Source organism: Gouania willdenowi, chromosome 21, assembly GCF_900634775.1.
Source record: "Gouania willdenowi chromosome 21, fGouWil2.1, whole genome shotgun sequence".
Classification (NCBI taxonomy): Eukaryota; Metazoa; Chordata; class Actinopteri; order Blenniiformes; family Gobiesocidae; genus Gouania; species Gouania willdenowi.
In genome coordinates this window covers 32,613,832-32,757,781 of record NC_041064.1, presented here as the reverse complement: position 1 = coordinate 32,757,781, position 143,950 = coordinate 32,613,832, and the positions used below count along the sequence as shown (strand labels likewise).

Sequence of the window (143,950 nt, the reverse complement as noted above, 5' to 3'; positions counted from 1 at the left end):
ATTCAGATCTGCACCAACCAGGATCTTCTAACAATGGACACCTTATTAATGCTTATAACAGGTGTCATGTCATACTAACGACAGCGTATGTCAGTCTTTACACTGTGTATGAAACTTCAAGTAAAGTGTTACCAAAAAGAGAATAAAAGGACAGGCATGTTTCAGAAGTTTTTTTTTGTGTGTGTGGTTTTAACATTTTAAAAGTAGTAAAGAGTTTAAAGTTGGTGTTATTTAGTAAATTTATCACAGAGAACATTTGAAGGATGTCAATTTGATTGTGTGTTTTTTTTTTTTACACCTGTCAGTGTTTTAAAAAAGATGTTGCAGGAACACAATTAAATAATATATCAGACTACATGTTTGATGAACAGTTTCTTGGAACCAAACATTAAATTCAGATGAATCAGTGGAAGCTGTCAACGCCGTTAGGCGGTTGACAGCGTTGACAGCCCTGAATTTTAGAAGGGAAAGTCCGTCATATTCACATTTTGTGTGTGATTTCCGTCTCTGACCGTCCATTTATGAGGACAAATTGTCTGTATGTTATAGATTTTTTTTTAATAAGAAGAATGAAAAATAAATAAAATTATGTTTTATTTTTAATCTTCATACTTCATAGTTTGGGCTATTTTTTAAAGCTCCAAATTGCCAGGAAAACCACGTCAGTTCCCAGACCTGTTCATTGGGGCGCTGTACCTCAAATCCAGGAGACAAAAACACACAAAGAAGACAAAATCCTGTGCAGCTCATTGATTGGCCAAGAGCGTTTCATTCACAGCCATAAACACTAAATTCCTGTGTTTGTGGTCTCTGGGTGAACTTTATGAAATGTGTGATTTCTTTGTGCAGCAATGAGCGGTCAAAGATCATATACAGAGACACATTTGTAACAAAGAGCCACAAAGCAGGGACGTTTATTTTTATTGTGAAACAAAAACACAGATTGCTACAAAGGCAAATGACTATTTGGCCTGTTTTTTTTTAAATGCTGCTACGCTGAGTGTCTATATGAATATTTTTCAAGAAGCAACAAACATGTGGAAAGCAGTTTATCCCTGGCTTTGCCTCAGTGAGTCACAGACCTTTATTTATTGTTGCTATGAATCAGCAGCCAACATTCGCTCGCTAACCAAGTTAAAAACCCGATTATTCTATTGAGTTTCTCCAAGCATCTACTATACGCAGAGTTTGTGGGGGTCAGGGTGAACATCGCCCCTCCTAGTGGTCGAAAGTTTTCATTAGCCCACAGTTCATTCGAAAAAAAAAAAGTTTAAAAAAAAAAATAAGAAAAAAGGTTTTCTGCTGCTTTGATTCTAACATATTACGGTTAGTTTCATGTCACAGATGTTAGTTCTACCTCAGGTGTGCAGTATAAGTTTTCAGTGAAATGGTCCCACATTTTTCAGACTTTAGGTTGGTTCTTCTTCTGTTACGCATTTCTTCTTCACAATGTAAAAGGTGAAGCAACACTGCACCCAGCAGGTTATGTATAGTACTGCAGCAAAACTGAAGCAGAAATTTACAACATTAAACAACACTTCGAAGCAAATTTTTGTCGTCCACATGATCAAATGTTACCAATAATTTCACACTTTTTTGGTTGGTGTGAATCACAAGACGGTCTATATATTATTGTTTTTATTTATTTTTTCTTTATTAATATTGCGCTACAATATGCATAGCATGTGAACGCCTGGTCACTGGGTGTCAGTGAACCACATCAGACCTTGTTAAACTACCTCACTCCTCAATGCATTGGAAGATGATTGCACTTTTTATTTTTCATAAAACATACAGGACACTTTTATAGATGTATGTGGTTACTTTTTAAAACAATTTAAGAGCTGAACAGAATCTGTTGTAGAAGCAAAAGTTAAACTTTGTTGAAAAATGTAATTTGACAGTTTGATAAACATACACTTGTACATGAGTTACAGTCAGTTAACATTCACTTGTTCTCAAAGTTTAAAAAAACGAAATAAATTGTATGTCATACCATTTTGTAGTTGTAGATGTGAAATTTGTAATAAGTAGCTAGGTTTCCATTACAGATTTTCGCAAAATAAAAGCTATATTTCTAAATGTCGACAAAGTATAATCGCACTTTGAATGTGTTTCCATTGAAAGTTGTTTTGAGCAGGAGCCCCGTAACTCCCGTGAAATCTCATCCTGCGAGACTTCACTGCAGAAAGACACTCAGAACCTCCTTATAACACTCTGTATTCCTTTGTTGTTTTGCGTCTAATGTGGCAGTAATAATTTTAAAGTATAATGCTAAGAAATGTCCCAATCTCCTCTTCTGTCCACACGTACCAGACCACGTTTTCTCGGAGAGAAGTGGTCATGTGACCATGTATGTCACGTTTTGTGATGTGTATTTGTGGAAAAAGTGCTTTTGCGACACATTTCAATGTTAAAACGTCTGAAATTACTCCTCATGAAAGCGTAAAGCCTTTTCTTTAGTGATATTTTTGAAATTCAGGTGTTTCTATTTTCAGTTTTCATTGCACTATTTACATATACAGGATATATTGGGATATATTGTATCGTGACATGCAAATCACGAATGGTATCGTATCATCAGATTTATGGCAATGCACACCCCTAGAGGTCACTCAGTGTCTGAAAATGACCTTGATTACCTCTCCTGAGCCTGTTCTACCAGCAGCATTGTGTTAGAGATTCCAGAGGAAAGCAAGGCTCCCCGTATGATCGTGGGTTATTTCAGGCAGAGGCAGCAACAACAAGGGTTGAGTAAGTTTTTCAAAATCCGAGGAAATCTTCCTCCACCCACTCCTCCAACCGGCAAACCTCACGGCACTATGCGATCATTTAATACTCCATCATTATGGTTCCCCAACTTCATAAAACCACACATCTGATTTTGGTTATGTTCTACACCGACCACATTTCCCCTTCGCTCTCACAACATCTTCTGAACACGAGACCCTTAGACCTGAGGAGACAGTTTAAAGCCCCGGTTCAGCCGCAGAGTATCTGAACTCAGCTGAGTGTATCTCAGGCCTTGGCGTCTCCTCTGCATTCGTGTCTATCTCTGTTAAAGCACCATAAGGACTGGTTTAGAGCTGCTGATTCAGGGTGTCCTCAGAAATATCCTCGGCTGCTGCTCAGGTTAACGCAATGATTAAAGTAATGATTTTCCATCTCCGCGCCGCTGTGTTTGTCGACGAGACGGAAACGTGGTGGTGACAGACGGCCAAAAGCCTCGGGACGGACGGAGGCGTAAGCGCTAGTGAGAGAGGAAGGGTGAGGAGAGGTGAGGAAGAAGATCAGCAGACAGAGAGGAAAACGAAACCCACCCTTTCATTTCCCTAAAACTATAAACCCAGAGCCAACGCTTGCTTTGTTACGAGCTGAGGGTTTTCAAACTGAATTTGAGCTTTTATTCCACTTTAAACCTCACGTGTCCAACTCAAAGCCTGGGGGCCAAACTCAGCCCATCTGAGGGTCCAGTGTGGCCCACAGAGTGGCTTTATGTGGAAATGAAGAAATAATAAAACAAGGGATCATTCTTTTTACAATACTACTGGTGAAAATGTCTATTGAACACAGGCCTGCTGGTAAATCGCCACTGTTAACTACATACACATCTCAACTGGCTCCCATTCACATAGAGGAGCAGCAGCTCTACTCTGAGCTCCTCACCCTATCTCTAAAGATAATCAGGCTGTTTTTGTCTTGTTTTTACCAGTGTTCATTTTGTTGAAAATAGCTTAAACTAAAACTATTCCTCGACGACACTTTATTGCCTGAACAATCTGTGACGAGAGCATAAATTAAAGAAGTATTTACAACAAAAATTTGAAAAAAATTCTCAGTTCAAGATCGACTGACGTTCAGAAACGTCCACACAGATGCCTTGTTCCACTTCGGGAACAAACGTGATTACTCCTTTGCAACCAAGTACAGCAAATGCCGATTGTTTTATGTCTTATAAGATCATCCGATGAGATGATCCTGTGGTCTGAGTCTTGTTAGCATGAATTTATCCTGATAATCTGCTAAATGGGTCAGGGTTGACAATCGTAAACATTGAACTTGTTCCTTATTTACGATCAAAACTCATGACCTTGTGATTTGTGACGTGGAACAAAATGTAGCCAATCAAGAAGTGAGCTGAATGACACTGAATTTCCACTGGATGCAAAACTACTCCATAACATCTCTGCTGCGTAATTTACATTTCGCAATCCCCACCGCCTCCATCTGTGATGCGTATTTGTTGCAGCAAGGACTCACGAGATCCTGCTAATACACGTGTAATCGCGTAACAAATACAAAGAGAAGCACAAAGCCATACAAACAGCTCATTGTGTCCTTGGAGAGGAGCAGAAGCAAATCCACTCGGTCCTGCCCTGTAAATCTTTCGGTTCAGTGGAGATTATTGTGATTCAACCATGGATAAGGTCAATATTTATGTGAATTATTATCCACTGCCGCCGTGCCTGCAGGCATAGACCCGCTTAGCACATGAAGAAAGCTGGAGATAGGCACCAGAAGACCCCCACCACCCTGAAAAGGAGCAAGCGGGTTGAAAAATGTATGGAAATACAATTTGCCTTGAACAGAGAATATTTTATTTTGAAAATAAACCAGATTTTATTATGTGTCTGAGCACTACTTCCTGTTCCGCACGGGCTTATATTTGCTGAATTCATGAAGCACAGCTCCTGTGTCTGGCAAAAATTGAAGGTCTGCGTATCTGTTGCGAAGGACTCCAGAGTCGTAAGGGGGAAACTCCTCCTACTGACAATCCTGGCTCCCCCCCCTACATAAGAATGTGAGCTCTTCCCCTTCAAACTACTTCACGGGTAACAAAAAAAAAAAAAAAAACATAGCAAAAGCTACTTGATATTACAGTTAATATCACAGTTAATATCTTTACCTTCAGTATATAGATAGGACTGCTCCCAATCAGTTTGACTTTTAGAAGCCATTATTTGTATCACCTCTATGGGATGATCTGACGTGGTTGTGACTCAATGCAACGCAGCGGTTGGAGAAAACAATGGACTATTGTCTTAAATAGACCTTTAATCGAAACGTATCAGCTCCATTGCTGTTATGCAGCAGATACACAGCAGTTACGCATCCAGTGCAAATTAGGGGTAAGATGCATGTAATGCTGCATTCAAGGCAACTCGGAACTCTGCATTTCCCAGTTAGAAATTCTGATGTCGCAACACGTGGAAATATGTCAGTCAAACATGGTTTTCCCGACTTTACCGAGTAGGAGCTCCAACTTCAGGTGGTGTTCCAACTCACTTAGTCAAGTAGGAGGTCAGACAATTTTTGTTCTAAATTGCTGTAAATGCAGCATTACAGTAGATCACGTTGTTAAATCTTGTTTGATTTAGATTTCTGTCTTGGAGGAAGAATGGTTCTTGTGTGTGTGTGTGTGTGTGTGTGTGTGTGTGTGTGTGTGTGTGTGTGTGTGTGTGTGTGTGTGTGTGTGTGTGTGTAGGTGTGTGTGTGTGTGTGTTTTCTATGCCTGATTTTCATATTCATGTGTCTCTATAAAACATCTCTTCAGAATTAGAAAATCCTTAAGAAAACGCGGTGTTGCTCTCACTCGTTTTCCAAAGCTCATGACCGTAGGTGAGGATTGAATTACGGATGAAACTAAGTCATGAACTGTTTCCTGACGTGCATTCTTTCATCGATTCACTTCCACAGCAATTCAAGAATCCACATCATGTTTCAGGTAAAGTGTGTGTGGGAGAGTCGGGCGAGGCCTGAGCCGACCCGCTCAGCGAGTGATACCAGCCAAGCCTGCACCAATGCAAGCAAATCCTTTACATTAGGAATGTAACCAACACTCACAAATCTTCTATTTCAGATGAGCCACTTTAATCATAAGTCTTCCTCATAGCTTTGGAGGATGGATTCTGAATGAATACTGTATGTGCCAATAATCACATGCATGAGCCAAAACAAACAGTTTCTGTAATGATGTGTCCTGCAACTTCACTTCATGTGTTCCATAAAACAAAACGGCCTTTATATGTATTTATATTCATTTTATATGTGTGTACAGGTTAAACTGTATGCAAAGTGCAATAGAACATTGTAAAACAGCTATTTTAAATCATTTGATCAACGAGTTTTGTGCAATTCATTCACTTTTGACATTGTGATGAACTTTAAAATTATTTTGAACATCCGGTACTATATTTTGCACAAATTTGTATGTCTTGTCCCTTTAAAAAAATACAATGAATATGAATGTAACAAAATTTTGAGATATGCAAAAACTGTGAAATAAAATTAAATAAAAAAATTACAAGAACGCGAAGGGGTGAAATGACATTTGACCCTCTTGCTTGCCGTAGTAGCTTACATGCTGCAGTGTTCACAAGATAGTTGCTGCATGGACTCATAAGTTGGTTGTATGTAGTGATGCACCAAAAAAACAACACGGCTGTATCAGCGAGCGAGTAAACACTGCGGTCAGCGCACTTGTCTGGATTTGAGCTTGGGATGGGAATCAAAAGAAAGAACCGGTTCCCAGTAATAGAATTCCTAGGAATAATTTGCCTGCTTGCCTGTCAATTCCTCTCATCAGTTCCTCTTACGACACAAATACGTGTTGACATGCTGCTCTGAGAAACGGCGGAGATTCACAGACACTGTAAAGGTATACAGGTACTGGTGGCTCAGTATTTAGGAGTCAGTGATGATTTGAGTAGTTTTTTGGCAGCTTAAACGGTGTTTCTGGTGTTTGAAGCCTTTTGGAAGCAGCCAGGACGAGAGGGGGCGGGCGGTGCACCATCTACCAGAAGCCACGCCTCTACGTTTGTGCATGCACATTGCAAAACATAACAAAATGCCATAATGTTTGATTAAAACATGTTTATTACCTGTACATGAGAAATGTCGCCAAATCCTGGTCTGTTCAGAATCCTTTTAAAAGCAGAAAGTCCCTCCACTTTTGAAAAGCAGCTCCAAGATAAATTCTGCTGCGGTCACAAAGACGTTTATGCACATTTTTATCTTTTAGTAGAAGCTTTATACGTTGGCAATCGTGGAATGGGTAACTTTGGAGTTTCAGAGCACTCCTCCGTGACGCTATGATGCTCAGAGTAATACCTGTTTGAGACGCGTGGCCTGGTTTCCGTGCACAGTTTACGTGACGCGCATTCACTTTGATTGACAGTCCTCGCTCCAGAACGTCAAAGCCTATTGGCTGGGCGCACTCGGCGATCGTTTTCATTTGTATAGGGGTCTATAGGATGAAGGACGGACTTATATACATTAATGTATATGAATGACCACAGGCAGTAGACCATAGTAAAATAGTTAGGTATGTTTTTGCATTTCAAAAGAATCATACATAAACAGATTTCTCAGAGACTCCGGATATCAGCTTTAATCTACCACAGTTGATAAGTGCAGCAGTACTTTTGGGTAATTTGTTATTTCAAATGTTTGTAGCCAAAGTGTCATATATTGTACATATTATTATCCAGTGAAAACAATCTATACCTGCCTTACCTGGTGGATTAAAAGAGAGCATCCTCTCCCCACACTGCGGTGGGGAGAGGATGCTGCTGTGCGTGGAGTTCTGTCGCTATGGACACAGCGCTGCAGTGACCATCAAACTCTTGTGGCGTTTTGATGGAAGGAGTATCAGGTCAGAATCAGCTGATCAGATGCATAATTTACGCATTGATGGCATATGAGAGTGTGGTGACCTAGCGCTACTCAGGAGGTCAAACATGTTGGATGACGCTCAGTAGTTCATCCTAAAATGGTGATGATTGACTGATTGACAGACTGTTGCTGTATTAACTCAGATCAATGGTAGATCAATAGGATGGTTTCTGTCCAAATCTGCCTATTTTTCATGGACTGATGAGAGTAAAGTTACAGAACCTTAGGGAGAAAAAATGTAATTGGGTTTAAAAAAAAAAAAAAAAAACATTTTTGTTTGTTTATTTATTTTTCTACATTATTAAATGTTTGTGCAGCAGACAGAGAAGTCCATCTGCCTCCATTTGAGCAAAACGCTCATTATAATGGGGCGGTCTGCACCACTGCTGCATGTGCGCTAATCATTGCTGCAATCTTAGTGAGGTTCTCGCAGTAGGTGAGGAAACTGTGTCACCAAAGTATTTAGGGAAGCAACTGGTTTACCACCCTTTATTTCAGATCTTAGTGAATCCACCCCTGAGTGAGGAGAGAAAACTACAGACATGCTACTCAAAGCTACATAACAGTTAGAGCCCACGCCATTGAGATGATGATTGGGAAATTAAAGCTACGAGATCCAAACACGAGCCATATTTGAATCATAAACAGGCCAAGACAATGGTGCAGTAATGAAAGAGGAGCTAATGAATGGAAAGTACAGAACTAAGGCCCTGAGACTAAAGCTTTCTAAACTTTTATGTCTATATTACTTTTCATTGAGACTTTCTTTATATGTATATACAGTATATCGTATTGTGAGTATTTCATATTGTCAGCCCTGTAGCATATTTCATCTTATCGTTACACCCCTAGCAATGAATGATCTTCTACTGAAATTTAAAAATGTGTTCTCCAAATCTTTCAGGGTTTTTTCTGTCAGTCTGTTTCATTGTCCTTCCAAATAGCCTCATTTTAATGGCGTCTTTACAGGTAGGGTTAGAATACTCGAAGATGTTTTCCCTCCACTGGGAATCTTTTTTGTGACTCATTTTCTATTCATGTTGGTATTTTGTGTTTATTTTTTTTCTTTTCTAATATTTTATGCTTTAATTGTTTTGTCCTTATGCTGTGTTTTTAGTATATCATGTATTCGTTGCCATTTTGTGTGTTTGTAATGTAAAAGTTTTACTTAGTTCTTTGTATTGGGAAATGTAAATGTGATGTTAGACTGGTAACGAACTCCATACCAGCGACCAGTCTTTTATGTTTTGGTTAGCTTAGCATGGATGAGCAGGGTTAAATGGTGAAAGTTATAGCATGGGCTCACCCATTGGTTTTTATTAAGGAGAATAAAAAAAATAAAGTGTTGTGATTATTTTGTTGTTAGAGCGATAATGCAATATTATACATTACTCATTGTAAAACCCCACTTATCGCTTTTGGTAATTCTTGATAAATCATAAATGTTTGTGGATAATTTGTGTTTCTGTATTTGTATTTAGCCTTCTTTCTTGCTCTTTGTGTCTTTTGCTGCTGTAACATATTAATTTCCTCACTGTGGGATAAAATAAAGTATAATCAAATCTAATCTAAGTATCAATGCGTCCCTACTATTGATTAGTGACTGCTGCAGATCACAAACATGGTCCAATGTGAAGCAGTTTAAATGACTTCATTCTGTAAGGAGGATAACTTCATTCCACAGACGATGGTTGGCAGCAGCTCAGCTTCAGACTTTCATTATTATTGATCAATGACTTCTCAGATGTTACAGCTTTCTATCTGCTAGAAAAGGGAGTTTTGGGGGGTTTTGCGTCTGTCTGTTGGACAGGGAACATGTGTTGTGTAAAGTGAGACAAGTGGATGTTAAGACTCCGGGGGAGTGCTGACAGTCTGTTTGACTTTTGGTGAACACAGCAGAGTTTTCTGTGGGAGGGAAACATGTGTGTTCGTTCACATGGTTTTTAAAGGAAAACCCTTGGTTTGCTCCTGACTGAGCAGCTGGGTGGTTGTGTGAAGTGAACATACGCACAGATTTTTGCGAAGTGAGGCTTCGAATAAATCAACATTTGAGACAGGATTATTGGAGGGAACGGCTCAGAATTCTGTTCATCATCTTAAACCAACCCTAGTTTATCCAGTTTTATTCTCAAACCTTGTTCATATACTTGAACACCTAAGCTGTCTCAGTACGGGTTTATCTTGCATAAAAAGACAGAATGTTTCAAAACAGAGGTCACGAGATAAAAGGGAAGCATGATGATCTGCAACACTGTGATTAGAATAAGTCTAACAAGAACAGGATGAAGGGATGACTTCTAGTAATGGTTGAATATTATTAAATCTGATCAATGCATTACTATTATTACTTGATTTTTTAAATTTTTTTAACGCAATTATTAATAAAATGTTTTTAAATATTTTTATCAATGTTGCCTTAAATACTAAATGTTGTGATATAAGGAGATGAATGCATGTAGTTTAGCTTTACTTAGCTGAATGCCTTTATGATATGAAATGATAACTGAAGTCTTAAAAAAGAGATAAGAGGTGAAAAGTGAAAATATATACAATGGCATCATCAGCATACAGTGTGTGTACTTATTATACCCACTGGATAAGTACATGTGTAAATGTGTTGATTGATAAAACCATTGTATAAAAACCCCACAGCCAGAATTCTTACAAATCAGACTGTATCAATGCAGTTCAGGTTCTGTAGAGGCACAAGAGAAGGATGTGTGCTCAGTCTCTTGTTGTTTGCTCTGGCGATAGAGCCCTTGGCAGAAACAATTCTGAATCGCCCTCAAATACATGGGCAAAATACATTATACATCACAAATAAGACATAATTGTATGATGACGAGATTTTATTGCACGTATCACAACCTCACAAACTTCTATTCCAGCAATTCTCTCTGTTATTTATGATTTTGGTACATTTGCATGATACAGGATTAACTGGGACTGTAAAATTGGAAAATTCTGATTGGCTTGCAACTCTCCCCTTTAAGGTGACTTCAGAAAAGATTACTTATTTGGGTATAGTAATAAAAAAAATATGCCACCCATCTATTAGAGATTTTTAACTTACTTCTTGAGAAGCTAAAGAGTAATATTGAGTTCTGGAAGACACTCCCATTTTCTCTAATTGGTAGAGTGAATGCAATAAAGATGGTATTTCTTCCGTAATATCCTTCTTTAAAAAGTTGGATTTAATTACCATGCCCTTTATATGGAATTATAAATCGCACTTATTAAAAAGGAATATTTGATCAAACATACATCACTGGGAGGATTGTCATTGCCAAATTTGAGGTATTACTATTGAGTTTCCAGTGTAAGAATAATTTCGATGTTACTCGATGATACGGCTTTGAATGCTTGTTTTTACATGATTTAAAGGTAGTTTGTGATGTTTTTTAATTGTTTGTTTTGAACTAACTTTGGACTAGTTTACAGTAGTGTAGGTTTGCTGTTATTGTAATTTTGTTTTTGGAGTAATTTAATGGTATTTTTATACAAGTTATGAGCAGTTTACACTTTAGTTTGGACTGATTTGATGAGTCAGGATTTCCACACAGATTTCAAAATGTTTGTACGGTAAATGTCAAATATCCTTCGGGTCATTCTTTTTTTCAAGTGATTTGTTGTATTTCTTCTTTGTTCATCAAGTGTTTTGGAAGAAGCATCAGTTCTTTTTTTTTACACTAAAACTAAGGAAAAAAATATAAGAATAGTCATCATCATTAGGTCATTGTAGTGTGATTTTACTGGTCTGGTAAATGTGGAACCTGAACAATGAAGATTTATCCCTCTGCACAATTCTTAGTCCTTTTTAGACTTAGAGGAGAGAAAAAAAATCTCTTTAACATAAATTTGGTTTCAAACCCAAAGTTGATTTGCATCAGACTCAGCATCACTCTTCTTTGTTTTATGGTTTCACAGCTCAGCTCCACACAAAGCTCATGTGATGAGGATTTCTTCATTTTCAATAGTTATTTTAATGATAAACCTGTTGAGCAGGAAGGGAAATGGAAAGAAGGAGGACCTGTAGTGGAAATTTATATAAAATCAAATGTGTTTGAAGCTGCTATCCAGAGTTTCTGAGAAGCATCTCGATGTCCCGCCCTAAACAGCCTCACTTCCTCCCACTGCCTCTGCAATCTACCAGAAGCCACGCCTCTACTTTTCTGCATGCGCATCGCCGAACATAACAAGGTCGTGTCGGGTCGCATTGATATAGGTCTATGGGTCAGGTAAGAGACAAAATTATATTTACCTGTTTGCTGTTGTGATGCGTGGCCTTGTTTCCGTGCACAGTTCCGCATTCTCAAAAACAGGAAGTTGAAGCCTATTGGCTGGGTGCACTCTGCGATCGTTTCTATTTGTATAGGGGTCTATAGGACGAAAGCGGGACTTATATACATTAATGTATATGAATGACCATCAGCAGTAGAACATAGTAAAAGACTAGTAAGGTATTTTTTCACATTTCAAAATAATCACACATAAACATAGATTTCTCAGAAACTCTGGATATCAGCTTTAATGTACAACATACTAATACAAAAAATATGTGCACATTCATTTATTTTTTTTAAATCACCTTTGAAGAACTTTTTTGAACAATTATATATCTTTAAATACAATCCATGGGGAGCAGCCATGTTTGACTGGATGTGACATTAAGTCATTGATTCCGGTGCATAGTATACATGAGATTCCACCGGATTTCTGTGGAAAGTTTATTTTAACCCTCTTATTATCCTTTGGGTCAATTTGATCCCATTCAGTGTTTATCATTCCAAAAAATTATATTTGACCTAATTTGACGGATACAATTGATCAAGCGTAATATTATCATTGGTGTTCCTCTGGGGTTAATTTGACCCCAAGCTGTTGAGTTGATTTACGACATGGGGGCAATGATCACTTGAGAACTTTACCACACTATGTGCAAGAATGTGTGTGCATCTGTGTGTGTATGTGTGACCTACTACACCCACCTGCCAAAGTAGAGCTGATATTTTTGTGGGCGGGTTATTCCTGCAAGGACATTGGTCGTTCATGTAAACTAAGGGAAGAGCAAACCTATAAATAAACATATATAAAAGCTTGCATGGTAGCGATTAATCCAAACCATTCCTCATTGTGCTCTTTGTGTAGTTCAATCTGCACACTCTCAATCTTTTTCTTGAAAATGTCCTCTAGTAAAAGGTTTACTGTCAATGAGGTTTTGGAACAGCTCTTTCACAGTGAATGTGATGTAGAGAAGGATGTCTCATCTGAACTAGTAAATAAATATGTTTATTAGAGGAAATCACTCAATATGCTTCATTCTGTGAGAGTCATGAATGTGCACCTTAAATTAGAAGAGATTTAAATTAAAAATGTTCAAGATACTCTAACTTAAAAACTGAAAGTATGTCCTGATGGTGGCGCTGCAGGAAAAGTCATATCATCACCACAACCAATAAGGTTCATACTCTAGTGGTCAATAATGTTGTTAGTAAATTTGAGAAAAAAATTTTTTTTTTCCAAAACTTACGGCATTCCCAGACAGTCTCCCATTTAAGTACAAACCATGGGAAACTCGGTTATGCTTCCGAGATCAGGCTTGATCAAAGCGGTTTGACCATAATCAGAATTGCCGCTGCTTGCAGCGCTCTACTACTGTGTTCTGCTAACGCTAATCAAACTTGTTGTCATTGATATTCTAGCCTTGAAAACACTTGTTTTAATTTTTTACCGTACAGTTAAACATACGAAGGTTAAGTAAAAAGCAACCTCGCCTCTTAGAGGCAGTGTAATCTCCTTTAAACTTCCTTTTTGTCCTTAGCTTAGCTTAGCTTAGCTTAGCTTAAATTTAGCACCTATGGCTTCTCTCTCCTCCCCTCCGCTCTCCTGCCCGGTGTGTCAGATGTTTAGTTACTCCTCGTCCTCCTTTAGGGACAATGGTAGTTGCATAAAGTGTAGTGTACTGTTAGATATGGAGGCGAGGATCAACAATCTGGAGAAGCGGTTCCGCACCCCTGATACCAAACTCGAAGCTAGCAAGCAGGACCTAGCCGGTGCGGACCTGGCTAGCGCTAGCTCTAGCTTAGCTTCCCCCCGGCCAGCAATGACTGGGTTACTGTCCGTGGTAAGCATAGTCGAAGGTCAAAAAGCCACTCGGGACACCACCATGTTCACGTCTCAAACAGAATCTCCCCCCTCCGTGAGGGCAACACACTCACCGGGGAACAAACTCTGATAATTGGCGACTCCATAGTGAGAAACGTGAAGCTATCGAAGTCAGCGGGCATCGTGAGGTGCATCCCAGGGGCCAGAGCGGGCGACATAGAATCAAATCTAAAGTTGCTGGCAAAGAGTAACCGTAAGTTTGATAGGATAGTCCTCCATGTCGGCACTAATGACTCCCGACGTCGTCAGTCGGAAGCAACCAAATTATCAATTATCATTGATAATTGAAGATCATTCTGGGTAAAACCGAACCTGATTGGAAGAGATGGAATCCACCCTACTTTGGAGGGAGCATCTCTACTAGTGTTGTGGTGGTCAAGACCGGTCTTGGTCTCGAGACCAAATTTTAAAGGTCTTGGTCTTGTCTCGGTCTCTGAAGCATTTTGACTCGGTCTTGTCTCGGACTCGGGCTGCCCGGACTCGGGATTTTTCGTCAAGACCGTTCGAGACCAGCACTAATTCCTGCTATTTTTAAACTTTTTTATAATGTGATAATAACACGGAGAAGAACGGGATAAAACAATCCTTTATTCATTATTTAATCCACCCCGTATAATGACCACAACCTTCCTTAATGTGACTGAGTGACGTGTGTGACACTCATACGTGTGTGGCTACGGTGTCAGTTTGGACCGCGGAGAGAAAGGGAGAAATGAACTAATCACCGGTAAAAAATCCCAGTAAAACTCCAGAAAACAATCACCAGTAATAAATATTATCTCCCTGGTAAAGACAGTAGCTCTAACAACTGGTAAAATGATAAACTGATGATATTACAGCCTGTGAAGGCTGGATAGGGGACGCACTTACTCTGCTTCTGGGTCCTAGTGCCAGCCGTGCGGGGAAGCCTGTTCCGTTTACCGTGTTTACTGAGGTCCGTGTGTGTTTAATAAGTCCGTGTGTGTTTAATAAGTCCGTGTGTGTTTAATAAGTCTGTGTGTGTTTAATAAGTTTGTGTGTGTTTAATAAGTTTGTGTGTGTTTAATAAGTCTGTGTGTGTTTAATAAGTCCGTGTGTGTCCGTGTGAAAGTCTGCATGTTTATGCCTCTGTCCATCCACTCTTTTCATTATATCCATGTCTTTTAAGGCTTTATTACATAATGTCGGCTCTAGTCCGGGCCGCCGCCATCTTGGATTATGTCGTCACCAGCGCGTCATCGCCGCAGAGTTGCACAAGCCAGAATGACTCAAATAACTGTAAAGAGGTCTTATGTTAGTCTGTTTTCTTTTTAAAGTGGTGTTTTTTTTGTGGCTTTAGATTCCAATTACATTTATGTATATATAATGTTCCCCACAATATAAACAGGTTCACAATATAATTATTTTTATAGTTTCTGTTTCCACTGCATCCAGAATAATAATAATTCTCAAAAAGAACTATTGATTAATTTGTTACATGACTTTTCCAGTGTTTGAGTTTGTTTTATTTAGTTTCACATCTACCTGTAGCTCTATGTTTTTTACACTGCTGACAACTTATTTGTAGTTTTATTTCAGAAAGTTTCACTTTTACAGTTACAGCTGGAAACCTTTGTTAATTAAATATCCTAGTTACATTACAGCAACCAAATTAAACTATATCAACTAAGTGAATTAATAAAAATGGCCTGTGTAAAGGCTTTTTCAAATAAAAAAAATATCTTGTGAACTCTGTGACCTGTTGACCTGCACAACTGAAAGAATCAGAATCAAGAATCATTATTTCTTGGCAGAAATACTTTTAAACACTTGCTGTACATTCAACTGACATAAAAATCTTGTTTTCAAATATGTAGAATAATTGTGAATTTATCAGTAGCAGTAGTAGTTTTAATATTTTAGTTAATTTTTTGCAGGCACCTTTTTTGTCCGTCAAATGTATTTAAAATAAACTAAAATTAAAGAGAGAATGTTATTTAACTGTTGAACCTTGTCATAATTTTATTTATTTATATATTTTTTTAAATTGAAAAAAAATAATGTTTATGGTCTTGGTCTCGGTCTCGGCTTGTCTCGGTCTTGGTCTTGACTCGGTCTCGGCTCCCGAAAGTCTTGGTCTTGTCTTGGTCTCGGTGCATTCTGGTCTCGGGCAAGTCTTGGTCTCGGATAGTGCGGTCTTGAACACAACACTAATCTCTTCTATCAGAAAACATGGCACAGTCACTGTTATGACATCTCATGAATGAGACCATGTTACAGAGGGGGAGTCCTCCACGCCCCTCTGCGCTTGCCTTAGGACAGTTTCCCTCCCATTGCTATTATGATAGCTGTGTTCATCGCCATGACAACTGTTGTAATGGTGGTGAATATTATTTTATGGAGACGGTGTCTGTCCCCCGACCCAAATTTCACAATGATTTTAACATAAAATCAAATAAAAGAGGAATCAATTATAAAAATCTGAAAAAAAATTAAAATCTCAAATCTAGAAACACCAAAACATAAAACCATTAGATGTGCTCTATTAAATATTAGATCGCTGAGATCCAAATCTCTACTAGTAAATGACCTTATCTCAGAAAATAACTTTGATTTATTCTGTTTAACTGAAACATGGCTGTATCAAGATGAATATGTTATTTTAAATGAAGCCACTCCTCCCAGTCATTTAAATACTCATACAGTATGCCACGAGACATAGGCCGTGGAGGTGGTGTTTATTTATCATTCCTCCCTCCTAATCGATCCTAAACCAAAGGCCAATTACACTTCCTTTGAAAGCCTGGTTCTAAATTTATCTCATATCGAATCAAAAACCTGCCAGCCAGTCTTATTTGCGATAATTTACCGTCCTCCAGGCCCTTATTCTGAATTTCTATCAGAATTCTCTGAGTTTATACCAAACTTAGTCCTCAGTTCTGATAAAATACTGATAGTAGGAGATTTTAATATCTATGTTGACAAAGATAGTGATAGCCTGAGCTCAGCCTTTATGTCCCTAATAGACTCAGTTGGCTTTTTTCAAACTATTAATGAAGCTACTCATCGTTTAAATCATACTCTTGATCTTGTTCTAGCATATGACCTTGATATTATTGAACTAAAAGTCTACCCTGAAAATCCTCTGCTATCAGATCACTTTTTAATATCTTTTAACATTATCCTAGAGGATCTCGCACTGTGCAATAAAATAGTTACAAGTAGAAATCTGTCCAACAGTGCTGTGGCTAAATTTAAAGAGGCCATTCCTGCTGCCTTAAACTCAGTGCACCATCCAATAAATAACTAAGATATTAATTATAACCCCACTCAACTGGATCTGCTTGTCGATAGCTCTGCTAGTCTACTAAAATCCACCTTGGACTCAATTGCCCCATTGAGGGAAAAAACTATTAAACGTCAGAGGAAAGCTCCGTGGTTTAGCTCTGAAACTCACACACTCAAACAAACAACCCGTAAATTAGAGAGAATGTGGCGCTCCAATAAAACAGAGGAGTCACGAATACTTTGGCAAGAAAGCCATAGTAAATACATGACAGCCTTACGACATAGTCGATCTACATACTACTCCTCACTAATTGAAGAAAATAAAAATAATTCGAGGTACCTTTTCAGCACTGTAGCCAGGCTAACACAAAGTCAGAGCTCTATTGAGCCCATGATTCCTCTAGCCCTCAGCTGTGAGGACTTTATGACATTTTGTAACGATAAAATTCATAAGATTAGAGATAAAATTAGCCACTCCCTGCCTTCACCTGGGCCTGCTGTATCATTGAATGTAAATAGGCCAAACCTAAACTGTTTCACACATATAGGACTTCAGGAACTTAACTCTATTATTTCATCCTCCAAACCATCGACCTGCCTTTCAGATCCGATCCCAACTAAGCTGTTTAAAGAAGTTGTTCCCCTGGTCTGCCCACCTTTGGTGGAGACAATAAATATATCCCTATCAATAGGCTACGTGCCACAGTACTTTAAAGTAGCAGCACTTTAGCAAACTACAGGCCTATATCTAATCTTCCTTTTATTTCAAAGATTCTTGAGAAAGTTGTGGCGGCTCAGCTCTGTAACTTCCTTCAAAACAACAGCCTGTTCGAGGACTTCCAGTCAGGTTTTAGAGCTCAACACAGCACAGAGACTGCTTTAGTTAAAGTAACTAATGATCTACTCTGGGCTTCAGATGAAGGACGACTCTCAGTGCTGGTTTTATTAGATCTTAGTGCAGCTTTTGACACTATAGATCACTATATTCTACTAGAGAGATTAGAGGAATTACTTGGAATCACAGGGACTGCCCTAAACTGGTTTAAGTCCTACCTATCTGATAGGTACCAGTTTGTACACGTGAATAATAGGTCTTCTGTGTACACTAAAGTAAGCTACGGGGTTCCTCAGGGCTCTGTGCTAGGTCCAATCCTCTTCTGTATCTATATGATCCCCCTTGGTAATGTTATGAGAAAATACTCTGTTAACTTTCACTGCTATGCTGATGATACCCAACTGTATGTATCAATGAAGCCAGGTGAGACAAATCAGCTATCTAAACTTGAGGCCTGTTTAAAGGACATTAGGGCCTGGATGGACCAAAATTTTCTTCTTCTTAACTCAGACAAGACTGAGGTCATTGTACTGGGCCCACGACACCTTAGAGAAACCTATGCTAGCCTAACTGCCCTAGATGGCATTACTCTGGCACGAAGCACAACTGTTAGAAACCTTGGGGTTCTATTTGATCAGGACTTATCCTTCAACTCTCACATAAAACAAACTTCAAGAACTGCCTTCTTTCATCTCTGTAACATTGCTAAAATCAGACCTATCCTGTCTCAGAGCGACGCCGAAAAACTAGTCCATGCTTTTGTTACCTCTAGACTGGATTATTGTAACTCTCTTTTAGCAGGCTGCCCGAGCAAGTCGCTTAAGACACTTCAGCTGGTTCAAAATGCTGCAGCACGTGTACTGACTAAAACTAGGAGAAGAGATCACATTACTCCTGTATTAGTCTCTCTGCATTGGCTTCCCATAAAATATAGAATAGAATTCAAGATTCTTCTTCTCACTTATAAAGCCCTAAATGGACAGGCACCAGTCTATCTCAAGGAGCTTGTCGTGCCATACAATCCCCCCAGAACACTACGCTCTCAAAATGCTGGCCTACTCGTTGTTCCATTCGTCTCTAGAAGTAGTATAGGAGGAAGAGCTTTCAGTTATCAGGCCCCACTTCTCTGGAACCATCTACCAACCACGGTTCGGGGGGCAGACACCCTCTCTACCTTTAAGGTTAGGCTCAAAACATTCCTCTTTGGTAAAGCTTTTAGTTAGGAACCAGCTCATAGTTAAGATGCAATAGGCATAGACTGCCGGGGGGGGGTCTGGCATGCTCGGTTGGAGAGGGCGTTAAGAGAGAGGTTATTTAGGTTAGAGAGGGACCGGAGAGGGTCCCATTCCTCTCTCTAACACTCCCTCTATGTCTGCTTCTTCCCTTGTGTGTTTGCTCCTGTACTCCTTCTGGCTTTTGTCTTGCAGGTCCGTGGGATCCTCAGTGTGGAGTTACAGAGACTCAGCGGCTCTGTCTCCACCCTTTTCTCTGCACACACCCAACACAGCATAACGTGGATGGCTGTTCATCATAGGAATGGGATCCACACAAGGTTCCTGCTGCTTAACAGAAGGTTTTCCTTGCCACCATAATGAATTCATGTTGGGTGTGGGATACATATGTATGTGTATATACGTATATATGCATGTGTGTATCGATAAAATGAAGAGTCCGTCCTCAAGACTGCTCTACTCTAAAGTGTCTTGAGATACCATTGGTTATGATTTGGTGCTATACAAATAAAAGATTGATTGAGATTGATTGATTGAATTGAGAATATATGAATGAAAACTAAATAAGATAAATTCATTCTAATTTAAAAGTTTGTCCTGATGGTGGCGCTAAAGAACAGTTTAAGGTTTCGTTATCAAGGCGTTATTTATGTAATCACCAAATAAACAAAGTGTCTGACACAAAAACTTGGTCAACAATTTCTTGAACATTATTGTGTGGAGGCAAATATCCCTGGGGTCAGATTTGACCCCAAGGTTAAATGTGTTAGTAATATTTGAGGATAATAGGAGGGTTATTTCAAAGGATGTGTAAAATAGAATAACCAGACAAACCCTCTAGTATTATATGATCTTTTAACTGAGCTTACAGTTAAAATTCAATGCAGGTTCCCTTAAAGCTGGTTAAGCATTGTGGCATTGAGAGATTTATCTCCACTAGGCTGTATTGAAATGGGACTGGGAAGGAAAAGCACTGGGATTGGGAAACTGTCAGCATCTTCCCAAGCTGACACAAGCTTCCTCTCTGTGGTCACATCAAAGTCGCTGCAGCCAAACCGAGCTGTCATCTACGAAGTGGGAGTGATGGAAGCTTCCTGAGGTCACCAGAAACAAGATGTTTCCTCATCATCAGACCCATCGCACACACACCTGAGTCAATACAGCCGTGGGTGGACAGAGGACGAGCTGAGACACAGCAGTGGGTGAGGCCACGGTTCCTCCACACACTGTGATTCAGGCACAGATGATACGGAACATTATTTATCACTCAAGCAGGTCCACACGGAGCTCCAGCTGCTGTTTTCAATCACTGAACAGTCAAAACACAGTCCAGGATTTGGGAAACACCAGCGCCCAAGGTTCATCCCCTCAGATAAACACACGCAGTCTGAAACTAAACCACTTGTTGAGATTAAACATTTCACTGGTTAGCATTGCAGCTTGTAATAAGGAGTCCAAATGGATCCTGAAGCCGAACTGAAGTAGATTATGCTTTTTTTTGGACCATGAAACTTTTTTTTATTGTCATTAAACACAGAATTAAGCATTAAAAGCAGCAGTTTTTTTTTTTGTTTTATTTGGTCAAAAATCCATAATCATCTTATTATATTTATATTGTATTGCATATTGTAATCCAAAGTGTTCTGAGTGGACAGTGAATCTCTGAATCTCCTGGCTCTGTAAATGAGCTTTAGAAATACAGGAGCGTGACGCTGGATGTCAGCCAATCAGAGATCTTTCTACCAGCAGAGCGACCCATGAGCTCTTTTAAGCCTTACTATTGGCTGCTCAAGCTCCTCGGCAAAAGTAAATGCGCTTTCCCGATGCAGTGAGTGATACGTGTTTTCATGTCTCTAAAACATCAGAAAACGCTCCAATAGCACAAGATAAGGTTCCTACATTTGTTACTAGTCTACAGTATATGGAGAAAACAGTCGCAGAGAGATCCACAATGTGCGCGTGCACAAGAAGACCGATGAGGTTCTTCAGGAGGGGAGGGGGGAGCGTGGAGCACCTGACAATTCTACATACCGCAGCTTTATCTCATTATCAGTCAAAGTTATCAGTGGATAGTGACTAATTCTTTCACTTTTTATTGGTCCAATAAAACAGTTTGAACCAGTATGTGGACCTGATTACATAGCTCCGCCCTTTTACCCTGCTCAGCCAGCAGCGCTACATGCTAAGCTAACCAGCTAAGCTAACCAGTTAAGCTGTGGGACTGGTCTTTTATACTGTGTCCGATTGTACATGGAACCTTTAAAGATCTGGGTCTTCAATTTCCACCTTCAACGTAAATGCGTTTCATTCACTGACCTTAAAAAACATGTTTGTTTTGAATTTTTTGGAAGGAGCAAAAATGCCTGCTGGGGAAATATATATTAGCTCTGTGAGGCTAGAGAGAGAACAAAACGCCGTACACTTTAAGTATGACTTGAACGCACTTTATTCCACTTTTCCGATTAGTTCTGTTTGATTTTGCAATGCAACGCAGCATTAGTTTGTGAGACAGATCACATATTTTCACCTGGGGTGGCAACATTTCACTGTGTTTTCCTGAAGGCCATATAACCATAGATCAAAAAAAACATTGAGGCAAACTTGGGACAGTAGCTTTAGAGCAAGTAATCGACTCAGATATGGAAGACTGGGTCAGATTTGAGATCACAAATTATGGGGTGGGGGAAATTCAAAGTGTGATAGATCTTGAACGAATGGACCGATCCTAACAAATAACCACTCAAAATGTTTGGAAATGTGTGTGTAATTCAATAGTTCACCAGAGGTCAAAAGGTCAGAATAATTGACCCTTGCTTGAAATCGGAGCCATGTCCATAAAAAGGACTCAAATAACAGATAAAAAGTGTCCAAGAACATTTTATGCCTAAAAATTAGAAAATCATGAGTGTGTCAGCGATGGTAACGACGGTAATAACAGAATTTTACAAATGTTTGAAATCAACACATTTTTCAAATTTTCTGCCAAAAAAAAGAATGGGATAAAATTCTGGTATTTTCCAAACATCATCTACAATGACTCCAAAATGTTGTCTTTTTTTTGTTTTTGTTTGTTGGATGAACATCAAAAATTTAATTATTAAGAATTTGCATAAATGTTCATTACCTTTTACAGTCAAACATTTTGATGCACTTTAGGCTGAATCTGAAATAAATTCTAAATATGTGTGGATGGTTTAAAAAGATGAGCTGTAGACAGTTTGTTTCACAGCTTTCAAAAAATACAAAGTGATGGACTTCATATTTTGCAATAAGTTTAGGTGTACAAAGGTTTCTTCAGTTTTGGGGCTACATTTTGGTGAAATATGAAAATCTGTAGCACACTATTGATTAGTTGTGATTTTTTTTTCTTCACCTTTTACCTGAAAAGACATCATCAAAATGATTGAATGACTATGAAACGGCCCCTGCACAGACAGTGTGATGATGTGAACATAATTTATCAGCAGAGCAGGTCCACATGGAGTTCCAGCTGCTGTTTTCAATCACTGAAGAGTCAAACCAGAGCTCAGGCTTTGGGAAACACCAGCCGAGATTTCCCCTCCACCCAAGGTTCATTCCCTCTGATAAACACGCACAATTTAAACATGACTCAGCTGTTCCCTCCGACACAAACTTTAATCTGTTTCAATCTCCCACCATGACCAACCTTGTTGTGCATGTGTGGCAGTAGAAACAAGAGTTACGTCAGTGTGTGATTGTCCGATTATAAGATTACAGTGCGATCACTGCTGGAAACACAAACAATGGCAGGAAAAGGTTCCACCTCTCCATCGATCCTTTCTCGTAAAGTCAACAGGTTTAATGAAACTCACCAGCTTGCGTTACCATGACAGCAAAAACATCCCACCATCATACAGGATGATACAGGATCAGCTAGATTAAAGTTCAGCACCGGTGTGGTTTTCTGCTCCCAAAGAGCAGACTGTGGGAGGATCAACACTCCAGGGGTCTCCAACTACACCTGCTGCAGGGCTGTAGTCCAGCAGGTTTTAGCATAAAGCCTTTGGAATGCACAATAAATATTGTTGTGGCAACATTTTTTTTTTGGTACTTTGTTATTCATTGCAACCTAGTCTCACTCCAAAGCGTAGAATTACTACGCTTGTCCACTGTGCAATGCGTAGGGATCCTATGCATACGTCTCTCAGGGCGTAGAAATTCTACGCGTCATTTTCCCAGTGTTGTCGATGGGGCATACGTCAGGTCACGTGACCACCTCATCAGACGTTATTTGATCATGTTCATGATAACAAATGAAAATCCCTCAATTTTCAACAGAAATAGGTGAAATATATTTCAAAATATAGCTTATTTGAAAAGGAAAAAATATGTATTTTTAATGCCTGTCTAATATTTTTTTCTGACATTATTAACCTAAAAATAATCATTGTTTTTAAGTGAAGGCATGTTAAGTTTATAATGACTGGCGTGCCTTTTTTTTTTCAGTTCAATCCAATTCAATTCAACTTTATTTGTATAACGCAATGTACATCAAAGTCATCTCAATGCCCTTATCAAAATATAAAATTCATAATAACAAAGAGAAAACCCAACAAGATCCACATGAACAAGCATTTAGTGACAATGTGAAGAAACAACTCCTTTTAACAGGAAGAAATCTCCGTTAGAACCAGGTTCAGAGGTGGCAGCCATCTGCGTCGCCTGGTTGGGGTTAGTGGACAGAAGAACCAACAGAACAGGATAGAGAGAGAGAACATCAGAGTGTCCCAGACTAGTTGAGCCGTGAACCACTGATCAGGAACTGTCATCATCAGCTTCACGACACCTGAAACAGAGCAGAGAGAGAAGGACGAGGAGAAGACACTGACTGCAGAAAAACATGATACATTATTATCTAGTCAGCCTGTCTTGGCCTTGGGCCTCACTCCCAGTGGCCTAGTCAATACTTATTATAAAAGTGATGAATCTCTTCCCGTTTATTGGTAAGCTAACAACGACTCCAAGGTCTGTAAATGCGACCGTTCACAGACGAGCCCATGTCCGCTCTAGTTGTTAGGTTATGTTATAATTCAGTCCTGTTTATGCAGACTGTAAATCATAACCAGCTACATCACAATTTGAATCTCTTCCCATTTATTGAACCAATAAATGTGACCGTTCACAGACGAGCCCATGTCCGCTCTAGCGGTTAGGTTATGTTGTGATTCAGTCCTAAAAAAGAAAAAAAAAACTTTAATTACTTGTTACATCATTATAAGTTTTCAAACAATCTTAAACTACACATGAGGTGTGGAAAAATATTCAAATATAAATTAATATAAATAATAATACTGACTAATAATGATCACTTCCAGTACATTCTAAGGGTCATTAGCAAAACCATAGAAAATCAACAAATTACAGATTGTATACATAAACTGAATGGATACTATGAAAGTTAATTGTACATTTCTTACTAGAAATGTCATCAAAACAAAGCCACAAGGTTGCTTAATATCAGTGACGTGCCGTGAGCACAAGGGTTGGGTAGGCAGGGCGTTGCAAAGTGAGACCACCAATGTCGACACCAATGACAATTTCATATGTTTCAACTGGCAAGTGTTAATCTAACAAAATCAACATTGTAAAACACCATTAAAGAAATAAACAATTATTTAATATAGCCTCCATACTCTCCCAACAAGATATATCTCATGACATGGCAGCGCATCCGTTGTTTGCGTTGGAAACACTGAAACACGAAGAAAACGACAGCAGTGACAACTCAGAACAGCCTCAGTGAGGAGCATCCACAAAGCCAATCCTACCATTCACTGTGGAAAGTACGTACAATGTTCTGACCTTACCTTTGCTGAAGGTCTGGTAACTCAGGTGTTGGTCTCCCATCTTTTAGAAGCTGTAATTTTTCCTCAAAAGAAAGTTTATTTATCGTCTCTAGCGCTATCATCCTGCCTGTAGTGTTATCCCGTCCACTAGCTAGACAACGTAGCAGCAGCCACGCTGTATCAATTCACTAATGCACTCTGAACGTACGTATAGCATTTAGCATAGCACGGTTACGTCCAAAAACAGCGTAGAGAGCTGCATTTTTACATAAATGGTTTTCATACTGAGGAACTGACTGCGCATGCACAAACACATATGAACACACTATTCTGGGAGTGGGTGTGGCCTCCCCCTGCCTGAGACTGTGCAGCGTATCTGCCGTAGCAGGAAATAGTGATGTTTAGTCATTTGGGCTATGAAAAGCACAAAATGCTGGCACTTTCAAACTTATAGCTACTGTAGGCTATTGGAAATTGAAAAATGAATAATTTATAATTATATTATAATTTAAACAAATAATCAAAATATCAATTCACCCTTTGGTAGGCACTGCCTACCTTGCCTACCCTGACTGCACGTCATTGCTTAACATATAGCAATTTTTAGTGAAAATTTAACAAATGTCCACCATATTTTTCTGTCCTGAAACGTAGCTGATGGTGACCAGACATATGCCCCATAGAAAACACTGGGCAAATGATGTGTATTTCTACGCCCTAAGAGGCGTATGCGTAGGATGTCTACACATTGCACAGTGGACAAGCACAGTCATTGTCACAGTCCATCATTTTCAAATCAATAACACAAAAAACAAAAAGTATCCCCAAAGTTGCATTCACACCAAACGCAACTTCAGTGCCTCTGTCGACTAGATTACATTCGAAATCAATGTAACTGACACAACGTTTCATTTCAATGTTAAAAAAGGTAGGCCTACCAGATTCTAATCACATAATTGTATTTAGTAAGTGGCTGACAAGTGGCTATTTTAGATTTCTTGTACACTTTTCTTAAAATATAAGCAAGCTGGAGCTTGGTTGGGGTCGTGGGACGACTCGTAGCAGGTATGCCCTCAAAACAAATACACAAGGGACTCCAAAGATTTTTGTGTCAAGAGTTTTTCGCCCTATCGCCATGTTGAAAAGTTTCAGATTTGGTCCAAAGCAGAAATTCTGTACTGTTCTTTATAAAGGCACTTGAAAGTAGCGTAAATATTATCGGTGAGTCAATTTGCTTACATTTATCTTCAAAACCCACATAAGAAATCATCTCCCTTCGTAAATATTTCTTCAATGTTTCCAACAGGAGGAATGCAAAGGTTTTTTTTTTTTTTTAAACTAATAAAAGCATCTATTGGTCAAGAGACAACATGAAATGTGTGTTTATAAAACTTGTTGTGCGAGTAGCGTGAACTCTGAATTAGGAGATTTCCAGCCATCCGAGATAAAAACAAACTCCTTCATAAAGTGTTTAATTACATTGTCCGATTTTGACAATCTTGGGATAGATGAGATTAATTGGTTCAGATAACGGTTAAAATCCCCTTAAGAAGCAGGTGATAAATAGTCAGTAATCCTGAGGCGTCTAATAAGTTGTCATCGTCCTCCATGCGGCCCTCTAACCGCACTCAAAAACAATACACAAAAATAATGAAAATTAGGACGTTTATTTTACATGAAGCAGCTCATCAAACATCAACTTATTATGCAGTGGTTTAATTATTGACTTCAGAAACTGACTGAATATTTCAGAAATAATACTGTTGGTGATGGGTTCGCTTTAATCACCATCTCTATAAGAAATAAGAATATATAAAAACACCATACAGGACTCCAAAAACACACAAAAGGCAGAAAAACACACAAATTGAGAACAAAAAACCCACTGAACTACCAAATTTTTTAAAAAATGAGTCCAAACAAAAAGATACTAAACAAGAGAAAAATAAAGAAACAATGCAAAAAACAACAAAATGATATCAAAAGTGACAACAGAAACACACAAAATGACAGAAAAATGCGTAATCAAAAATACACAAAATGACCTCAAAAGTACAAAAAACTGCAACAAAAATTCTAAATTCCAAGTGATAGAAAAATACACAAAATGCCAAAAAAAAATACAATGAACAGCAACAGAACACAAACCTACAACAGAAAAGTGTGAATGAGATGATTTCCTCTCATGTCAGTTCTCATCTTCCCAGTTAAATAGCAAACAGCTGCTGGTCAAATATATCCATATAGAGGATGTGGTTCCAGTTTTGTACCTTTAGGCATTTCACTTTGACAGAAACAAATCATTTTTATCTGTCTCTCAACAAAGGACAGGAAAAAACATGAAGGTTTAGAATGATCTGTTGGACGGGTTGGGAAAGAGATAAATCTGCTAAGCTGCAGGGCTGCGTTAGATGAAAATATTTGCATATACTGTATTTGCATTATGGAAGAGCTGAATGTGGGGTCGTATTACTGCAAAGGGCCAAGTGAAGGCATCACAAAGATTGTTCCAGTATTAACTTCAACTGAAAGGAACAATCGACCAAGCCAGATTATTAACAAGTCTGAAAAAAAGAACTTAATTTCAAAATACAAGGTGACAATTCATTACATCATGTTTTAATTACAGAAAAATTGGTGAATTTGACCACAGACCTACTGTTGCTTTCTTTTAATGTATTAGATTTTATTAACCAACTCCAAGAAAAACGCAAAAACAAATGGCAAAAAGAAAATGAAACACGGCCGCTGCTCCTCCGCATTGAGAAGAGCCAGATGAGGTGACTCAAGCACCTAATTAGGATGCCCCCTGGATGCCTCTCTGGTGAGGCGTTCAGGTCACATCCCTCTGGAAGGAGACCCAGAGGAAGACCCAGGACACGCTGGAGAGACTATGTCTCTCAGCTGGTCTGGTCTGGTCTGGTCAACCCCCGGGAAGACCTGGACGAAGTGACCGAGGAGTGAGAAGTCTGGGCCTTCTTGCTAAGGATGCTGCCCCTGTGACCCAACTATGGATAAGCAGCAGAAGATGGATGGATGGATGGATGGATGGATGGACATAGTCTAGCACCAGGTGTTTTCATGCAGGCAGACCTGCTAATATCATGTTTTTCTGCAGTCAGTGCCTTCTCTTCACATTTCTCTCTCTTTTCTGTTTCAGGTGTCTTGAAGCTGGAGCTGACAGTTCCTGATCTGTGGTTCACAGCTCAACAAGTCTGGGACACTCTGATGTTCTATCTCTCTGTTCTGTTCTGTTCTCTTCCATCTGTCCACTAACCCCAACCAGTCAAAGCAGATGTTCTCCACCTCTGAGCCTGGTTCTGCTGGAGATTTATTCCTGTTTTTTTGTTTTTTTTTCACCTCACTGTAGCTGATGCATGTTCATGTGGAATTGTTGGGTTTTTTCTTAACAGTTTTGTATTTTGTGATGAGCTCTATGAGATGACTATTGTTGTAGTTAGCACAGTATAAATACAGCTGAATTGAATTGGGAGGTGTAACAGAAGGGTAATTATGAATCAGACTTTGAAGGTTTAAATTACAGAGGTGTTTATGTAGTCATCACACTGAGCGAGTGCCTGTCATCTGTTTCCAACGCTGCTGTTGGTCAGAATGATTTAAACTTCATTAAAGGAACACATCTGTTACACGGCAGGCTTGGCTAGGTTTGATTACACATTCTCATATGTGATGAGAATAAGTGTATATCAGAAACACTTTTGTTATACTGGGTAAAATGGTTTATTACGTATTCAGAAAAAAGAAGGAAAAGAGTCAGACCTCTGTAGCAGCTGGAATCCTGTAAAAACACTGAGCAATAACTGCCATTTGGCCCGAATGGAAAGAACCAATCAGATGTCTTTCTGTCTCCCTGTGGCCACGCCCCCCTCCGTCCCTGATGTGCTGGAATAGCTAAGTCAGCTCTTGTTTTTCTTGCGTGGAAAGATTTTTAAACACAAACGGGATAACAATATATCAACCATAGTTATGCTCTATTAGTACTCAAATTTGGAGTATATGTACTCAATTTTGGCTTACCAGTACACGAGTACATGCTTTTTTCTGAAGCAAAAAGTCTCACTAGTAGGAAAAGGGGTGGATCTAAGATGAGGGCTGTGTTTGGAATGGCACACTTCGTACTTTACATTGCAACCTTTGAAAGTTCTGAAAACATTTAAGCGAGAAAGTGATCAAGTAGAATATCAACTGGTGTTCATTTGATCCATAAAACTCACGTATACGCATTTCATTCCGTCATTTCGGAGATTATCGTAGACCCACCATTGTGCTACTGACAAAACTTCTGGTTAACTTCAAAACAAGAGCCCAAATATATTCACAAAAAAACTAATGTCACGCCCCAGTCTAGGAGGGCAGGGAATGCGACACAACACGAACAAGGGACGAGAAATAAAACCCTGTCTCCAAAAACCACCACCAACGGTTTTAAAAGTAAACACTAATTTATTCACAACAATAGGCCTGACAAACAGGTATAAGAACAATTTAGGAACAAACCAACAACCTCAAAACTGCTAAAGGTGCAAAGTATGTACAAGTGGAGGAACTATGATAATGTGCACAATATATACAAGTGACCTAACTAACAAAATATACTGTTTAATACAGAAATGTTAGAGATGAAACGCCATCACCGTGAGGCAAGAAACGTTTTTCTATGGGGAAATGTTTCTGGGGGGTCGCTCATTCGGTGCACCTACCGTCCCCCTCCCATCCTGGCCGCATTAAACACGGCCTAAACCTCCCGAAACAGCATCTAAACTGCCAAAAAACTACGCAAATCATCACTGACTCCTAAATACAGAGCCACAAGTGCCCACTTAACTTTGCTGTGCCTGTAAAGCTCTGCCCGTTTCTTGTCAAGCGTAGCGGCGCACCATGAAAACATGAGTCAGCTTTAATCAGCTTCATCTGCTCAGATTGTTTAAACAACATCTCATCAGAGCTACAGAAGATCCGTGGGAAAAAGTTGCGTGTTGTTGTGGACGAGACCATCAATGGGATTGTAGAGTCTGAAACATCGTCGGTTAATGATAACTTCTAATTCTGTAAAATATTCTGGCCCCTAATGGTGAAATAACTTTTTGTTTAATCATTACGGTCTGGAATGATGTTATCAGGATCATTTAAATGCTGAGGGGGAATATAGTGATTTTAATGCTGCTGTCCTACATATTTACATGGCATATAAATAATTTATTATATATAAATAAGTATATATATATATATATATATATATATATATATATACTTATTTATATATATATACTGTATTTATATATATATATATATACATTTTGTTTTTATTTTAATATTGTTTTTTTTAGTAGTTTTTATTTTGTTTTCTCACAGGAGACAAAAACTAATATTTTCTACAAAAAACGTAATTTTCCAAAATTAATGTGGAATACAGAAATTGGTAAAATAAAACAGAATTTAAAGCGCCTTAATTATTGCAATATACAACTACACAAAAAAAATTTATTTTTTAATGTACTACTTTGTATTCACTCATTTCATAATACAGAGGCAAACTCTATACCTAATTTATATACAGTATACATATATATATACAGTATATATATACTATATATATATATATATATATATATATATACTATATATATATATATATATATATATATATATATATATATATATATATATATATATATATATATATATTTCGTTAATAAATATTTCATAAGTGTTTACGTATGAATACAGATAACAGAATAAAGTTTCATCTGCTTGTAATGAATTACTTATTTGTGTGAATTATATTGAGTTTGTGGAGTAAAACTGCTCCATACTTTGTGACTTTGTGTTCCTGATATTCACTTTTAAAGATGAAATAATATAAAGCTGAAATTTGCAAGACTGTATTTGTTTTGAACATTGATAGACATTTGCTTTGATTTGTCATGGCGTGTTTTAAGCAGTAAAAACTGGGTCTTAAATCCACCCAGAATGACCCGTTTAAACCCACCTCACTGATTCAGTCTATTACACCTATCAGTCCAAGCTAAGGGAAACAAAAGCCCAAAGAAGCAACCCCAAAAGTAAAAAGTTCAAACAAAACAAAGAAGATGTTCAAGATGTGATGATGTAGCTGGTTTTCCCCTTTTCCAGCACAAAGCCCAGTACAGTGTATCATGGATTCCTCATGCTTGACTCAAACAAGCCCCCTCCTCTGCGCCCCCCGCCCCCTGTCCAATGAACTCTTCTAACAACCCGGCCGTTTGTTGCTCTGAGTAAAAAGTGATGTCAGTACATCCCAAGTCAATGTGAAAGGAGAGAGCAATGAGGATGCAGCTGAGTGTGCGTGTGCGTGCGTGTGTGCGTGTGCGTGTGTGCGTGCGCCTGTGGGATCAGTCCAACACTGACAGTGATAATGACACATGGCTCCTGTCTGTCTCAGTGTGCTGTTGGCTTTCTGACTTCCTGCACAATCAATGCTGCACATCTCTGGATAAACTGTAGAATAAAGAAACTAAAGAGCGTCTGATGTCTCTATGATCTCTGGAACTGAGCATGTGACCTTGGATCACTACTCCTAAGGTCATGTTTCAATGCACTTCAAATACAATTATCTTGACACACTGTACACACAGCTTGTTGATGTGGTTATGCTTCTTAGAACCGTTCCTTGCTTTGTGTCCTCTGCATGAAACTGCGTAACTACATGGTGAGATTCCTGATCCATTCAATGGTCCACAGAGTGCTGAATGATGGGTGCCTGTTCATTATTCCTATCAAAACCTGTCGAATAACGTCCCATACTGCGTAACTTTGGACTCCCATGACACCTCAGAAACATATACATTATATCTAAGCAGTGATTCCCAAACTGGGGTACAGGAGCACATTGCAGGGGGTTCTTAAAAATAATTGGGAAATGTTCCTATATTTTCTTGTCATTTTTTCAAACAATAATTTTATGCTGTAGAGGCCATTTTATCACACTTCTGACAATAGGAGACAATATTTAGTTAAATCTATCTATAAAAGCAAGAATGTTCTATGTGCATGTGTGTGTGTGGAGCGAATATCTCCCCGACGCGGTATCTGTTTCCAAATACAGCGAGTGTGCACATCCGTTATTTTGGAGTAATTTGGTGTTGCATTTTAATTTTAAGATTACGGCTCCCTCTCGGTATTGAGTGCGCTACTTGCAGTTCCGGGTCATGACATCACTGTGTCGCAGTTTGTTTGGGTGTAAAAAAGAAGGTCTATATTAAAAACGTGTTTGTACAGCTAAAAGTTATTTACGTTATTATTTCACGGTTATTTCATATTTCATGGTTATTTAAAATTATTCCTTTAAATCACGGGTTGCTGGTCACGGAGTCCACTTCCTTCCACTTCAAAAATATACAAAAAGGCTCCGAAAACACACAAAATGACTCCAAAAAACATACATTACAGAAAAATACACCAAACAACAAAAATAAGAAAATGACTCGAAATACACAAAACTAAATATTCATACAAAAAATACATAAAAAGACAATAGAAATGCACAAAACTAACCTGAAATCGTTAGATTTCGGAAGCTAAGCAGGTCTGGGCCTGGTGGAAGACCACTGAGAATTCCAGATGCCACAGTGAGGCGGTAGTCACCATCTGTCATTGTGTCCTTGGGCAAGGCACTTCACCCACATTGCCTTGTATGAATGTAGTGTGTGAGTGAAATTTGGTGGTGGTCGGAGGGGCCGATAGCGCATAGCCTCGCTTCTGTCAGTCTACCCCAGGGCAGCTGTAGCTACAATAGTCAGTGACGTGCATTCAGGGTAGGCAAGAGTACCCAAGGGTGAATTGATTATTGGTTTTAATTATAATATGATTATAAATTATTTATTTTTCAATTTCCGATAGCCTACAATTACCTATAAGTTTGAAAGTGTCAGCATTTTGTGCTTTTCATAGCCCAAATTGCTGAACATCACTATTTCCTAACCGCTGTAAGGCAGGAGGAGGCCACACCCCTTCTCAAAAGCATGTTGCTGCTCTGCCTCTGTTCCCATAGCCTGTTTTTATGTGTTTGCACATGCGCAGTCAGTTCCCCAAGATGACAACCATTTACGTCCAAAGGCAGCGTAGAGAGCTATGCTAAATGCTATATGTAAGTTCACAGTGCATTAGTGAATTGATATCACCTGACCACTGCTGCTACGTTCTCTAGCTAGTGGGCGGGATAATACTACAGGCAGGATGACAGAGCTAGAGATGATAAAGAAATGTTTTTTTGAGGAAAAACAACAGCTTTTAAAAGATGGGAGACTAACACCTGAGCTACCAGACCTTCAGCAAAGGTAAAGTCAGGAAATTGTTTGTATTTTCTACAGTGAATGGTAGGATTGGCTTTGTGGATGCTCCTCACTGAGGCTGTTCCGAGTTTTTGTTGTTGTCTTTTTCTCCGTGTTTCTGTGTTTCCAACACAAACAACGGATGCGCTGCCGTGTCATGAGATATATGTTGTTGGGAGAGTATGGAGGCTATATTAAATAATGGTTTTTGTTTCTTTAATGGTGTTTTACAATGTTGATTTTGTTAGATGTCTAAATGCTTGTTCATGTGGATCTTGTTGGGTTTCTTCTTTATTATGAATTTTATATTTTGATAAGCGCATTGAGATGACTTTGTTGTAAATTGCGCTATACAAAGAAAGTTGAATTGAATTGAGTTAACACTTGCCAGCAGAAACATATGAAATTGTCATTGGTGTTGACATTGGTGGTCTCGATTTGGAACGCCCTGCCTACCCAACCCTAGTGCTCACGGCACGTCACTGACAATAGTAGTTTACCACCACTAAGTGTGGAGTGAAAGAAAAATCCCTTGATTCTGTAAAGCGACTTTGAGTGTCTATGAGAAAGCGCTCTATCAAATTGATGCATTATTATCTAAAATACACATAATGACTCCAAAAAACAAACATTACAGAAAAATACACCAAACAAAAAAAATATGAAAATGAGTAAAAAAAAAACAAGCACATTTATCATGCACATGTCCCATAGAATTAAACCAGGGAAATCACACACTCTATTTTACTTTGCACCCGCAAATATACCTTTTTATAACACTACAGAGTACAGAGTATGTACACCTCTTTGTACATCCAACCTTCAAACACATACTCATTTGGCCGTAATTGACAACTCTACTTAAGCTCCCACTATATGAATACATACTTCCGACGAGAACTGTGCTAGTTTTACAAAAGAGACCGCATTTACTTACTATTGAAGTTATCAAATAAAAGTTGCATGGCATTTAAAAAATAAATACATTCCACAATAAATTCCACTGATTGTTTTGAAGTTGTAGAGTAAGCCTTAGGGAACCAATGTTTGAGGCTTTGTGGTAAAACCTGCTAATGTTGGGCAATCAGCAGCAGCAGCAGGTGAACACAATGTCCTTGGAGTTGATCAAACATGGACAAACGTAAAGATTTGAACCAAAACCCACTTTGTTATAGTCAGGCAGGAATGGATCAGGAATGGTTTGAGGAACAAAAAAACAGTTTGACTCTACATTCCTAGATCTACATACAATCGATCATCTGTTCTGTCAGATAGATGATGGAAACACATTGGCTCTTTATTGAAATATAACTTTATTGAAAATAAGATGTAATTATAGTTGTAGACTTAAAAAAAAATGTAGGTTTTTGCTGACAACACCTAAATATGAATCTCGGACAACCAATACAAAATCACTGTGTTGTGAGGTAACCTGCCCTTTAAAGTAAAAGCACAGCATCCTTTCTTGTTTTGTCCATTCAATTGTAAGCGACCCATTTTTAGATGTTCATTTTGTCACCTAAAACTTAAACTAAAGTTTTTTGTCAATAACCTTCTGCTTTGTGACTATTTGTTTGGCTACCAGGCTCCTCGCCTTTGGAATGATCTCCCAGTCTTAATACTGGAGGCTGCTACTCACTCCACCTTTAAAACCAAACTTAAAACCTACTTATTTGCTAAAGCGTATATCGTATAATAGCAACAACCTCGTTTGTAATGGTCACAATCAGAGACCATTACATGTAATGGTCAATACCACAGACCATCACCTGCGACCCTTAAACTCAAACCTACTTATTTGCTCTAGCATATACTGTATAATTGTGTTAGCTTAAAGTGGACAGGGTCACAATCACAGACCATTACGCCCAGTGCGCCCAGTACAAGACAAAGTCTCATCTGTAGTGGTAGCATTTCAGACCATGGCAGATGCTGCAAGACGTTCGACGTTAACCTAACCACGAGGAACGAAGCCCCAAAACCATGCAGGCAGACCTGCTAATACTGTATCATGTTTTTCTGCAGTCTGTGCCTTCTCCTCGCCTTCTCTCTCTTTTCTCTTTCAGGTCTGCTCGAGATTTCTTCCTTTTAAAAAAAGGGAGTTTTTTCTTCCCACTGTCGCTAAATGCTTGTTCATGTAGATCTTGTTGGGTTCTTTCTTTCTTCTTACTATGGACTTTATATTTTGTTAAGTGCACTGAGATGACTTTGTTGTAATTTGCGCTGTATAAATAAAGTTGAAATGAAGAGAAATGAAAACTAAAATGTGACTAAAGCTAAAATAAAATGTAAAATTCTTGTCAAAATTAGAAGTTTTTAGGCCCTGATCCATAAGTAAGTGACTAAAGGGGGACTCTTGGTTCTGGAAGGTGTTGGGGTTCAGGGGAATCTTAACCAGGATGGATTAGAGCTACCTTCGTGTTTTATAATTCTAAATAAATGAACCTAAAAAAACAGGTTTTGGTGGCTAAACCTGTGGAAAAACCCAGATTCTGAGCCAAAGTCTGTACTAGAAATCAGTGATGAATCAATCCTCCAATGAGCTAAACGACTGAGAACCTTCAGAGGTCATTATAATTTCCTACTCTGAGTGGGAACAGTCAGCTGAGAATGGATCTCCGCTCCCACCCAAGGAATCTCCATCCCATCTCTGTGTTTGACTGCTCTGAGGAGCTTTTGTCTGTTGCCATGAGGCTTGGGATCACGTAGCAGATCAAAGGTGTGCTTCTCAGACACATTCCTCGCCTGCTGGATCACCACACAGCCTACAATTAGCTTCTCATTCTCCCTGATTCAGACACAAACCTTTAGAGATTCAGAGAGCCGACAGGTGCCGGGCATTGTGGGAAACGTCCCGTTGCCTAGTGATACATTAGTGTGTGTGTGTGTCCCTCTCACTGGAACAAAGGAAGTTTTGTGCTGCTGTGCTCAGATGTAAACTAAAGACTGTGATTTGGGTTTCCTTTAGTTGCAGGTGACGTGCACGTCTAGGTTGTAAAAGAGAGTGTTCAACTTATTTGACCAGATAACTCAATCTGCCACTTTCTTGAAGTTTTTTTCTTCTTAAGACTAATACCTTGACTTGGTGAGTGGCTGCTTTCCTCAGGTGAGTTGCTGCCACCTACTGGACTGGAGTGTGGAATCTTCTAATTCCAATTAACCCAGGGGTGTCAAAATGATTTTAGTTCAGGGGCCAAATATAAAGTAGTCTGATCTCAAGTGGACCACAAATTTTAGGCAATTTCAACATTAATGTCCCCCAGTTTGCACCTTGACGTATGAATTATACATAAAGTACGTAAGGCGCCCACAATATCCATGCAATAAGTGACAAATATCAGTCTCTTCAGAAGGTCAGCAGAAAGCTGGGGTTTCGTTACTCTTTAAGGTTAGGAGTAATCTCTAAGGGGTCTATTCTCTCGTCTGGACTTAATCGCCTTTTCGCGCGCTTGCAATTATATGCTTCTCTCCTCTTCGTATTCTCCGGTCCAGGCTGCTGACACACCCATCGCGCGTAAGGAGCCAAAAAGCATGTATGTGTGAATGAAGGCGGGCTGAAGGAAAGGAGGCCGTGATGTCATTTTTTTTGGGCTGTCTAGAAATCATGGAACATGGAGTTTTCCCAACGCTTGTAAATGTCATTGAAATCCTTCAAAATGATAAAGTTCACTTTTAATTTGAAACACTTTCATTGATAAACAATGTAACAGGTTGATTTGATCAGATCATTGATCAGATTATTGCACTTCATCATCATCATCGCTGTAAAAATTAACCGAGTTAGATGCGCTGGACATATGAGGAAATAACGTGGCCACAGAGCGTCGTGCTTTAATACAGAGGGATATTTGCAGTGAAATAGAACTATTGGCTTCCATAATACACAGTTTTAAATATAAATTGTTTAAAGCAACCTGAGCTTTAATTAAAAGCCTCATTAAAATATGTGTGGGAACAATTTGTGGTCCATTCTCATTCGCATAGAACAGCTTGTAGCTCTGTAGTGGATCAAACTGTGACTTTACGTTGGACATAGTATGAAAATAGTTGAATCGCTGTGACCAACGTGGACAGAAGTCTGGGTCTGTCAGAGTTTTAATTCATCGCGCACAAACCTCGAGAAAACCGCCACATGCCGAGGCCTGGCAGGCAGTTCTAGCGAGATTAAATTAGTAACAACAGCGAGAAGAAACACGAAAACAATTAAGAAGAGAGATTTCTGCGAAAAAAAACAAAGAAGTCGTGTAAATACCTTGGAGAATGGGACAGCAAATATACCTTCCTAAAGAGCAGCAGTCACAAGTTTCCCACGGGGGAAGGAACCACGTAAGTCACCATGGTGAAAAATCAGCCAATCACAAGCTCCACAAAAAGTGTTAAAGGATGTAAAGTCTGCAACAAATCTGTATAATGAATCATTAGTGAATACCAGATAAGTGGTATATACATGACATAAGAAAATATGTAATGAAAATAAAATGTAAATGTCCAACTTAAAGAAAAACGATTTGAAATAAACAGTAAATATGCAATGTTTTGACTTGTATATGAACTGTAAGTATATTAGATAAAAAGACGTACTTCATATACCCTTTTATGTTTTTATGTAAACTGCATTATAATGTAGGAATGTTTCAATGTCAACAACGGTAGGCCTTCCACATTCTAATCACCTAACTGTGTTTAGTAAGTGGTTGGCAAGTGGGTATTTTAGATTACTTGTACACTTGTCTTAAAATATAAGGGATGGTGCAGCTTGATTGGGGTGGTGGGACGGCTCATAGCGAATTTCTGAAAATGTCCCATATTTTCATATCCAAAACTTAACAGGTATGCGTATGACGATAGTAGTGGTACTTGTAGTTTACTCTGAAACGGTCCACTACAGCCAACCCAAAAACTTAATTTTAAGCGCAACTGCTTATTATTTTATACAGTGACATAACCACAACAATATTGAGGCACTTGTGATACAGCGGTATTGTGATATTGCCAATACCATGATATTTTTTAAAAAAAAAACGATGACAGAAGAGTCATCACATAACTTCTGGAGGTGGCAGGAACCAGAGTTGAACCTGAAGTCAGAGGAGAAGAGAGTGAAGACAGATGACGCCAAAGCAGTCCCTTAAGGTCCACCAGTGCTGCTTATGACCAAAAAAATACTTTAGGTTGTTTTTTGTGCTTTGATTGTTTCCTTTAAAAGAAAAAGTTCAGTAAAAATTTTCACTTAACAATTGACAATTGTCAAACCAAAGAAAGGTCATTGGGTAATGAGTGCATTCTTCAACATGACCTTCTCTCCTTTGATGTCAGACAAAGAATAAATTAGAAGTGAAACCTATTGAGCTATTGATCTCAGTGTGAGGGGGCACTATCGCACCATCTATATCTATTTCACTGCACAGCTACCCTCCGGTGCGTTCCAGAGCCAATCACAGTGGCGACCAGAGGAAACATACTTTTTGACTGTTCCTTATTTGGTGATGACGTTTATTTTCATGTTTTTGAACGTTTACTGTTTAGACCGGACGGTGGGCAATGATGAACAGCGAAAAAAGAAAAATCCTAAACGCTGATATTTTCACCACGTGCTGTATCACCAAATGCGCACCTTGAATGTACATGCTGAATGCACACAGAGCCGTTTAGAGAGGGAGAGTTGCAACAACGGAAGAGTTCCCGCGGGTCCGTACACGCATTTCAACAACCTGTGACGGAGTATGTGCATGCGCGTGGCTGATGCGCGTGTGTGCGTGCGTGCGTGCGTGCGTGCGTGCGTGCGTGCGTGTGAGAGAGAACTTACGGCAACCAGGAGGACAGGTAGCCCCCCCCCCACACACACACACACACACACACACACGCACAATGTATTTATGATAAAAAAAATACTAAATGAGCAAAATAAAACAAAAAAAAACAAAACAATATTTATCCAAAAAGTACACAAAATTACAACAGAAATGCACAAATATATTCAAAAAGGCTCCAAAAATACAAAATGACTCCAAAAAACATATGTAACAGAAAATTACACCAGATGACAACAAAAATATGAAAATGAATCACACACTATTTCACTTCGCACCTGCACATAAACACCACAGAGTACAGAGTATGTACACCTCTTTGTACATCCAACCTTCAAACACATACTCATTTGGCCATAATTGACAACTCTACTTATGCTCCCACTATATGAATACATATTTCCAACGGGCACTGTACTAGTAATGAATAAATCAGTTTCTGTCAAAGTGATGTGACAACATGTAGAAACTAGAACCCAATCATTGATGCAGTTATGTAGTCGTTTAACTGGAAAGATGAGAAATGTAATGATTGTGAAACTGAAAAACATCTTTCAGAGCTTTTTCCTGACGATCTGTTTCCTATTCATTTTAAACGCTGTCATTTTGTGGGCTGAGGCCAGGAATTAAATCTTTGTATTTCACATATTAGATCAGTGTTGGGCAACTTATATCACAGCGGGGGCCACAAAAGTGTGTTTTTCTGAACTGAGGGTCACATTATCAACATTTATGTTAGCATTTAGTAATAATGACCAATCTGAGCATCAATACAGGGAATAATAAAGATTGTGTTTTTGGAGTAATTTTGTGTTTTTTTCTGTCAATTTGTGTATCTTTGTTGTTGTTTTGGGTGTGATTGGAGCCATTTTGTCTATTTCAGTTGTCATTATTTTGGTCTATTCTTTTATTTGTGAAACTTTCTTGAGTGACTGTAATGAAAGCAATTTCCCCCTGGGATTAATAAAAAAATTCTGATTCTGATTTAGGATTTATTTTGTGTATTTTTGTGTCATTTTGTGTAATTGTCTGGGGGGCTGAAAAAATGGCCATATATCAGTATTAGAAGGTAAATGCGCTGTGTGTCTTTTTCCAAACCTGCGACCAGTCCCAAATGTTTAGGTTAGCTTAGCAAGTAGTGGCACTAGCTGAGCATGGTTAAAAGGTAAAGGTTTATCAGTGCAACAATCGTCTCCCATTGAACTAATAATTGTTTTTTTTTTTTTAATTTGTTTGTCTGTTAGCAGGATTACCTCAACAGATTTTGACAAAATATTAACCAAAGATAGACCATAGAAGATTCTATTAAATGTTGGAGGTAATCTGATCAATATACTGATTCTGGATCAGTTTGAAAAATCTAAAAATCCCAAACCCTCATCATTGGCGAAATCTCAAAAATTCTTATCTCGGATTGTAATTGATTGATCTTTTCAAAATCTGACTTATGTCAGGTCGGTTGCTCAATTTGGCCAGAGTTTAATCTGGATCCGATTGCTCATTTCACCAGTTTTTTTTATGTGGATGCTTATACATTTGGGCCTACTGCATATTTATTGACAATAAATATTTCTTACACGCCTTTTAAGTGTGAATGATAATGGTACCATCATCAGCATTATTGATCCAGGTGCCTGACAATATCCAATAGGAGGTTTTTAATCAGTTGAGTAGAAAACCTGATGCATAGGTAGGCTTTATATTACATTATTATTATGCAAATATTGACAATTGGTAATTTCTTAAAAGATATAGATAAAATATAACAGAGTACATGTTGTAATTCGCAGAGCTCTCCAGTAAATAGGCTTTCCAAAAGTGGAAATAAAATGGTGTGATGTGGAATTTTTCTTGTGCAAACAGGTAATAATTCAACCTAATTTCTTCTCCTCAAAAGCTAAAAACTACAAAGCCCCCGACATGGAATCGTTTAATTGTAGCCACAAAATTACTAGTTTGTTGGCAAGGAAATACTAATTGTTAATATTATTGTCGTTACCGGTGGTTAACATGACTTGTTTCTGTAGCAACAAGCAATTAGTATTTTTTTTTTTTAAAACCATATCATGTCTGCGTCCCTGTAAAAAACAACTCCTGCAAAACTCAGTTTTCTTAAAGAAAACTACCTCAAAATGCTGCAACAAAGGATGAAGTAAGAAACGTTTTTTGCACATGAAAAAGCTTTATTGTCACCACAAGCTTTGACATAAAATGACTTCAAGCTCACAAATGTGTAAACTGATGCCACAAAGGAGGACGAGTAGTGACGACCGTTTATAACTTATAATATATTATCATTTCATAAATCTCTGTATTTATTTAGCAGGGAAGAAGAAAAACAGAGGCGTGATGGGAGATAAGGTGCAATTTAACACTGGGTATAAAAGAAGTGAATATCTGCTTCTTCAGGGACTTTTGGCCGCTTCACACAAACATGACGACACACGGAAGCAGGATCGGCTGGCAGGAATATATATATGTAGGGAATGTAAAGTATGAAGGAAGAAGCACATTATCAACGCCGCCATGCGAATACATTCAACGCAAAGATTTTAATACGCACGGACATCTCAGGCCACGCTGAAGGGAAGTGAGAAGTTCTTCCACGCTGGAATACTAAGAATACATACTTCATAATACAAGTGAGACTTTCAAAATGGGAAAAAAAGTTACTTCAATTGTGAGCAAATAAAAGAGAGTCCCATAATGGGCAGGCCATTTCATTAGGTACAGCTTAATATGTTAAGGTTTCAACTTTTTTCAGGAAATTTACTTTGATCTCCTGACATGTTTCAACTGCCAACTGTTAATCTTTCTCAGAGGACTATCAAAGCATCCACTGATGAGTTGATGTAGCCTTAAGAGTTTCTTCATAAGGAAAGCATCAAAGCATCCACTGATTGCTTTGATGTATCCTTACAAGTTTTTTCATGAGGAAAACGTCAAAGCATGCACTGATCGCTTTGATGTGCCCTTATGGGTTTTTTGTGGATTAGGATAACGCAACAATAATCGGGACATAAAGAATCAAACACAAACGCTGGATCAAAGAAGCCATCAAGATCAGGAGGTGGCGCTTTAACATCAATAGGGATGAGGGAACATTTTTATTCTCCCACACCTAGGACTCTCTTGGGCGACAGAAATAACACATAAGGACACATGAAAGTCATCAGATGCTTTCCTTATGAAAGAACTTGTAGGGACACATCAAAGGAATCAGTAGATGCTTCTGAGGAAGACTGACAGTTGGCAGTCGAAACATGTCAGGAGACCGAAGTACATTTCCTGAAAAATGTCATCTGAATAAATGAAACCATAACGTATTATTTTGGAATTATTAGGTACAGCTTGTTAGTCCAAAATTGGAGATTGTGTTTCTTTTTTTGGGTGCAACACAAACACGAGCAGTAGTCTTTAAAGACATAAGGTGTAATAATACCTAATAAAGTGGCCATGATGAGCGTCATAGTATTAAACCCAAAAATAAACAATGATGAAGAGGATAAAATTGATATTGATAAAAACGAGCAGCATTCATTCCTGATTCTGTCCTCGTGCCCATGGTGCTCCAGTCAGTCAGTCATTCTCAGTGTAAATGAATCGTTGTGACACAAACAACCGTCGGCAGAAACAAGCAAAGTAAGCAACTGCAAACGTCAAAGCAGCATTAAAGGCTCTGGCCATGCAGGCATAACAACACTGAGCAGTGATGCTCGTACAGAGAGGTTCAGTCCTCAGTCCTTCTTCCTTCAGACGAGGAAGAGGAGCAACACAACGTTTGGCATCTTCCACAAAGTCTTTGAGCAGCATCTCATCTTCCGTTCCATCATTTACTGTCAAAAAATAGACTTCAGTCCAAACACTGTCACACAGAATTCTTCTTGTTTCTACAGGAAAACATCTATTTCTCTTTGTTCCTCTAACGAATTGCTCGGAAAACTCAAATCATTATTGGGCTTTTAGAGGAATTTACACAAAAATCCTTTTTATTTCCCTCTCACTGTCTCACTGTGCAAGAAAAACAGGCAGATTTCCTGTTTTTGGCTTTCTGTAAGTTTACTCCTACTACCATATTATTATGTCCTGTGTAATAAACGTGAAATAATAGTAAATGGCTTCACTTTGTTTAATGCTGCACACACAGAACTTGAGTTTCCACTCAGCCTGGATTAAAGCTGTACACTTGAAATCAATAGATTCATGTGAACAACTTACAGGGGTAGTACTTGTTAATTAGCTTAAATGTGTATATTTTGTTTTAATATAACGGCATGTATTAAAACTATGATCACACAGGAAGATGTGCACGTGTTTCTTTCGACGGCAATAAGTTGAACGTGTTCCTGGAGTGAATGGAGTACAATAGTACTGATAATTATTTGCACACAAACATCCAGGTGAAGTTAAATTAAAAGATGAAGAGGAAGGGGGTGTGGCCAAACGTGTGCAGGAAATGCGTGGGCAGCGCTTTGATTTAAAAAGTCCAACTAAATATGTGTTGCTGTTGATGTGGGATGGCTCCTGATGAGTCCAGGGTGTGGTGACATGTGATGTGTGGAAACATGAGAGGAGAGAAGAGGTGAGACGGGGGTGTGATGACATCATCCAGCAGCTTTTTGGGGATTCCCAAACACAAACTCACTCCCTCCGCTGTCATGGAAACACTGGATCCACTTTGAGGCGAGGAAGGAAAAAGGCTCAGTGAAGTTCAACAGATGCCCACGGCACGCAACAGCAAACATTCATGAGTGAGTGCATGGGCTGAGTGGCGTAGAGCCCCCTGTGGTGGGACTGAGTGGTGCAGCGGGGGAGGGATGGGGGTGGTGGTGGTGTTTGGGGGGGTGAAGTCTAGGTGTGCTCCAGGAGCCACTGGAAGAGCGACACACGCTGGGTTTCCTCACAGTAACGCAGCAGGATGTGAAGCAGCTCACCAGCCCTCAGCCTCCGGTCCCTCAGCTTCTGGATCACAGCCGGCAACTGAACACACACACACACACACACACACACACACACACACACACACACACACACACACACACACACACACACACACACACACACACACACACACACACACACACACACACACACACACACACACACACACACACACACACACACACAGAGCACCATCAGCAAGAAGTCATCACTAACAGCCTTTTTTAAAGTCACTGCGATTTAATCGTGGAGATACAACACATCCTTTAGACCAGTGGTCTAAAATGTCCTCAAACTGTTCAAAAAATATTCTTAGTTTCATAAAGGAATCTCCCAGTGTCTCACGAGTCGAGACCCCAATGGGGTCCTGACCCAAAGGTTGAGAACCCCTTTGGCCCAAATGAGAAAGTAAAAATGACAACAAAAAAAAAGACATGAATCATTGTGTAAATTATATTTCAGTTGTAGAAATCTCAGTCACTCCAAAATCACAAACATTTCAACATTTAAGCACATTTGTTATATTGTTCACACCTGTGACACAGAAGGACCATCTATCTATCAAGCAAGGAATCTCTGTCTGTCATGAGACTTTCAACACGGCTGCTGCTTGGTTCAAGGGTGTGCAACGTCGGACTTGTTTGGACTGCAATGATACCGTTAATAAATGATTTCATTAAAATGTCCACCGGGGAAGAGCTACCGCAGTCACGTCATCAGTCCTACCTCTACAGTGATGATGTCATTAGTCCTACCTCTACTGTGATGATGTCATCAGTCCTACCTCTACTGTGATGATGTCATCAGTCCTACCTCTACAGGTCTGCAATGATACCGTTAATAAATTATTTCATAAATGCTTTATAAATTCAGTGTGCATCTAAACTGACTGTTGGATTGCTGGATTAATGACAATAAACAAGTCCGGACCAAGTCTGTTCTGGTCTGAGGAGATCCGGATCAGCGAGGACAACAAACTGGAATCAGAATAGATGGGGTTCAACTCCCTACAGTGTACTTACTAAAAGCCAAAATATATGAAAACACAATAGTTGTCACTGTAAATGTCCCCGACGTCCCACCTTCAAACACAACCTCATTTGGCCATCCATGAAAAAGCTACTGAACCTCCCACTTTTCTATAGCAATACATACATACTTCCTACAGGCACTTGCACTAGTAACATAGGTTCACGATCATGGTCAAAGTAAGGTAAGTGCTTTAATTATTGTTTGAGTGAGTCCTTTAAAAAGACTCTTCTTTCCTTTATTGATGACAGATAAAGACAGATCTGTCCCTGTTAAAGTGAAATGAATAAATGACAAGCAGTCGGTTAAAAGGAAGAGCCGAGACGTCTACTTTTCTTGTCTTTATACATTTGTGATCATTTTGTGTATTTCTCTGGCCATTTTGTATATGTTTGTGGTCATATTGTGTATGTTTGTGATCATTTTGTGTATTTTTGCTTTTTTGCTGTCATACTGTGTATTTTTGTGGTCATATTGTGTATGTTTGTGATCATTTTGTGTATTTTTGCTGTCATATTGTGTATGTTTGTGGTCATTTTGCGTATTTCTCTGGCCATTTTGTGTATTTTGTGGCCATTTTGTGTATGAATGACGTTTCTGAAACTGGACAAGGTCTGAGCAGCTGCCGTTTCATATTTCCTCTGAAGGTTTTTCTGACGTTCGTCATGCATTTTTTTATATTTGTTGCCAATTTGGGTAGTTTTGGGTGTTTTAATCACGCTTTGTATCTTTTTGTGTTTTTGATACAGAAAAACATTTCTCCCACATCTTCCATGGCTTTTCTGACAGTCAGCATGTGAGAATGTGATTATTCTGATGTGTTAGCTTCAGGTGGTCTAAACCAAGTCTATTTACATTTACCTTGAAGTCAGATCCTAGAGGTATGACCTCAGTATTGTTAGGATGAGAGGAGTGTTTTACCTGCTGCAGCTCTCGGTCGACAATCAGCTGGATGTGAGGGATGTCGGCCATGGAGGCAGCCACCCACTGCAGCATGGTCCTCAGCTGGGGGTCCACGGTCATGTGTTGGGGGCCACGGCCCAGCTCTCGGACGTCTGTGTTCAGAATGACCATCAGGGGGGCATGTGGTGTGATCCGATCAGTGCACAGCGTCCCTGCAGCAGATAATCATCACACACAACTGTCACATGACCTAATCATTCTAATCCAATTTGATTGATTGATTTTTCAATTGAACCTTATTTTTTTTAATAAACCAGGTAATAGGTTATATATTTTTCATATACAAAAGGCATTGGTAACAAGCGGACTAATTTTGTGTTCCCCAAAAGTAAACGCAACAAATGACTCCAAGAACATACAAAAAGATGGAAGAAACAAAACACAACCAGAATAACCAAAATTACTCTAAAATCACTAAGGATGATTACAAAAATATATGAAACAACAAAAATACACAAAATGACAAAAAACAACACACCTAATTACAATAAGTAATATACAGCAAATAATACACAACACATTAATATACAAAAAACAACAAAAAGGCACAAAAATGAGAATATACTTTTGTGTAATACTCAGATTTGTCATTATTCTAAACGTTGACAATAATATTGACTATGTCAGATAATAACATTTTTGTGGCCCCTGCTGTGATAAAAATTCCCTCTCTGATATACAGTATATTCAATAAATACAATACAGTGATTAATATTTTAAAATCAAAAAATTAAAATATTTTAAAATCAGAAAAAAATGGTATGAAATTATACATAATCAAAAATAAAATGTATTACAAAAATAGAAAAAAATATAAATTCAACACAAAGAAAAATATTTTTTAGTATAAGTTTAACAAAAAATATAGTACCTAAAACTACAACAACAACATTTAACATGTTATTTTCCATCCCTATAGAAGAAGGTCTTTATTAATAGATCAGGTTTCTTACCACTGGACTCGTCTTTGACGTCAGGCTCTTTGTCCTCTGGGTTGTCACTGCTGGAAGAGAAAGTCTGTGTTAGAGAGAATTAATGCACTAAGGGGCTAATTGGCTATGTGCACAATATGGCGGTCACTTCCGGTCACAGTTTGTGAGGGCGGCTGACTTCTGGTCCATTGTTGTTGTTGTTACAAAGCCAGCGAGCGGAGGCCAAAATGAGCATGTTCGGTGTCAAAAAGAGGCGATTGGTCTATCAAAGTGTTGGAGGTTCAGCATTATACTGTTGTGTACCTAGATCTACCTTTTTTTCACGGTATAATTCCTGCATTAGCTTCCACTGCTTCCCTGCTGACAATGCAGCGCGTCAGCAATGGCTAGCAGAAATCCAGACAGATAATTTCACTCCAAGTAGGGACACAAGTGCATGTAGCTGGCATTTATTACCCAGTGATATTGTGCTTGTGCTAAAACAAGGACTTGTGGAAACAATTTGAGCTGAGTCTGAGTCAAATAGAGCAGCTGCGTGTTTTGGAGCACTTCGCTAACTCAGAAGACCAAATTCACCATTATACCAGGTGAGTTCGCATTTTATATTCTGTATTTAGTTATAGTAACAGGTACACCTAGTATTCAAAGTTAAAACTGCAGTGTGTGAGTTTTGTGAGGCGCTCCACGCTCCCCTCCTGAACGAAACTCCCGTGAACGCGCACACTGGAACTGTTTGCGACGGTTTTCTCCATAGAGACTAGTGAAAAATGTAATTTATTCAAATTTATTTTTTTGCTTTCCTTCACACTCCATGTTCAACATAACATGTACAAAATGCTCGTTAATCCATAGTGACAAGTAATTTACGTGGATATGTCAGTAGAGTTGCAAAGGGGCAAAACATCAGAAAAATTGGGAATTCTTGAAATTAACCAGAAATTCAGACAAAATTGAAATCCCTGTATTATATCCAAACATAAATATTAGCATTCATGCAAAATTAATACACTTTAAAAAAAATTAAAAACACAACATTTCAACAGATTCATTTAAAAGTAGAACTTTTTATTGCCATTTGAAATTAAATTTAAGACCAACTTCACAGTAAACAACTACTGCAACAACTGGTGGCACCCAAAGAAACACAAAAATCACAATAAAATACACTAAAAAATGGACTAAAATAATCAAACTCACTCCAAAAACACACAAGATGACTACAAAAATACCAAAAAATTAACATTAAGAAAAATTTTTGTTGGACAATTTTCGTTAAATTTACATTTCCCCATATTGTTGAAAGTTGCTACAAGCAGGTCCCACTGTAACCGTGTCACTGTTTTGTTTACCGTAACAATGTTAAGGTAAACTATAAATTTTTTTAAAAACTAATGTTACCAATTATTTTGAGATGTGAGACTAATTACAATCATAAAATTATACTTATTATGTATTAAAATGTAAGACTTTTTGATTTAAGACATTTTAATCACATTTAAGGCCTTTTAAGGATCTGCGGGAACCCTGTCAGCAATACTTGCAGGGGTTGGCAGTTCCCATGTTTGTAGAAGACGACAAAAATCATTTTTACTCTTAAATTGTTCAAAGAAACCAAATGTTTCCAAAACCCTGATCAATCCCTAAATTATTTGACAAAATTTCCCCAAATTAAATAAATATAGTCACTACCTGACATCAATTGCTTGGATATTGTCAGTGCCTTATATACTACATACTTTTATATTATGTATACATGGAAATGTATACATAATCTGATGGATCGTAAGCTGAGGCGACTCTCAGAGGATATGAAGGTTCTCCGAAAGAAGAAGAACTTTTCGTTTGGAGAGTTGGAGGAACATAAACAACGACTGGAAAAGAAAGCTCAAGGAGATACGGAGAAAAAGGACAGTGAAGAGGAGTAACAGCAGGAACAATGACTGCAGACGAGAACACATCACATTAAAAAGGACAAAAAAAAAAAAACGTTAATGATGAAATTTATGAAGAAGATGAGAATGTTTGACAAGGGAAGAAACGAGGTTTGATGTAAAATTATCTGTGTTCAAATCAGGGGACGGATCTGGATAAGCATAATGCCTTTTTCCGTCACCCTTTCCGGCATGCAAAAGGACAAAAAAAAAAAAAAAAAAAAAATGTGATTCTGCTCTGAATGTCAAAATGAATTTCTGTGATTGCAACCATGTCGGAAATGAACTGAATAAATAAAATAAATAAATAAATGCAAAGTAGCACTAATTGTTTAATTGCCAACCTCTGCGGCCAACTTGAGATCAAACTTGTCCGTATATTTGGCCCCTGAACTAAAATGAGTTTGACACATTACTTTTACCTGAGCTGTGTCAAAGATCTCCAATCTCCATCAAATCTAGAATCAGTGAACTGGTCCATGGAAGCCCAGATGAACAAATACAAGAAAATATAAAAGATGGACGGATGATGAATTTGTTGCAGTAAGTGTTGATTTTTCCTTTTAGTCAAACTTCAGTCTGAAATGTGCTACAGTTTGCTTTAAATACTTGGGAATATTCGCATTAACGGGAACACGCTTCAGACTCCGCTGACTGAATATTGTGTCATTGTGGTTTCCTGTGCCCATGCTCCCTGGCACAGATTGGCTTTGGATGTTTGTGGGAAGCTCAACATCCGAGAAGTGGTTGCCACCGGCCGATTTATGAACTGCGCAGGAGAAAAAATAATCCTTCCTAAAAACATTGGAGCTGCTAAAATATGGCCGATCTGGGCCTTTTAAGAGCTCAAGTGATGCTGGGATTTCCTTAAGGCGCTCTGTGATTGATGGTGTTGGTGTTGCTAATAGGCTGGGAAACTGGATTTCACCCCAATGCTGCTGCAAGTGTTTTTTACATACCGGGGTGGACTAAGATTTGAAGCCAAATGTGGTTATAAAGCATTTAACACAAAGTAAATATAAACACAAGCCTCAGAGTAAAAACCAATGCTGGCTACCACACTGCAATTTTAACCCTATTACCTCAGTTTATTACTAGTTCTTATGGGTTTTGTAAATGAAAGGAAAAAAAACACAAGATTTACTTAATGCTATGACAAATTTTGTCCAATTTTGAGGGGCTGGCAAGTCCACCAGATAAGATATGTAGCACATATTTTGTATAATTAATCCCACGCTACCACCTGAGCCATGCGTCTTTTGATCGAGAGGTTGGGGATTCGATTCCAGTCTATACCTGTCTATGTGTCGAAGTGTCCTTGGGCAAGGCACTGACTCTGTGCTCCCAGTGGTTGACCAGCGCCTTGCATGGCAGCTCTGTCTCATTGGTGTGTGAATATGAGTCTGAACGGGTGAATGAACTGATATTGTAAAGCGCTTTGGGACTACTTCAGTGTAGGCATAAAAGCGCTATATAAATCAAGTCCATTTACCAATAATTAATCTAACTAATCTATTTTTTTAATCACACCTAAAATTGCTGAGAAACGCCTCAACTTGAGGTATTTTCATTTAAGTCACATTATTGTGGCAGATCAAAAGAATGGTATATCACAAAGTCTTTATAAAGTAATTTATTATTTTTAACAGACTTGAACCGATGCAGGCGTAACCATTTACATTCCTCTGTAATTGAGACTAGTCCTAAGGGCTGCCTGTCACATTGATGTGTACTTTAGTCAATCTCCTAATAATAGAAAACACAAATGAAATAAAACATCAGGACTTATTAATTTTGCTCTGAACCCTGTCATCTTGTTCAGTTTTGGCAACACGCTGTGCTCGGAGCTGTCCCTGCTAGTTGCTACATGTTTAGCATTGAGGTGTTAGCGGAGGTTGCAAAGCTCTGGTGTTCAGCAAACCGTTTCTTGCTCGATTTGCACACAACTGGGCTTTTGTTTTCCATCCTGTGTTTTAAAAGCCAAAATGAACACAAAAAAAGTTGAGTAGCTCGGCAGTCTCAGGGTAGTCTCCCGTCTTGTATTGTAGTCTGTGCATCAGTATTATGGGTATACCGGGAACTCTTGAAATGAGAAAGGTTCCAAGCTGTTTGGAGTGCTAAAAAAAAATAGTGATTAACGGCGTTATTTTCTTTAACGCGTTATTTTTTCCTATAATTAATTAATCGCAATTAACGCGTTAAAGTGACAGCCCTAATTACTATACTAAATTTGAGTTTCCTATATGGTGTAATTCTTGAGAAATTGGAAGCTGAAAATGGAAGAAAAATAAAGACGCACAAAATTGACGGTAACACTTTACTTGAAGGTTTATACATAAGGCTGACATTATGCTGTAATTATTATGACATGACACCTGTCATTAGCATAAATAAGGTGTCATGAAGGCTGTTATTAAGTGTTGTTGATTACCCTAACCCTTCGTGACCCTAATCCTACCTAACCCCACTCGATCCCTCAACCTCACCCAAAAATGCCAACATAGCTCCAAAGGTGTCATAATTTATCGAACAACACCTAATGACGGCCTTCATAACACCTTATTCATGCTAATGACAAATAATGACAGTGTGATGTCAGCCTTAAGTATAAAAACTTCAAATAAAGTGTGACCAAGTCGACACATACCCCCTTCCCCCGCAAAAAAAAATAAAATAAAATAAGTATTCATCCGATCAAACTAAAACGTTACAGTTTGCCCACAGAACAATTGGTAAAAATTTCAGAATTTTTTAAGACCCAAGTGTGTGGGATGTCCTGAAAATTTGTTGAAATGACCCAAATGTTATATTTGTCTGAACTGTAATGGTGTGCTTTTCGCACTTCTAGTTTATACAAATCAAATAAAAAGGTGTCAATACATTACTTTGTGAGTTAACCACATAAAATCATGCAATTACCAGCAGTAAGTAAAAAAAATGAATTGGTCACTCGCTTCACCAACCTGTCAGAGGGTGAGAAGGACAGACGATCGTCACACGCCTCCCCCTCCAGGCCCAGACTGCTCCAGCTACTGCTGTTTCCATTGCTGCTGGTGAGAAAAGACACAGAGAGGAGCTGAAGGCTGACTGCACCTATATTCCTTTAGAAGCCCAAGTACGTGTTTGTGTTGCGTATACAATGACCGTCATTCATCAACCTGTGAAAACGGGTGCAAATTAGAGAGTTTGGTCGTACAACAGGACCAACGTGTGATTTATGAAACATACGTATCTGACCAATCTCAGCGTACAAATAATTAGGGGTTGATAAATGCGGTGGCTGAATTTGATCGTCATTAACATGTTACGCCCTTAAATCATGCAGCGCTGCGCTGTGTGCAGAGACAGACAAGATGTGTTTGTACACACACACAGCAACTTCACACAGCGGAAATGTGTCACTACTACCGTAAGCACACACAATCACGACGTGAAGCTCACACATAGCCTCACAGATACCACCACAACCCTACTCATCCACCACTTCACGCACATAGCGATAAGACGTGCACACAAGTCCGCACACATGCAGAGACAGACGGGGACACACTCATAGCATAGATGTGTCTATAAATACACACACAGATTGATTCTTGCTCTGAACAAAGGCGGACGCGCTTCTCTCTGCCCTTGCTGCTGCTTGCTTGTTTTTATGCTGTCTTTTGTCAAAATCTAATAGGAGCCTATCTCTACATCCCTATCCAAAAACTGAAATTATGGAATTGATCAGCTGGTCTCGCAATGCAATGGACCAAATTTTTTCAACAAAAGAACGGGCAGAGGTGAGCCCGCCTGTTAGGACGGAACGTCTGCGGCAGGATACACAAGGATGTGGGAGACGTCTACATAATTGGAATTATGGTAACAGGTATGCTGCTGATTGGAGCTGGCAGTTTCCTGACATATCGCAAAATCTGGATTACATTGGCAGCTGTTTTGGATAAGCTGCCAGTCACTTTCTGATGGATTGGGCAGGGCTCTTAACACTCAGACTCATGCGATAAACGTACTCAAAGTAAGCAGATGCTACTTGGAATGTCTACGCAGAATGGAATCCAACTTGGAGAAGTTAAACCGCTCAGCTTTTGATAAGGCCACCATATTGGATTACTGAAGTTTGAGAGATGGACCCAAAGGCTCACGGAAAACTGTGCTTAGCCTGACCGAAAAACAAATCGTGATGTCATTTGACTCCCCAAGTCAGCCGTTCAAGTCCGGCTTGTTTGACTATTCTCCAGGATGTTGTGTCGACCGAGGCTCCATCCCCCTCCTTTTCCTCACCACCACCTAGAACTTGGTTTCTAAATCAGAACTGCCCAAGGTGGTTTTAACGTCATCTGGCTGAACTGTACACAATGGATCATGTTTCAATGCCTTCTTTGCTATATCTTCAAAAATTGTTATAATTGTGTCTTTGGCGCTTCTGCGTGTGCAAGGTTTTTTTTCCCTAATCTCACAGGCAGGTCCCGATTAAAACTGAAACAAATGCTAACTGCTAATTTCAGTCAATCAATGGCAGATTTTGAAGTAAAGGGCAGGACATGATGATAAATAACTTGAAAATACAAATACCAGTTATGCATGTACAAAAATGGTAAATTGATTTATACCATTTCATATTTGGTTGAATGAAACCAGACAGAAAACATTGTGCAGATCAACATAATGATTTAAACTATGAATGACATTGTGATGTTTAGAGCATCTCTAGAACTGTAGCTCTGTTATGTTTCTGATCTGCAGTTGTCAGAATCTATCAAATGGAAACCAGTGACGAACAGAAAATGCTCAAAGGCACGTGGGCAGTAATGGCTAGATCTGTGAAACATTGCAGTTAGACTGAGAAGCAAAAAAATAAATAAAGTACTCTGCTCCGATAACAATTACAGGCAAAATGGCTAAGGAATGGTTTTAAAGAGATCAGCAACCAGTTTGAGTTCAAAGTCAAGCACCTGTTTTTCAAACAAACAACCCCCAAACATGCAAACAATATTCTACCTGACAACTCATGCACTGCACACTATGTTCTACTTAACTTGGGAAGGAGATATAGACTTCCTTTATGTAAATACAACAGATACAAACTCATTTATCCCATTATCAGTAAAGCTCCTGAATGAGTGATCAGGATGGAAGGAAATCTGATGATGTCTTGTTATGCTGAATTTTGAACCCGTGAAACTGGAAATTTCTTACCCTGCCGATGTATGTTTTTATCTATGCATTTATTTACTTGTGTTGATGTTTTTATATGTATTTATGTATATTTGTTATGATGTGTGGAGTGTGTTAAAGGTGTTGTTTGCCCATGACAAAATCATCCCAAGGGAGACAAATAAGGAAACTTTGACATAAAAAATCCGTGATCTCAATCCACTTCATCATCTGTTGATAGATGCACAGATGATGGACTGGATTGATGAGAGCCATTCTCGTCAAGGACCAAAAGCATCTGCTGACTGCAGCAGATACCACAGCACATCAGCTGGTTTGGGAACCGGAGGGTCGCCGGTTCAAGTCCCGGTGCAGACCAAAAAACTGAAGTTGTTCTGGTAGTTGGAGAGGTGCCAGAGCACTTATTGAGTACTGCTGAGGTGCCCTTGAGCAAGGCACCAATCCCCAACAATGCTCCAGTGTGCTTCCTTCAGAGTAAAAGCAGCCCCACTCTGACATCTCTCCATTAATGCATAACCACAGGTCCTGTTTGTGCATGTGTGTGTGAGAAACATGTCCCTAAAATAAAGTGTAAAACCTGAATTTCCCTTCAGGGATTAATAAAGTATTTCAAATTTTAAAAAAATGTTACATAACACTGAGGTGAAGTCTGGTTCGCAAAAAAAAAAACAATGAGGTTTTATACCACAATATCGTAGACAGATCGTAATACTTGTAGTACTAGAGTAAACCTTCACCAAGCTCAAAATCTCCTCTTTGCCAGATATTGGCATGATCACACACTTTAAAGGCATGGAAGAAAATTCTATCACAATCAAAGATACAGTAGGTCCAAATGTTTAGGAACCTCTTTGAAAAATTGCGATGAAATGCGTAATTCGAATCCAATCCCGATCCGGAGGAAACTCATAGGATAGAAGAGGAACCAACCCTACATGATGGAGTCAAAGTTCAGAAAGAGTGGTCAATTACCAACTGAGGTATGATTTTTTTTTTTTTATGTCACTATTTATGAGAAATTGGGATTTTTAAATATTTCACTAAACCAGAATCAGTTTTTGATCCGGATCCCCTCCAAAATGTATTGGAATCTTCCATGGCGTAAGGTGCATCTTTGGTTTATATTTTGTTAAAACCTGTTTGGTACTCTTGATGTAATTTTGCCAACAGTCACACAAACAAAAAAAAACACAGGTGAAAACATTACCTCCTAGTAGAGCAGAGGTAATTTATCAAGTAAGTATCAACACCCCCGCATTACATTTAGTTTGTTCAAGTCTGATTGTGCAACTGGACCCTGGGGCGGAATTAAAAAGCAGATTCTGGTTTGTCCTGGTAAAGTAGAACTGAAAAACAGACAACTGCTGTAATCAGAATACAGCAGTAAGGATACAATAGGAAGGAATGGCTATGAAAAGCTGTAAATAGACTGATATGCAGGCGTGGAGCAGTGAAGAGGAGCAAACATAGGCGTAGATACTCATAGAAACGTTCGGGGGATATGTTCAGAGCCCATCCCATGCATGCTCTGATTGGCTGAGTCAGTCGGGTTCATTGTCTACAGACTTCAATTGTGTTTTTCGGGTGGGGTTGCTAGGAGACAGCGTGACGAAGCTCTCAAGTGAATATCGAGCTTGTACCATGATGTAGTGACCAACTGGTGACATGTAGGTGGCAGCAGCGCACCTTTGGATGAGAGATCACTCGTGAAGGGCAGAGCTCACAGGCAGAGGAAAGGAGTTTACTAGACAGAAAATGGCGTTACAAGAGTTGATGCTGAAGTTCCCAGCAGCGCACACTCGACCAGAGCATGTGTGGAACTTAGTGGACTATTGAGAGTGCCGTGATGATGAGGGAAAATGATAAAAAAAAAAAAAAAAAACGGGGCAACCGGTGAGACTTGGCATGTCCAAAATGAGGACGGCCAAAATACAGTAGGAAAACCATTCAACTTTGACCTAGATAGCAAAAAAATATATAATTTTGCCATCAAAAGCCCGGACTCAGTGTTGTTTTTGTAGTTTTATAGAAGTAAACAAATGCTGTGGTGTCCCTAAAGCTAAAAAAAATAGCTTCAAAGTCATTGACAGGGTTTTTCAAGTATTTTTTTGTCACAATCTGGCGATTTGTGTGGAACTTGTCTCTATTCAACTGCTGATTACGGAAGAACCAAACAAGCTAGAAACAAAACAAAAAAATTCTGATGAAAGTAGAGTCTAATCTTTCAGAATCTAGTTTCAAATTTCAGATTGTCATAGTACAAAACATTCTGTTGATCTGGAAAAAAAAATGAATGGCACTGAATGAGTTAACAATGTTTAAATAGTTTTTTTTTCCTCATATAAAGCTGAGAAAAAAATGCTCAGATCTTGTAAAAATGCAGTTTTGACCAATAAAATACAAAATGTAAGAAGTAGTAACTGTTTAAAGTAACGATGCACCAAAAATTTGCCCATCGAACACAGAAAATGCACCGCCAAAACAACCCGGCTAAAACAGGATGTTGAGATGAAACAGCACGGCCAGCGAATGCGCGTCTGCAGAGCGGCCGTATTTATATACATCTCAGCACTAAAGCATGAGCCTGTTGAGCACATCCAAAAAATCCAAACTACGCATCACAAGCAAAAATTTGGCTTTGCAGTCTGTCAGCAGGCGTTTCACTGAGATCCTCTGTCCTTTATCGTGACTTTACTTGATCTGTGTTATAAACATTACTTGGATGTTGAAATAAAGCAAGGCTTTCTCTGTGTTAAGTCCACTATAGAAACCAGATGACCTCTGCAATTAGGTGTAGGGTAGAGCTGCACAATTAATAAAATTTTAATCGTGATTACGATTTTGGCCTCCATGATTAAATTAGCCTGATCGTCTGATTTTTACATGTAAAATCTGGGCTCTACTGCATCAGCAGTAGTCAGCCAACCACTAGGTGGTGAACACATGATTAAGGCTATATTAAGCTACTTTAATAACAAGCGAGCAACTCCTCAGCAGCTGTTTCCTCTTGCCCAAAACCTGTAGGCCTGAGTCTCATGTACTTAACTTTTTTAATGGTTTTCAATTCAAGGTGTTGCACTCTGTAACGGTGTATTTATATTGTTAGCCCATAGTAGTTTCTTCTGCACTCTAAAAACTGTTCACATATTGTTTGTTTAACTAGTCCAATAAAAATACAGATGTTTTCCCTAACAGGATGAATAATCATGATTACAATATTGATCCAAATAATCATATTGTCCCTAATATAAGCCATAATCATACAGTCCTGGTGTGGGGAATACAAAAAAAAAAAATGGAATCGGTAAAATATCGGCCAAAAATCTAATACCGAACTAAAACTACAAATTTCCTGGAAAGTGGCCGATATACCAATGTGCCTTATAGGTAATAAAATACAGTACATGAAAATACAACGATGAAAGTAGGGGCAGGAGATTTATCAATGCAAACGGGACAAAGATTTAAACATTAAATCCAGAGCAAAGGTAAAATAACACATAAAATACTCCACCTTTGCACATTCCCTGTACCAAAGGGATCCCATTCACTATATTTACCTGGTCTATTTTGGGATGCCTATTCCCAGCATCGTGAGTCATCCATTAAACGTTGTGTGTGGCTGACACCAGGTGAGCCTTTTTCCGCCTCAAGTGTTGTTCTGAGACTGTTGCTAAAGGCCTGAGATGTGAGATCAACGCATTCCAGTGCTCACATCATGGTGTTAATTGTGTTTGCTGCACCAGGACAACCAGCCGGCAACAGCAACACACTTATTGTATTAATTAGTCAATGGCCACGTTGACATGGGAGCTTTATTTCCTCTTTAAAGCGGAATAAAAGTTAATTCCTCTTTAACCTGACCTTGTAAACACAATTTCTAATGCTAATTCAATTCCGAATTAAAGTTAATTCTAAATGAAGTGGCTGGTTTATTCCATTTTTAATTCCGAATTAGGTAATTCCTCTTTCTTGTAAACACTCAACTTGGTTAAAGCCGCTCTATTGTTTTCCAGAGTTTTACTGAGCTTTTTACCAGTGATTAGTTCCTATCTCCTTCAGCTCCACGGTTCAAACTGAAGCTGTGTGTTATTGTCGAGCTGTTGCTTCAAAACTACAATCAAAATAAAGGTGAAAACAATTCTCATGTGTGGTCTTCTGTGTTATAGCCGACAATAAAAAGTTTGTTCTGTGTTTCTCCTGATAGACGTGATACGTCACGTTCTCCCCGTCCAATCAGAGCCTTACCAACACCCAGACTTAAAGCGGAATTAACTAAAGCCGAACAAACCAGTTTACCATGTAAACCTAGCTCGGGAATTACCATTTCCATGTAAACACGAAGCAGAACACTTTAATTCCAAATGTGTTAATTTGGAAAAAATAATTCGGAATTAAAAAACATCATGTAACCCGTGGCCAATGATTAACCAGCCAGGTGGAACCTGCACGCCGTGGCATGCAACAACCATAGAGAACCATAGCATCACACGTCTAAATATATCTGTGTTACTTCAGGCTCTCTGAGGCCTGACTCAAACACAGGAGCCATCAACTATTGGAATTAATAGAAGCAAAGGGAGGAGGGAGAATCTATTTTTTTTCCATTATCGACCGTGGCTCAGGTGGTAGAGGGTCGTCTTCTGATCGAGAGGTTGGGGGTTCGATCCCAGTACCTGACTATGTGTCAAAGTGTCCTTGGGCAAGACATTGAACCCTAAGTTGCTCCCAGTGGTCGACTCGCGCCTTGCATGGCAGTCCTGTCCCACTGGTGTGTGAATGTGAGAGTGATTGGGTGAATGAGCTGATATGTAAAGCGCTTTGGGACTGCTTCAGTGTGGTTATAAAGCGCTATATAAATCAAGTCCATTTACCATTTATCTCATCTGCAGAGTGGTAAGAGATGCACATGCTATTGATGAATTGCACATGCTGGACTTTGTTCCTGCAGAAACAGAGGAGGACGCTCACACACACTGACACACTCGCTCAATGGCAAAAATAACTCAAAGCCAACTTTATTATTTTGATGTCCTGGAGGAATCGCAGGTTATCAAGTTTGTTCCTCGTGTGAAGATTAGAGGGGTATCAGCCTTAATTTATTTAATTAATTAATTAATTAAGCATGAAAGCTCTTTTTTTTTTCAACCAATGTGAGTTATTTGTTACTTTTCAGTTTCAACCCTTTAATCATCAAAGTCAGATTATTGCATCAGGGGCTATACGCATTTCATTATCAACCTTTCCTAATTTAATATTATTTACTGAAGAACTAAACATCCTAAAATCCCAGAATCTTTTGCCCTGGTAGTCCGTCTTGTTTGGTCGGTGTGAACATGCAAACAAAGTCTTGAGCAGATCAAACCGGTGAATTCTAGAGCGACTGTTTCTGTCGGTCTAGGAGTGTTTCCAATCAAAGCCTAGATCGATCAGGTACGTTGTGAACACAAGCGCACTTGGAGCGGACTACAAACAGGAAGTATTGGAGATGACGTAGAGTGCACGGAATTGTGGGAGAACCGGCGACGGTACAAAACAGAGCTTTAAATCCATCAAAAGAATGGCAACTGCTCCATTGTTGAATGTTGTGAAGTTGCACTCTGAAAGCAAACCGAGCCAAACCAAGGTGATGAAATTACCAGCTGTCCTCCACAGATTCAGACCAAGTGCACAACTAAACCAATGCAAAAGCACCCTAATAAAGATTAAGTTAAATATTGTAATTTCTTTTATTTTTATGTGCCTCTGAAGCCAAATTTAGCAGAATTTCGTAGTGCGTCATTTTTCGCAATATTTGATAAATCCGTCTGTTTATCTCATCCAAACATTTTCTAAACAACTAACCACTTGCTTAATGGGAAAATTTGGTTATAATGCATTTTAACTGTATTTTCACTAATTGGATAAATTTGCATGATATTCTTCCAAAACTTGGAGGCATATTCAGTATCATATAGCCATTATGCTCACACTCCAAGATGTTATATTCACTGTAACCGATTGCTGTAGTTTCTACATATATGGTAACTTCTTGTATTTGTCTTTTACAAAGTTTAACTGTGTATTGCAGTTCCCCTATCTACCCCCGTCGCAGCGGGAGAAGAGACAGGGACGCTCATGGATACCACGGAGGCACACGGCTCCAGCTGGGGCTTCCAGCTCGACCGGCCGCTATCCCCCTACACAAGGAGGCTGACCTCGTGTTGAACTGCGGGGATAATGACGACGCCTCCTCTGGCCTCCACTTGGAAGAGGAGGACGACGCTTTCTTCACTCCGGCCCGGGCTGCACTGCCTACCGCCTCCGTGGCCTCTCATGAGGAAGATGGGGAAAGCACAGCAGCCTCCCCTCTCCCCTGGTGGAACCACTCGTTGCGGCACACCTGCTCCCGCGGATGTCTACGGTGACCCCTGAAGACCAGCCTGCCGACCAAAGCGGACCGTCTCCAGTCTGACTTCTTGGTCAGAGCAGTGAATGTCCTCCATGCTTACAGCCCACCAGACTGAGCTGTGTGTGTTCGGGCTCCGATTTTAGGAGTTGTTCAGCTTTTATTTTTTAAAAGCTGCTGAGATAAAGAAAGACGTAAAAAATAGGATTAATTGTAAAAAATGATCTACAAAATAGTGTAGTGTGAAGTTACAGCTATTTACAGGCAATTTTAGTTGCCAGGTAAATTCTGTAATTTTAATTACAAGATAAAACATGAATACAATAAAATACCACTTTTCTGTAAAAATACAATAAATTGTTGTCATTTATATACAACAAAAACATGTAAAAGTTATACTGTAATATACTGTAATTGTTTTTACAGTAATAAAATTAGATGTTTACAATACTTTATTGGCAACTTTTTTGCAAAGTTTGATGTAAATTCCCCAGTAAATTCTTTACAGTGTTGAGTAAGAGGAACACTCCTGCTCAGTTTACATCTTTGACAAGGTGCAAAGATGTCTCCTCTTGATGCTGAGATTTCTCGGTAAATCTGTGCTTAGTGAAAACAAATGAGTCTGATGATGTAGTAGTTGGTGAGAGGGGCACTGTGATTGGTAACCGAGTCACGGGGAAGGGGAAAAAGAACAACCAATTGCTCCACAGCCATAGGTTGTGATATATATATATATATATATATATACAATATATAGACCAGTGATATACAGTAGACATTTGAGATTCAGTTTGAAGCAGAATTGAGACTGTTCAGCTTGTGTCACACCTTGTTAGTTGAAAGAAGTTTTTCAGGTAAATATGAGTTCAAATGGTCATTTTAGTTAAATATGGGTCAGAACATGAAAAACTTTCTCAACCGCAGAGAACTGTGACAGCATGTCTGTTAGTGTCTTGTGACAAACAGTTTCTCATCATGAATGTTCATTCACGAATCAGTTCAAATAGGATGTGACTCAGTACGGGGGTTCCTACCTCTCACTGAGGTGGAGGAAGCTGCTGTTGTCGTCTTGGTGTTCATCTTCAAAGCTTAAGTTGGACCAACTCCCAAGGCTATCATCTCCAACACTCAGCTGCTGAGAAACCGTGGACTCTGTTGTTTCTCGGCCTGGAGAGCTGGAAAATAAAAAGTCGATTAACTGGTTAATACAAAGATTGATTAACTAGTTTTTCAAGAGTAAATGAGACAGACTTGTCATTTAACCAGTGTAGACTATGATTAATGATAGAAAGTAAAATCAGTAAGGTTCTACCGGATAATACAGTCTGCTTCTTGTTTGTGTTTTTACTTTTGTCCTGAATTTAAAGTTAACTCCTTTGTTTGTCTGTTGTGAGTCTTGTATTGGTGTTCCTACCTTTGGCTGGAAGCCTGGCAGACGTTTGACAGAGCTGAAGTCATTATCTCCGTTGTTAGACTCTCGGCGTAGCTTGCACCGTCATGGCCAATGCCGCTGTCGGCGTTCAGGCTAGTGTTGCTCAGCTCCCGTTTGGCAGTCTCCATTGCTGTCGACACCATCTCCTCCACAAACACCACCCTTTGATCCATATTGACGTGGATCTTGGGAATCTCCAGAGCAGAGAGATGGTCAGCCCGACCCTGGCAGCCCTTACCCAGTTTATCTTGCAGTAACACTGACTGGTAGTGCTGCAGGCTTAGTTTGTTGCAGTATGGGCACTCTTGTGCTTGACAGTGGCGACATGTTCTCTCATTAAATCCTCGGACAACAGCTGAGCCATCAAACAACCTCTGGGTGTGAGAGAGTCTGTCATGCCCTTGAATCTTCCTGTGCTCAGAGTGTCCCACTGAAGCCAGACTGATCTTAAGTGTGTCATCCACTATCTTTCTGGCGTAATGCTCAATGACCTGCATCACTCTGCTGCTGTAGCCTTCATCATACAAGCTTCCTGTGCTGTGGTAGTGTCGGGTGTTCCCCTCCTTGGGGGGCAGAGGGCAGTAGAAGGAGTTCCTGATCAGGTTTTCTGTCATATCCTCAAGTTTGGATTTCTTGTACAAACAGGACTTGGGCAGTCCCACAGAGGAGACATGCAGCTTTCGTGTGACATCACAGGTGATATTGTACGCTAAAGACTCTGCAAAGGAGACCAGATCCAGTTTCCCCCTCTTACCCTGATCCTCACAATTTCTGCAGCAGCGCACAGAGTCCTCACCTGACTCAGCTACTGCTTTAGATGCTTGTGCCTCACAACTGGAAACTTTCCATTCATCGGACAAAGACTTTGAGGTGCTGAGGAGAGTGGTGGAAGATTTCTGCTTGATTTTACGACTAGCGTGAGCCAAGCCTTGTTTGATGGAGCGATATGCCAATCGGCTGGCGTACTGGTCCAAGACCAACTCCCTACTTCCTCCCTCTTTCTTTAACACTTTTATTAAGAAGCCTGCATATTCATCCGTGACACTCTCACAGCTAGGATACTCAGAGGAAAGGCCGGAGCCAGCACCTGAAGCAGAGGGACGGGACACTGATGCCATCAGGTCATTGGACCACTGCTTGGCCAGCCATCCTAACCTCCAGTCTCCAACTTGCTCAATACTGGGCTGAGACTGGCTTCGATGGCGATGCAAACATTCAGAGTTGGATCTGCCCGACCTTCGGCGAACCCTGCGATATCGACACTGCTGTCCGGAGCTCACCATCCTCTTCACATCATTAATAACTTCTCCAGCAACCTCTCCTGCATAGACCCACAGGGTGTTGAGGGTCTGCTCTGAGAACTGAGCCACGCTGTCCTTTTGCCTCTCGCCACCTTCGCTCTGCCCATCATCTGTCACTTCCAAAGTGTCCATCTCAGTCGCCATAGATACAATGTGACACGCCAGACGCTCAGCGTAAAGAAGGGCTTCCTTATTTGACGTCTTTCGAGAAGAAATCTGGCTGGGTTCACACCTTCCCTCTGTCGTTCTTGAGTGTCTGCGAGTGCCATTCTCGTCAGCTGGATCCTCCTCCTCCTCTTCGTTCACTTTACCCTCTGCTTCCTCAGACAGAGACCGTATCAGTTTCAGCATGAACTCCGCCTTGTCCGCTTCAGGGGTGGTGTGTTTTGGTCCGTGACTCAGCTCTGGCTGGTAGTGAGGGGTTGGAGGTGGAGTTGCTGGAGAGAACTCCTTGGCTAGCTTGCTTTTCAGCTTTTTGGAGAATTGCTTTATTTGTTTTACTTTAGACACCTCACTGGACTGCTGAGGTGTGGAAGGAGGAGTGCCAGGAGTCTCTCCAGACTTTTGACCAGAGCCTGAAGCGGAGTCATCAGAAGGTACTAATGTCTTTCTTTGTCCGCCCATCTCAGTTTCAGGAACATCAAGGGAATCGGACACCGCATGGGGGTTTTGAACCATCACTTGTCTTGTGGGCTCTGACTCACAGTGGACTCTCTTTCGGTTTGGAGAGCCGATTTGGAATGAAGTGCAATAGGTACGAGGGTCTGTGGCGAAATGACTATGACAACCAGATTCTCTAAATATCTCTCTCGCGGATGGCGGTGAATCGAAAGCGTCTTGCATTGGTAAAGAGCCCCTTCGGCTTCCGAGTGATTTTGTAAAAAAATCAGCACACTCACCAAAACTCTTCTTCACCTTTGAGGCAGTAATAAGCTCACAAGCTTCAGTTACAATTAAATCCACCATGTTCCCCGAGAAGCTTTGGAAAGAGGACTTCCCATTGGAGGGGTCGGTGGGTTGAGTTGACTGGGTCTGATTGTAGGGAGGGTTAGCATGTGTAAAAGTGTTGATGTCATGTGGTAATGTGCTTTCTCTCCGTGGGCTTGACTGCGGGGTCTCGGATAGGCTGGATCTGTGAAAACTGGGTTCTTCCGACTCGTGGAGGTGGGAGAGGGCTTGTCCTGCTTGTGGCACAGAAACACAGCTAGCCATTCCTGAAACAGTGTACAAAGCATTTTTTACAGTGCAGGTAGCATCTTCTCCCGAGGGCCCCGGGGTCTCTGTCGCACAGCTGGAGCTTAGCAATTGCTGGTTTGCAAATGTACTGCAGGTATAAGTGCTCAAGTTCTCAGAACTGACGTAACAGATGTTTTCTTGAGATACGCTGATAGCCGCTTGACTCGTGAAGGCCACGTCAGCCTGGGAAAGCTCAATGAAGGCCTCCTGGATCACTGATTCAGACAGATCGGAAGCATAAGAGGTAACCACCTCTTCTTCCTCCTCTTCTTTATCCTGACCAAAAGACCACTCACGGGGTGTGAGAGGAGTGGAGGGGTGGGAGAACTGGCACACTTCCATCATGCCTTCAAACACTAGCTCTTCAGCAAGATCTGCCGCAAACTGGGTGACCGTGCTGTGAAAAATCTGCTTTTTCACCAACAGGAACTCTTTCAGTGCGCCAGTCACCGCCTCTCCAACCAGAAACCCCGCTAATCCGTTGATTGCCCTTTCTTTTAACACGTATGCGTGACGCATGCCAATCTCGTGAAAGGCCATCTGAAACACTGAGGAGGTAAGTCTGGCAGCAAGGTGACATAAGGTGGTGGTACAAGTCGACACGCCTTTCTGGAGGTCTCGCAAGGCGCTCCCCAAGCTCATTTCAACCAGGTCAGTGGCAAAGCGCTGAATGCCATCTTTTAGAGACTGGGACTTCTCCTGAAGTTTTGTCACAGTAACCATCTCCTGTATGTCTGATAACTTCATCAGGAAGCCAGAGGGGTTGTTGAACTCCTTGTGGCAGACGCAGCTGAGATTCTTGTTTTCACTGATGTCCACGGCAGACTGATACCCACAAACAGATCCTAGGATTTCTTTGGACAGACTGTTGGCAAATTCAGTGTAGGTCTTATAGAGAGAACACAAATCCTGCGGTTTACGGAGCTCCTGACTTTTCTGTTCATCCTCCTCCGTCTTCCAGAAGTATTCCAGTTGTCCACCCACATCTACCAAAGGACTGAAGGCAGAGGAGCTGACAGGACTGAATAGTGGACCCCCATTGTCCTCAGAGGGAGTCTGTACAGGTCGAGGGGAGTCGGGCACCTCAGAGTTAGTGGAAAAAGGTGAGCCTGGTTTCAGAGGGGTGGGTTTCTTCACATTTGCGGGGAGTGTTGGCTGGTCAAATCGATGCGGATTCATACCCTTGGTGGAACAGCCCCTTGAAACGAATTTGGACCCACTGGGACCTGAATCAGCAGACTTCTGCACGGTTGGTGCACTGATGGCATCTAAAGTGCAGCTCTGGGAGCTCAGCTCTTCCAAGTCGTCAAACTGGTCAAAGCTGTCAAAGAACTCGCTGACTTCAGAGTCAGAATCTTCAACCCTCTCTTGGGGACCCCCTGGGATTTGAGGGATGTCCAGCTTGGCCAGCAGACTCTTCTGGTAGCCCACTTCATCCAGGAAAATAATGGGACTCGGACTGGAACAGTCAGAATCCTCAGACTCACTGGCCTGATTAGGAGGCGAATGGATACGCGCTCCTGGGCTGCAGTAAGTCCACTGTGACTCAACACCAGATGACTTCTGCACCATGACAGATACATCTGATCGATGTCTGGTAGACAACATTTTTGAAGACGAGTCAACGCTGATGCAGGAGCCGGCTAACTCCTTTCGTCTTTTCTGGACCGGCACCGTTTGTGAGGCCACATCACGCTTCTTAAAAAGGCAAAAAGGAGCTGCTGGAACAAGGAAAGTAAAAGGTGAGCTCATAGCATGGACCCTCACCCAGTGGTCAACATAAAATAGGTGAAAATCTTGCAACCACTGAACCCACCAAGGCCCTCTCCTGTCTCCTCTTCCTCCAGATGCTCCAGAGCTGTAACAAAGTCATCCTCTATGGATGACACGGACTGATTAGTGTCGTCCTCCTCTGGCTGGCTGGCTTCAGCATTTCCTCTCTGAAGAAGCTGGAGCTCCAGTGTGTAGCGAAATCCTGCTATGTAGCAGCCCAGTAGGCCAATAAGTGACGCCACACAGGCCTGTGGGTGGAGGCCAGCAGTAGGACGATGCCTCAGGACACACACAGCCTTCAACCAACACTGGAGATAAAGGAAAATGGACAAGGAAAAAAAGGACAAAGAAGGTGATGAGATTTAGAACACCCAGGCGCAAGTTTTTACTTGAGCTAATTATGGATCAGATGAAAAATGTTAGCCAAATTGTCTGAAGCTGACCAATATGAATTGATTTAATTTTTGCAATTGTTTTTTTTATAAAGTCTGAAATAATTTGGAATTGACCAACAAGTTCCAGGCACTCCTGGCTTTTCTAGGTCGAAAAACACCTGTTTTTAATTTTATCTTTTTTTTGCATCCACTTGAGTCATGTGTGCGTAATGACGGATTAATAATATGGTGGAAACACAGGCATCAACAAGCCGCAGGAAAAAAATAGGTTAATGGAGAGACGACCATAAACTACAGTCATTAATGCCAATATAACTTGAAGAATTTGACCATTCACCTTGATTTCGGTAACAGCTCGTTATTACGAGCGGGAAAAAACGATCAACCCACCATTTTGCAATTCTCCCCGTTATTGTTTTTTTAATAATAAAAAAATAAGTTTAGAAAAAAAAATCCAAAATTTTCTTATTCCCCATGTCTTCATATGTGGTTATAGATTAACACCAGATGTAACATGTCCACACACACCCCAAACAAACGTCAGACCGACCGACCCGTGATGAGCATTGTTTTTTGGAACTATGACTCAGATATGATTTAGAGAAGTATTTGATTAAGATTTTGTTTTTGAATAAGGAAATTTAAATTGTATTGTAAAACGTATTTCAATTGGAAATTTAAATACATGTAGAACAGCATAATATATCGAATCGGCACCCAAGTACTGTTATCAAATTGAAGCAGGACAAAAGCATATGTTCCCATCCCTACTTGTTTTTAAGAATGATTTATGCTGGTATTGTATTTCACTTTACAGACAGAGCGTCCTGATAAGACCAAGGCTGCACCGAGCTGAAAAACAGTTACAAAGCATGAGAAAAAAGAGGAAAAACTGTGAGTGTTATAAATGCTTAGTGCTCAGAACATAAGAAACAACTGATTTGTTTATGCACCAGTGGAGGTTAAACGAACAACACCCCTCATAAATAAACAAGACAGAAACATTGAGTTTTTCCAAGAGTATGACATTAAACCATCTTCAGTCCACTGAATTTAGAGCTACTTTCATACATTCAGTCAGTTTTTCACGCAACAACAATCTACGCTCGGTTTCTTAATTTGTGAATGAATACATCAAATGTTGCCTGTGTTTATGCACAAGTACAGGGTAAATGGACAGTATTGCTCACGAATAAACATACATCCATGAACCATCCAGTTTTTCCACTAGTGCAACTCAAAAAGATCCTCCCATGACCTTATTTGGATCCACTTTCATGTGTGGAGTTCATTTATCATGCTATAGAGATCTCCACTTGGTTTCTACAACGTTCTGGATGGATAGAAAGAAATAGGAAACATCTGCCAGGCCCGTCTTCAGGTTGTCCTGCAGATGTTCGTTCATGAGGCCAAACGGGGACATGCGGAGCCTGAAGCGCTCGCTTCTTGTCCGTCCTGACGTGCACCGTGCATGGCAGGAACATCGTGTGCACTAATTACACATTGACTCCACCGACCACAAGAGCGTCAAACATCCAGGGATTATCAGAGAAACCGCTAGAAAGATTATGGGAAATACTTCACTGATCAGACCTAATGTATGCCAACCACTGCTATTATATCGTTCCCTCATCCCAGAGGTCAAGATCTTAACATCAAAGACACATTTTATCTCCCCCTATCAAAATAACAGCAGAACGACGGCCACAAATTAATCATTAGTAATCAATTTTTATTTATAATAAAAGGCTTGGCTAGAGAAGTGCACATGTCTCAGGGGCAACCATTTTTATCTCCTCTTGGCTGCTCTAAAATGACTTTCAAAAAGTTCCCTAACTAGTAATATTTATGATCCTAGAACTTGCAGTTAAAATTCACTATACAGGTACCCTTTATAGAGTATGAAAGCAGATTATGGCCAATTTTGATGGAGAAATTTATTTTGGGCATATCAAGAAAAAATTTGAAAAGTTGAGAATAAAGTTGAAAAATATGGATAAAAGCCGAAGGTTTGCTGATAAAGTCAAATTTACGGAAGCTTACTAGGGCCAGTTCACCATATACAGTACGACAACAGAGTCCATCTAAACTGACCCTAATCTGTTTTCGTAGCTCCACAATAGCCACAGACAAACCGAATGCTCCACCTCTTACAAATGTAACTATTTTTTCCTTCTGAACAGATTTTGGCGATATCTCTTAAAAGTCCCTAATGAGATTATAACGCTGTGTTTATGAGCCCAAAAAGAAATAATCTCTTTGTTATTAACGACCAACTTTGAAGCAGAGTTTAACACATTCATTGATACACAACATTTTGTATGCAGCCACAATCTGCTGTTTGTTGTCATTTATGGTGAAGTGGCCCTCGTCAGCTTCCGTAGATTTTACTTTATTAGCAAACCTTTCGCTTTTATCACGATATTGTATTTTGAGTTCACTTTTGAAATTTCGACTTCAATCTCGAAATTTAAACCTTAATCTAAAGATTTTGACTTTATTTTTAGATTTGCCAAAAATTATTTTCCATCCATCTATTTTCAGACTTTGGGTCACGGAAGTCTGCCTATCTGTGGCTCACACTGGGTGCTAGGCGGGGATACCCCATGGACAGGGTGCCAGTCCATCACAGGACAACAAACAGATAGATAAACAACCACTCACCAACACAGTCACTCCTACGGGCAAATTCGAGAGTCCTGTTATCCTAACAGTCATGTTTTTGAATTGTAGGAGGAAGCCAGAGTCCCCAGAGGAAAGAAGGACCCTTCACGAAAAATCATTTTTGTGTTGAAACATAATCAGCAGGTCAGACTAGCCTCAATGGGGTTTTAGTGAAACTGGTGTCGATTTTAACTCATTGTTGACTTTTGTGCACAACCAGCCAATGCTTAAACTCAGACACAAACATCCTTTAAGTCCATCATGAGCAGTTTAACTCGTGTTGGACTGGAATAGTATAAAGTCACTCTTACTCCATCAAATACCTAATGTAGGGCTTCCGTGGAAAATGGACGGAAAGAATGGAATCCAACACATTTTCTTTTACTCTCTCTCACTCTATTAAAAATCACAGAAAAGCCTCACGTGCATGTTTTGGGATAATATGCATTTACACACTATTTTTCACTGAAAAACAATTGATTAAATGTCTAGAAAGTGTGTCAAATAGACAAATTTGTCCAATTCCACCCATAATCCCGTTCAAAATATCTCGCTATTGTGTTTGGGTTATCCTGTGATTGAAAATAAATGCAGAGCTTCATTTTGTTGTGACGAAGAAGCGATTCAGATTATCATGACTGCATTCAAATCTGAAAAGGCTCTGGTACAAAGACAGATTTATATTAAATGTAAAAGTAATAAGAGTAGTAAAGTACATTAACTATTTATTATGTTTGGTACAAATATGGGAAGTTTAATAGTAAAGTCATTGAAACAGGGAAAGATGATGAAACAGAAACAAAACGCAACAAAAAAGTGACCCGGAAATGGGTAAACCCTGAAACAGAATTGGGGAACTTATGAAACAAAAATCGAGGACCATATATATAGAGGTCAGAGTAAACTATGAGTGTGAACCTGAAAACAGAATATTTTCTCCACCTGAGGTGCGTCCCTGGACTCCAGAGATCTGCGCGAGTCTTTGAGCAGCAGAACTTCATCATTTTTGAGGCTGTGAATGTGAAAAGATCGCAGAACCTCACAAAGACCAGCCGGCAGTGAGGAGAGAGCCTGAAATGACATAAAATAAAACAGATAGGTCTAAGAACACAGTGGACACCAACAGACAGAATAGCAAGACAAGTGGTTCAGATATTCCATCTACAGGAGCAGCCAAATTATATTTTAAAGCTTGTTTTTTTAAGGCTCTCTCATTTACCATAATGTTCAAAACACAAGAATAAAAAAAAAATAACTTCAACCTTTAAAAAAAGCTAAAAAAAAAAAAAAATTATATTTTTATTTAAAACTAAAAACACTTGCCATAAAAATATTAAGAGGTTAAACCTTTCATTTTAAAGCTAGGGTTGGCCATTTTCTTCAGATATACTTTTTAAGTTTTTGGTTGAAATTGTCTTTATGTCCTGACAGAAATTAAAATCTTATGTGCTCTGAAAGAGGAATGAAGCTACATTCAAAATCATGCTAGATTTAAAAGAGATTGAACCTGTTAAAGTTGTAAAGATTAATCGTGAGGCAGTTAAAAATTGATTCAAAGGTGTCACGGTTCACGATACTCTGAAATTTAATCGCAGTACTTAAAAATATATATATTTATTTTTATCTATTTATTTCTTTATTACAGCAGAGGGCGCTATCTATTTATAATTTGAAATTCAGGACGCACTACCGTGTTTTAAATCAAGTGTGGAAGCATTTTGGCTTCCCTAAGGCAAAATGAAAGAGGTGAGAAAGAAAGAACGTGTGAAATCCAAGGTAAGAAGGGCACAGAAAGCAAAGGGAGAAACAAGAGAGAGAGAATGAAAGCCATAGTTTGTTTATTTATATTATTTCTTTGATATGGGATTTGTTTTAAAGTCTAATTGTTAATGCACAAAATACATTTTCAGTTGCACTTTTAAAAACTGCATAGTAAACTATGCAGTTCTGCATAGTTTACTGTAAAGCTAGAATTTAAATGAATAGGCTTCTTCTTCATTTGTACTATTTCTTTATTTATTTCATTCAGGATTTATTTTTAATTAGATTGCAATGTTTTTCATAGTTCATCAAGGGATTCTTTTGACAATGAAAGATAAAAGAAAATAGTACAGTATTTTTATTTTTATTTTCGAAGAAAAAAAAATGAATATTTTTCAGTCGTCATTTGTCTACAGTCTCATTTTGTAAGTCAAATTGTGAGAGAATCGTATCGTGAACCCAGTATCGTGAATCCAATCGTATCGGAAGATGAGTGAATCGTTACATCCCTACTTCTATGTATATATTTCACACTTACGTAAACATGTTGCACAAACACGTGGACTCAATAAAAATGACTGCTATTCCTAATTTGTCCCTAGTTGGACTGGTTAACTTGATGTACAAATGTTTGTAAATGTAAATATCTTTAAAATCGTCATATTCATATATTAATTGAGCACAATTTTACTGGTCGTACTAATTTTTCAAATTCAGAAAAATTTGAAAAAGTAACTAAACCCCAAACCCACTTTTTTCTGCTGAATACATACAGTATATATTTAGGTATTAAGTAGTGCTGTTGAATGTGTGTGTGTATCCCTGTCTGTCTCTGTGCGTATAGTTCTGATTGCTGTGTGTGTGTCTTCCTGGTTTATGTGTGTCTGAGGCTCATGGTGGGAGTAGAGCCCTGGGCTGTTTGTGAGTAATATAGCATATGTGAGGTGTGTGTGCTTATGCTTGTGGGCTGTGCATTGTGTGTAGTAGTTGAGTAGGCAGCGCTCTGTTACTGCAGCACTGTGGGCTGCCTGACTGGGTGTGTCTTACTGCTTTAGAAGTAATGCCCAAAATCAAGGCATTTTTTGAATTTCCCCCCCTTGTGGCAGGTTAGCAGAAACCTGGGGTTTAGTTACTCTTTGAATAAAAAAAGAAAAAACTGTGGAAAAACACTTGAAATTATTACAGTAGATTTGTAGTTTTTACAAATGACAATACTTTAAAAAATGATGTTGAAACTGGTGTTAAAGACTTGACATTTATATATTCAAGAAATTCATGAAAGAGGAAAAAATTTAGTTGACAGTTCCATTACGATATTTTAGTGGAAATATAATAATTTACCTGCTGGGTGACGTCTTCTCCTTCACACTGAGCAGGCAGACACACAAAGTGAACCTGGGAGCACAGTGGACAGTTGGCATTAGAATACTCTCTCTCTGTGTGTGTGTGTGTGTGTGTGTGTGTGTGTGTGTGTGTGTGTGTGTGTGTGTGTGTGTGTGTGTGTGTGTGTGTGTGTGTGTGTGTGTGTGTGTGTGTGTGTGTGTGTGTGTGTGTGTGTGTGTGCGCGCGCGTGCGTGCGTGCAAACTTCACAATGCGTAAAAGCAAACCTCGGTGATCCTCGTAGGGTCAGTGCTCGTGGAATCATGGCCAACGCTGCAAAGATCCTTTTTATTCCTGAACACACTCTTCACGTACTGAGGACCGCCGTCACGCACCGTCTGCACACACAGTAAACCTTTTTAAGTTTTTATCATCCTTCCATTGCTCTGTGGTTATTGGCGTCATACTGGTGTGGCTGATAAGTGAAAATGTTTGTTAGCAGACAGACAAACCTCTCTACGCACTGACACTCTGGACCTTAAGGGGACTCCTCTGATACGAGCACAGGCGTCCATCACAGAGCAGACAGAGCCGCAATCACCTGGAAACAAACAAAGCAAAACAAAAGAGAACAAGTTAAGAGTCACTACACCCTGAGGTTTTGGCTGATGTACATCTAGGCTGAAAAATCATAAAATGCAATGATTATGGGCGGGGCTTGTGGAGCAATTAAGACACGAACAGTCTATAGTTTAAAATCTCCATAGAACAATATATGCAATGCTATACTATGCTAACCAGCTACTTAATATCCACTATAGCTCTCTATTTACAATTCTCTCAATCCAACCTACTTACCACAGATTGCACGGAGTCCACAGGTCATTGTTTTTATAGAAGGGGCGGGGCTAACAAAGCTGGTTCGTAATGTAAGAAGCCTCCAAAACATCACAAACCACCATTCTCAGCCAATAGCAACATTCGATTGTAATTGCCAGGTTTCACCCCATAGAGGGCAGTCACTCTTACATTTTAACCACTAAATAAGACAAAATTATTTTCTTTGACTAAAACTAATCAATGTTGTATAGAGTTAGTTAAGATATGTTCTATTGAAGTTTAAAAAAAAACTAATTTAGATAGGCGTGTGTTGTGTGTGTGTGTTAAACTTATTCTGCACTAAAATTCTACTTTTAAAGCTGCAGTATGTACGTTTTTTTGACATCATTTGGTCAAAAATCCATAATCACCTTTGAGCATATTGTAATCAAAGTATTCTGAGTGGACAGTGAATCTCTTCTCCTTCTCCTGGCCCTGTAAATGAAGTTTACATATCCAGGAATGTGATGCTGGACTTCAGCCAATCAGAGAATTTTCTACAGTGTGCCATCAAATCCCTGATTACAGATGCTTCACAGTGAGCCTGAGATCTTCTCTGTAAAAGCAGCGTGTGTTTGTCCTGCTGGTAGAATAAGTTATTGTACGCTGTGCTTTGATATCCATTAAAAACGACCCATCAAAGATCACACATGGAGCCGAGCCATTAGGGTGGGTGGGTGTGTGTGTGTGTGTGTGTGTGTGTGTGTGTGTGTGTGTGTGTGTGTGTGTGTGTGTGTGAGCTGTGAGGAGCGGAAACACACTCCAAGCAGTAAAAGAGGACAAATATTTACAGAACACATGAAAGAAATGTTTCCCAAAGAAATCTGAGCCTGGTCTTTGAGGTTCGGTCCAAACGTCTAGAAGTCAGCGGGTGATTGGACCGTGTGTGTGTGTGTGTGTGTGTGTGTGTGTGTCGCCTGCTACTCTGCTGTCAGTGTCTAACCTCCATGACGCAGTGTGTCTCACACAGGAATAAGAACAGTGACATTTATCATGGTGACCTCCAGTAGAGATCAATGGATGTCTCCATTTTAACCTTTTAAAGAGGATGTTTGGATGTTTTTGGCTATTTTTAAATCTAACCATATATTTCTCTCTAAAAATGTTTACTATATATAGTAAAGGTGAAAGAAAAAAAATCGACTCTGCAAAATCCTACGATATGTCACCGCGCAATTATCGTATCGATCAAAACAAATTGAAATCAATTTTTTGGTCATGTTTTTTAAAGAAAAAAACATTTAATTGTGCTAACACAATATGTATAGCACGTAAATGTCCGTTCACTAGGTGTCAGTGAACCACATCAGACCTTGTTAAACTACCTCATTTCTCACTGCATTTTAGCTGGAAGCTGATTGCACTTTATTTTCATAAAACATACTGGATACTTTTATACTGTAGATGTCTGTGGTTACTTTTTTTTTAAAGAATTTCATAACTTAACAGAATTATAATCTGTTGTAGACGCAAAAGTTAAACTTTTTTTAAACGGAGACATCTGCTGGAACATCTGCCATGGGACTTTCACTACTCTTAGATCGTGAACGCACATAGACTTTTGACGAGCAGCTTTAGCAGCCAATAGTAATGCTTAAAACAGCTCATTGATCGCCCTGTTGGTAGAAAGATATCTGACTGGCTGAAGTCTAGCATCACACTCCTGTATTACTAAAGCTCATTTACAGAGCCAGGAGAAGAAGTGATTCACTGTCCACTCAGAACACTTTGGATTACAATATGCTTAAAGATGATTAGGGATTTTTGACCAAATAACACAAAAAAACATACATACTGCAGCTTTAAGGAACTTGCTCAACCTCTCGTATTGATGACCCAGTTGGATTTGAAAAGGTGACCTTCGATGACAAGCCCGCTTCCTTAACCGTTACCCCACCACTGCCCCAATGAAAACATAATAATAAAATAAAAAAATAAAATAATAAAAAGAATACTATAATTAAACAAAAATGTGCGTCAAAAATAAAAATGTGATTTAAAATGAAAAGGTCCTTTTTCAATGGTCGATTCCATGATTCTGTTAACATGGAAATTATAGCCACACCCCCAAATACTGCATGAGAATCAAACACTAAACAGGGCAATGAACAGAAGTCCACTGTACAATATTATTTACATTAAACTGCAGAGGCCAGGCATGTTTCTTTCTACAACTTTACATCTGTAAACGGTCGCATTTACTGGTTCGATAAATGGGGAGAGATTCAAATTGTGATGTAGCTGGTTATGATTTACAGTCTGCATAAACAGGACTGAATCATAACATAACCTAACAACTAGAGCGGACATGGGCTCGTCTGTGAACGGTTGCATTTACAGACCTTGGAGTCGTTGTTAGCTTACCAATAAACGGGAAGAGAATCGTCACCTTTATAATAAGTGCTGACTAGGCCACTGGGAGTGAGGCCCAAAACCAAGACAGCCTGACTTGATAATAATGTATCATGTTTTTCTGCAGTCAGTGTCTTCTCCTCATCCTTCTCTCTCTGCTCTGTTTCAGGTGTCGTGAAGCTGATGATGGCAGTTCCTGATCTGTGGTTCACGGCTCAACTAGTCTGGGACACTCTGATGTTCTATCTCTCTATCCTGTTCTGTTGGTCCTTCTGTCCACTAACCCCAACCAGGCGACGCAGATGGCTGCCATCTCTGAACCTGGTTCTAACGGAGATTTCTTACTGTTAAAGGGAGTTGTTTCTTCACATTGTCACTAAATGCTTGTTCATGTGGATCTTGTTGGGTTTTCTTCTTTCTTATTATGAATTTTATATTTTGATAAGGGCATTGAGATGACTTTGATGTACATTGCGCTATACAAATAAAGTTGAATTGAACTATTTACAACCATCAACTAAATTATCCTCACTCTTAATGACTAAACACATCATTATCATATTCTATTCAAATGTATTTGTTCTACATTTTTACTTTAACTGCAGCATGTAAAAAAAATTAAAAAAATTCCCTGTGCCACCATGCACCAAACAGTCCATAGCTTTATTAACATGATTTATAAATCCATATACACTAGTTTAAAGTCTATAATTAAGCTGAGTAGAAACAGAGACTCTGTGTTAAATAGTCATGTGGCAAGTCATTGAAGCCCAGAGGGAAGTTTTATTTTCAATGCGCTGACAAGTTTCCTCTAAAGACACAAACATTAGCTGAACTAGAGTCTACGGCTGGGCAAAAAAATCAATTTAATCAACTTATCGAATTTGAAGATAAATGATTTTTATTTTGCAAATTCAAGTTGTTTTTTTCCCCACTACAGTTTTTTGGGACTTTATTGCATTCCGTCCTTGTGGGTTATGCTGCGTTCACACCAAACGCGTTTCGGGCGTCAAAATCGTGCCTCACACACGTAGTTGGACGCTTGTGCTCATTGAATACAGACGCTTGTCACCAGCGTCGAAGATGCTCTCGACACACGTCAAGAGGAGGGGCTTCTCTCTTGCCGGTGGTGTTTATAAAATGGATGATATTGTGGCAATCAGTTATGTTCATAATTCACCCAGTGACTGTGAAGTGGTGAGGAACAACACCGGTCGGATGTATTTTGGTGTCACTGAGTGTGTGCACTGTGGGCTATAGAGAAGTGTGGTTGAATGGAGAATAAAGTTTGGAGTTATTTGCTGAACACGCCCCTCTGACCCCCGTTCATCGGTTCTACATTACCGAGAGAGTGGCTTGGCTTTATTTGCGTCTTGGCGCCGTTTCTGGATTCACCAGAGCTGCGCTCGGACAAGAGTTGCTTTCAGCGCTACTTCCGTTTCTCTCGTGCCCAGTTTGACCACCTGCTGACCCGCATCGGTGCTTTTTAACTCTTCAGTACAATCGCAGCAATAAAGTTGCACTTTTGACAATATATCTGATGTCTGCATTCATTTTTAAGTGCATTGAAAAAAAAAAATTGAAAATCGAATCAAAACTCAAAAAAAAAATTTTTTAAATCTGATTTTTTTTTTTTTTTTAAGGCAAAATCGCCCAACTGTTAATAAGGTTGAACTGCAGCTAATGATTATTATTCAAACTGATTCAAAATTAATTACTCCAACAACTGTGTGTTGAAAACAAATTTTCACACAAATATCCAAATGCAGATTAAACATCGACCGACAAAAGTGTAAAAAGGGAAAATTCTGGAAAAATATTCTACTAAAAAAACAACAACAGAAAAGTAGAAAATGTATATAAATAAACAGTAAAATGATCATGTACAAGATGATATCGTGCACAACTTACACCTGCACTGAAACAAAAATCATAGAAACAATTTAATTAAATGCAAAAATAAATTGATTTAATCAACTGAACAATAATTATAGATGAAAACTGTTACACTATCAAACTAATTATCTAAGTTTCATTAAAAGCCAAAAAAGGGCAGTTTTTAATTTTTAAACAAAAAGTGCAAATAAAAAAACAGTTAATATATATGTAATAGCCAACAATTTTGTTAAATACATCTAATCTAAAAGCTAAATTATTTACACATTTTGATTTAATATTGGTACCAAATAAGAAGACCTCAATGATTATCGACCAATGTATTATTTGTGTTGCTATTCTTTTTTTTCTTCTTCTTGTTGCATTGCTGTTGTATTTAAAATAATTATAATATCTATTTTAATAGTGCGAAAAGATGGGATGAACAACCCTTCTTCTTAAAAAAAAAATACACAAAACAAGACAGTCTATTAAATTAATCTAAGCTTTAATTTGAAAGGAGCCTGTGACTCACAACAGTGATTGAGAACCACTGGTGTAAATAAATTCCCAATGAAAATGTTCATGTTTAACCAAATATCATCAAAAATACATCATTTTAATGAGCTACTTTTTATTTAAAGACAAAACCTGCATCCTGGGAACCCGAATTTTGAAATTAACTTCCTTAACATTAAGACAAGAGATCAATACGACAAAAAGTGAAATACTTCCTAATATCTCGCAAATAGAAACACGCTGCTAAGTTTTTTGAACATCAAATAAAATAAACAATAGACTATTGTGGAATAATACACCTTAAAATGTTTTAAACCATCCCGAGGAACACATTATCACAGTTTCTGTCAATCACCCTGCTTATATCACAGTTAGGGGCGGGTGTTGTTTTGGGAGCCGCAGAAAATGAAAGAAGAGAGCCGCATGCTGCTCACGGGCCGCCGGTTTCCTCATTCAATAACAGACACGGTGGACATACATTGTGTGTTATTAACATTAATCATAATGATGGGTTTCTATTATCTGGGGTGACCTGAGTGATGTAAACAGACAGTAAAACACTGCTTAGCTCTGGTTCGGTCGGTGATGCTGTCCCTGTTCGTGTCTGTAGATTCCGACACTATCAGCAGCTGTAGGACATTACATCACCAACACAACAATAAACACTGACCAGTCAGTCAAAAACACACACAGCGAGAGATGGAGACAAACCTGCAGGTTTCTTCCACTGACAGCGGCCTGTCCGTCCCCGGGCCGCAGTAGAACTAGGCCCCGATGAGCACCGCTGAATCACGGCTAACGGCTGCTACTGCACTCGGTGATCAACAGCAGCACTCTGCGGTTCGCTGCTATCCGTGGTTAGCATGATTAAAGGCGGGTTAACGACTCACCGTGCACCGTCCGACTCCAGCTGACCCGAACCGATTCAAATCTACCGAACTGAAACACCCAAGACTCGATAAGACTATAAGCGAGTCCCATTTTACACAGCGCAGCGATTTAATACCATCGCTGCTTATTTATTAATATCACCTTTAAATAGTCACCGGGTGAATTATGTCGCGCTATAAAGAGCTAAATAGCTTTAAATGTGAAATAAAAGCCGAGTTGAATCAAACAGTTCATACAAACAAATCACTAAAAGATTTGTGAAAACCGGAGTAAGACATCACTAGTCAAACACGGAGGCATTGATCGATGTAGCAATACATGCTGTGGTTGTATGGAGGTAATGTTTCTTTATTATTCAATCAAAAAACAATTTGTATTCAAAAATAAACATTTTCAATCAAAGGAAAAAAAATGTTGAAATGCAAAAAAAATAATAATAATTTGACACCCAAATAATTGCATTTGAACATTTTTTTTTCTTTGATTGAAAATATTGTTTTTAATTGAAGGCAAAGGGTAGTACATTTGAGTCTATTATTTAATCAAAAACAAAACATTTCAATCAAAGAAAAAAAAATGAAATCAAAAAAATATTTTCACTCAAAAAAAAATGAAGCGTTCAAATGCAATTATTTGGGTCTCATATGTTTTTTGTTTTTTTTTTGCATTTCAACATTTTTTTTCCTTTGATTGAAAATGTTAATTTTTGAATACAAATTGTTTTTTGATTGAATAATAAAGAAACATACCTCCTATATTTGGATTGAAGAGATTTTTTTTTTTATTGAAAAGATTTTTTTGATTGAAATTAATAATGACACATACAGTATCTACAGTACCTCCATATGGTTAATGTACACACAGACAGATTTGATGTGATCAATGTACAAGATCACGTGTTCACATGGGTTCGGACTGAATTTCGTCCCATGTGACAAAATTATAGTTTCGTTATTAGTCGACAAAAAATCTAAATATATTTTCAATATAGTTTTTGTCAACATGTAATGTTTTAAATTAGTCATAGTCTAGTTGTTGTCACTTAAAAAATGATTAGACAAAAATGATGACGAAAAATTGAAGTCGACAAAATTACAGTGTTTACATTATAGGTTCCACCTGATTTCCTCTTTATTTCAATTTTTGTTGTTCTTTTCTCCACATTTTGCAATTATAAATTAATTATGGGTACCTTTAAATGTTTGAGCAAACAATTGTTTAGTTGATGCTTTGTTTATGTTTTTGGAACCAATTTTGAATCTTAACAAAAAAGACTGGAATTTACATATTCTAATAATACTAAGACCGGCTACTTTAATCAAATTTTCATCTTGTAAAAACAAAAACATCTGTTCATACAAAAACAACACTTGTGTAATGAAAGTGCATACGTATCTGTAGTTTTAGATGAGTGAATATGTGACTAATTTAGATGTGAGATTGTTTATTTCGACTTGCTTGTATGTTGTTTTTATTTATTTATTTATTGTATGTTGGCTTTGTTGATGTGAGCAAACCTCACCTCAATCTATATCACTGAAAGAAAATCTATATAAAATCCACTCAAAGCAAAGTAAGAAGCCACTCTGTGTTCACAAAGATTTACAATTCACATTTTCCCTCACATGATGGTGCTGCCGGCCAAAAAGAAGTCAAATGAAGAGTAGGAGTTTATATTCCAGGAACTGTGCTACTTTCATTAATAAACAGAATTAATAAATAATCTTTAAATCAAATGCTTTTTACTTACTTAACCACCAGAGCCTGTATTAATAAAGACTCTTAGAATTATTCTGAAGAATGCTGCACAGATCTGACATTTTTTCCCCAGTTTTTAAGCATTTAAATCTTACTTTAAGAAGAATAAAACCCAAACTGAATTATCTCAGCACTGAATAATCAGACAAAAATAGTCTTGGAAAAAAACAGGAATGCACTAATCACTGAGTTACATTTATTAACATCCTTCACAAATGTCTAAATGGTCAATGAAAGTATTCAAATACATTTTAAGGTTTTAATCGCCACACAGAGACCATACAAGTACAACTTGTTGTGAAATGAGATTGTGAATTAGCCTGAGACGAACCCAAGAGATGAAAAAAAATCTAATCAAATCAAACAGAAAATAACCCAGAAATCAAAGAAAAAGATCATCAAACATGTAAATCTAATGAAAAACTTCACATACATGTAAAACAAGAGTAAACTGTACACTGTAGAGGCATCGTGAAGACAATAATGGAATTAAATGCAGGGATGCAATGAAGCCTAATATTAAATGCAGTAACAAAAACAACCACTAGGAGGTGTTGTAGATCAGTTATAGGTCTAATGTTTTTTCATAGCAAACACTGAAAAATGATCAAATAGTTTTAGCTTGAAATGATCTTTTCAACACAATTAAAGGCTGTAGAAAAAGGAAGATTGCATGAAAATGATCATTTTTCTTATCCACCACCTGAAAAATGTGAATATGAAACGGCTTGTGCACAAACTGTCAGTATCAGCGCTGAGATGTGGAGGAGACGTTTTTCATTCCACTTTTCCAGTTAAACATCCCTCCTCCTGTTTTCACGTTACTTTTTGTCCAGAAAGGCAGAATTCACCCTGTGAAAATCAAATTTAAATAAACATAAACTGTTCAACACCTTCGCTTCTACAAAAGTGATCAAACCAAACATTTTTCACACAGTAGGATCTGTTCAGAGCTTCACAATATATTCATCGTTTGTGGTAAATGTTTCGTTTTGACGCAGATTTAAAAAATATCATACAAACTGTTTCACAGCAAAATTCTAAAAATCTATACCTGCTTATCCTTTGTATGCAGTGAAAGGTCAAATGTAACTCATCTGTGCACGACTGCTTTCTCTCTGTGATCACAATAGCATGGCCTACTTTAGATTGATCAACTAGCATCAACTAAAGTAAATGCTAAAAAATAACAGAAAATGTACAAAATGACAACAAAAATACAAAAAATAAGTTTTTAAAACACACAAAAATACACAAAATGCCTCCAATAACACGTGAAAAATACAGAAAAATATACCAAAAAAAACCAACAAAATGACTCCCAAAACACAAAAATGACAAAAAAACAACAGAAAAATATACAAAATGACAACAAAAAATATCCATAGTACGCAAAAACAGACATACAGAAAATGATTCAGAACACGAAATCAAAACATAAATATATAAAAATAATGGAGAAATATACAAAAATACACAAAGTAAGTTCCAAAACACAGAAAAAAAATACACAAAATGGCTCCTCTAACGCATGAAAAATAAACAAAATGACAAAAACAACAGAAAGATATACAAAATGACAACAAAAAATAACCACAATACACAAAAATACTCCAAACACACACATAATTACATAGAAAATACACAAAATAACATGGAATTACACCAAACAATAACACAAAATGATTGAGAACACACAAAATGAAGACATAAATACATAAAAAATAATAGAGAAATATACAAAATAACAATAAAAACCAAAAATGTAGTTTTTAAAACACAAAAACGCACAAAGGTAACTGGTAACGTTCTCTCAACACTTCATCCCATTCTTGCCTCTTCAACCTCAGGGTCTTTCTCTATTCCTTTCCTTTTTCCTGTTATCAGACACGTTTGCTGACAGGTTTGTGTGAAAGCAGAGGAAAAGTTTCCTGCAGCTGCAAAACCAGCAACGCTCTCAGATTTACAGCTGTAATCACACTACAGAGGCACATTTCTGACTGAAAAATAAAGAATCCACAGTGAAGTGGATAGTTAGGACTGGTTGAAAGAAACCAAGAGTTAAACATCTACTATGTGAGAATATCTACAGTACATGACATTTTCTCATTTTGAAACCTTTTCTTTAACTAATATCAAACCTTCTATGATGTTAAAAAATCATCATAATAAAATATTTAATTTATCTAATATTTTATACAGACACTTCAGTCCTTAATGGAGATTAAAATGATCTTTCTAATAAAAAGATCATTTATTTAATTACTAAGTATCATTGTGCCTTTTAGGAGCAAATTTGTGTATTCATTATATTTAAGATGATAAGCTGTTCCTTCATTGTAAAGACGGTCGCTCTGCCAGGTTCTCCATTGATTGGTCAAACATTGCAATCTCCACCCCTTTTATGTGAACGAGCACATACCGAGGCTGAAAACGCTTGGTTTAAATTACTGTGTTGTTATCAACTTTTGTAGGACAGCTTCTCTCTGACAGCGAATGTTTGTTTAGTTGAAGCCCGCTAACGGAGATTAATCCAGGATATAATTATCTAGATTCATAGCATAGGCCCTTGGTGTGGTTTTGATGTTGTTTTGCACGTTTTTGTTGGCTGTTTGCTTAGCTTAGCATGTAGCAGCGCTGGCTGCTAACTATCTAAATCTAACTGACTGATGACTATATTGGTTGCAAATATTCCTCTTTTATTAAATAGCTTTATAAAGAAAATCTATTTAATCTTCCCGAGCACACCCAGCTGTCCTGTCATATTTCATCTTCGTCTCAGCTCAGTTCAAACTCTGAAAAGTCCCCAAAACTCTCGGCGTCAATCCCACCCAGTTAAACCAACACAAGGGAAGGAAGAGAGACTGGGAGAGAAGGAAGTAGAGGAAAGAAACAGACACAACAGAGCGACACACCTTCAACTTACTTACTCACTAAACAGACTAGAGACATCTGACGCTACAATGTTAGAAAACAGGGATTTTCCTCATCAGGTTAAACTAAAATCATTGAATACAAACTCCTAAAGTACACTGACAGGACTGTAGAGAGCAAGTTAAACTAGTAGGGGTGATAAAACTTAAGGGTTTCCATATTTTCCTCCTCAATAAAACAAAACAAAAGCAGTTTAAATATGTGACAGTGAAGCAGTGAACAGAGTATTTTTTACTGTGCAGAAACACATGGAGGTTCTTTTGATTTAAATTGAATTTGATCTAATCAGGTTAATCTGTGGTCTCTCCACAGCCAATCATATCACACGAGAGCATGAACTGTTTTTAGTCTAAAATATTGAAACAGAAGTGACAAAAATAGAGAAATATTTATTTGGAGACAAAACTATAGAAAACCCTGAACAGAACAATCACTTTGTAACCCATTGTTTTCAATTTTTTACTATGATAATTGTTTTTTAAAGACTCACCTTGTCTTTGAATCAATAACTTTATCTCAATCAGAAAATCGAAAAAGTACAATATCTCCCAGAGTGTAGGTTGCTGCTTTTTTCCATTTCAAATGAAGGGAGAAACATATATAAACAGAAACACATCAAAGATGTATCAGCTGCTGCAGCACCATCTAGTGAGTAGAAATATGGATTTCATGAACCTGTGAATTCATAATGGTTTCAAACTAAGGGGCTGATTTATTAAGATATTAAATAAAGGGCAAAATGTCTGACACGCTCACTTAGATGCACTATTTCTAAGTGTTAAACATAGTTAACACAGCTGAGAGCAAAATTACATTTAATGCGGTTGAATTGGAGGTGACAAGATGCACTTCCCACTCTGTGTGAGAAAAACTGCACAACCACTTGTTTCTTTCAGTGTATTCACTAAAGTTTGTACATTATCTGAGGTAAAGTGAACCTCTTCTCTTTTATTCATAGTTTTCCTTTCTCTTTGGCAGCTCTGTTCCTCCGTGCGGTCTGCCTTCACGTACTGGCTGCGCAGATGCGATTCTGGGTTTTAAACCAACGTCAAACACTTCTGCCAATGCAACCTCATGTGATAGGTTTCTGTGGAGGTCCCCGAGGTGCACTGCGCTCCTCTCCTCTGTACGTTCTGTACACACTTTACACACAATACACTGTGTTTTTCATTTGGTGGCTCTTAATATACTGTAGACTATAATTTTATAGTCTACAGTAGCCATATATGGACCATATATGCCATATATGGACATTAAAAAACAAAGGCAGTTCACCACGGCCGGGCAGAGCCCAAAAGGACGACGTGGGCCCGCCCTCCCGAAGGCCCACCACCCGCAGGAGGGATCATATGAGGCCGGTGCAATGTGGATCGGGCAGTCGTCCAGGGCGGGGGCCTTGGCGATCTGATCCCCGGCTACAGAAGCTAGCTTTAGGGATGTGGAATGTCACCTCTCTGGCGGGGAAGGAGCCTGAGCTTGTGTGCGAGCTGGAGAAGTTCGGACTAGATATAGTCGGTCTCACCTCGACACATAACAAGGGCTCTGGAACCAGCCTTCTCGACAGGGGTTGGACTCTCTTCTACTCTGGAGTCGCCAATGGTGAGAGGCGCCGGGCCGGGGTGGCTATACTTCTAGCCCCCTGACTTAGTGCCTGTACGTTGGAGTTTACCCCGGTAGACGAGAGGGTAGCCTCCCTCCGCCTTCGGGTGGGGGGACGGATCATGACTGTTGTTTGTGCCTATGGGCCAAACAGCAGCTCGGAGTATCCACCCTTTTTGGATTCCTTAGAGGGAGTACTGGAGAGTGCTCCTTCTGGGGATTCCCTCGTTCTGCTGGGGGACTTCAACGCTCACGTTGGCAGCGACAGTGAGACCTGGAGGGGCGTGATTGGGAGGAACGGCCCCCCTGATCGGAACCCGAGCGGTGTTTTGTTGTTGGACTTCTGTGCTCGTCACAGATTGTCCATAACAAACACCATGTTCAAGCATAAGGGTGTCCATATGTGCACTTGGCACCAGGACACCCTAGGCCGCAGTTCGATGATCGACTTCGTAGTCGTGTCATCGGACTTGGGGCCGCATGTCTTGGACACTCGGGTAAAGAAAGGGGCGGAGCTGTCAACTGATCACCACCTGGTGGTGAGTTGGCTCCGATGCGGGGGAGGATGCCGGTTAGACCTGGCAGACCCAAACGTATAGTGAGGGTCTGCTGGGAACGCCTGGCAGAGTCTCCTGTCAGAAGGAGCTTCAACTCCCACCTCCGGGAAAACTTCAACCATGTCTCGGAGGAGGCGGGGGACATTGAGTCCGAGTGGGCCATGTTCCGTGCCTCTGTTGCTGAGGCGGCTGATCAGTGCTGTGGCCGCAAGGTAGTCGGTGCCTGTTGTGGCGGCAATACCCGAACCCGTTGGTGGACACCGGGGGTGAGGGATGCCGTCAAGCTGAAGAAGGAGTCCTACCGGGCCTTTTTGGCCTGTGGGACTCCGGAGGCAGCAGACAGGTACCGACGGGCCAAGCGAAGTGCAGCCACGGCGGTCGCCGAGGCAAAAGCCCGGACATGGGAGGAGTTTGGTGAGGCCATGGAGAACGACTTCCGGATGGCTTCGAAGAGATTCTGGACCACTATCCGGCATCTCAGGAGGGGGAAGCAGTGCACCGTCAACACTATGTATGGTGCGGATGGTGCGCTGCTGACCTCGACTCGAGACGTTGTGGATCGGTGGGGGGAATACTTCGAAGACCTCCTCAATCCTACCGACACGCCTTCCAATCAGGAAGCAGGGCCCAGGGACCCGAGAGTGGGCTCTCCTATCTCTGGGACTGAGGTTGCCGAGGTGGTTAAAAAGCTCCTCGGTGGCAGGGCTCCGGGGGTGGATGAGATCCGCCCGGAGTTCCTCAAGGCCCTGGATGTTGTGGGGCTGTCATGGCTGACACGACTCTGCAACATCGCGTGGACATCAGGGGCAGTGCCTCTGGATTGGCAGACCGGGGTGGTGGTCCCCCTTTTTAAGAAGGGGGACCGGAGGGTGTGTTCCAATTATAGAGGGATCACACTCCTCAGCCTCCCCGGTAAGGTCTATTCAGGGGTATTGGGGAGGAGGTCCCCGGATAGTTGAACCTCGGATTCAGGAGGAGCAATGTGGTTTTCGTCCTGGCCGTGGAACTGTGGACCAGCTCTACACCCTCAGCAGGGTCCTTGAGGGGTCATGGGAATTTGCCCAACCAGTCCACATGTGTTTTGCGGACCTGGAAAAGGCATTTGACCGTGTCCCTTGGGGATTCCTGTGGGGGGTCCTCCGGGAGTATGGGGTATCGAACCTCCTGATAGGAGCTGTTCGTTCCCTGTATGACCGGAGTCAGAGTCTGGTCCGCATTGCCGGCAGTAAGTCGAAATCGTTTCCGGTGAGGGTTGGACTCCGCCAGGGCTGCCCTTTGTCACCGATTCTGTTCATAACTTTTATGGACAGAATTTCTAGGCGCAGTCAGGGCATTGAGGGGGTCCGGTTCGGGGGCCTCAGTATTGCATCACTGCTTTTTGCAGATGATGTGGTCCTGTTGGCTCCAACATACAGTGACCTTCAACTCTCACTGGATAGGTTTGCAGCTGAGTGTGAAGCGGCCGGAATGAGAATCAGCACCTCCAAATCCGAGTCCATGGTTCTCGACCGGAAAAAGGTGGAGTGCCTTCTCCGGGTTGGAGATGAGGTTCTGCCCCAGGTGGAGGAGTTCAAGAACCTCGGGGTCTTGTTCTCGAGTGAGGGAAGGATGGAGCGAGAGATCGACAGGCGGATTGGTGCGGCGTCTGCAGTGATGCGGAGTCTGCACCAGTCCGTCATTGTAAAGAGGGAGCTGAGCCAAAAAGCGAAGCTCTCTATTTACAGGTCGGTCTACGTTCCAACCCTCACCTATGGTCATGAACTTTGGGTCATGACCGAAAGAACAAGATCACGGGTACAAGCGGCCGAAATGAGTTTCCTCCGTAGGGTGGCTGGGCTCTCCCTTAGAGATAGGGTGAGAAGCTCAGTCATTCGGGAGGGGCTCAAAGTAGAGTCGCTGCTCCTCCGCATCGAGAAGAGCCAGATGAGGTGGCTCGGGCACCTAATTAGGATGCCCTCCGGAAGGAGGCCCCGGGGAAGACCCAGGACACGCTGGAGAGACTATGTCTCTCGGCTGGCCTGGGAACGTCTCGGGGTCCCCCCGGAAGAGCTGGAGGAAGTGGCCGGGGAGAGGGAAGTCTGGGCCTCCCTACTGAGGATGCTGCCCCCGCGACCCGGAAACGGCTAAGCGGGAGAAGATGGATGGATGGATGGACTATAATTTTATCTCAATTATTTTCGGTTATTTTTCATACCAAAAATTTTGAAGAAAGCATTAGACGTCTGTAGTTTTAATCTTCTTTCTCCTGTGTCAGACTGCAACAGTCACTGCAGTGTAGCCATTATTACACTGCATCACATGCTGCATTAAATTTAGGCAAACATGGCAAATAAATTGTGCGTGCTACAGTATGTTACGTGTTTCTGATTGATCATTGCGTGTCTTGATGATTGCACATGTCCTTTAGTAAAACAAAGAAAAAATACTTAAATACCGTACTTAATCTTTTTAATCTGTTACGTACCTACCGGTACTTCTTTTACTTCTCTCAGCAAAATCTGACTTTTAATGCACTACATTTCCCATAAACACTTGAAGTCCTCGACACTTTTTGCCTGAGCAGCAACTACTGCTTGCATGCCGACTGCTAACATTACAGAACTTCCTGTCTTTAATGGTGATTAATAAAAAACTCATCATTCATATTAATAAGAACTTCTTTCTTAACATCTGATAATGTAGTATTCATTGCAGATACTGTTCTATGAGTTTGTTGATACAGTTGTTAAACAGCAGTGTGGTGTTTTTCAAGGTGCAGAAAAAAGTGTGAATCTGATCCAAGATTTACCGTTGGCGTATTGGATCATTACGTTCCTGCTTCGCTTTCTCCTCCATCTTCTTCTCTAAACGCTCAGCCTGAAGAAACACACACACACACACAAATTAAGAACCTTTGTACTGACACACTTGATAAAACACAGCTCTAGTTTGACTCCACTGCCACCTGCAGGACAGATGTTGTATTACAGAGGTTTTTCTTTGGGTATCCAGGACAGGAGAAGATGAGTCCCCACACTGCACACTACAGACTTCCACAAAAGGCACACTTGGCTTAAGTGCACATCAGATGTAAAGTGTGTAAGGGAACAAGTGTGCTGAAAAGTTAGAATTGGGTTTGTGGTTACGTCCTCCACCTGAGTCCGAATGTTGTCAATCGTGACAGCAAAATATATAAAGTAAAGTAAACTTTTAAAAATGTAGCTTTCCTTGTTCAACAATACTAAAAATGCATTAAAATAAATACTCATATCCTCGTGTGTAAGCATTTCAGTGGCCTGTGATAAGTTGGTCATATTCTGCCCTCAACTTAATAAAATTACATGTAATTTTGTCTGTCCCTGTGAAAGATTAGATATGAAATCAGCTCTTTCATGTATGTTTCATAATTTCACAATTACAAGGAATTTGGGGAAATGTAAGGACCATAACTACATATACCAAAGCCCTTGTAATACAACATATATTTTAATACAATGCATATTACAGAAATGCAATAATTAATACCTTATTTACACTAGAAAATATTTTTTTTTTGCCATTTTTGCTGCCATCGGGGTTTATTGTGAGTTTGTCTGCAATCAAATTTCTTTCTTAAGTTCTAACGTCCCACAACAAAAGGACTTATGGGTAATCCCCTTCATCAAAGTCCGCTTGCATGCACGGTTTGCACAAGTGTGCATGAAGGGCTCATGTTGGGCGGAGCTAAAGCACACTCCATAATATTGGGAGACCCTACGCACTCGCACCCTTCAGCGGGAGCGTGCAACCGAGGGATGCAAGTGTGGGTTTTGGGACGCAGCCTTAATCTAACTCAGTGTCAAACTTGTTTTAGTTCAGGGGCCAAATACAGTGGTAGTTTGATTTTAATTGGGCCACAGATTTTAGGCAGGAAAACAAGCAATTTCAACATTAATGTCCCCAAGTTTGCACTTTGATGTATAAATGATACATAACGTATATGTAAGGCACCCAAAATACCCAGGCAATAAGTGACCAATATCAGTCTCTGTAGGATTTTCTCTATTAAATTGTATTGATTTTGTGACAATTTATTATTTAATTTTGGGGTAATTATGTGAAATAATTTGAGGAAAATGTAACAATTTGAGATGTAAAATGACTTCAGTCATGCATGGGGAAATCCTCCAAATATTGTGGAGTTTCACTGAATTTGTGTGTTTAGAAAAGCTGAGATCTAGAACTAAAATATTTGGTAACTTACACAATAATTCATGTTTTTTGTCTTTTTGTACTTTCAACCCCCCCTCCAGAGATTGGGTACGAAACCTCAGTAACCGCAATCACGCTGAACAAGGCAGCGACTGACCTGAAAAAAAAGATAATGGCAAAAAAGTCCACCAAGCAACCCAAAGCCAACTACAGAGGCTAAGTGAAGTACCATCAAAAAGTCTCGTAGAAGATGTGAATGCAGCTCTGAGAGCGATACCTACATCAACCATCAATGAAACCAATGAGTTGATATACTCCACAGCAGCAGTGATCCCAGAGACACTTGGCTATCGTAAGAGCAACCATGAGATGAAATACCCACCATGGAAAAGAAGGCTAGAGGCTAACATCAAGGTAGCGCGGAGAGAAGTGAGCCAATTGACAGAGGCCCTGAAAGGTGCAATAAAAAAACAAGTCCCCAAGAAGTACACCCAGATGCCCATACCTGAAGCAATGGAAACTGCCAAACAAAGGCTCCAAGCCTTGGCCAGCCTCCTAAAGAGGTACACAAGAGACAATGAAGCCAGACAAATAAACCGGCTGTTTGCAACTCAACCAGCGAAAGTGTAAGCTCAATGGCAGGGGGAGCAATAGCAGAGCAGACCCACCAAGGCTGGAAACTGAACAGTACTGGAAAGGCATATGGGAGAAGGAGGCAGCACACAATAGTGATGCACAGTGGCTGGTGGCTCTGAGAGAAGACCACAGCAACCTCCCTGAACAGAATCCAGTCACCGTCACAGTGGCAGACATCCAAGAAAGAGTCTCAGGTATGAAAAACTGGACAGCACCAGGGCCTGACGTGATACACGCCTACTGGCTTAAGAAACTCACGGCACTCCATGAGCGCTTGGCAGCACAAATGAACCAGCTGCTGAGAGATGGGAATCACCCTGAATGGCTAACCAAAGGGCGCACAATCCTGATCCTGAAAGATCCCTCAAAGGATACAGTCCCATCCAACGATCGACCAAAAACCTGCCTCTCCACAACGTGGAAGCTCATGTCTGGCATCATAGCGGGTAAGATAAGCGGGCACATGGATCAATACATGAGCACTGCTCAGAAGGGAAACGATAAAAATACCAGAGGTGCCAAACACCAACTCCTGGTTGACAGAACAGTCGCTAGAGACTGCAGAACCCAAAACACTAACCTGAGCACTGCCTGTGCTCAGGTTAGTGAAAGCCCATGACTCAATGCCACATTTGGATCATTGAATGCTTGGAGCTATACAACATAAACAGGACTCTAAGAGCCTTCATTGCAAACTCGATGAGGTTGTGGAAAACCACCCTTAAGGCCAATGGCCAGCCACTTCCATCAAATGTGCCATATACCAAGGAGACGCCCTGTCCCCACTGCTGTATAGGCCTGAACCCCCTCAGCCAAATAATCAACAAGACTGGCTATGGATACCGACTCAGGAACGGGGCCACCATCAGTCCATCAGGGGCGACCGTGGCTCAGGTAGTAGAGGGGTTTTCCTCTGACTGAGAGGTTGGGGGTTCGATCCCAGTCTATACCAGTTTATGTGTTGAAGTGTCCTTGGGCAAGACACTGAAGCCCAAGTTGCTCCCAGTGAGGAAGAGTTTTTATATATATATATATATATATACACATTTATATGAAGGGCCACTTGGTTTTGTGGTGCACTGCATTTAAGCTGCTCGGGACGAGATAGCTAACATTGTTTTTATAACACAGATATACGTAGACATAATGTAGTGTAGACAGTGTGTTTATTGGTTTGTATTCTCCTTTTTCAGTCAGTCAGTCTGTTGGTTTAGTTATGTCATCATTAGTTGTTGCTTTGTTGGTTGTGTAAACACCTGACTATTAACAAACGTATCATAATTAATTCATATTAATAATAATATACCTTCCTCCTTTGTTCAGCTTTCATATTCTCATCCTTTTCTCTTTCTTCCTGTCTTCTCCTTTCGTCCAAGTCCATCTTTTTTACCTAAAAGGAAAAATCCACAGTAAAGTTTAAAAGTTACTGGGGAGAAGCAAAGCTTTCATAATCACAAGTCTGATCCAAAGTGGTTAAAATCAGTCAAATCTGAGCATAAAAACCTATAAATAAGCACAAGTTACACTTTTATCCTTGTTTTACTGCACATTTAGGAACGTTCTCTCTGACAAACCTGTTAGAATTAATAGATTACAGAGCAGTGGTTCCCAACCTTTTTCGGGTCGTGACCCCATTTTTAGATCACAAATTTCTGGCGACCCCAGAAAATTTAGTTCTCTAAAATTTGTTTTTTGATCATGTTTGTTATACTGTGTCCAGTATCAGTGCAAAAAGTAACAATAAGCGCCAGCTCAGATATTTTTATACTACATTTTATTTTAACTAGAAATATGTTTGAGAAAGGGAAAGCATATAATACAGTTGTTTGAGATTGTGTGGTGTTTTCATTCAAAAAAAATAAAAAAATAAATATATATATATATATATACAGTAAATATATATATGTATCTGAACTTTTGTTATTGACCAAATACTTATTTTCCACCATAATTTGCAAATAAATACATAAAAAATTCTACAATGTGATTTTCTGGATTTTTTTTTTCTCATTTTGTCTCTCATAGTTGAGGTATACCTATGATGAAAATTAAGTGGGAGTACTTGCACAATTGGTGGCTGACTAAACACTTTTTTGCCCCACTGTATTTGGCTGTGAGTGTCTCCCTGCCTGTCTGTGTCCTCATGTGTGTATCTCGTCTGTCTTCAGTGTGTGTTTTCTCTGTTTCTGGTCTGTTTCTAGTTTGAATGGATGTTTCGTGTTTGCATCGTGTGGCTGAGAGGTGTACTCTAGTTTGTGTCTCAAGGTTTTGTGTGTGTGTGTGTGTGCGCGTATGAGTGTGTGTGATGTATTTACCTTTTTCTCGAATTTGGAGCATTTTAAAGCCATAGCCTGCTGGGCTCTGACTTCAGGCAGTGATGCATATCCTCCTAGAAGAAGAAAATCCTGTCAGAGGGGATTTTATTAAGTATTAAAGCTGTAATATGTAGAATCCACTCTCCGCTCCATTTTGAAACCGAAACCGAAACTCAACCTCCCTTACCAGTGTCTTTTGTGAACGCTCTTAGCAACTTTTTTCTCCGTAGAGACTAGTGACAAATATATGGACTTCATCTTGAGTTATTGAAGATTTTTCCAGTGTTAAGAATCTCCAATATGAATACACGTATCACTCTGTAGTTACTGCCCCTCCCCGCCAGAGAGCTCAAACAGTCAGCTGTGATCATAGCTGGCTTGACAACCATCACTCCGCATCCAGACTGTAAAATGAATTACCCTTAAATAAGTTTCTCTTAGATCTATGCACGATTTATCCCCTCTGTTATCACTCTCTCTCTGACACCAGTACGTGCGGCGAACCCTCCGCAGTCACAAGGATCAGTGGGGACGCAAAGCGGGCCGTTCCTCCCCAATGTTTGTGGCTTTAAACTGTTGCTTCTCCACCTCAGTCTGCCTTTTTCCACTTGATTTGCCGCGTAACTGTTGAGTCTAACGCTAACGTGATGGAGACCTTTGTTGGAATGCCTGTCATTGCACTTGGTACGTAAACACGCCTGACTTCAGTCGAGCAGCCAATAGTAATGCCCAAAACAGCTCATAGAGCACACGTGTTAGTAGAAAGATCTCTGATTGGCTGAAGTCCAGTGTCACACTCCTGTATTTATAAACTTAATTTACAGGGCCAGGAGAAGGAGAAGAGATTCACTGTCCACTCAGAACACTTTCATTACAATATGTTAAAAAATTATTATGGATTTTTGACCAAATTATGCCAAAAAAAAATTAACATACTGCAGCTTTAAGTGTTTTATTGCAATAAAATGAAGCTTTGTGGCGTTGTTGGAGAACGCTGTGTGTGTGTGTACCGAGTTGTTCAGGGTGTGTGTGGACAGCTGAGACTTTGTTGTTTTCCTTGTGCTTCTGAAGAAGCTCCTCTTCCTTTTGAGCCACTAAACACAGAAAGTAAATTAATGAATGAAAATACACACACAGAGAGAGATTTTCAGATTAAAAATGACGTAAAACATATTTCTGAGGCTATGTTTCAAACTCAGTGTTACCCGACATCATCTCGTTCCTCCGTCTCTGGTTGGGAGGAAACATTGAGAAAGCTCCGTCACATCTGAGGAACAAAGAATAGAGTCTGAAACCATCTATTCAACACAATTAAAACCTAGAATTTAATTGCACCACTTTCTGATTAATTATTGTATGTATCTATGACTTTTAAATACTATTACATACTATAACTGTGAATATTATCATGTTAAATTTTAAACTACAATGCACTGTGACTGATTCCTTCTCTCTCTCACACACACACACACACACACACACAATATAAAACCATATTCCTACATATATTATAAATACATTTTATTTATAAGCACTTTTCAAAACAAATCTATTCACTGGTTTCTCGTCACTGTGTATTATTAACATTTGTTAATATATTATTACTTTATTATTATAGTTTTAATGTATTTCAAAAGTGGTGCTGAGTAACAAATATAACCTTAAGTTCAATTAATTTTATACTACTTCAGATTAAAAATATATATAATTAGTTATGACTTTGTAATTGTACAGATAAAAGTTGCTTTCATGAGTGACCGATATAAGTTACCAGGTTTCTTGAACGCACCAATTCAGTTCCAAACCAAGAAATTAGTATTATAACATTAGGTTATATATTATCAATTTATTATTACAGTTTTGATTCAAAGTAGTACTGGGCAACAGGTAAATGAAATTCCTTTTATACTACTTTAAATTAAAAATAAGAATTTTGATGACATGTTTATGACTTTTCTTTATAAGTGGCTATTATAAGTTACTAGGTTTCTTAAAGGCACCAATTCAGTTCCAAACCAAGAAATGAAACTGAAAGTTTCTTACGTCAAACTAGACAAAAAACGATCATTCATTTGGCATTTGTTCACTTTGACGTCGTTTTAAATCATGAAAACAAATACATAAAATCAATTATATTTTTTTTATTTTATTTAATAATTCAACGTTCTTAATAAATATATATATATATATATATATACATACACACACACATATATACGTGCTTTTATAAACGCTTTTTGTGCTACATTTAAAATAAAAACATTACATTTCTTTGTTGCTATAGACTATGTAATTTACCAGCTTTCCTGAATGCACAGTTTCCATTTCCCATAAAATGAAAGTGAAACTTTTCACCAACAAACAGCATAAAACCAGCAAAATAAGGCTAGTTTAGAGTGTCACACATTCCCAGTGTATTTACAGCATATATTTGCTCAGGCTTTGGCAAAAGTCATTAAACTAAGAGTTATTGTTACTATAATAACAATAATATGTTACACAAATACGTACCGACGCGGTGTTCTGTCCACTTCACGTGCAGAAACACCTGAGGAGGATGTTACAGGTTCTCCATTATTTGAGGTGGACGTCATGGTGGTCAGTGTTGAGTTAGAACTGAAACAACTTCACTGATGAACAACTTAACTACACTAAGCTATTCTTCACCTGAGGAGTCCAAACACTGCAACAGCGCCACATGTGGCCAACAATGGGAAGGTTTCCACGTGCACAACACAAACACGTGGAGAAAAGACTCGAACCAAAAGGACCACCAGCACGATAGAGCTTTATCTAAAAGCTTGTGGAGAAACTGGAAGGTGTTGAGGTAGTGTTGATTGTAAAGTTGCGCGTGCTAAAATCTAAAACAAACAGCAACTTTTTGCAACATTTAGTAGCAAAACACTTTTAAAAACATGTGATTTTTTTCTTTTTAATGTTAATTTTGACCAGATTTACAGCAATATTTGTGAAATGTCAATGTTAAATATTAAATCTAAATGTCACAGGTGAAACTAAATATTTAGCTAATATGCAAATTCACCAGAATGAGCTTTTATTTTGGTACTCCCGGTGAATTTGCATATTATCTAAATATTTAGTTTGACCCATGACATTTAATATTTGAATTTAACTTTTAGATATAGATTCAACATTTATATTTAATATTTAAAATTCAGATTTAACATTGACAAAATATTGTTACAAGAAAATAAATATAATTTACAATGTAAATCTGGTTAAAAGTAAATAAATTCACACGTTTTTTTTTTTTTTTTTTTGACAAAATTATCCTTTTTTGATCCACAAAATATATTCTCTTCACCAATGACATTATTTTGGACTAAATGTTTTCTGAAAATTAAAAATTAGTTGTCACAAAAATGTGTATTACAGTTTGTAGGAGACCTTTAGACCACTAGGGGAACTTTTTGATATTTTAAGTAGAACATACTTAAGAGAGAGAGAAAAAGAGAGATGATTTTGTATTAAAAAAATACCAGCATGAAAAGCAGTTAAATGGATTATAAAGTGTGTCCTAACCCAGACCTTCCACGAAACAAGCCACACTCCAGATCTCACTCATACATACTGTCCCTTACAGGAGAAAAAGACGAAAGCGTCACATATTATGCAGCCGTTTGTTAATAAATGTGCCTGTGTGGCATTTTCTATCAACAAATTTAGCCCTGAATTGTCTTGCTGGTCAGACTTCAATTCAAATTATCGAGATTTATATTGTATATAGTCATTGTGAGAAAAAATATCATACGAGTTTTGGATCATATCGCCCAGCCCTAATCGTAACACTTGGATTTTGATGAAAAAGAGACAAACAAAATAGACACTGATCATCAAAATAGGGTGATTTAACACACAAACATTTTATAAATCAGTGGTTCCCACACTGAGGTACTCCCGTGATGTCATTACAGGAGGCGGCCTGAGGGGAACGCTACACTTGCTGGACATTGAGCATGAAAAACAAACGTTTTTTTCTTTACACCCCAAAATCTTTATTATTGCTGGACAGGGCAACAACCACTCACACTCCCATTCACTCCAACAGGATATTTAGAGACTTCAATCAACCGAACAGTCATGTTTCTGGATTGGAAGGAGGAGTACCAGGAGAACATGCAAACTCCACACAGAAAGGACCCAAGTGTCCACCGGTTTAAACCCAGGACCTTCTTGTTGTGAGGCGGACGTGCTTGTGGGCCTCTGGGGTAGAGGTTTGTGCTAGCTTTAGACATAAACAGCAAGGACTGACTTTTTAAACATTTGCATGTTTTGTTTGCTGTTTGACTGACACACGGTGCTGTCATATCACCTGATAACATCATGAAACAATATAAAAATACAGTGGCATACATTTTTGTGAGGTTGAATGTCAGCACAGCTGGTGTGTATCACATCTTAACATAAAACTTCTAAAGTGACTCTTTTCAGCCAATACAGGCTGATGTAGATGACATTCACAAACAAAGGCAGATATGTTGTGGTCACCACAGAAGAAGAGCCCATCCTTCAACCAAATTGATTATTGTACTCAGATGCTGTTTCTACAAGTGGAGATGCTGTGGAAGACTGAAGGATCAGAGAAGCTATTGTAGGTTAGTGTTTCCGATTTAATCTCTAGACCAAATGTTGGTGGTTCAGATTTAATCTCTAGACCAAATGTTGGTGGTTCAGATTTAATCTCGATACCAAATGTTGGTGGTTCAGATTTAATCTCTTGACCAAATGTTGGTGGTTCAGGTTTAATTTCTAGACCAAATGTTGGTGGTTCAGATTTAATCTCTTGACCAAATGTTGGTGGTTCAGATTTAATCTCTAGACCAAATGTTGGTGGTTCAGATTTAATGTCTAGACCAAATGTTGGTGGTTCAGATTTAATCTCTAGACCAAATGTTGGTGGTTCAGATTCAATCTCGATACCAAATGTTGGTGGTTCAGATTCAATCTCTTGACCAAATGTTGGTGGTTCACGTTTAATTTCTAGACCAAATGTTGGTGGTTCAGATTTAATCTCTTGACCAAATGTTGGTGGTTCAGGTTTAATTTCTAGACCAAATGTTGGTGGTTCAGATTTAATCTCTTGACCAAATGTTGGTGGTTCAGGTTTAGTCTCTTGACCAAATGTTGGTGGTTCAGGTTTAATTTCTAGACCAAATGTTTGTGGTTCAGATTTAATCTCTTGACCAAATGTTGGTGGTTTGGATTTGATCCCTTGACTAAATGCGGTGGTAATACATGTATCCTGAATCAAGGTGGGGTTAGGTTGGGTGCTTTGATCCGAGCTCTGATAGTTGCGGTTATGAGTTGTGCCCTGTAGATCTGCTGCTTTTACAAAAAGAGGAGGAAAGTCCGTGCCCAGCAAGATAACTCTGGCATTATTTGGTAAAATTTGCACTGGGTCCGTCTGGCACGATGCATGGCAAAGCTGTTGGAAACAAAAACATAATACAAATTTAAGTGTTTCCTTCAAAAAATATTTCAACTGCTATGACAGTTAAGGCACTGTTTACACGACTATGTTTCACTTTTGATTTAAAAAGTTCTGCATTGACACGGCAACGTTTTCAAAAGGATTTTGTTTGTTTACATTGGACTGCAGAAAACAAAACAAAAAAGATGTAGCATACATGCCTGGCGAATAGATGGCAGTGCAATTTTGCAATGAACCAAAAAAAGCACATGCGCAGAGACACTTCCTCTGAAAACAAGAGTAGAGCTTTAATCCTTGTTTCACCAACAGTGCCCACTTTGAAGCTGTTATTTCCCACTTCATACAATATACCTGCTTTCTGATATTGTATTTTATTAAAACTTCAAAGTCAAATAAATTAAAATATATAAAACAGAAAGATAATATTAATCCGTATACCTTTCATTCTTTGGTTATTTCGTTTCAAAACTAAACTGAAAAATTAAAAAACGGATTGTTTTTTTAGTTTTATTAATTCAAAACCAGAAAGATAAAAATGGGAAAACCAAAAACCAATTAAAATTCAATCTGGTTCCATTTGTGTGATATTTGGATATTTAAGAGGAAATGATGAGAGCTTCACATGTTTTAATCTCCCCACGCAGAACAAGCGACGGACTTTTACTCTGCTGCGTTTGATAAAAATGATCTTGTATCATGTTGTCCACCTCACACTGATGGCAGAAGTGTAATTTGTGTGTTGATGACGTTTTGTTAAAGAGTTATTGATGTTGGAAGTCTGAATCTGTGAATATCTGTCAACTTTATCAAACAGTGTTACTGTCTAAATAGTATCCAGATCAACTAGTGACTGGGAGGACTTTTGCTCCCGGTTCGGACATAAAAAGAAGCAATTCATTAGTCACATTACTGGTGAATTGAAACGTAATTAATACATTAATAAATCAAAACCAAAAAATGTATGTTATGTAAAACATGCACATGTGTGGAACCAGAGGTGGTGTAATGAATCTATTGGTGCTCCTGGTTTCTTATGACCAACTTCCGTGTGTTGACGGCTGCTGTTAGTGGTATTTATGACGTGCAAAATAAACATTTCTACTGCCCTCAAAAAAGCTGTAATTGTTTTTGCAAAAGTGAAGTTCTAACATCTATTGTTCCTCACACCAGCCTCACAGTCGATAGTCAGTCACCAGTTTATACGATTTGGATATTAGCGCCACGAAACAAAACATAAACGTGAGCAGCTTTATACGAGCTAAAACATCCACACACTGAATGAAAACAGGAGCAGGACCAGAAAACTGCTGAAATAAATCCTAAACCATTCTATTGTGTGAGGAGACCTGGTCCGGGACCTGTGGAGGGAAACGAGGTGCAGAGGACTTCAGTACTCGCACTAATTTCCCCGTAAATATCACACAAACAGAAGTTTAAAATTTTTTTTAAAAAAATGCTGTTTTGGTTTTAAATCAGAAAAACAAAATAACCACACTGTTTATTTGTTATTTTGATTTGGTTTTAAAATGAATTAACCAAAGAACAAAGGGTACACGGATTAATATTCTGGCTGATGAGTGTATTTACCTTTTTCTCCACTTTGGACGATTTCAAAGACATAGCCAGCTTGGCTCTGGCTTTAAACAGTGCTGCATCTGTTCCTGCAAGAATAAAATCATGTAACAGAGTATTTTATTTACTAATCATCATAATAATAACAATAACAATAATAGTAACAATTAATATTATGTATTACAATGGTGGTCTGTAGCTCCAGCATGAACAATAGCTGCACGATAGCTTTGAAATTTTCATTAGGGACACAAATGCAGAAAAAATACTTAATATATTGTTTTCAGGAAAACTGAAATCTCAAGTGCGTATTGCTTAATAAAGCCTAGCTTTACAGAACAACCTTTTGATGTCAATTTTTAAAAAGGCAATGAAGGACATTAAATATTACATCAAGAACCATTGAGTTGTGCCTCAGTGTGTGACAACTGTGACCAACTTTTCTGTTGTCCTTTCCACTCCGTTACCACAAAAAGAAAAGACCTTAAACAAAAATTTGCTAGAATTCAGCATCGCTGCTTAGTGTTAAGGAACTTCACGATTCGAATGTGCGAAGGTGGATGGATTAAGGAACACAATAAATAATGAAACCATGCCAAGACATGTAAGTGCAGAGGCGCAAATGTGCAGCTACTTATCATCATTACTATATGAAGTCTTACTTTATACATGCAAGGATTTAGGGCCATAAAAAAAATAATAATCACGATTATTTGGATAAACATTTTAATCACGATTATTATGTTCGGAAAAACATCTGTATTTTTATATAACTACTTTTGAACAAACAATATTTGAACAGTTTAGAGTGCAAAAGAAAAGCTTTAAACAAGAATAATGATAAGTACTAAAAAATGTATCCAAGAATTAAAAATTTACTATGGGCTAACTATCAATAAACTGTTACAGAGTGAGACTCTTTGAAAACAATTACAGCATATAAAGAAAAGTTAAGAACATTAAGCTGAACCTACAGGTTTTGAGGAAGAAACGACAGCCTGTCAACATTTTCTGTCTGTAATTCTTACTAACTGACCAATAATTATGTACTTATGTCAATCCACTCATTAGGGCGTGTCAACACATGCAACACGAGCACCTTCTCCATCTCAAAAAACCCTAAAACTCTCCAGTTTTCTGGACTACCGTTACTACCGCGCACTTCTACGTTAAGCTAAGTATTATAACGTCAAGTTGTTGCTGAGAGTCACACAGGTCTTGTATGTGCCCACACTCATGGGGAAACATGCGCGCAGCTGACGTGTCCTACATATGGCTAAACCCTGCCCGACCCGTTTGGTTCTGTCGGGCTCGGGTCTGGTATGATATCATCCTGTGAGAGAGAGTATCAAAGGAAACACAAGGATGGAGAGGGATAGACTGACATCTGGATGATAGATCCATGTTTAATTTCTACCTGGCTTCATTCATCCCGGCCGACAGCTGAAGCAGAGTGGGGCGGGGCTTATGGTTCGCAAAAGACTTTAAAGTTCTGCTGCTGGTGTTAGTCAGGTATGAACCCAGCAGGTCTCTCAGATCTATGGACACAGGTCAGATAGTGGAGCCCAGAGTTCACAGTAAACATGGTGATGCTGCTTTTAGTTGTTATGCTGCAAAGAAGTGGAACAAACTGCAGCAGAGCTGAAGTCAGCATCACATGTGAACATTTTTAAGTTTGCCTTGCCTTGACTTAATAGACCAGGCTGAGCCCATTGCATATCAACATGTTGCTTTTTCTGAATAAAAACCAGTAAAAAAGCAACACTACAGGTTGGTCGCTCAACATGACTCGCTCTCATCAGTCTAGTTTATAGTCACCTGAAGCTGCAGAGCCACTGAAGCGTTGCTCGCTTGTTATTAAGGTAGTTTAATTAAGTCATGAACATGTGTTCACTTTCTGATAGTTGGCCGACTATTGAAGTTAAGAAAGTGCCTGGTTTGATATGTAGCAGAGCCGCATTTTAAATGTAAAAATCGCAGACGATCAGGCTAATTTAACCGTGGAGTCCAAAATCAGCCTTACAGGGACTCTCATTTTGTTCTCTTGCGTCTGGCATTGCTGAATATTTGAGAGAATGAACATACCAATAAATGAACTGACCCACCATCTGAAACATTGATTCTATTCTACCATTCAACACAATACAAAGGTGGCCATTCCACTCCTGTTACGCCAGTATTCATTTAAAAAAGGCTTTTCACTCACCACTGTTGATAACATGCTGTTCAGTCCCTTCTGCATCATCAGTGCTGGAGGCATTCTGCACACTTGATATCCATCTGTCAGAGTTGGGATCAATTACTTTTTTCAGTTACATTTACGTTTTCAATTACAAATTAATTACAATTACAGTGACGAGCATTTTTTCCAATTACAATTATTTTGTATCCTCAGAAAGTCAATTACAATTACGTTCTCAATTAGGAAAGTTCAATTACAATTAATCACAATTACTGAGCTTGAATAGCCTATATGCCCCGGACTTCCGGTCTGGCACTTCAGGGATTTTCAGCCAGCCGAACTACTTCCAGCGCACAAGTAACAGTGTTAAGGTGCGTTCCCATCGAACGTGACTGAAATGACTAGATTACATGCAAATCAATGTAAATGATGCAACCTAAGTTATCTCCCTTCAAGCGACGTGACTTGTGTGATTTGAGCAACTAGGTCAAAAAGTTGAACTCTTCAAGTGACTATAAGCGACAACGCCGCCGTCCTTCACTGTCTGTAGAGCCAAGGTAGCAGCCCATCCCTCCCGCTACAGTGAGATGGCTATAGCGGCAGGGCTGTACACTTAACGGGGCAAAATTTAAGCGGGCTAACTTCTTGAACAAGCCTACATTCTGAGTGAACTCATCCTTTAGTAACTCCGTAAGTTGATCATTTAACCCGTAAAAGCGGAGCTGTTAACCTCCCTCTCCCCTGTCTCTCACACACGCACAGCCCTGGTCGTCACTGGAGCGATGAAGTGATGGAGTGACCATAAAGCACCACTATGTTCAAACGACTCATCACCGGCGATTGAAATGACTGCAGTCGCAACAGTCGCATTTGGTGTGAAAACACCCTTATGGTCTTATGACTTTCCTTTATGCATGTAAAGTTGGCACACTATGCACTTATTTAACACTGAATGTTGTCATGGACATGTTACAAAAACAGAATAGACTGTAAAAGTAAAAAGGCAAGTAACCTCGTATAATTTTATTTAAATTGTATTGTATATTTTACATGCACTTTTATCATTTGTTTATATTGTACTTCTTGTACCCTAAATCACAAACAACTGACATGAATGTAATCTTGACTGCAAAGTTATTTAGCAATAAAACATGATATATATTTCAACCCATTGTTATTTACTGTCATTGTTACAATAGATATTCTGAACACAATTCAAATTCATGAAAAATGTAATTCATATATTCGTGTTTAGGGACCTTGTAGTGCACTACATTGGCTAATAAGCATCAAGCAGGATTCAAACACAAGCATGATAGAATCTGTTGTTATGAGGCACAGTTTTCATTCAGATGGTACAACTGATTCAGAAAGATTCGTAATGGCACAACAAATATGTACAATTTCTAACAAAGACAATGGAATGGATCCATCAAGAATTGTAAATTTTTGTCTTGTAAGGCCATTGACGTGCTCCACGTGGATCCGCACAGATGCTAACCCTCGAGTTTTTTCTGTCTATTGGATCCAGTTGCTTTTTTCCTCTAGTAAAAGCAGAAATCCTTAATTCAGTATTGAGTAGAGCAACTGAATCAGTAACAAATCAGCTTTCAAATTGACATCAAAGCCGAACAAAAATAGTCATACAGAACAAACAATCTACAGACATAGTTTGACTGCAACTTGCAAAGCAAGGTATTTACAGAAGTTGAGTGAAATCGACAATAAAAATCCGTATGAGATCAGCAAAGCAGAATGGGTGTCCGAAGTAGATACGTTCCTGGCCGTTTTGTATCAAGACATTGTAAAGTATGTGGTGAACATTGTAAGTGCCTACACATTGGATGAAATGAAAGCATACAAGTCTTTGGTGGTGTATAGCGACAGGAGTGTGTGTGGACCTTTGACAAGCTAACAGAATCGTTTTTGCTGCAATATTGTTTTTCACCTGGTCAATATGAGGCTTTAAAGGTTTTATGGTGGTTGGCAACCAACTCAAGGAGTATTACCGCCCATATTACTGGAGTTTTCGATTGATCTGACAGAAGCATTGATAACTTCAGCTGTGGTTGTTGGATTGTTAAATGGTTTATATGTCGTAGCTTTCCCATGATGTGCAGCCTGAATGATAACTTAATAATGCAAGTTGTGTATTCATATGAAAACACAACAAACATCTCGACAGGCCGACAAGAGATGCATGTATAATATACACACTTGCCTGTGATGAAATGAATGCTACAGAGTTTATAGTGTCGCTTTTCTAGGTCAGGTTGGAAAGCTTTCCTGTTGATGATGGCTAGCCATTTGTTTCTCCGTTTTGTGGACAAACGTTCTGTTTATTCTCCTTGACTAGTTGTTTTTTTAGGAATGAAAGAAAACTGTCTTATTTTCCCCTGGCTTAGCTCTGTTTGAGCAACCCCACACAACGCATGTATGCGGCATGACATCCCTGAAATCGGTGACTTGGGTTACCTGCTAAGGTTATTGTGCCACAGAAGATGGCGATGCACGCAGAGGATCATTGGAATGGAAACGCATCTATTCCATCAAGATGGCTGCTCCAGACGTCCCTTTATGGTTTATAACCAGGCGCAAAACACAAACAAGTGGGACTGGACTGTTAAAATGACATCTCTGACTGCATTGTGTAATTAATTTGCCCCGTCTGTTATTGAGTTGATGTTTATATGAGAAGAGAAAAAAATATATAAGAAAATTTGCTTAAAACCTTAAAAGCACTCGAACCAAAAGGACTATCAGCATTTTTTTAAACAAATAATAAATTATCTTAACCAACAAAATTATTTTATTTTATTTTAGTTTTTATTTTATTTTTTTTTTTTGGGGGGGGAGGTGTTTTATGAAATTTAAAGATTAGTTGTGACAAAAAAAAAAAAAAATCATAATTTTTTTCAAAATTTTTATTACAGTTTGTAGGAGACCTTTATGCCACTGTGGAAACTTTTTGTTTAACAATGTGTGTGTAGGGTCGGTAACTTTCTAAACCTAGCTTGATTTTGATGTAGCATGCTTCCGACTCCCCCTCCCCCCTGTGCTTCCTCTGAAGCCACCCCCCCTCACTCACATGAACGCGCACACAGAAGCAGACCTCAGCCAAGCGTATGATGTCAGCCTAAAGTTACACGCACCTCTCATGCTGCGTTTACACCAAACGCGTTTTCTGCGGGACTGTTCGCGTCTGTCACACGAAACTTTCCGCAGAATTCGCGGGATCAAAAAATGTTTCCCTATTTTCTTCATATTCGCGTCTGAAGCGAAGCTCCGCCCACCAGACTCCCAAACGGCGACAACCACTCTGTTTCCACCATCAACTATGGGGGACCCCCGTCAATTCACTGCTCCTAACTTCGGAAGGGGAAGAAACGTCGGCTTTCCTGGCTTCACCAGGTTAACCAGCGCCACATCCAACTTGGTGAGCTTCACTGCCTGCTTCAGAAGCTACACCTGGATGATGACTGCTTCCAGCGGTACCTGTGGATGACCAGCGCCCGATTCAACGACCTGCTGGGTCGGATTGGCCCACGGATGTCCCGGCAGGATACCAACTACCGGAGCTCCATCTCTGCAGCCGAACGACTGTCTGTCTCCGGTAAGTTTCATAAGCAACCGAAGATGCCATGATTCATCAGACACATCTCTCAAATACACAATAAAGATAGATACTATATTAATCCCAAGGGAATTTAAAATCAGAATTATTAAAATTATTGTTTTCTGGAGATACCTATTCTGGGAGATAAGGCCTACTTTATTATTGTCTTTATCATAAATATATTACAACTAAAATAAAAGTTAGTCATTATAATAAATTATTTACTATTGTTATTTTTTGTCCTCTGAAGACCTATTCTGGAAGATGAGGCTTGTTTCATTAATATTTATTGTTTTTAACTCTTATTAATAAATCATTATTTATTTACTACTGTTAATTATTGTCATCTGGCAACACATTCTGGGAGATAAGGCCTGTTCTCTCTCTAATCTCTCCACCTTTTATGCACACGTACACACACCCACATTATATATATCTGATTATCAATGATCTGAGCTTTTCTATGTTGTTCACTGTGCAGGTATCTGGCCACAGGTGACTCCTTCAGGACCACAGCTAACAGCTATGGACGAGAGATCTTCACATCGTACTTCTCTGCAGGAGCCGTTCCATGGCAAGACATATTGCACCAGCACACCCAAAACGACTATTTTAAGAGCCAACCACATACTTCTATAGAGCAAACTTCCTATTGTATTAACATGTGTATAATAAATATGGAAGAATGGGGAGAGAAACGTCTGTCAGCTTCATTTTTAACCAGAAAGAAATAATCCAAGAAACCTCACCTCTGAAATTAATTTAAGGCATTAAAGGTCTCACAGAGAATCAATATGAGGAAACTATATATTCTTGTATGAACAAAATATATAACCTTGATGTGGTGTACACATTGCTGTTAAGATGGATTGATAGAAATTAAAAAGAAAGCAAAAGTACGCTTCAAAATGTGTTTTTAATCAACAATTCTGAAAGAACACCATGTACATTAACATAATACCTCAATTTTAAACAAACTATTTACCTCAATATTATAATACTTACATAATAAACAAACTAGTATAAACAACTATTCACAATGTGGTTCCTGCCATGCAAAGAGTGCCGCCCACCCCAGCCCAATCCAAAACCTAATTAAAACTTTCCAAATTTAGTGTTACTGGATGATAATCAAGAAGTTTAAAACTTTGAAATTTAACGTTCCCTAAATTCTGGTGGCACTTTTTGCAGGATAGGAAGCAGGTCTCTGAAAAACATCTCATCCTCAGTCAGAGCTGGTGGTGAGGAGGTGGTCTCCTGAAGGTCTGTAGGATAAGCTGCTCCACCTCTCTTAGAGGGCCTTGGCTGGACCTCTTCTTTGCTCTTTTTTCTTAAAAATAAACAAACACATTATATATATATAAAAATAACTTATCAAGTCACTGTTACTTAAATAAGATCATAGATATATTTTAATTAAACATTAAATGAGGTAATGATCAACATTGTCATCACTGATATACCAAGCATTTATAGATACATTTTACTTATAACAGAATGCAAAACAACTTCTGTCATGTTCATATCAGATGGTTTGGCTGCACTTGTTTCTGCAGGAGATGCTGCTGTAGCACCATCACCATCATCATCATCTTCTCCTTCTCCCTGAGCACTATCTGTTCCCCCTCCCTGTCCTTCTCCATCACTCATCTGATTGTTTACCTCTGAGTGACAGCAAACACAATATATAAACACATTACTATAGATTTTAAATCACTATACTAGATTTAGATCCCCCCACTAGAAGAAGCCCTGTGATGCATAAAGGCCTGAATATTAACCTGGTATATATTTCTATATGTCTGCACTGATAAACAAACCTCCAGTCTCTGATGGTTGACCATACTCTGTGGTCCTGTCTTCCTCAACCCTCTGCCCCATGTTGCTGCTTGTCTCTCGCGGTGAAACAAAGGGGTCGATGAAGGTCATGACCACAGGGTATTTCCACAGTTTGGATGTTCCTGCAGCTGACCCACTACGGTTCTCCTGACTTTTGTTTCCCTCTCATAACCCATAAGTGAAAATAGCTGGTGCTAGCGGCTAATGCTATCATTAGCTAATGCTATCCTCACTCACTGCCGACTTTCAAAGATGAAAACTACAGAGAGCACATTTACCTGCTGCTCCACCTCCTCGCTGATTCTCCTCCACACCAAATCCTTCCTTGTCCTGGTCCCGGTTAAAATAACAGGCCGTGTCATACAGCTCCCGGTGGTCACACACCGCTACGATTAGCTTCTCCTCAATGGTTGAACGGGTGAAAATAATGGTTTCCGCGTTGACGGCATGACGTGATTGCCAACAAGGACTCTGATTGGCGTTCGCGCGTCACGCGAAACAGCCGCTGGAGTTCAATATTTTCAACACAAGCGAACGGCGAATAACGCGAAAATCGGGAGCGCGCTTGCAGCAGCCATCGCTTTCCACGCGCGAAACAGTCCACGCCGCCCCACCGGCGAATAATTCGCCTCCCAGCGCGTCTAAACCATTGACTTTGCATGTAATCTTTGCGTTTGGTGTGAACGTAGCATTAGGTAGTCTCACAAGTGAGTCCTTCCACGGCGTTGAAGTCGACGGAGCACAGTTATAGCTAAAAAGAATCACAAATATCCTACATTACAGCTGTTGACCGCCCTGCTGAAAGCAAACACAACACACACATGTATACTGCACACTCTGTAGCTGCTAAACTAGCTCGCACTAACAGAGAATCAACAGTAGCATCGGGCTAATCCAACAACAGAAATACTTTGCGACATGTATCGCTAACGTTAACATCTGGCTAATATGACAAATAGCTTGAATTGCTTCCACTATTTTAAAAGATAACACAATCACCCAGGCAACAAAACAACCTTACCTGTCCAAAAGTAATTCAGCAACCATAGCATCAGTTTTCAGGCCCTTGTCCTCCTTCAATCGTCGCCAAAGTTCAAAAGATGTTCCGATGCAGATTTTTGTCTTTCCTCTCGCTAAATCCAAAGACCTCTTTTTTGCAGCTTTTTCTAAAAACGTCTTTCTTTTCTTGGCCTGCTTAGCAGGGCAAGACGTTACCAGTAAACGTGGAATAGGTACTTTCTCCGCCATTCTGTTGTCTACTTCCAGGCTTCCTCTAACAACGGTGACGCGCTTTATAATGTACGCTCGTGCACGCACGGGGCCGTGAACGAGCAGGAAGACCAGGAGACGTGATTGGTTGAAAAAAAACGAACCGTGAACCCATTGGTCGCAGTTATTGCAGATTTACAGACGCTACAGTTGACAGATTTTCTTCGTTCCTTTTTCAGAATACATAAGATCTTCACATCTGTCCGGACATAATGAACATTTCTACCAAAAACTTGAAAAGTGTATCTGGAGATAGTTACCAACCCTTTATGGGAATGGGATCCACACAAGGTTCCTGCTGCTTAACAGAAGGTTTTCCTTGCCACCATGATGAATTCATGTTGGGTGTGGGATACATATGTATGTGTATATACGTATATATGCATATGTGTGTATCCATAAAATGAAGAGTCCGTCCTTAAGACTGCTCTACTGTAAAGTGCCTTGAGATACCATTGGTTATGATTTGGCGCTATACAATAAAGATTGATTGATTGATTGATTTATTCAGACAACTGTTTATTAGGAAATTTCCTTTGATCTCCTAAAATGAAACATTTCCTGAAAGCATAAAATCTTAATAGAGATAAAAATTTGACTACAATAACATGTCATCCAAAGAGTTCACCAGTGTCTCCAGTAAAGACTTTAAAAAGAGCTCTTCTTAACGTTAGCAAATCACTGCTAATTAATGACATGATTTTGACTCATCGCTTGGACTTTTTACTTCTTAATGAAACGTAGTTGAATGATGGTATCAGTAATACTATTCTCAATAAAAGTGCACCACAAGACTTTATTTCAATAAGTGTCGTACTTGCAGGAAAGGTTTTGGAGTTGCTGCCATCATTAAATCAATACTGTATTTCAGTGCAAAGAAATAACATTTGGTGATTTTATCTCTTTAGAATATATGTCGTTCTTACTGAAGGGTGATTCAAGAGCTCTGTTTTTAGTAATTTATAGAACCCCCAAATATTCTGGAGAATTATTGAATGAGTTTGCGGATTTGCTGTCAGTTGTATGCACTGAATACAACTTTTTAATAATAACAGGTGACTTTAATATTGATGTAGACAATAACATGGACAATACTTACTCAACCATCTCACATTGGAGTGCAAGAGCAGGTCATTGGCAGGAGCATCTGCTTCTGCTAAGAACTCCCTGAGCAGACGATGCTGGTGAGCTGATGAAGCCCCAAGAAAGTTAACTAGTTTGGTGTTGGTGTTCATAGCTTCTGCATGGTGCTCTGAAAATGTGGAGCAGAGAACAGACGTGTGGATAATGCAGTCCTCTTTCAGTCGACTGCACCATTTTCTCTTCCTAGCATAGACGGTGCCCCGTCAGTGATGATGGAGACAACATTTTTTACATCGATTCTCCTGTGTTAGCATTTCCTTTATGGCCAAATATATGTCCTCTCCCCTTGTATGCGTTTTCAAAGCTGTGACGCCTAAAATGTCCTCTACAAATGTTTTAGTCTCTTGATGATAGAATCGGACATACACAAAGAGCTGAGCGTTGTCACTCACGTTAGTTGATTCATCAACAGCTAACGCAATGCACGGGGCACTTTGGATGGAGCTGTCAAGCTGGGACTGCACATCCTCCGACAGTAGCTCAGCTCTTCTAGTTATTGTTGTGGATGATAAGGGAATCTGACAAACCTTTTGTTTTAGCTGCTGTCCTTCTTTACCCTCAAACAGTTTGTCTGCCAAGGCCTCCGTACACACTTTCACCATTCCGGAGTCAGTAAAAGGCTTTCTATGTTTGCCCAAAATCCATTGTACTCGAAGTGAGCACTCGTAGGCTCGTTGCTGTGCTGTAAGGGGCTGCGCTATTATCCGTGTTGCACGCTCATACTGTCCTTTCAGCTCACCAATTTTCCTCGTCCTTGCGGGTGATCCTGGCGGGTAATTTTTGTTGAAAGTTTTGTGTCTTGTCTCGAAATGCCGCTTGATGTTTCCACTTTTAACAAGAGCAACAGACTCTGAATAAATAAGACACACAGGACTTGTAGAACTCGAACGCCTCAGTCCACTCCTCTCGAAAAATGCAGTTTTCAGTCCACTTTTCTAATTTTTGACAACGCCATAATCCATTCACGTATCTCAGTAATGTGTGTACAAGACAAAGTTTGTGATCTCTCCGGACCCCGGCTCTTGCAAAGGACCCGACACAGACATAGCTGCCCTCGCACACACCTGCTCAAAAATAACTTTCGGTAAAAATGTATACATTTGATTTCAGTACTTTTAAACAAAAATGTTTGGAGGTCCGGAAAAAAAGGTCTTAGGGTCCGGACCGTGACCCCGGTCCGCCAGTTGGGGACCCCTGCTGTAGACCATACAATTTTGTTGCACAGATTGCAAACATGGGTTGGACTAAATGGAAAAGTAATGCAATGGTTTAAGTACTACTTGGAGTAGTGAAGTTATTTTGTAAGCATTGGAAACATTGAATCTGACAGATTACCAATGTCCTGTGGGGTTCCTCAGGGCTCTGTTCTTGGACCCCTTCTGTTTAGCCTTTAAATGCTTCCATTAGGACAAATTTTACAGAACTGTAAGGTTGATTATCAGAGCTATGCAGATGACAACTATGTCTATCACTGAACCCAGGTGACTATGGTCCCATAGAGGTGTTCCTTCAACTAAATCATGACAAGATGGAGGTGATTGTCTTTGGTAACACGGAAAAGAGGACTGCTATCAGCAAGTATCTTGAGTCTCGATCTTTAAAAGCTAAAGAGTCAAAAACCTTGGTGTTCTGATTGACACAGAGTTGATCTGAATGCTGAATGTCAGATCTATCACAAAAACAGCCTTCTATCACCGAAAGAGCATCTCCAGAGTGAAATGTTTAATGACTCAGAAAGATCAGGAGAAACTGGTCCATGCTTTTAATGGTCTTCTGACGGGAATCCCCCAAAAGACCATCAAACAGCTACAATTGGTTCAAAACGCTGCAGCTTGGGTCTTAACCAGAACAAAGAGGTCAGAACACATTACTCCAGTTTTAAAATCTTCACACTGACTCCCAGTCAACCTCAGAATATACTTTAAAGGGGACATATCATGGTTTTAAATCCTTCCTTTTTACATATAAATCATACAGTTGTGGTCTCTATAAAGCGGAACTGCAATGCTTGGGTCTGAATTCCTCATTATTATAGCTCCACCCCTTTTCTACCCCTTTTCTGATGTGCTTCTGAGAGCAACTCGTTTTGGTGCGGTCTCTTTAAATGCAAATGAGACACTCCATACCCCGCCCCCTCTTCAGGTGACACTCGGTTCAACTCCACCCTGCTCGGCCATTTTTGTAGTTTGATAGAAGAGATACGGCTATGTAGCGGCGCATAAACTTTTTATTCACACGTTATTTACAAAATGTCAACAACGGAATACTTGTCCATCCAGCCTTACATGTTTGAGCGAGAGTCGGACCCGGCGGAGCGAGATGAAAATGAAGATGATGAACCCGCAGAACCCTAACAAGTGAGCTAACACAAGCACCGAGCTAACGCTAGCGCCAAGTTAACGTCACGAAATGCATTTTAATAGTCTTTTCAAAGACAAAAACGGCAAAATGAAATGACTAATGAAAACTTTAGAGTTAAATTAAATCACGTAGGCCATATCATCAAGGATCTAAAACGAGCACACAGCGCAAACATATGAAGTCTGAAGACGGTGCAACTGCTAATGCTAACAAAACAATGACAGGGACGTCTTATCACACTTTTTAGCGCTATTTACGGCTTACCAAAGTGCTCTGTTTGTCGTCTACAAAGATAGAAGGAATTGACCCCTCAATCAGACAAAGTCTTTCGGCAAATCCTTCTTTATACTGCGGAGGTTGCTGAAGCAGTCATCCTTGAAGTGCTTCGCGCACACAAAAATGACCTTACCCACAGATGTGGGTACATTTGTGTGAAAAATAAAATTCAACCAGGCACTTCGAAAAGGTTCTGATGCTGGGAGACGGTGTAATGAAGCGTGTGGGTTACTACAGCCAACAACCGAACATTTTGACTTGTCCTCTCGTAACTTCGGCATCCTTGAGCTTGGACTACAAAATAAAAGCGAGAAATAAAAATGGCGGATTGCTCGAAGTGTTGGACCTGGAGTTGATGTACTAATTTGGCAGTTCCGCTGCAAATACTGTGATGTAATAGTTCAAAAAACATAATAGAGAATAGAAAAATCGAAACAGATTGAAAAATATGAGCAAAACAGAATATAAAGATATCTACGGAGCACCTGAAGAGACTAATTTGATTTTTTCTGGACTTCTAAGCACTCTAAATATACAACAAAATGCATTTAAGGGCCAAAAAAATTGGATTTAGCATGATATGTCCCCTTTAAAGTTCTGCTGCTGGTGTATAAATCTGTGAATGGGTTTGGTGCAGAATAAATCAGTGAAATGTTAAAGCTGGGATACACTGTGCGATTTTTTTCAACCGTTGCACTCAGCTCCAGCTCAAACTGTGCGACTCAGACGCAGAGCCCAATCACGATGCATGTTCTCACACTGTACGGACCGACACTCTGACATGATCTGACTGCTCACACTGTACGTCCATACACGACACGTCGGGGTCTTTTTTCCGGAAATGCAACATTCAAATTAGAAGAACACTGAAGCATTGCCATTAAAACAAAGAAGAAAAATCCGGAAGTGGAGAGACACACAAATCTCAGCGAAAAGACAGTGATGTGATGGGCCAGGAGCTGGCTGGACAGACGTGGGCAGTACTGTCCGTCAATTTTACAGTAGTCCTACGGTGTTTCGCGCATGCTCAGTGTGAGCGTTTACGGTAAGCCGGAGGAGCGACCCTACGATTGCTGATCGGGAGCTGGTCGTAAGGTGTTAATCACTTCTCGTGACCCCATGTATACTACAAGATGCACGATACACGATCGAGCAGAGACTCGCACGATCCCACAAAATAGTCGCACGAGTCGAAAATCAGCTCAAAATGGACCAAAAATGGCGAAGTGTATGCATGCCTTTAATCAGGTATAAACCCAGCAGGTCTCTCAGATCTATGGACACAGGTCAGATAGTGGAGCCCAGAGCTCACAGTAAACATGGTGATGCTGTGCTTAATTGTTATGCTTACAAAGAAGTGGAACAAACTGCCAGCAGAGCTAAAGTCAGCATCACGTGAACATTTTAAATCAAAGTTAAAGGCTCTCTTTTTCTCTACTGCATGTGATTGAGAGGGAGACTTTTGGTCATGTTGTTGAAGTAATGTGTTGATTTTTAATGTTTTTACTGATGATTTTAAATGTTCTGTTGCCAACACTTGCTGGACATTCTTTTCATTACACCCAAATAGCTTTATTATTACTGGACAGGTTGCCAATCCATTGAAAGGGATTAAATTGGTATGTGGTCCATGAACTCAAATCATTTTAACACCATAGAGGTAGATATTTGTGCTAGCTTTAAATAAAAACACCAAGGACTGACTCATAAAATATTTACATGTTTTAATGGCCATTTGACTGACACAAGGGGCCATCATATCACTTGGTAACGTCATGAAACAATATAAAAACACAGTGGCATACATTTTTCTCAGATTGCATGCCAGCATAGCTGGTGTGTATCACATCCAAACATAAAACTTCTAAAGTGTCTCTTTTCAGTCTATACAGGCTGATGTAGACGACATTCACAGAACTGAAGCCACAGAAGAAAAGCCCATCCTTCACCCAAATTAATGACTGTGCTCAGATGCTGTTTCTACGAGTGGAAATTCTGTGGAAGACTTAAGGATCGGATAAGCTACTGTAAGTGTTGTTTCTGATTTAATCTCTAGATCAAACGTTGGTCGTTCAGATGTAATCTCTGGACCAAATGTTGGTTTTTTTTAATCTAATCTCAAGACCAAATGTTGGTGGTTCAGGTCTAATCTCTTGACCAAATGTTGGTCGTTCAAATCTAATCTCTTGACAAAATGTTGGTGGTTCAGATTTAATCTCTTGACCAAATGTTGGTGGTTCAGATTTAAACTCGACACCAAATGTTGGTGATTCTGATTTAATCTCTTGACCAAATGTTGGTGATTCTGATTTAATCTCTTGACCAAATATTGGTGATTCTGATTTAATCTCTTGACCAAATATTGGTGATTCTGATTTAATCTCTTGACCAAATATTGGTGATTCTGATTTAATCTCTTGACCAAATGTTGGTGGTTCTGATTTAATCTCTTGACCAAATGTTGGTAGTTCAGATCTAATCTCTCGACCAAATGTTGGTGGTTCAGATCTAATCTCTCGACCAAATGTTGGTGGTTCAGATCTAATCTCTCGACCAAACGTTGGTGGTTCAGATCTAATCTCTTGACCAAATGTTGGTGGTTCAGATCTAATCTCTTGACCAAATGTTGGTGGTTGAGGTCTAATCTCTTGACCAAATGTTGGTGGCTCAGATTTAATCTCTAGATCAAATGTTGGTGGTTCAGATTTAATCTCTCGACCAAATGTTGGTGATTCAGATTTAATCTCTAGACCAAATATTGGTGGTTCAGATCTAATCTCTTGATGAAATGTTGGTGGTTTAGATTTGACTCCTTGACTAAATGCGGTGGTAATACATGTATCCTGAATCAAGGTGGGGGTAGGTTGGGTGCCTTTATCCGAGTCGTAATAGTTGCGGTAATGAGTTGTTCCCTGTAGATCTGTTTCTTTTACAAAAAGAGAAGGAAAGTCCTTGCTCAGCAAGATAACTCTGGCATCATTTGGGAAGATCTGCACTGTGTCCGTCTGGCATGATGCATGGCAAAGCTGTTAGAAACAAAAACAAAAAGCAAATTTAAATGTTACACTGTTTCCTACAAAAAAAATTCAACTGCTATGACAGTTTAGGTCCTGTTTACATGATTATGTTTCGCTTTTGTTTTCAAAAAGTTCTGCATTCACACTGCAAAGTTTTCAAAATTATCTCTGTTTACATGGGACTGCAGGAAACAAACAAAAAATATGTAGTATACATGCCAGGCCAATAGATGGCGGTGTGATTTTGCAATGAGAGACTTCCTCTGAAAGCAACAGAGCTGCCAAGCCCCCCGCATTGCATTGAGTGTGACAGTCAAGCAAATTGACGCATTCTCACACCACACTTGACATTTCTCACATTTATATTTACCCATTCAATCTCTATTTTTTTCATGATAATGAACTTTGGTCCTCGTAGCTTGCCGTAGCTTGAGTAACTCTGATTGACTGACGAGATAACCAATCCCAGACCAATCCATGTCTCCTTGTGCCTAAATCTAATCAACCACAGCAGGCATCACACAATAATAAACCAAGTGTTGAAGCACTGAGAGATGTTTGAGGAAACACTGCATGTGTTTCTCTTCTCTAACTAACTCTCCGTTGCTCCTCAGCAGAGATCTGCTGCTACTGCAGCTAACGGGGCTGTTTCCACATTCTTAATCGCGTTGCTTCAGTCACTTCAGTCGCGTTCAGTGTGAGAGCACCTTTCGACATTCATTCAATCAATCAAATATCACTTGTTTTAATGTTTTTTTAAATGATTTGCTTTTTAATGACCTCCTTTCTGTTGCAGACAAGGAGAGCTGAGGTAAAGGTAGCACTGCCTTGGGCCACAGTGTTTTAAGTGGGAGCCCCCTGCCTCTGTCATCAAGGCATCAAAATTTGTGACAAACACCTACAACATGAGACATGTCCCCAGCTAAATGATGGAGAGTTGGTTGAAATGAAATATTAACAAATAATGTATTTTGTCAAAATTCTTCTTAGTTTTCATTTCTAATTTCTGGTTAATTAAAACTAGCATTAGGAGGCCACAGTGCAGGGAGAGCCGCTGGCATGGAGGTGAGGCCATCAGTCTTCAGGTATAAATCAACGTTAAAACATGCCAAAGCGAAGTTAAAAAAGAATATTTTTTTTCACCGGAATGCATCATGTCACAAAAGTCTCACTCTTGTCATTTTCTTTAACTTGGCAGCCCTGAAGTAAGTAAGAGTAGAACTTTATTCCTTGTTTTACCAACAGTGCCCACTTTGAAGCTGTAATTATTTCCCACTTTATACAATATTCCTGCTTTTTGATATTGTATTTTATTAAAACTTTAAAGTAAGGGTGATCAATATGGGGAAAAAAAAAAAAAATCATGATTTTTTCTTTGTAAAATTACAATCTCGATTTTATCACAATTTTTTCATTCAGACTAGACTATTTTCAAGTAAAACAAACCAATTCACCTACTTAAATGAACCGCCCCTGAATAGAAAAAAAGAAATAAAAGATCATTTAAGTCGCCAATTTCCCTTATTTAGGGGGATCGGCGATCAGCCAATCTTTGCATATGAAACCAATCTTTTCCGCCAATCTTTTCTACCTCCGCAAAGGTCTTAAAGTTGTTCATAAAGTCAGCCACTGTGCCCTTCTACTGTGAGATGACCGACAAGAATGCCCACCATGTCACGTGTGCATGTGTGTGACTGCTACACAGGATAACAACAACAGTCACCCGGAGCACGGTCAGCTTAGCATGTCAGTAGTATTACACACACACACACAAAAAAAAAGAAAGCAAAGGATCGCAATTTGTAATTCCTGTAACGTGGAAATAAGTCCTTGTGACAGGGGGAGCGCTAAGTGCAGGTTACTTAGTTCTGATTTAAGATACCACCACACCGCTGAGTGTGCAGCATTTGAAGCTAGCAATCAAGCGAATGCTAAAACTAGCGGAGCAAAAAGCCAGTGGGCCGCTTAGAGTGTTTTTCAGTGAAAAGAGCAAAGCTACTACGAGGAAAATGATGGTGTTCATGGCTTTGGATTTGAAGAAAAAGCTGCAACTAATGAACAAGTGACTACAATAAGCGTGAGAACAACTAACCTGTGCCATGTTCATTCTGTCATTACCTGTTGACTTATGAAAATGTTACACATGATGCAAGACTGTAGCTGCGGCGCAGCCCAGCCCCGCACCCTAGCCCTGAGATCCAATCCGTATCTCGAAGTTACAGATCTGACTTGCTGACTTCCCTTACTAAAGAATCCACGTTTAACTGAACCATCGTGGTGATTAGTGCACCATTATCCCAACACGAAACAACCATATTGTACTGTTTTGGCTGTAAACAGAGGCTAACCCGTTTCAGCTGCCCACAGCAATGGCGCTGGGTCGGGAAATGCCCGTATGTTGTGAAGTCACGTTGGAACTATATAATAATAATGCATCAATTTTATATTGCGCTTTTTTGGACACTCAAAGTCGCTTTACAGAATTAGGGGATTATTCTTTCACTCCACACTTAGTGGTGGTAAGCTACTATTTTAGCCACAGTTGCCCTGGGGCAGACTGACAGAAGGGAGGCTGCCAAAGTGTGCCATCGGCCCCTCCGACCACCACCAACACTCACTCACTCACTACATTCATACTAGGCATTGTGGGTGACGTGTCTTGCCCAAGGACACAATGACAGATACCACTGGGGTGGCTGCCACCCCATTGTGGCACTACTAACCATTCCTACTTAGCTTCCAAGATCAGGATCGGGCAATGACAGGCTGGTATGGCCACAATATATAAATTCGAGCCTGTGGTCACGTGACTGCAGTAAAGTGAAACGTTCTCCAGGCATTTTTCAGGTCACATGACCTGGTGAAAGACGGTCCGTCTCCTCCAAACTTACATAGTCGGTATTTCAAAAGGGAAGCCCCGCTCGGAGCATTGATACTGTCAAGCACTGTACTGTCTATTGGCCTGAGGAATCAGTTAAAATAACTCATAATGGTCAACTTTTTAGGTCAAAAAGTCCACGGTGTGCCTTTAAGTCAACTTGAATAAGTAATTCAAATGACAGCAACACTCTTGATAAACATATTGCACCAATAACAACAAAAGTGTTAAAATAGCACAAAATATGTAAACAAATCAAATGAACATCACAGTGGGTGTGCTTGTTCTCTCCCTCCCACTTTTGTGAGAAACAGGTTGGATAATGTTTTTAGATGAAAACAAAGGATAATTGTTGAATTAATTATGAATACTCTATTTTGGCTGTTATCTATATCTAGACAATTGTTATATTCACCATTTTATATCATTCTTCATACATAGTCTATTTTATAAATAATCAACAAGTATTATACATTTCTGATATTACTTATATATATTGGCTGTCTTACCCTTGGAAATGCACAAATCAAAATAACGCAATAAAAACTGGTGATGGAAAGACTCAAATATTGTAAAAAAAGAGTTTACGCTTTAATGAGGAGGCATTTCAGACGTTTCGATGTTGAAATGTGTCACAAAAGCGCTATGGAAACACTTTCCGCAAATACTCGTCACAGGACGTGACGTAGTGGTCACATGACCACTTCTCTCCAAATAAACATGACGCGGGATGTGTGGACAGAAGATTATTATACATTATACATAAGGAGGTTTGGAGCATCTGGCTCCTGCCCAAAACAACGTTCAATGGAAAGACGTTCAAAGCGCAATTATACTTTGTCAACATTTAGAAATATTGCTTTTATTTTGCGAAAATCTGCTTCTGTCAGCTTGTTCGTCTGTTGTCAATGGACTCGGTCAATCTGATTGGTCAGCTGGCTGCTGAACCACACGTAGACGCTGCTACGGTGAACGGAGCTGAGATGAAAGTCAGTCATCTCAGTCAGTTTGCATTCACTAACTCAGTCCACCCAGTACGTGTTTGTCTCAAATCCTCATCACTGCATCAATATTTGGGGAATTATTACATTGACTTTAAAAAGTGAAATCTACATTTAATAAACAGTTGCGGGTGATCGTCGCGCAAACGAATGAACAAATTGGATGTATTGCCGCCCCTTGAAACAACTTTCTTTTTGCAGACCCTGCAGATAAGGCTGCCATCCTCAACCAGCTGTCCTTGCGCATTTTTGTAGTAACCAAAATACATCCAGACTAGGCCGGGGCCGATAATCAATAAATCAATTAACCGGACGGTAAATAAAATGAACCCGGTAAGTTTGCTGGCCGCGGTATATTGACAAATTCATACGTATTTGGCGGCGCGCCTGTAGGCTGCAGAGGCTAGTGTTAGCAACAGATAATAAACAGCAGATAACTCAGTCAGTTCTAATAATTTCTTAGTGAACCTGCAGCGTAATTACTCTAAAATAGTATACCACCACCAGGCAATCTTAGATTTAGGTAAATCAAACACTTATAGCCTGGTCGATGCGGCAACTCTGGACCTACTACGTAGCTTCGGATTGCTACGCCTGTGTTGTGCACCGGTGCTGTGCCAAAATCTGTGACCCGAAAAAATCTGTGTCCCAAAAAAATCTGTGACCAGAAATGGCGACAGTTCCAACCCCTGCGGCTTCTCGGCGGACATTTACTCCCCCTTAAACACGTTTGTAATTTTTCTCCTGTCTGCATTTACTTCACCCACCGGAGCATCATGTTTAAGGGGGTGTAAATAGCACCTTAATAGCTACGAAGAGGTTCTCTACCGCCGAGAAGCCGTATTTGCGGTGTCCGCCAGTGGAGAAGACGTAATCGGAAGCAGCCAAGAAGGGCTAGCAACCAAGCTAAGTCTAAGTATTTTGTTTTCCTCATCTTTCGCCTCCAAACAGGCTGGATGACAAGGGCGTTCACCCTCAGCACCTGAGCATGTTTGTTCCATAGCGGAATGAACGGAGTAAACTAGAAACTATTTGGTCCATTCTGTATGGTTTAAGATAGAATGAAAGCAAAACAGTATGAAACAGGGGGAGGCGGGGCCGCTAGCATTTTTGTTTACAAAGGTTCTAACTGGATTGGAAGTGTTACCTGTTAAGGAATGTACAACTATATACCTATGTGCCTTATTGCAAGTGCTATTTTGTTTTTTGAGAGAGACTTGATAAACCACTGTATTTACTGCTTTGGTTGTGTGTGATTTTGCATTTGAGGTGGGTTTTTTTTCTTAACAGAGATAGGGTCTATTTTATTGTTTTTGTTTGTGATATTTTTTACAGTGCAATTTTTTGCTAACAGAGACTGAGAGTCCATTGTATTTTAATTGTTTTATTTGTTTCAAATATTTAAAAGTTCTTGACATTCCAATTACAATGACAAAAAAAATACTAATGATAAATTAGGAATGCACCGAATATTCGGCCACCGAATACATTTGGCCGAATATTGCAAAAAAAGGAACATTCGGCCTTTGGTTTAGTGAGTTAAAGGCCGAATAGTAGCGTGTGACGCAATCAAACAACGTGCACTGATTTTGAGTCGGAAAAGTGGGTGTGCGTTGCTGCAGGAGCAGAGCAGTTCTTCCTTTCCACACAACACAGCCAGACTCTCTCCTTACCCCTCTCCGTCGTCCGTCACCGCGTAAACAATCCAATTCCACAACCGAGTCCTTTGTTAGCGCTGTGAGCCACGAATCTGTTAACATCCCCATTGTTTCCTCCTTACACTACACCGGGTCTCGCTGCATAGACTGCTGTAGCATTTGTACCACTCGGATGGGAACCTGTCACTACCAGGTGATTTATTAGCCTTCAGTTTACTGATTGCTTGGTGTATTTCTTCTTTTGTAATTTCAACTGTAAGACTGGTATTCTGCATTTTGCCAATAGATGGTAAGTCGAGTGTTTTGAGGAAATCTCTGATAGCATCTTCACCAGCTTCGGGCGGTTTTGAATAGAAATCTTGATAGTCTTCAAACACGTTAAGTATTTCTTCCGGTTCGTGCAATAATTGGTTAGTTTTGGGGTTTCTCATTTTATTAATGGACTACCGTTTCAGTAGTTGTCTTGCCAAAAATTTAGTAGCCTTTGGACCTGACTCAGTGTGTTCGTTTAAAAAAATCTAGCCCTTTTCATAATCTCTTTTTTATTTGTTGAATTAAATCTGGGTCTTGACATTGTTTGTATTGTTTTTCTAATTCCTTCAGGATTCCAACTTGTTGATTATATCTCGCTATTTTGGCCTTCTTCTTTGCTGAGGTTAATGGAATCAATTTCCCACATAGAACAGCTTTTAAGGCATCCCACATTATGACAGGTTCCACCTCTTCATTATCATTTTCCTCTACATAATTTTCCATCTCTGTCTTCGCATGCTTCACTATTTTCTTCTTCTTTAAAATAACGACATTCAACCTCCATTGGGTATTTTGTTTTCTCTTATTCAAGTGTGATTTCACTGATATGGGACGATGGTCTGAGACACTCGTAACCCCAATTTCACAACTCTCCACTCTGTATCTTTCTACGAAGTTCATAAATAAGTCAATCCTGGAGTAAACTGAGTGGGCCCCCGAGTAATGTGTATAGCCCCTTTCAATCCACAAAGCTGCTGCATTTGGACTTTTTTTTTTATTTTTGCTCTACAAAAAAAACTAAACATCAGGACATTTAATTGGTAGTTTAAGGTGTTTTGTTAATTTGTCCTGTAGATTATTATTATATCACCTACTCAAACACTGATTTTCTTTATTGGTAAAACCAAAATACTGCTGTGCACTTTATTTTTGGCAAAGAGCTCCAAACAGGTCTGCAGTGAAACCTGTTGGACACGTTTTAGTTTTTAAAATGTGAAAAATGAAAGACTAAAGGAACTGATATAATTTAGTACTTTGGACCACAATGTTCTAAACTTTGAATTCATATTTGAGATAACTACCTCATGTGCAGTTAAAACAACATGTTTGTATTGTTTCACAGGTATTGTCCAATGTTTTCAAATAAAATAACATTGGAACATTCACGGAGTATGCTGTCAGTTATAAAAAAAATAAAAATATAAAAATCGGCAGCAGATCAGTCTAGTGATTTCCATTTGTTTTTGAAGTAACATACTCATGTTAATAAAATCCTACTTAAAAAGTCTCATGAACCCCTCATTTCCCACAGTTTGGATTAGGGCTAGGTATCACCAGGTACCTCACGATGCATCACAATATTTTTGCCCAGGGAGAGAGACACACAAAATGTGTAAATATCCACTCCTCACCTCTTGTCTCAATGTATTGTGTATGTACTGCATTATCTCCGTGTATCGTGTATATATATATTGTTTTCATCGCGTCTTGTATGTTGCAATATAAAATAAAATTTTTTTAAAATCAATATTTGGCGCCAGTGAATCGACAACGTACCGCAAGACGAAACCTTGCGATATATCACATCAATATTTTGGCTCACCCCTAGTTTGGATAATCACATCCTTTACAAGATAAAACGTTATGTTAAATTAGGCCTGGGTTATATGGTCCAATATTCATATCCCAATATTTTTCCTCTAAATGGTGATAGGCGATATAAAAATTGACTTTTTTTTTCAATATAGTTTTACAAGAAAAACAATAATGGGTAAAAGCTAGTGGAGAAAAATGTCACAAAGACCCTTTTATTAATCACTAGCAGCTCAATATCAACATTTTGTGGCAGTTTTGGCTTTTTCCTTCATTAAGGCTGAAATGTGTGAATAAATTATATAGTGCTGCTTCTTTCAGGGCAGCTCTAAGTTGCTGAAAGTACTTTTTAAACCACTAGTTTTTAAACAACATTCAGGACGTGGTCCCTTTAAGAAAATCAGCTTGGAGGGGACACGTAAAAGCTGTGTAAATACAGTAGCTCCGTGAGTGCAGCGCAGAAACTGAGTTAGTTAGAGAAAAGAAAAGCATGCATGGTTTCCTCAAGCGTCTCTCAGTGCTTCCAACACTCAGAAATGATGGAGTTCTACAGAGGACAGACCGTACATCTGCACTGAGAATCCGACAGGCAGCCGCTAACGCAGAGGAAGCAGCACAGCAACATGTCCGTGCACTGGGAGAGGGAGGGGAGCGTACTTCTGCGCTTTGACCACTTAATAATAAAAATTGTGTATTTACGTGCTGATATGAGCCTGACTTAGCAAATTGATTGATTTGGCAAGTTAAAAAAAAAACCTCTGGATGTGCTGTGTGTGGGCATATGAGACAGACACGGTACCGTGAGGGATAACATGCACTACAGACGGTTCTACGATCTCCATGATTTGGCAGATAGTCGTCATGTTTTATTATTTCACGATCTAATATCGTCAGATCACAAACCCTACTTTAAAGTTAAAGAAATTAAAAAAAATAAATAAATAAATGATAATATTTGGGCTGATACATGTATTTACCTTTTTCTCCACTTTGGACGATATTAAAGCCATAGCCAACTTGGCCCTGGCTTCAGACAGTGCTGCAACTCTTCCTGGAAGAATAAAATCATGTCAGAGTATTTTATTTACAAATCAATAATTATTATTAATAATAGCAATAACAATAATAATAGTCATAATAAATATTTTTTACAATTGAGGTCTGTAGCCTTGGAGAACATTGAACATTGTGTGTGGGCACTATTCAGACTCCACGAGAGGCACGTTTTCAGACTCTGGAGGACAAGACCTATCCACAGATACCAGACACAGTCAAACCCGAGCTTTGATTGTGAAGTAATTGAATTGACCTTTCGCAAAAACCTAAAAGTCAATTTTTAAAAAGGCAATGAAGGACATTAAGTATTACAACAGCAGCCCTGTGACGTACCTCGGTGTGTGATGGCTGTGACCCACTTACATGTTTTCCATTTCACTCCGATACCACAAAAAAGGTGACGGAGTGGAAAGACCTTCATTATTTAACTCCATGTTAAACAAGAATGAGCAAGAATTCAGTACTGCTGCTTAGAGGTGCGCCATCTACAGAACTTAACGATTCAATTCGATTTTTGAACATCTTTTTTTCCCCAACTTTGTGGCTACTTCATACTACGACTGCAATTCGATACACCCAACAATTACAAAAACAACAATCGATGAAAAACAATTATTTATTTTTTTTTTTTTTTTTATACATGTTTTATTCGCTAAATAAAACAAACCCACTATTTCGGACATCTACAAAAAATAAAGCTTGGCACACACACAAGCTCCTCCCCTCCACCCCGCCCCTCTCAAAGCCAAATCTAGCCTGCAGGCCAACATGAAGAAAGTTGTTGCTCGTGGTCTTGAAACATGGCAGGAGAAACGCAGCAAAAACGCTTGGTAAACAAGTGACAAGTCAAATTCTCTTATATGGGAACACTTTGGGTTTGATGATGAAAACATAGAGCAAAAACACATTACGTGCAAGAAGTGTTTTGTTTTGTGCAAAAGTGAACATACTTGATAAAAGGATTTGATTTATGTTTAAAGAATACATATATTTTTTTTTTTTGTACAAAAAATAAATAACTTTTTGGTTGACAAAAAATTGTTTGAATAATTGTGATTTCAATTATGACTAAAATAATCGTGATTATTATTTTTTCAATAAGCGAGCAGCCCTACTTCATACTTTTAAAAAGATATAGGTGTCATATCCATTAATCAAAGTAACCTTTACTGTGCCTGTAAAGCTCCGTTCGGTTTTCCGTGCCTCATAGGTACCTCATATTACTGTATATAGAACTGTAACACTGTTCTCTAGTTTAGTGTTAAAATAATGACAATTTTTATGGAATTTTCATGGCAACTACAATGATCTAAACTCAATTACAATTTAATTACAATTACAACAGCAACAGATTTTTAAAATTACGATTATGCCATATTTGTAATTAATAATCAATTACAATTACAACTGACCCCAACCCTGGCATCTGTGCATGATTATTAGACATGAATTCACAGTACCCACAGTAGTTTCTATTACACTGTACAGTACATACCTTTATTGAACCAGCAAGTTAGATAATAACATGTTATTTAGAAAAACAGCAATGTTAGGCTATATGACATGTACTAACAGCTTACTTTATTTTAAATATGTAAAAAAAGGACTTAAATAGTCATACACAATTTTGACACAATAATTACAGAAAAATAAAACTAAGTGAAAAATTGAAAATCACACACTTTATATAATTGAAAAAGAGCAGATAAATGTATGTAATACAGCCCATTTGTTTGAGTTTACAATATCTATTGGAATTAATTTATCTTCCATCGGTATTTTACTCTTATTAGCTGTAATGCTAACATCATTATATATATATATATATATATATATATATATATATATATATATATATATATATAATATTTATAGCAGAGGTCCAGGGGCCAAATACGGATCAATTTGATCTCAAGCTTTTAGGTGAGGGAAAAAAAACAATTTAACATCATTGTGCCCTAGTTTTCAATATGAGTTCAATTCACTTCAACAATTGTTGATTTTGAAACCAATTTTTGTGTAGTTTAGAACAAGTTTGTTTAATTGTTTGCAGAAAAACGGCAAGATTTGTGGCAAAATTGAGATTTCTTTCCACAATTTGTAATTAAATACGACTGCATTAATGTGATATAAACAAAGGAAAAATACAAGCCCCTAAAAGTTTAATTAAAATGGTGAATTTGATATGTCTGAAAATAGTTTAATTGGTAATTTATACAATAATTCATTGTTTTGTCACTTTTACTCTCATGTGGGCCAAATTGGATGCTCTCAAAGACCGGATTTGGCCCCCGGGCTTCAAGTTTGACAACGTACACACACAACCAAAGACAATACAAAATACAAAGCAATAAAAAACTGAATAGATAAACAGTAATAGTTAAAATGACACAACCAAAAATAACAATCCATGAATAACAGAAAAAAAGACCAATAAGTTGAATATAGAGCTGTATACTATACTTCAGATCAAATACCAGCACTTAACTGAGACCTACCGTTTTTTATGTTGGTTTCGACAGCCTCCGAGCTTCTCCTCAGTCTGGTTCAGTACTTGTACAGCATGTAAAGGGTTGGGATACTGGGAAGTCGGTTTTCCGTTCACAAAATGCTACATGAAAGATGAAAACAAAACAAATTTAAATTGCCTGCTGGGACGCTTGGTTCAACTTTGACATAAAATGTAGGGATGTAACGATTCACTCAACTCCCGATACGATTCGATTCACGATGCTGGGTTCACGATACAATTCTCTCATGATTTATTTTACAAAATGGGACTGTAGACAAATTTTTTTTTTTGGAAAAAAAATAGAAAATACTGTACTATTTTCCTTTTATTTTTCATTGTCAAAAGAATTCCTTGATAAACTATTCAAAACAATGCAATTTAACTAAAAATAAATCTAGAATGAAATAAATAAAGGAATAATACAAATGAAAATGAAGCCTATTAATTTAAATTCTGGTTCCATAATAAACAATGCAAAACTACATGATAGTTCTTTTTCTTTTAAAAGTGCAACTGAAAATGTATTTTGTGCCTTAACAATTGGACTTTAAAAAAAAAAAAACCTGTGATTGCAGTGATTTACGTCATATTTGTTTGGACCAGCAGAGGGCGCTGGTAACACAGTGGTCGGTTGGCATGCAGATATCTTGCAGTGAAGAAGAGAAGCTATGCTAGCAGACAGAGCTAATAGAAAAACGTGACTTTTACAGAGATTCAAGTAATATTACAGATATACTTTTGGTGCTTAAGGGGTAATGAATCATTTATTAACATATTTAATAGTAGAAGGCGGCCAGAAAGAAAGTATTAGCAGACTCCGCCCGCCGCCTACACTTGTGTAAAAAGTACTGCGATTCAATTTTCAGAAAATCGATATCAACCGTGATACCTATGAATCGATTTTTAACTGCCTTACGATTAATCGTTACATCCTTAATAAAATGACAAGACAACGTTGGAGGGCTATGGAGTTAGCCTAGCCTAGTCTTACCTAGTAGAGCAGATATATTTATGCTTGTTTATCTTCAAAAAAATCTAGCTGGGAGGGGGCCTTCCATATTGTTTGATCCATTTTAAGCGTCGCTTTTTGGCTTTGGGAATGGAAAGAACGGTGAAGTTGATTTCACGCTGGACGTTGGATATTCGCCTCTAACGCCAACAGCGGTGGTTTCACTTAAATGCGTCCCACCCACTCTGTCATAGTTCAGGGAGGAACATGCTGAAGGCTCCGCTATGAACTCATGTCTTTCAAATTTAGGGAGTGTCATTGAAATAATGTCTTTGTGAAAAGCATGGTTTGAAAAAAAAATGTTTCAATCAATAATATAATGCAAAAACACTTCTAATAAATGAAGATTGGCTGAAAAGTAATGTGCAGGTATATTTCATACAACATTTGAGCTTTTATTGTATTTTATGACAATTGTTTTTTCATATTTTTCCATACCTTTGGAGTAATGTGACCCAACGACCTCAAAGCAATTTATAATAATAGTCCTTGTCCCAGGCTATCAATCACACATTTGTGTTTCCCTGTTTTAAGGTTCTGAAAATTTTTAAAAATCATAATGTGGGTAAATGCTTAAAAATCCACAAATTTGTTCAATAGCTTTAAGGTCATGTAACCAAATGACCTCAAACCAATCTATAATAGTAGTCCTAGTCCCAGGCTTGTCACACACACCTTTTAGTTTCCCTGTTTTAAGGTTTTGAATTTTTTGAAAAATCACAATGCAGGAAAATGCTAAATAATGAAGGATTTTTACAATAGCTTTGAGGTCATGTGACCCAGGGACTTTAAATTAGGGATGTAACGATTAATTGTAAGGCAGTTAAAAATCGATTCATAGGTATCATGGTTGACATTGATACTTTGAAAATTTAATCGCAGTGCTTTTTTTAAACAGCAGAGGGCGCTATATATATATATATTTATCCCTTCTCTTGTCCAGCAGTGTATGCGGTGGGCAGAATCTGCTACTACTTTCTTTCTGGCCACCTTCTACTCTTAAACATGTTCATAAATGATTCCTTACCCCTTTAGCACCAAAAGAATATCTGTAATATGACCTGAATATCTTTTTTTTTAAGTCCAATTGTCAAGGCGCAAAATACATTTTCAGTTGCACTTTTAAAAAGAAAAAGAACTATTATGCAGTTTTGCATTGTTTACTATAGAACCAGAATTTAAATTAATAGGCTTCTTCTTCATTTGTATTATTCCTTTATTTATTTCATTCAATATTTATTTTTAGTAAAATTGCATTGTTTTGAATAGTTTATCAAGGGATTCTTTTGATAATGAAAAATAAAAGGAAAATAGTATAGTATTTTCTGACCAGTTTTCCCCCCCAAAAAAGGAATATTTTTCAGTCATTTGTGTACAGTCCCATTTTGTCAAATAAATTGTGAGAGAATCGTATCGTGAACCCAGTACCGTGAATCGAATCGTATCGGGAGTTGAGTGAATCGTTACATCCCTACTTTAAATTAATTTATAATAGTACCCCTAGTCCAAGGCAATCACACACACCATTTTATTTAATTATGTTTTAAGGTTTTTAATTTTAAATCATAATGTGGGAAAATGCTAGAAAATCCAGGATTTTTTTCAATAGCTTTTATATGACCTCAAACCAATTTTTAGTAGTAGTCCTAGTCCCATATCCAACGTGAAATCAACTTCACCGCGGTAAGAACACGACTCCCACTTCCAAACTCTTGGGGTACCGCCTGTCTGACTTACATATGCCATGAGCACACTGCTTCACCTTGTTGCTTTGTGTGGAAGGTCCGCAGCTTGACGGACATTAGTAACTCGGGCAGGGGTCTGCAACCTTTATTCTCAAAGGAGCCATTTTGCCTAATCTCGTCTGGAATAAAATCCTTCCGAGCCGAAAAAAATATTTTCTCAATGAAGACAATACATTTTATAAAATTCTATACAGTTGAAATAGTATCATATAATTTTATGAGTTAATGGATTTGAAGGGCTACAAAAAATAACTTGAATTTGATACACGAGATCATGTGATGTCACATGCTAATTGCTAATTTCTTGCAACACATCAAGCATGCATATTAAGCCGCATGTTGGCAATTAAATAGATCTTTCCCCACACAAATAAAGTTTCTATTTTCTTCCAGAATAGTCTTTTTGTTGGATTAGATATCCTACCAGGGATTTAAAACCCAAGGTTAACCACAGGTGTAAGGAAAATTGATGATCTGTAGAGGTTGCATGAGTTGAAGTAAGATGATGTCCGAGTTATTGCACAATGCGATTTATTTTTAGGTTAACCAATTGTTTGATGATCATTTTATTTGAAATGAATGCCATTAATCATCAATACCCTTTGTAAGAAATAAAAATTCATTATTTTAGTTTTTTTTTTTTTTTAAAGCTACAGGGAGCCATTGCAAAAGAGTCAAAGAGCCACATGAGGCTCCAGAGCCGCAGGTTGCAGACCCCTGAACTAGGGTGATCATTCGTCCGGTTTTACCCGGACATGTCCTCTTTTCACGTCTTGTCGGGAGATATTTTACAAACTAACGGAATTTTCGCGTTTCCCACGGACCGTGAACGCATCACAAGAACACTTGAATTTAAATGACCGTAACTCTACAAATATTTGCTCTAGCAGAGAAATTCCAGTAGTTTGTGAAAGGTAAGGAGTTGCACTAACGACAAAGCCCCATCGTAATATTAACGTTAAACTAACTCGCTTCAAATGTCATTGCATAGCGGACCGAAGCGGTGCTAACTCGTTAGCCAGTTTCCAGCTGACTTCACCATACTCGTAGGCAACTGTAAATACGATAAAAACATGGCGACACTTACCTGTGGCTCGGCTGCAGTTGCTGGGTCCCGTATGGTTGGTACAGATCCTTTCACGAGGATCAGTGTCGAGGCAAAGCCAGCTTTGTACTGACCCTCGTTACTGAAACAGTCCGATGTAAAGTGGTTAGCACACACATGCAAGCTAACACGAACCGTAGTCGGCAGGTTGTCGTGAAAAATGAAACGCAACCACTGTCTCTTCTGTTCTTCTGTAGCTGGGACAGAATATAGGCACTTGTGTTGATTTGTACAACCAACAACAGAGCAATTTGCGTGTCGAGCTCTGCGCGACGGCATTGCAAAAACACTACTGCTATCTCAACCGCTGGACACCAAACTTCACCTCTCGGATGTCTCACATCACCCATACCAGTCAAGTATCCCGTTTTGGCCGGAAAACTCCCTTATTTAACCCCTTTTTCTCGCCATCGTTTCGGGTTAGGATTTTCCCGTAAATATCCCGTATTTTAATGTAATAATAATTAAAAGATGCCTTATTAAACGGAACGCCGTCATTAGCCTCGCGAGAAATGCCACCTGAAATGGACTGAGTGCCAGTTATCGCGAGACGAGTACCGACAGCGTCAACAAACCCGGAAACAACTCAGAAGAGAGATGGATGGACGGATGGATGGATGAAGACGTTCTGGCGAAAAAACAAATAACTCGTGTAAAAACTTAGGAAAATGTGACAGAGTTTATCTTCCTAAAGGGAAGCAGGATGGGACACAGTTACACGTTCTGTAAGATTAGTAACTAAGATTTTAGCGTCTACCACGGGGGAAGGAACGACGTAAGTCACCAGGGAAAAATCAGCCAATCACAAGAAACACAAATATACACTGCTTTCAAAAAGTGTTAAAGGATGTAAAGTCTGCAACAAATGTGTCTAATAAGTCATTAGTGAATACCAGAGAACCACATGAGTGAGCATGAGAAATTAAAATAAAATATGTAATAAAAATAAAATGTAAATGTCTAACTTAAAGACAAGCAATGTGAAATTAACAGTAAATATGCAATGTGTTGACTTGTATATGAACTGTAAGTATATTAAATAAACAAATGTGCTTCATATACCCATTTATATCTTAATTTAGGCCAGGGGTCCACAATCCTGGTCCTCAAGGGCCACTATCCAGCATGTTTTAGATGTTTCCCTCTTCCAACACACCTGATTGAAATGATTAACTCATCATCAAGCTCTGCAGAAGCCCGATAACGAACCTGGTCATTTCAATGTAGGCAGGCATATATGAGGGGGCAGTCGGAAATGTGAAGGAGGCATCATATGTATACATCATGCTCCAGCACTTTGTTTCCCCTGTGCTTACAGTAACAGTGATTTCTTCATTGAATTGGGTTGTTAGCTACTGTGTGTCCAACCCCAACTTCGAGAAGTGGATTGCACTTAGTCTGGCCTTTATCTTCAGACCTGACCAACTTGGGTGCCCCACCAACTAAGCTCCTGCTGGTATAGCAAGATCACTGAGGCAAGCAAAGCCCCTGACCACAAGAAGGTGGCAATCCCTCAAGGGGGGAAACTGAAAAATAAAATAAAATAAAACATCTTTCTTTCAGATTTTATCAACCAACAACATATCTTATCTGGATGATTTTGATTTTGGTTCTGTGTTGATGATTTCACCCAGAGGGAGGGGCCATGGGGTCCTCTGGGGTTTTTGGTGAAACTGTTTGGGTTGGATGGGCGTGAATTTCAACAGTACTGGCTGTTTCAGTCTCCCTAAATGGTGACCAATCCCCTGTTGGCACTGTCATGGTAGCCGTGGTAACCATTGAGCATGGTCTGGTGACAACAGGGGGTGAAATGGGGGAAGAGGGAGGGGCTTCGGGCTCAGAGGTGGACCCTGGCCACCTCTCCTACGACCCTGGAGTCAGCTGAAATGAGGCACTGACTTTTTCAGAGTCAAATTTACAAATATTTTAACCCATTTATAGAGTGGCTTATGCAAGGCAAATGTATTTGTAGAGCACATTTCATACACAAGGCAACTCAATGTGCTTTACATGATGAAAAAGTGCAACAGAAAACATTAAACAACTTAACATCAATAAGAATATTAAAATCGGTAGAAAAAACATTTAAAATCATCAGTAAAAACATTTAAAATCATCAACAAACACATTACATCAACATGAGCAAAAATCTCCCTCTCAATCATACACAGTAAAAGAGTTGATTTAAAAATGTTCACATTGGATGCTGACTTCAGCTCTTCTGGCAGTTTGTTCCACTTTGTTGCAGCATCACAACTAAACGCAGCATCACCATGTTTACTGTGTGCTCTGGGTTCCACTATCTGACCTGTGTCCTTAGATCTGAGAGACATGCTGGGTTCATACCTGACCATACCTGTCAAGTTTTGGATTTGAAAATAAGGAAAACATTCTGGCGCCCACTATGAGCTGTCCCACCTGCCCAACCAAGCTCCAGTATTCCTTATATTTAAGATAGATGTACAATAAAATGGTGATATATGATATAAATCTAGATAATTTTATTTCAAAGGAAGTCTTAGAAGAAAGAGAATTCTGGGTTAAATTTGCTGTTCCAAAATGCTACACAGGCTCATTTATTAACAAACAGCTGATCAATATGTGCCACTTTTGGTTTTTTCTCATGTAAGGGACAGCATGTGTGAGTGATATGTAATCTGTAATATGACTTGTTAAGGGAAGCTCTGAGTTTGGACTGTTCTGAGAAGTAAAAGCAGTGACTCTTAAAACTAGTATTTTGATACAAAATAAGCTATTATATATAATAGAAAACTCAATACATCTTAAATCTCGATATATCGCCCAGCCCTAATTCCTAAATTATAATACAGCCTAAATAAAAACATACATGGATATATTAAGTACATGTTTATTTAATATACTTACAGTTCACATACAAGTCAACACGTTGCATATTTACTGTTATTTTCACATTGCTTGTCTTTAAGTTAGAAATTTACATTTTATTTTCATTATATATTTTCTGATAATTTCTCATGCTCACTCATGTGGTTCTCTGGTATTCACTAATGACTTAATAGACACATTTATTACAGACTTTACATTCTTTAACACTTTTTTAAAGCAGTGTATATTTGTGGCGCTTGTGATTGGCTGATTTTTCATGGTGACTTACGTGGTTCCTTCCGCTGTGGTAGACACTAAAATCTTAGTTATTAATCTAACAGAACGTGTAACTGTGTCCCATCCTGATGGTCTTTATGAAGGTAAACTCTCTGTTCCAGTTTCCAAGGTATTTACACCAGTTCTTTTTTCGCCAAAACGTCTTCATTCATCATCTCTTTTCTGAGTTTTTTCCGGGTTTGTTGCCGCTGTCAGCACTAATCTCGCGAGAACTGACACTCAGGCCATTTTAGGTGGAAGTTCTCGCGAGACTAGTGACGGTGTTCAGTTTAGTAAGGCATCTTTTAATTATTATTACATTAAAATACGTGATATTTACGGGAAAATACTAATACGGGAAGATGGCAGGAAAGAGGGGTAAAACACAGGAGTTTCCCGGCCAAAACGGGATACTTGACAGGCATGTACCTGACTAATATCTCACTGATGTATTCTGGACCAAACCCATTCAAAGATTTATACACCAGCAGCAGAACTTTAAAGTCTATTCTGAGGCTGACTGGGAGCCAGTGTAAAGACTTTAAAACTGTAATGTGTTCTGACCTCTTTGTTCTGGTTAAGGCCCAAGCTGCAGCGTTCTGAACCAGCTGTAGATGTTTGATGCTCTTTTGGGGGATTCCTGTCAGAAGACCATTACAATAGTCCAGTCTGCTGGAGATAAAAGCATGGACCAGTTTCTCCTGATCTTTCTGAGTCATTAAATCTTTCACTCAGGAGATTTTCTTTAGGTGGTAGAAAGCTGTTTTTGTGATAGATTTAATACCTGTTGAATGTTAGATCTGAGTCAATCAGAACATCAAGGTTTTTGACTTCATCTTTAGCTTTTAAAGATTGAAACTCAAAATACTTGCTGACAGCAATGCTCTTTTCCTTGTTACCAAAGACAATCACCGCCATCTTGTCATGATTTAGCTGCCACCTGGCATCTTGCACATTAACTACTGGTTATGTTTTATATCTCATATCAACATTATTACACCCTCAAAGAAAGAGTGCATTTGCGCTGCGCCCTCATTGTTTTCTTAATTAGCCATTGCAATTCCACAATTCCTACTCAATGAAGATAACACTGTGGTGTATTCATGGTCTTATCTTTACTCTTAATGTCTTATACACTGATAAAACTAAATTATGTTCTCAGTTTAGTCAACAACAGCAGAGAGGCAAATTTAATGGAAGATTATTAAACGTAATGAACATTTCACAGACAATGGAATTTGTATTCATCATCAAATTCTATCAAATTTGTCATAATTACATTTGCAGATGTACACAGCTTGCAGAATTAACCTTATTTAGACCCCTCCAGCAAAGGTGATTCAACTCATGCAACTGTTACAAAAGTTGGCAACACATTCAATTCTACGGTAGCACTTCCAGTGTTGAGATGGCTAAAAACAGGAAACCTGTGTGTGAGGTGCTTGATGCCTCGTGGAGCAGTTGCGGACAGCCACGGCGGTTTCAGTTACAAAAAATTATGGCTGAAAGCTTGGCTCTCTGTAGCTGTGTGTAGTGCGGCAGCCCCCGGTCCGTGTGACAGACGTATAGGTGCGCCGCTTGCGGCTGTCATAGAAGCGGTCTGAGGAACACGGAGGCAGCCCGACGGGGCCGTTGTGGTGTTTGTCACAGTCCCGATGGTAGGAGACCACCGTCCACCGGCCTTCATATCCCTGTCTATCCATAACAGGAGTACAACAGCCAAAAGGAAGAAAAAGCAAGCCAGTAACGCAACGTTTCGGTCCTTAAAAGGACCTTCTTCAGGCAGGAACAGAGTGTAATAGATGCGTCTCTTGTGAAATCTGAGCATGGAGTGAGGAATCATTATCTTTGATTTGAGGGGGCATTGCTCCCTCGTTCCCCTGTGTGGCCTATGAGTGAGACTTCAGAAGAAAAAAAAACGGATCCGAAAGTCCCACGAAAAAAAAACGTTTTGCAACACCAAATAAGTCCAAAATAATTTTAAATAATCAAAAAATATTAAGTTAAATAACTTTTAGCAGTACAAAAACGTTTTAATAACGACCTTTTCTAAAGCCAAACAAACTGTGACACAGTGACGTCATGAACGGGAACCGGAAGTACTGCATTGTGCTCAATACCGCGAAGAAGCTGTAAAATTAACGTTCTATTTCATCCTTACTGACTGTCAGAGGCGGTGCTTAAAGCACTGGATGTTCCATCTCGCGCATGTACAGGTGGAGTAATTATATCAACAAAGTCACCTGTGACCCCTGGATGACCCGGAGAGTCTATATCTTCCGGTGTCATCAGGTGATCTCTTCCTTCTATCTTCTCGCGATTGTGGATAACGATAGCATGTTGGTTGTTTCTTATTCACAGCTTGTTGCTTGTAGCTTCGTAACCGTAAGATTGGCGCCTCGAGTGTTCTCGTCCGCTAGACGCAGCGACTCGCTGTTTTCCCTTTAAGTGGGGCTGGGACTTAGTGACCAGTTTACCAGGGGCTGCCTGAGGTGGTGAGTACCGTACATTTTGATGTCATCGGCGGTGTTTCGCCTTGTGATTGTGTGCTGGTTCAGACTCCGTAGCTCCGCGGCTACGCCGCTGTCTCTTTTCAGTGATTAAACGGCTACGGTTAATCTGCTGTGTTGCTATGCTGCTATGTTAGCATCGTTGTGGTTACTCTGACCGGTGGATTTGCTGGTGTGAGGCCAACACGGGCTTCGCGGCACTCTGCTGCTAAGCAGCGGCCGGTGTTTTGAGTGTGCATGCTAAGCGGCTGCATTGCTTTGCTGCTGCTCACTCTCTCCCCTGCTAACGGCAGTGTGCACGTTGCGTTTGTCAGGTGTTGCTCCAGTTAGATTCACAGTTTGATCACTCCAGGCTGGTGCAAGAATGGACTGCCATATGTGTGTCTCCTGCATGCCCCCCCTTCAGGCAAAGGACGGTCACAATCAGTGTCCTGCTTGCCTAGGCATTGTCCACCTAAGAGAGGGGGTGTCTGGTAATCCGTGCATGAACTGCAATTTTATGCCTCATGCAATGCGACTCTCCAGGTTGGCTGAGGCTGAGGGCACAATAGACCTGCCCTCTTCAGGTAGAGCCACCAGCGTTGCTAAGTGTGCCGGCACAGCATCTGGCGATCCTCCTCAGAAGGCAAGGAAGGTTGATGCTCTGGCTAATAAGGTGGATGCTCTCACCACCTAGTTTGCGCAGATTAAGGTCTTCTTGCTTAACCTACAGACAGAGCCCGGTGCGCCAGCCTTCGTGGCTAACCCTGTTGCAGGTCCATCCCACCTTCAGGAGGAGGATGCGCTGTTCACGGCAGCATCATGTACTCTGTTTGGTGACGCTGACAGGGATGGGCATGGGGAGCTTGCCTCACAGTCTTCTCATGCTTTTTCAGAGGGTTCTAGTAGGACCTCTTCTCTAGGATCAGTGTCTAGCCGTGGCACTGTGCAGCCGGCAACGCGCAGGCCTTGGCACGCCTTGGGTTGGGTGAAGCCCCGGTCCCTACCTGAACGGCAAATGCTTTTTTCAGGCAGGCCCCCAACACCTCGGCCTTTGTGGTGCCTCCCTCTGATCCGTACATTGCGGAGCTCCACAGAAGCTGGCCTGACTCAAGGGTTCATGCATGATGCTGGCAGCTATGGCTTGGAATAGCTAGCTCCAGTTGAGCCTGCCATTGCAGCCCTGATAGTTTCCCCAGATGAGGCTGTGAGACCGGATGCATGCTGCCCCTGGCCTCAGTGCAGGTTGACTGATGATCTTCTGACTCGCAGTTATAACATTGCTGCCAGAACGGGACGGTTAGATAATTCTCTATCACACCTGGTACTGGCTTTGTCGAGTACTTTGCAGGATTCTGGGGTGGAGCCTGCTGCTCAGTCCCTCAGCAATGCCTCATTGCAGACATTCGCATTTATTACCAGGGAGCTGGGCAGGCTAATGTCAACGATAACGCTGACTCGTTGCCAAGTCTGGCTGGCACAGTCCCCTCTATCTGAGCTAGAACATTGGGTTCTCTTCCAGTTGTGCCGGGCCACACCTTTGGCCTGGCGGCATTGCAGGTCTTGGAGCGTAGCATGCACATTGGCCAAGCGAGGCAGCAGTTTGCCAGTTTGCGCCAGGCTCCCCATGCCAGATCACCCATACCCACGGCCGACTGCTCACCCGTTTGGGCAGCCCAGGGGCCTGCAGGTCACAGTGCCAGGAAATCGGCAACGCCGTGCAGCCACACATCTATTTGCTCAGGGGTCAAGGGGGGGGCGGGATCAAACGCACTGTGGTCAGAGATCCCGTAAAATCCCTCGTGCTACGTCACAAGGTAGTCACCCTTCTGGGGAAGGGTGCCATCAAGCTAGTGGAACCGGAGGCTTGCCTCAGCGGGTTTTACTCCACTTATTTTCTTGTGCCCAAAAAAGAGGGCGGATTTCGCCTGATCCTGGACTTGAGGGGGTTGAACCGGTTTCTCAAAGTTCTCCCCATCCATATGCTGCATGTAGCAGATGTCCTTCAGACTGTCTCAGCAGGAGACCAGTTGGTGATGGTGGATTTGAAAGATGCTTACTTTCATGTCCCCATTGCCCCTCATCACAGACCGTTCCTTCGTTTCATGTTCATGGACAAGGTTTATCAGTTCAGGGTTCTGCCGTTTGGGCTTTCCCTGGCCCCTTGAATATTTACTCGGTGTGTGGCTGCTGCTCTGTCACCGTTACAGGCCAGCGGAGTTTCAATACTCCCCTATCTGGACGATTGGCTCGTTATTGACTCGGGAGCAGGTGTTGAGGGACACTGCTGCTCTTCTCAGTCACGTAGGCAATCTAGGCCTTAAAGTAAATTATGCCAAGAGCAACCTCGTACCCAGCCAGGTGGTGAGGTACTTGAGGCTTGTGCTGGATTCATCAGTAATGGGGGCCTCCCTCTCTCCAGCGCGAGTCTCCACCATCCTAGGCCTTCTACGGCATTTCCAGCATGGTGCCCTCCTGCAGTATGGCCTGGTCCTCCGACTCATGGGGATGTTGGCCTCTGCATCCATGGTCGTACCACGGATGCTCTGGCATACCGCCAGAGCATCCTGTCACTCAGGATCCTTGTGTCCTCGCAAGAAGATTTTGACAGGAACAGATCACCTGATGACACCGGTAGATATAGACTCTCTGGGTCATCCAGGGGTCACAGGTGACTTTGTTGATATAATTACTCCACCTGCACATGGTGGAACATCCAGTGCTTTAAGCACCGCCTTTGGCGGTTATCCAGGATTCATAGAACCGTAGTTACATACATAACTCTCGTTTTACAACACCAAATTACTCCAAAATAACGGATGCACACACCACACTTGGGCTATGTGCAAGCTGTTCATAAAGTTTCAGGTCGAACAGACACTGCGTCAGCGAGAAATTCGCTAAACAAACACACACACACAAGCACACAGAACTTTCTTGCTTTTAAAGAGAGATAACACATTTAAACAAAACGTTTCCAAAGTGCTGCACCTGAGATAATAACAATAAAACAAAAACAATGCAAATGACTAACACTAAATTAGCAGAAAGAAATAAATACACATTAAAAACAATAAATAGAAATAAAACCGATTTTTAAAAAAACAAAAAAATCAATAAAAAGACACACGGGATATTTAAAACACTCCACGGTGGGGGCTGTTCGGATGTGGGGGTAGGGTGATGGAATACTACATGCAACTAAATACAGAATATAAAATGCAAACTCACCCAGTGTAATGGCGAATTTGGTCATCCGAGTCAGCAAAGTGCTTCCGTAGCTGCAGGCGCTCTATATGACTCAGAGCCAGCTCAAGTCGTCTCCGCAGGTCCTCGTTTTGAGTTTGCAACTCGTTGGCCATTACTCCAGTTGCCGGCAAAACACAATAATCGTGGTCAGACGCCATCACCTCCATCTCTGATCCCAAAGAGCACTCAGTTGGATCTGCAGCCACAGGGCTCTCCTGCCAGGGCCTACGTTCCCACACACAGGGTATTGGCTCACGCATTGAGTAGTTGTTCCACTCAAACAGAAGTGACACAGCCCCCCTTTTTAGCACTCTCTTTCCCCGTGGTGTATGCACAATATCACTGGTTAAGAAATGCCAGCTACATACTCTTGTGTCCCTATTTGGATTGAAGTTATCTCTCCGGATTTTGGCTAGCCATTGCTGACGCGCTGCATTATCAAAAGGGAAGCAGTGGAAGCTAGTACATGCATTATACCGTGAAGAACAGGTACATCTCGGTCCACAACAGTGTAATGCTGAACCTTCAACTCTTTGATAGGCCAATCGCCTTTTTTGGACACCAAACATGCTATTTTTTTCCTCCGCTCGCTGGCTTCGCTATCAACAACACTGGAACCGGAAGTCAGCGCCCTCATAAAATGTGACAGAAAGTTATTGGACGCCATATTGTGCACGTAGCCATTAGTAAGGCTGCGTCGAATAGTCCCTTCCAGAGCCGTATAGAGAGAGAGTAGTCACTTTCCTTTATTGTACCCCCTTTTGCTTTAAATGTTTGTTTTTATTCTGTTCTTGTTTCTGAAGCTGTAACAAGTTGAGATATTATCCTCATCGAGTGTTTGTAATTTTGAAATTGTTCAATAAAAAGGAAAAAAAACTCTGTTGACTCCAAAGTTTTTTTTTTTTTTTTTTTTTTACAGCAATGGCGGCTAATGGAGCCTCAATGGTTTCCCGGAAGTGAGCAGTTGACTATTGCAGCCAATGAAGCTAGAGTGGATTAGACAGTTTCTGATGCACTTTTGAATGGCAAGACGTTTAAATAATCATATTGGATATTATTATTATTATTATTATTATTATTATTATCATCAGCGTATCGAAACCCCTTAACGTGTGCATTCAAGCATGTTAGTGGATTTATTCCCACTAAACTAGCAGATTAAGGGATCATTAACAGATAACAGATGAGGCTAAGATATGTTAACGTTACTGGATAAAGTTAGCAACACACAGCCTTAACCACAAGATTAAATTTTATTAATGCCATTTCATCCAACGATGTGGAATTAGAGAAAATACTTTTAAACTTTATTTATTTTTGCTGTAGTAAATTAAATGAATTAATTAATAATATTAATTAATGTCTGATGTGTCTTCATAATAACTTCAGTTTACTTCACACACAACTCAGTTTTTGACTTCGGCTAACCATTTCTTTCTCCTCTCTGATTCGGTTGGGAAGTCATGGCGACTACATACAACGACACCATGTATGAAAGACACAGACAAACTGAATGACAAGTTATTCATGTTTCTTACTTTGTTAGACATTTATTTAATAAATTCATTTTGAAACATAAGTGCAAGGTAAAAATCTAATGTCTATTTTTATATATGTATAAACATAATAAATATGTTTTCAATGTGTCCTGTCTGGATGTGGTTTGTTTTTTAATGACTCCTTTTTCCAGATTTCTGCACATGCAAGTCAAAGATATATTTTTGCCTTTTGCAAAACAAAAAGTAAGATAGTGAAATGATTCTGAATTTGTAAATGTTATGTATTCATGTATATATAATGTTATGTGATAAGGGTATCTGAAATACATAGGATATCTGAAAGTCAAATATTATATTAAATCTTTACGATTACATAGGCCTTTACTATGGAAGCCCGTTTCCTCCACTAAAAAAAAAAAAAAAAATCACCAAGGAAAGTCATAATTATGAGTAAGAAAGTCACAATTATGAGATAGGAAGTCATAATTATGAGAAACAAAGTCATAATTATGAGTTAGTAAAGTCATAATCATGAGATAGAAACATTTTTGGTACATCCATCTGTACCCATGGCACTGACCAGAAATCTCCTTGTGTAGCTCAATAAACCGTGCTACTTCAGCCACATCAGTTTTATCCTTTTGACGCCAGAGCCTCTTTTTGCTTAGTATCTTTTCAAGGGTGCGTTTACTCAGCATATTTCTATGTGAATTTGCAAGCAAACAAAGTATTTCATCATTTGTAAAGCCCCTTCTAAAGTAGTCTTTGATAGTCTTATCAGCCATCTCTCAGTGTCAGCTCACCACATGAACAAGCTGCTGTGAATGTGTTTAAGTATCTCATAATTATGACTTTCTATCTCATAATTCATAATTATGACTTTCTTTCTCACAATTATGACTTTCTAACTCATAATTATGACTTTCCTTGGTGATTTTTTTTTTTTTTTTTAGTGGCGAAAATGGGCTTCCATACCTTACTTACCATGAGATTACTGAAATAGAAAAAAATAAACTTGTATGAATTTGTAAACACCCCCCTTCTAAATAGAAGTTGGTTGTATGCAAAAAAGTTGTAAACATTGGGATGTGATTTCTCTTAATACCATAGAAGTTTAAAAACTGTATAAATATTGTAAATCAATGCAGTTATTGATGACAAACTACCGAAAATTCCAGTTATGTCACTCGGAATCAATGGATTCGAATGTCCCGCCAATAACTTCCGGGAAACTAATTCGTCTACATGAATCACGTGACGGTCAAGCATTTTGGACTGCCGTTGTCGCCACTCTCTTTCTAAAGGGTTCTGGTTCCTCCTATCTCCTTTACTATCCACTGTTCCTTCACCCCCGGAAGTGTCAACGTGGTGGCCATGATAAAGAGTGTCTGAGGTCTCTTTACGCAATGTCCCGCCCACAACAGCTCTACTTCCTCCCCTGCCTCTGCCAATCTACCAGAAGCTACGCCTCTATGTTTGTGCACGCGCATTGCAAAACATAAACAAAGTCGCATAACTAGAAAAACGACACATTTATTGTTAGAGTGCCATAACTTTTGAATAAAACATGTGTGTTACCTGTCCATGAGAAATATCGCCAAATCCTGGTCCTTTCGGAATCCTTTTAAAAGCAACAAGTCCCTCCACTTTTGAAAAGCATCTCCGAGATAAATCCTGTTGCGGTCACGAAGACGTCTATCCACAAGCTTTGTATCCAGACTTTTCTTTTGTCTTCTAGTAGAAGCTTTATACGTTGGCAATCGTGGAATGGGTAACTTTGGAGTTTTGGAGCTCTCCTCCATGACAGCTCAGAGTGATACCTGTTTAAAAAAAAAAAAAAAAAACTTTATTCAAACATAAAACAGTACAATACGTATAGTGCACAACCAACCACCAGGGGGAAACATACAGAGGCACAGCTTCAGAGTAAAACGTTAAAGGAAAATATTGAAGAGAACACATAAATGAAAAGTCTTCATATTAGTGGAATGTTTGATGGTTTTCACATATTGTTTGACTTCATTTTCAAAAATAGAAAGCAGTGGTTTCTGTTGTGTATCGACACTTGTGAATGTGCCATTTAGCTAAAAGTATACGTTTTTTAAGTAATGAACATTATACACAAACAAACATAGAAACATATTAGTAAACAACTTAAATATGCCTTCTTCACAGGTTGAACAAAGGTGGAAAATAAAATTAGATAACATTAAAAAAAAATAAAATACTAATAATAATAAAATACAGTAAACTAAAATAGTATCACATATGTATTTAAGTTATGTCCTGACCAGGTAATATGCATATTACCAGGGTCAGGACATAACTTAAATTTTATTAACATAAATTGTTCTAACAGTGTACAGAGTTTCAGTGGAGATTCGTTTTTCAATGTTTTCAAGGATTTTACAAGCAGAATAAAGTCGTTTTTCCAAAATAAGAAACTAGGCTGTTAAAAAAAAAATAAAATAAAATAAATCGTCATTTATGTATGGAGAATTTGGTTGTCAATATTAAACTATTGACAGAAAAGTCTATATTTTTATCTTTGGGAAAAAAACCAAATTTAATACAATCAACCATTAGTGGGGATACATTTATTCCCTTTAGTCACAGCCAGCTCCATAATTCCCCCCAAAATGTACGAACCACAGTACAATTTAAAAAAAACAGATGCTCCAAATCTTCTATTTCACTGACACAGAAGGTACAGCCCTACCTCTCCACTGAAGTGAAGTCAATATTGTCAATGTGGAGCTGCCAAGGTTCAGGGGAAGTTTTAGAATATAATAAATCCTCTCTGACCATTATTTTAACAGGTACTGGGATTGCTTTTGTCAATTTTTTATACATCCCGAGGGTTCCTTCCACTAACGTGAGTTTGAATTCCAGCTTTTGTCATATATATTTTTTCATTTTAACATATTTAACATGCCAAATTTCACCTTTGAAAATACATATATGAAAAAAATAAACATTTTAGGGTATTTCCTGGGTGAGGGTTAGTGATAGGGTTAGTGTTAGGGTTTAAATAAAAGGGTTAGCGGCGTAGCTTAAAATAAAACAGAACTTTAAGTCACGTGGTGCAGTCTATTCATAGATTTCTGTATGAATAGCCACGGCCGACATTAAACACAAAGGGCCTCCGACAAAAAGACATGTAAGAATAAAAATAAAAGAAATAATTATTTTCTGGGATTTTGTTAGTACTCGTTGGTTTTTGGGATT

At 39.4% G+C, this 143,950-nt stretch overlaps 3 protein-coding genes across 6 annotated transcripts; all 3 read right to left on the bottom strand.

The window, feature by feature from the left end:
- Positions 1–42,278: 42,278 nt before the first annotated feature.
- On the bottom strand, positions 42,279–79,151 carry akap11 (A kinase (PRKA) anchor protein 11). 2 transcript variants are annotated; one of them, XM_028435964.1, is made up of 12 exons: positions 78,678–79,151; positions 72,854–72,942; positions 72,629–72,739; positions 72,362–72,415; positions 70,202–70,330; positions 66,244–66,508; positions 61,873–66,148; positions 61,493–61,633; positions 51,859–51,942; positions 46,986–47,035; positions 45,991–46,184; positions 42,279–44,079 (listed from the first exon to the last, which is right to left on the bottom strand). In XM_028435964.1, the coding sequence occupies exons 2-12, from the start codon at positions 72,914–72,916 to the stop codon at positions 43,951–43,953; spliced, it is 5,496 nt and encodes a 1,831-aa protein (XP_028291765.1). In that variant the 5' UTR covers positions 72,917–72,942; positions 78,678–79,151; the 3' UTR covers positions 42,279–43,950. The 2 variants fall into 2 exon arrangements, with proteins under 2 accessions (XP_028291765.1, XP_028291766.1); XM_028435965.1 differs by having other exon boundaries at positions 61,873–66,145.
- A 1,818-nt stretch (positions 79,152–80,969) lies between these two features.
- epsti1 (epithelial stromal interaction 1) lies at positions 80,970–95,546 on the bottom strand. Its single transcript, XM_028436657.1, has 7 exons — positions 95,338–95,546; positions 94,032–94,093; positions 93,837–93,920; positions 92,827–92,900; positions 91,818–91,901; positions 88,494–88,561; positions 80,970–81,467 (listed from the first exon to the last, which is right to left on the bottom strand). The coding sequence occupies exons 1-7, from the start codon at positions 95,418–95,420 to the stop codon at positions 81,437–81,439; spliced, it is 486 nt and encodes a 161-aa protein (XP_028292458.1). The 5' UTR covers positions 95,421–95,546; the 3' UTR covers positions 80,970–81,436.
- Positions 95,547–96,253: 707 nt separating this feature from the next.
- LOC114454663 (protein diaphanous homolog 1-like) lies at positions 96,254–142,536 on the bottom strand. Of its 3 annotated transcripts, XM_028435282.1 has the most exons (8): positions 142,301–142,536; positions 139,206–139,448; positions 130,345–130,444; positions 126,490–126,602; positions 102,057–102,130; positions 99,866–99,939; positions 97,905–98,272; positions 96,254–97,772 (listed from the first exon to the last, which is right to left on the bottom strand). In XM_028435282.1, the coding sequence occupies exons 1-8, from the start codon at positions 142,522–142,524 to the stop codon at positions 97,379–97,381; spliced, it is 1,590 nt and encodes a 529-aa protein (XP_028291083.1). In that variant the 5' UTR covers positions 142,525–142,536; the 3' UTR covers positions 96,254–97,378. The 3 variants fall into 3 exon arrangements, with proteins under 3 accessions (XP_028291083.1, XP_028291082.1, XP_028291084.1); XM_028435281.1 differs by having other exon boundaries at positions 96,254–98,272; XM_028435283.1 differs by lacking the exons at positions 126,490–126,602; positions 130,345–130,444 and having other exon boundaries at positions 96,254–98,272.
- Positions 142,537–143,950: the final 1,414 nt, after the last annotated feature.

What these genes read in the sequence shown, in the direction of transcription:
- epsti1 (XM_028436657.1), bottom strand. Translation starts at nt 95,420, where the DNA reads ATGACGTCCACCTCAAATAATGGAGAACCTGTAACATCCTCCTCAGGT. An exon ending in GTGGACAGAACACCGCGTCG is followed by an intron (nt 94,094 to 95,337) that starts GTACGTATTTGT and finishes TTTGTTCCTCAG; the next exon opens with ATGTGACGGAGCTTTCTCAA. An exon ending in AATGATCCAATACGCCAACG is followed by an intron (nt 81,468 to 88,493) that starts GTAAATCTTGGA and finishes TGATTTTCACAG; the next exon opens with GGTGAATTCTGCCTTTCTGG.
- LOC114454663 (XM_028435281.1), bottom strand. Translation starts at nt 142,524, where the DNA reads ATGGAGGAGAGCTCCAAAACTCCAAAGTTACCCATTCCACGATTGCCA. An exon ending in ACAGCATGTTATCAACAGTG is followed by an intron (nt 99,940 to 102,056) that starts GTGAGTGAAAAG and finishes TTATTCTTGCAG; the next exon opens with GAACAGATGCAGCACTGTTT. An exon ending in CGTCCAAAGTGGAGAAAAAG is followed by an intron (nt 98,273 to 99,865) that starts GTAAATACACTC and finishes TGTTTCCAACAG; the next exon opens with CTTTGCCATGCATCGTGCCA.
- akap11 (XM_028435964.1), bottom strand. Translation starts at nt 72,916, where the DNA reads ATGGACGCCTGTGCTCGTATCAGAGGAGTCCCCTTAAGGTCCAGAGTG. An exon ending in AGTCCAGGGACGCACCTCAG is followed by an intron (nt 66,509 to 70,201) that starts GTGGAGAAAATA and finishes CTTTATCTCCAG; the next exon opens with TGTTGGTTGAAGGCTGTGTG. An exon ending in TTCCTCCACCTCAGTGAGAG is followed by an intron (nt 51,943 to 61,492) that starts GTAGGAACCCCC and finishes TCTCACCAGCAG; the next exon opens with CAATGGAAACAGCAGTAGCT.